This window comes from Tauraco erythrolophus, chromosome 27 (genome assembly GCF_009769465.1).
Source record: "Tauraco erythrolophus isolate bTauEry1 chromosome 27, bTauEry1.pri, whole genome shotgun sequence".
In the NCBI taxonomy this organism is placed as follows: Eukaryota; Metazoa; Chordata; class Aves; order Musophagiformes; family Musophagidae; genus Tauraco; species Tauraco erythrolophus.
In genome coordinates, this window is record NC_141491.1 from 659,013 (window position 1) to 777,108 (window position 118,096).

The window sequence follows — 118,096 nt, forward strand, 5'->3', positions numbered from 1 at the left end:
TATTATACTTTACCATGTTACACATGATGGTTTTGCACTGCAGTTCGCCGAGATTGTAATGAATAAAATCTTGACAACATTCTCTCCTGCATTAATCATTTTAAGCTGATCCTACAGGATACAAGGGCAAATTAAATTCTATTTGCAATTTCATGCATGACGCGCAGGCGCGGGCGATGCCTGAGCCAGCAGTTTTTCAGTAAGACAAGCGTGTAAGTTGCAATTATGCAGTTACTTTCTCCCATGTGCCAACACTCTTATTACTGACAAATTTATAAATGAAAATGTATGAATGGTATTAAATTCACCTTCAAGGATGTAGCAAATTAAAATTAATAACTGGCAAGACTGCATTTGAAGAAAAACACTATTTTTACTGGTTAAAATGACAAATGGAAACTCTGTGCCATTCCCAGGCTGCCCATATAGACTGACCTGCTTGTGTGACCTGATGTGGCCGCAGCTGGCAGCACCCGCTGGAGTTGTGTGCCATGTATCCTGCCCGGCAGCAGCGGGGCACAGGCCCACACGTCCTGGTGGGACAGGGCATTCAGGAGCCAAAACCCTGTCCCGGTGTACCCCCACCAAAAGTGCTGGGTGGCAAACCCTGTCCCCAAGCCAGCAGGGCCATGGGTGCAGGCAGCCTACGGGCAGCACAGGGACAGCAGCTCAAGACAGCAGCCCTGGCCCATGTGGGCTTTTCCAGACACTTTTGGCTTCCAGCGCTTCCAGGATGCTTTCTTCTTCCTTTTTAAACAAAATAACTGGAGGAGCCTGGCTATGCAGAGCAGCCTGGTGCCAGGGCTGCAGAGCCCCACAGCTCATCAACAGCTCCTGGAACACGCAGCAGCAGACCTGTCTCCTCCCCCTTTGCATTGCAAAGGTCCTTCCAGTACAGCTGGAAAAGCACAGGGCTCCTGCTTCCACCTCTCTCCCTCCGGCTCCAGTGGCTGGACCGGGCAGTGATGCCAGCGGGAGCCGGGGTGCCCACTGCGGAGCCCAGGCATCTCTTGGCAAACCCGTGCAGCCGCTGGCCGAGCACCCCCCGAGCGCCCGTGGGGCCGTGCTGGAGGTCCCTCTCCTGCAGAGATTTACAGTCACCATCTGACCTGCTAAGGCAACAACCTGCCACTTCTGCAAGATGAACGGCATCTGTGCAGGCTGGCAGAGGCTCACGCTGCTCATTTCACATCACCCACAGCCTGAATGCCTGCTCGCTTTTGGAGAGGGGCAAGAGGTGCAGCACGTGTACGCTGTGGTATTGATGCACAGGCATTTATTGAAGGTTTCTGTTTAATGCACATCTCATCAGAGATTGCAGCCCAGGCTTTTCTTTACTTTCCATCCTGCATGACTGAGTCCCAGACAGGCTTCTCCCGCCTGAAGGCAGCCAGGACTTTTTTGCATCAAGAACAAGACCGATGCAAAGTTCCAGCCTAACTTCACTAATCAAACACAACCATTTTCTAAGCAGCAGCTAATTACTGCCTGCCTGGGCCCCTCACAGGGGAGAGCTTGAAAAGCAACAGCCACAGGTCGGGGGCCGGTGGGGGAGGCAGCAGACAGCAGCCCTGGAGCCCACGAGTCACCCGGGGTGTCTTGGCATAGCACAGAGGGTCTGGTGTTGATTCAGGGTTTTACATGGCACCAGGAAAGCAAAGCAATAACAGAGGTAATAATAACCCAAGCATGCCCAGTGCCGCTTGGTGTGCTGCCACTGCTCTGCTCGGCGGTTCCATTAGGCACGAGAAACATCCCATCCACTCCTCGAGGTCCCTGACACATCTGTTGGGAGGGATCTGCTTCCGTGGGGCTGCTCGACCCCACACGGTGCCAGAGTGGAGGAGCTGCTGGTATCACCTGTTGGCAGTGAGGTGGCATCCCCGGCTCCCAGAGCCACACGGTGCCCAGCTCGTCCTTCTCAAACGGCTTCTGGGCTCCACGGCTTCCTCGGCGGCAGGGAAGGGCGAGGGGAGAGCGGCAAAAGGCTCCGAGTTCTCCTTTCAAGCTTCACCACAGCACTAACAATTTTTAACACACTGTTCTGGGTTTGTTGCTGCCTTTTTCCAAGGTCCCAGCCCTGCAGTCGAGCGATGACGCGAGTTTTTCACTCCGTGAAAGTTGGAGTTGCCCTCGTCTCAGAGAAATGCCTTAAACTTCCCTTCGGAGGAATTAAATTCCTGCCCAAGCACCCCCCAGCCAGCCGGCTCCGCGGCTCCCGGCCCTCTCCGCTGCGCAGCGCATGCTGATCATGCTCCATGCAAAAGTTCAAAGCCATTTCCAGATGCATTTGTAAGGAGCCCTGTGTTAATCAGTTGTAATGCAATGTGCTGCTTGGTCCTCTGGAGGGGAAACTCACACTTTCCTTCAAAGCAGTTTTCTCTGATAACTTATAACCTTCCCCTTCCACCCCCCCCGAGCCGTTCTCCTCCTTCAGTGTTATTTCTCCGCTGGGAGAGAGCGATTTTTGTGAAGTTGTCATGTACAATATCATACACGACTCCTCCGCTTTGGTCTTTCTCCGAGCATCAGCTGCAGAAAGCACGCGGGGTGCTGCAGCGAGTCCCGTGCGGGCACTGCAGCTCCTGCCAGGCCCCCCCACCTTCTCATCCCCGTGGAAAACTAGGTTATGAAAGTGTTTTTTTTTCCCCTCTACATTATCTTCGATTAAAAAACTCGTTGCCTCAGACTGTGAAAGTTTGGTAAGACCCTGGAGAGGATCAGGCAGCAGCAGTGGTCACAAGGCAGCCTGGAAACCGTGTGTGCTCAGCGCCACGGTGCCGTGGGCTCTGCTCCGGCTCTGTGGGAGCCCACCCTACTCTGCACCCTGCGGGAGCAGCTGTGGCCAGCACCTCACTCAGCAGAGATGCCACCAGCCCAGGCACACGGCTGCCCCACGGAGTGACACCCCCACAGCCTCCAAGAAGCCACGCCAGCACTGCCGCGCTGGGGACTAGGAGCCCCCAGGATCGTCCCAAGGCTTCTGTTCCCTGTGTCCCCTCGCCCCATGGGCAGGTGCTCTCCGTGTCAAGCAGTGACCCTGCTGCAGCTGGACACACAAAAAAATAAATATCACAGGTCCTCATGAAATCTTGAATTTCAGTGGAGGCATCAGGCAGAGAGGGAGCGCACCAGACCTGCTGGCAGGGTGGTAACGGGCTGACACCTCTTCAACACAGCCATGTAAAATTGGGTACAGCCCGGAGTCCTGAGACAAACCCAGGGTCACCAGCAACCGGCGACGCTGCTCTGAGCACTGAACAACTTCTATTGTGTGTTTGGAGTTTTCTTGTAACGCACGTGGCAGGACCCCAAGGAAGAGCCTCATAAAAGCCCTGTGCTCATAGTCTGCGGCTTTATTTTGTTGGTCTATAAATTGCTTATTCACAAGTGAAACACTTCATCCTGCGTGAATGCGCCGTGCTTAATTAATGCTGAAACTCAGCTGTAGCTGCATGGCTGCAGAGACCGAGAATTGCCAAAAAAACGGAGGAGAGAAGCCCGGTGCGCAGGTACCCGCTGCTGCCAGCTCCTGCCAGTGCCTCAAGGGCAGGGGACGGGATGGTGGGCAGCTGGGGCAGGGGCTGCCAGGGCGATGGGGGGGTCAGATCCCGAGATCCCCGGCCCTCCCTTCCGCCAGGCCCTTGGCAGCTTCACAATGTGCCACTGCGCAGAGCGAGGGCGAGGTGAGGGCTGCGCCGGTGCCCGGCTGATGGGCAGCTCCGGAGCAAAGACAAGTGCCACGGCTGCTCGCCCCTCAAATTTACCTAACCCTGAAAGCACAGACCTAATTAAGACATTGAGCAGGGAAGGGGAATCAATTAGCAGCTGGCACACCGGGACACGCTTGGCATTACTGAGCGGGCAGCGGTGCGCAAGTGCCAATACAGGCTCCGGGTCCCGCTCCCCTTAAGCACCCGGGCAAAATGCCAAGCGCTTGTTTGCCAAGGATGGTGACGGTCCCATTATGGGGCCCTGGGGTGCAGCTCCGTGCAGCTCACGTTGGGGGCAGCTGTCAGTTATCACCCTGCAGCCCCCACCCTGGCACCCGCCCTGGCCGAGGGCAGATGCCCTTCCGTGCCGTTGGGCAACGGCTGCCAAACCGCGGGGTCCGGGGGCGGCGGGGCGCCGAGCGGCTCAGCCCCGCTGCGGCAGCGGGAGCGCTGCGCTGCTGCGAGATGGAAGAACGGTGTTACCCGGAGCATCAAAGGGCTGCGGACGGTGTCGTTAACCCACATCAAAGACGGGGGCCTGAGCCAGCCCTGGCGGGGGCGTGAAAACCACGGCGGTGAGATCAAAAGGAATAAAACACCGAGATGCGCAATGCTGCTTCGCCAGCCGGAGAGATAACTAAGAGAGCTTCAAAGGCATCTTCTGCGCTCCTGACTGACTGATAAATAAATAAATAAGGCAGTTGGCTCCTTCTGAGCTCGGCGGAAAGGGGGTGAGGAGTGGTGAGGGAGAGCTGGCTCCTAACCCTGCTCGGTGGGCACGGCACATGGGATCACTCCCTGCCTTCCCAACCATGGGCACGGCATGCGGGATCGCTCCCTGCCTTCCCATCGGTGGGCACGGCACATTGGATCGCTCCCTGCCTTCCCATCAGTGGGCACAGCACACGGGATGGCTCCCTGCCTTCCCATCGGTGGGCACAGCACACGGGATCCCTCCCCTGCCAAGGGAGGCAGTTCTTTTATCCAACCAGCAAATTCAGGTGATACACGGGGAAACAGCCTGGCTTGAGAACTCCGAACAAACGGCAAATGATTCTGTTGGAGAGAGCTGAGCCTGCTCTGAATTTTCAGTTGGACAGCTCGGGCTTGGCTGTTAGCGGATCAAAAGATGCTTTTCCTCGAGCGTGGGAAAGCAGCAGAGCGGGGGGCACGATCCTGAGCCCTGCCAGGCGCTGGGCACCGCGTTTGCCCGGTGCCTTTGGCTCAGGCTCCCCCGGGATCCTCGGGTCTTTAAACGGGTCCTGATTCCAAGGAAATCGCAGGAGAGCAGGAGGCAGACGGAACTCCCTGGCTCTGCCAACACCCCAGACCCCTCTCCCTGCAGGGGTGACAAAAGCACGTCAACAGTCTGTTTAACACTGCAACCACGGCCAACAGGAAGAAATTTATTCATGGCATTTGTGCAGCTTTTGTTTGGGGATCTGCAGGAGGGATTTCGGTGTAAACCCGCCTGGCTTTGCTTCTGTTAACCCTTGTCTTGCTCTTTGGGAGGGAAAGGGACGGCCGCAGAGCTTCAGGCAGGCAGCGTGGGTCCGTGTGTCCGGCAGAAAACAGGTATCGGAGCCACGCCTGGAAAAAATTTCCTTTGAAGAGAGACACAAAGGAAGATGCTAAAACAAACGGGCTCCTGCTCAGCTCTCGCTTCACTGGTCTAATCCAGCACTGTCGGAAGCACACGGTGCACAGCTCCCCCCGGCCCTCTCGGTGTTTTTCCAAACTTCTGTGCTCGGGAGCGTTCATCTCTTGTAGGTCTGGGAGGGGATTATTTCCATGCTGGGTCTAATAAAATACATCAGGACACGTGCTGCCACGTTGCGCCCTGGCTGCCCTGCTCGGAGCCTGTCCCCACGGGGGGCACCGCCGCTGTTCTGCAGCTAAAACCACAGACAGAGGTACGGGAACTTGTCCTGTCTTACTGGAATTACTGTCTCCCTGAAACTGTGCCCAAAGGAAGTGAACTGGGGGGACACGGGGCCGTGGCCCGGGGAGCCAGAGCTGGGGCTGGCAGAGCCCAACTGGGAGCCATCCTCTGCAGTGTGACGTACGTATTTTTGTTGCCTCCTCCAAACACAGAGGATCAGAGGAAGCCCACATCATACAAGGGATATAAATGTTACTAAGGGAGAAATGTATTTTTCAGCACAGGCTGCCTCAAAAACACGCAGCCAATAATGTTTTAAATAACCCAGTGTGGGTATTCATGGAAATGCTTTTTTTTTTTTTTTCCTGGTGTAACTGTAGTCATCATTCAGCCTTATAACTATAATGGATGGCTGCTAGAAGCCTTCCAAACAAGCCAGCACAATAAGATACAGACGGTTAACCCACATCCATTCTCTGAGGAAATTTCATGTTGGGCCCTTTAATACGCTCTTTTTGAAATTATTCAGATAAGTCAGTGCACAGGGCACTGCTGCGGGGAAAAGATTGAACCTGGAACAAAGTGGAATGAGATTTGAAATAATAAAAATAAAGACAAAACACACAGGCAAGCTCTAGGTACACCTCAAAAATTCAAATGAGCTCATTTGCAGAGCTAAAAATTTCCCAGGGACTCAAGTTGATTCAAAGAGAAATGTATTTAATTTAAAACAACTTACTTCAGGGAGCTCTGAACTGGGATGAAATGTATTAAATAATTGATCAACTGGGGAGTAGGAAAGAGGGGGAAAAAAAGAAAAAGAAAAAAGAAGGGAAGAAAGGCACCTGGCTCCTGCGCGGAGCTGGAGTGGAAACACGCGGCTTGGCAGCCTGTGCCAGAGGGGTGCCAGGCCGGGGTCCCGGAGCCACCCGTGCTCCCCGGGGCTCGGTGGCACCGAATCACCACAGCCACAGCATGGCACGGGGGTGAGCCCACGGGACGGCACATCCTGGTGCTCCTCCTGCGGGGTGGGGGACATCCACCCCATCCCATCCCATCCCATCCCATCCCATCCCATCCCATCCCACCCCATCCCATCCCATCCCATCCCATTCCATCCCATCCCACCCCATCCCATCCCACCCCATCCCATCCCATCCCATCCCATTCCATCCCATCCCATCCCATCCCATCCCATTCCATCCCATCCCATCCCATCCCATCCCACCCCATCCCATCCCATCCCATCCCATCCCAGCAGAGCGACACAAGTTTTTATCACATTTTCTTCCAGTCACAAAGTCAGGCAGAGTCTCCATGTCCTGCGTGGCCCCGACCTGGTACTGGTTTCCTTTCTGCTTCATTGGGCATTTCACAAAACACTTAAACACACGTAGCCCTTTCTCCTCAGCAGCACTAAGGGCAGATTGAGATGTAGCCGGCGCCAAAACACACGTACTGGTAATTTTTCTGCAGCGGTTTGGATTTGGATGTAAAATGGAGACACACTTTCAGTGCTCGGGTGGAACAGTGCCGTGTATGCAAACAGCAATTAAAACCCGCAGCCAAGCCCCATCAATCCACCCGCGACAGAGTAACTGCAGAGAAAGGGGAAAAATGAAAAGAAACTGCAGTTCATTTGCATTTTTTAAGAGTAATTTTGTTCAGGCTGCAGTTGTTCTGAATGAAATGTAACTTCTAAGCACCGTTTCGCTGCGCGGAGCCCACATTGCCACGCGGGAGGCTGCGGGCAGGGACCCCCCTGCGCCAGCACCCGCCATGGCCACCAGACCCTCCCTCCTCCCCACCGGGTGCAGCTGAACTGGGGAAGGTCCAAGCAGCCCCCTGCCCCATTTCTTCCATTTGTTTTTCTTCCCTAATTCTAAATAAAAAGAATCACCTGCTTTCTCATCATTCAGCGCCCAGGAGCGTTTCAGCTCTCTCTCGGTTTTCCAGCGGGCGTTGGTACCTCACCGGCGGGCGAAGCAGAGGGTTCAAGGGCAGGAAACAAGTGACAGAACAGGGGAACTCTGACCAGCTCCTGCAGCTCCAGTTTGTTCTGTCCTGCAAGCGTGTGCCTATGTGGCATCATTCCCAAGTGAGCTAAACCCTTGGGCGTGAGACACACGTTAGATGTACAGGATTGAAGCCAAAGTGACAAATTTAAGGAGATTATTTCTGTAAGCGTGATTGTGAATTTTCTGTCCTTTTTTGTCCTCCCCGTGCACACAATTTCCATAGCAAGCTAATTGTTATGATTGCAACCAATTTTTTGTATGTACATTTAATTAAAACCAGTTTTCTGCCGATCGCCAATGTTTAACCGGCTCATTAGAAGCATTTATCTTCGTGAAAAGGAAAAAAACCTCCCAGACATTGGAAACACTGCTGTGATGAGCTGCTGTCGATTAGCCTGAGCCCAAGGGCCCGTTCCATCGTCCAGGGGCCGGCCGCGGGGCTGGGGCAGCGCAGGAGCGAGGGGTTCCATGGGAGCGGTGAGAACACACATCTGCTGCCAACAGGATTGCTCCGTGCAGCATTGGCAGAAGCCAGGAATTCTTAAAAAAAACAATGAAAAGCCAGAAAACCCCCAAAGAACCAGTCAAAGGCATACAGGAAAACCTTCTTCCACTCTCTAGGAGATACCAGCGGGAGTTACCCCGTGCTCTGCCAGGCTCGTGCACGCCGCTCCGCTTCCGAACCAAGCACATCCCCTGGAAGATGTATTGATTACACGAACCCAGAGTAATGAGAGGCAAGCAGCACCAACGGAGGCAGTTAATTGCTTATTGCGCTTTCCTTTGGCTGCTCCCTGGTGATTTTTTCACCAATGAATAATTCAGCAGCCACTGACACATCAGTAATATCTCCTGATTTGCATCGAGCATCACTCATTAGGAAGGGGATGAGGACCTCACCTTCCCACCAGCTGACGCCAGGGAAAGGGATACACCATCGCCATCGGCTCAGCTCCGTGTCAGGGACCTGGAGGCACGACGTGTCCTGCGGGTGAGAGGGGAGGGACGTGCCCCTCCCCAGGGACCCAGGCTCCCGCGGGGCGCGCGGGGCCATCGGCCCATCCGGTGCCATCCTGCCTCCCTGACTGCCAGGGCTGCAGGGACAAGGGCCGTGCATCTCGAAAGCTGTTCTACTTCCAACATCAGCCTTTTGGCATTTTAAACACTGAGCGCTATGCAGAGCTGATAATCAGATTTACTGACGGAGCTCCTCTGTCTGAGAGACCCAACAAATCCCTTTTAATCCTTTTCTTAAACTCTTTCTTACAAGTGCTTACAACAGAGTTTATCTTCCAGCTTTGGATCTAATTTGGGTTTGCAAATATGTTTTCTTCTCAAATCAGGCTGTAGCTGTACTCGTCGTTTCTAAATGACTGAACTGGAGCACATTCCACACACTTTCCACATCTCCCACTACCCTCCCAGGCCACCTCCCAGCCCATGCACCATCCTGAAAACTGTGTCCAGACCTGCACTGCCCATGTGCCAAACGGGCCGGGAGAGGCACCGACACGGAGCCCGGCAGCGGCGTTGCCTTCACCGAAGGGTGTGTGTGGGCAGACGGTGCCAGCACTGCCTGGCTCAGCCCGCGCTTCATCCCTGCCAGGGGAGACATTTAAAGTGTGGGGCTGCCTCCTCCCCTGCAAACAGTTCATCATCCTCCTCGCTGCCAGGACCGGGATGTAGCAGTCCCACGGCTCATCTGGGTCCTTTCCACAGCTCGGAAGACTCTCCCACGTGGAAAAAACTGCATTTTTAGCCCGTGGCCAATCCCAGGGAGACAAAGCTGAGCAAGGGCCGGGGGAGGACCAGCCTCTTGCCTTCCCACCAGCAGCAAATGCTCCCCACACCGCAGCAGTGGTCTTTGTGAGCCAGGTTACAGGTGATTTAGAAAACAGCAGACAAAAATAAATCACCCACTGTGGTTTTTTTAAGTAGGAGCTACAATCGTTGCATTAAGTGATGAGATTGTTCTCCTGTGAACGTGTCCTCATTACATCCCAGCTCAGGCGCTGAGGTACCTTTTGGGATGGCTGCAAATTATATAAAAGCCCAGCCTGAGTCACACCAATTAATCTCTGCATCAGCAGCACCCTTCGCTGCTGCTCCTGCCTCTTCCGCACGTGGTTTTCTGATCAACCAGCCCAGCCTGTTCCCATAGAAACCAAGCAGCACGTCACTGCAGAGTCACAGCTTCTGGGTGTCTGAAGTTATCATCAGACCTTCCTTCCAGCCCCAAGCAAGCCGTGCTGACAGCTGCAGCCAGGGACGGCCACCCCGCCTGGGCTGCCAGCGGAAAATGAGACACGGCTGTGGGTGCTCCTGTGCGCGGCACCCGGCGAGCGCGGCAGGCTGCAGGCACTTTGCTGTCAATATTTGCATCTCATGAATCTATTCCAGCCACAGCCTTGTCTTTTGCATCTGCTGCCCGCGAGCATTCGCTCCTTCTCTGGTTGATGCGTGCTCCTAGGTGGGAAGTTTTCCTGGCACCGAAACTCACTGCGGTAGCAGCCCTCACCTTCCCCCGGGGAAGGAGCAAAGGCAGAGCTGTGTGCTGTGCCAGGCCAGACCCGACGAAAAACATGCAGCAACTCCAAACCCACCCCTGGCTGTGGGCACTTGCACGAGGGCTGTGCCTGTGCATGGCCGTGTGCCATCACTACACGGCATGTCCCATCGCTGCACGGCCATATCACATCTCTGCATGGCCACGTCCCATCGCTGCACGGCTGTCCCATCACTGTGCAGCTGTATCCCATCACTGCACGGCCATGTCCCATCGCTGCACGGCTGTCCCATCACTGTGCAGCTGTATCCCATCACTGCATGGCCACGTCCCATCACTGTGTGGCTGTATCCCATGGCTGCACAGCTGTGTCCCATCGCTGCACGGCCGTGTCCCATCGCTGCATGGGCTGAGTGCCAGCACAGGTTGAGCATGGGAGCAGGAGGAGGGCTTGGACCTGGTCGGCAGCAGCAGCAGGTGCAGCTGCTCCCCAATTCTGCGGGTTTTGAAGGGCTTTGGAGAAAGGAGGCGATGACCCCACGCGGAGCCCCTTACACGGGGAAACTGAGTTCAAGGGCTCTGCTCCGGGTGCACGCTGCCGGGGAGGAGCTCTTAGGAGCGAATGTATTCAAAGATGCTTCTGGAAGAGCTCTCTGCTCGGGTGCCTCAGGCTGGGGGGCAGGGAGCGGGGCCCTGGGGGTCCCACCACATGGAGCCAGGCAGAGCTGCCCAAGGATCCTGCTCCACCGGGGAGGGCAGCAAGGAAAAAGCGAGTATCAGAGCTGCGTCTGATGGGAAACCTTAGATGTTTTGCCTGGAGTGTTGTTTTTCCATCAAAAGCTGCTAATGTAAATATTTACTGGCAACTATTCCCATTCTATTAGTGACAGGGCTTTGTGCAGGCTGTTTTCTTACGGAAATACTTTAAAAATCTGCTTGATGTATTCAAATCATCTCCAATGTATTCATTTAATTTGCTTTTTTTTGCAGGAGTGAAACTCCTGCACATATGGCTGTGCTTATGCAACTAGTTGATTAGATTTTATATTTCCATGTGTAATTTACGGTAAATTGCCCACAGATCCATTAAAAACCCCCATCCTTTAAATATGTCCCGAATAATCTCTTCCATGCATTTCATACAGAACAAAAATAGGGTGATTCTGTATTCACAGAATCACAGAATCACAGAATGTGGACACCTACTGATAAGAACATGTTGCATTTGTAGCAGTTTAAATGCAGGATATAGAAAATTTCTGTCTTGCTGGGATTTTAAAGCCCCGCTAAACGTATTTCAAGGAATCAATCAGTACCGAGCCAACGTACAAGAATTGCTTTAATAAATCTAAATAGAGGTGTCAGGCTCTAAGTGAATTGCACATTAAATAAAATCCGATTCTTCATCGAACGTATTGATCGGTATCATTAAGAGCGTATTTGTTACACTTTCCGAGCAGGGAGCTGACAGCAGCAGCAGCAGCAGAGAGCACGGTTGAGCCGCGGGCTCTGGAGGGTCCGTGTGTCCCCGTGAGCCCCGGCCGTTCCCCGGAGCCTCCGTCCTGCACCGGGAAACCTCGGCCCTTCCGGGTGTCTGGCACGGACGCTGCCGCAGGGTACGGGGACGCGGCCTTTTCCTTCACACATCTCACTTTCATCTGCCCTTACGTTTTCCTTAACCCCGTTAAACAGTTTGGGACAGATATTCCGTAAAGAAATATTCTCCCCAAAAAGCTGTTTTCCAGGTGTGGGCTTGATGCACAATAAGCTGTTCCAATGCCTGATTTATAAGGCGTAGGAAGTTTCTGACTGAAAAAAAAATATGATGAATTTCTCAGGTGTCTCACTGATTTATTGACCACGTGGCAATTTATAAGTCATGTCAGCAACTTCATAAGAAACACGATTAATTCTGAAGTTACCCGAGCCCCGCGTCACTGATGAATACGTGCCGGCTCTGAGTTATCGCGTGGCTCTGAACTGCGACCGACTCCGAAATAAGTCACAAAGCTGAGGCATAAATCACGGATCTGGGCACAGCGCTGAGCCACAAGCGCGTTGTCGGGTCACCCCCCCGATTCCCGGGCCGCTGAGATGGTGTCTGCGTTATCCTACGAGGTGTAACGCCGGGCCGGTGCCGCCAGGGCGAGGAGCCAGCGGGCACTGGGAGCCCTTCGCACCCGTCCACGCTGCAACCAGGGAAATCACCACCAGAGAAGAAGGGCACGCTGGAAGGTGTGAAATGCCACGGCTCTGCCAACCGGCCCGAGGGCAGGACCCTGCGCCGCCGGGACGGCTCCGGCACGGATCGGGCAGGGTGCGACGCTGCCCGAACACTGCCCCAGCCCAGCGCCCTTGATGCACCCCGCGCTCCTGGAGCTCCCTGATCTCTCAATGCCAGCAGATGGATGAATCCATCGTTATCAAATCCCTGCAGGAGCGTGTGGGAGGTGATGTCAGGCAGGGAGGGCATGAGCGTCGTGACGGAGGGGACGGTGCTGGGGTGGGACGGGGACACAGCCATGGCCAGCAGGTCTCAAAGGGAGGGATGCGAACGGGAGGTGACACCCAGGACAGGCGCTGGGTTGCTCTGGGTTGCCCTGCAGCACCGTGCCCTGAGCTCAGCACCCCCCAGCAGCCTGCACGGACTCAGTGAGAGCAGCACGCAGCCACGCCAGCCCCGTGCCCGGTCTTAGTGACACCAAATAGCAGGGAGGGATGCGAAGGGGGTGCACCCACCGCCAGCCTGCATCCCTGCACCTCGCACACGCAGCGCCCGCGGGCAAGAGCTCGGCCCTCTCCGTGCCCCCGCGTGCCACGGTGTGTGCCACCGCGCTGCCTCCGTTTGCTCACACGTGCACAAAGGCGACTCCGGGGTGAGCCCAGCGCCGTGCCCGTGCAGGTGTGTACCGCAGGTGTGCCACGTGTCTGCTCTCGCCCTCCTCCCGGGGCAGACTCTGCAGCGAGCTGGCTGGCGCTGGCGCATCTCGTAGGCTATTAATTAAGATGTCATTTACAGGCCCGCTGGGTGACCCTAATTAAACTATAAAATGGCAAACACTAATAAGGAAGATGATATCCCTGTGGGTGGTGACTCAAGTACATTAACCTCCTAGTGAGGAAATTTCCCTTCGTCCGACGGAGACGAGCGATCCCCTGGCTCGCTGCAGGGGCTGAGCCCGGTGGCCCCGGGCATCACTGCCGGTGGCAGCAGTGGGCTGCTCCCCTGCCCATGGGACACCTCCTTCCTGCACCCGCAGCGGGGCACAGCCATGATTCCTCCTCCTGAGCATGACGGGACGGAAAACTCCTGAGACTTCACCAAAGGGATGGTCCTTGGACCTTTCCTCAGGGCATCAGACGCCTCCTTGAAGGACCATCAAGATGGGTTTCCCTTCTCCTTTTGAGGATCTTCTCCCGTCCCTGTTTAGCTGGCACTTACCGCAGACCGAGACGGAGCTCACCGGGACCCGCGCCGCCGCGGCGGGTGTACACGGAGCTTTTCTGTGTGTTTTCCTTCCCACGCGTAACTCAGCCGCTGTTACACTAAACACTCATTTCGTATTCCCGGGAGGTGAGGGAGATGTCATGGGAGACACATTTACATTTGCAAACTGCAATCAAAACTAATTAAACCCAACACAAACACTGATTAATAGAAGAGGGAACCTGATGCCAAGTCCCATGGCCCTACCCCAAATAACAGTGGCTTATTTTTTAAGAGGCAGATTTGCTTGTTCTCTTTCATTCCCAACATCTGGTGGCACGTCTCCAGGTCCCAGCTCCGAGGCAGCCTGGCAGCCGCGCGGCGTTTGGACGGGGAGACCATCTGACGGCCGGAGCTTGTTCTGCTTGAAAAGCAGCTTTTCTTTAAAAACTCACCCTGGGACGCTGCGATACGAGGTAAGCTCCGTCCCTGTTCTCATTGTGCACCAGGCCACGGGTTTCAGCTGATTTCATTAAAGCTGAATTTATTCCAGCAAAGCAGTTGAAATATTCATTACTAGTCTTGCCATCTTTCAGAGTCCCCGCTCCCCGTGCCCCGTCCCTAATTGCTCGCCCCAGGACCAGCATGTGTGTGGGCAAAGCCCCCAGCGCTTCCTCAGCCCCCACCAGTGTCGATCTCGAGCGGCTCCTTGTCAGTACGTCTGTACAAAGCTGATATTTCACCTCCAGCTCAACTCATTAACCTGGTGTTCCTTTCAAACAAAATATCACACCGCTTAATTATTTTTTGGCTAACCGTTCGGAAATGCCACCAGTTGCTGAAAACATGACACCGTTGCCTTTTGCGAGGCGCTGGCACCAGCCCCCACCTCACCTCTGGCAGGAGCGGCGTAAAACTGCATTAATCAAATCGCATATCAGTCACAAAAATTGAGGAGTAATTTGTCAAAGTCACAGCTGTGCTCAATACCGTCCGGGGATGACTAAGTAATTTATCAATAAGGCATTCTCACCTTTTCATTTCCCCAGGTTTCTGTGACTTGTAGAGTGGAACAACTGGAAAACAACGGAGCCAGTTATCTAAATAACTGTTTATCAGAGCTACTGTTAATTTAGTCTAAATTCTTCTTTCTTAATGTTCTTGAAACAACATCCTCTCTAATGCAATTCAAGAATAACCCATCAGTGCAAGGAAAAAATTTCCCTGCGAGACTGAGCTGCTACTTCTTGAATGCCCTAAGAGTGATAATTTGATTAATAAAATGGTCAGATTTGCAGTACCGCAGGGCTTTTCGACTCTGAATCAATCACTTTACATCTATTACTCACTGCTGGATTCACTGAACGCATTGTTGAACTCATTGAAAACTGTGTTAGTAATATTAAGTAATTAGTAAGATTAATGCTCTTGCAGAGCTATAACCTGGGCAGAATCCAGATTGATTAAAGTTAATTATCTTCTGCCTGCTTAAATAATTTATATACTGTTTTCCCCACTACGTAAAAGCAGAAAACATGGAAGAAAGATTCCCTTCCTCTGCACTGGGCTGAGCCACCGGTGCTGCGAGCACCCGCCGGAGGATGTTTTGGAAAAAGACCCCTAACCTGAGGGGTTGCCTCATCCTCCTCCTCCTCAGGCAGGTCAGTTCATTTTGTGCATCCAGCCCCCGTCAGCACAGGCTGCTCAGCCCCGTCTCCCATCCCGCTTCCCGGCCGGCTCGGGCTCCCCCCGTCTGCTGCTGCAAAGGCGCAACGTTCCCACGGAATTCACCGATTCCACGTGCTGTTCGGCCCAGAGGGCTGATGCAATAACTTATGCATGATCCTGGCTTTCTAATCAAAATTTCATTATTATAAACGATTGCAAAAGTTTTCACATTCTACATTTTGTCTTTGCAGAGAATTTTAAACACTCTTTAATTTCGTCCCTTGGTGCCGGTACGTGTAATAATCCCGCTGATCCATATTCATACCCTCCCGGCCTTGCAGCTCCTGCAAAGAATTCGCTACTCACGGAATCATTTTCTTAAAGAACTGAGTATCCACAATATTTATTATTGTTATTAATGCAACATGATTTCGGCCCCTTTAATAATCACGGGACTCGATTCCCAGGGTGCTTAAACAGTTGATTGACTCAGAGCTCACTAACATGAACGCACCCGCAGGTATTTCATCGGACCGTTACTCGATCCCGGTGCCGCGCAGTGAATCACGTTACCAATAAATCAATGATGCGTCTCTCTGCTCACAGAATCCCTCTCCCAGTGCCTGGGCAGGACCAGGCTGGCCGGGGAGCACCATGGGGGTGGGTGCCCTGCCCGGTGCAGGGGTCCCTGTGGGAGAAGGTGATGGCGAGGGAGGTGGCCGGTCCTGCTGCGCGGGGCTCCAGGCGCAGCCGGCTCCCAACACGCGCGGGGAAGCTGGGACCAGAGAAAAGCACATCATTAGAAGGCAACGGAGCATGTGCTAATTTGTCCATGTTTTCAGTTCGCAGACATTTATTAGGGATGTCTGACTTGTTCATATTCAGGTCAACTCGCTAATATTATATTAACCTCTGCTGCCACTGAGGCGCACGGGAAGAATTCAAACCACGCTCCGCAGGGATTTTCCACGCTGCCCAAGGCAGCTCCTGGCCACGCTGGGTGCTGTGCCAGCTGGAGGCACCATGGCTGCCCGCCACCGACCCTGTCACCCCAGCCCCTGAGTGATGCTGGAGCTTCTCCCAGGGCCGCAGCCCCGGCAGGAGACGGTGCATGGCCGGGATGCCCTGGGTGCCCTCTCCAGGCCCGTGCACGCGGTGGGGAGCTGCCCGGGTGGCCGAGCCCTCCCGTGTCCAGCACAGCTTTCCTCTCCCAAAAGCATCTTCAGTGGCTTTGGTCCCGGGGGCAAAGGGGCCACTGGAGCAGCAGCGATGCAGCAGCCCCTTTCGGGAGAGCAGCTCCTGCTTCACGGGTCTGGACCTGAAGGTCCAGACGGGCAGAGGACAGGATCCTGGTGAGCTGGGCGGCAGGGGATGCTGAACGGGCCAGGAGAGCAACTGCTACATCACAGACTGAACGTTCCTGCGAACGTCAACAAAATCATACGCATATTTTCATTTTTACCCATTTGATCCATTAACTAACTACAAAATTCCTCAGTAATCCCCAGCAGATGAGCATCAAAGAGAAGACCTATGGTCCTCACTAATCCCTTTATAATAAAGTAATGCCACGGAAATCAAATACCAGCAGTAAGTCAGGAGATTAACAACAAGCTGGGAAATGCACAAATTAAATTGCAATCTCCCTCGCTGCTTTGCCCAAGCCAATGGCTCCGTTTCTGCTCCGGCCACTGCAGCCTCCACGAGAGGAAAGCAGAGTTAGAAATCACTTTATAAGGATGGGACTCTACTTTAATCCCCGATGCCATCAGTAAGCAGCCGGGCTGCCCACAGCAGGGCCAGGTCTGCAGGTGCCCCCGGCAGCGTGCTGTGTGCCCTGATCTGCTTTTACTGCGCAGTAACATCCAAATGAATATTTTATTCACTCCCTTAAGAACATCTCCACAAATGCACGTTTTAATAAAACATGAGGACGCGTCTTTGCAAGAGCCATCTAATGCTTCCAACAGCCCCATTATGGCTTATTAACCAGAGCAAACACTGCACGGTTGTATTTTCATCTTGGCGACTCCAACGGAGTCCCACCACGTGCCGGGTGAGGGGAAGGTGCCCACGGCCCCATGTGCCCGTCCCGGCAGCAGCTAGGGTTGGCGCTGCCTCCCACCAGTGCCAGCAGGACAGGGCAGTGCCTGTGAACGCAGAAGCGGTTCACTTCACCCCCCAGCAGCCCCCTTGGTCGAACAGGGACATATCTACCTACAGACATGCCAGAGAGAAAAAAATATGGAGAGTTTCTTAGTGAAGAGCATCAGCAAACTAGAAAAATACTGAACCACGTGCTCCAGTGCACACACACACTATTGTCGGAACAGCTGCATGCGCCTTCCAGCTGTTGGAATCACATAAGCTGGATGAGATGGACTCTGCTTCTCCAAAAAGCCAATTTGGTTTTTCCACATTCCTAAACATGGAGTGGGAGCTGCACAGTAATTTGTTTCCACAGCTGAGGTGAGTCTAGCAAAAATCTTGCTGCTTCTGGAAAAGACAAAAGTTTTTCTTGCCCTTGTTTGAATTGACTGTAAAAGCAGCAATAAAGCGACCGGCCGGAGAGGAGCCGACAGCGGCAGCGGTGGGGTGGAGGTGGCAGAGGTCACTTCTGCCTCTTCCTGCTACAGCGAAATGGAGCCAATTAAGGCTGAGAGGAAGGAATTTAAAGCCAGTGAAAGAAAACGTTACTGGAGCTCTAAACTGGTGCTGCAAGAGGCTGTGGAAGGCAGGTCCTGGGCGAGATGCTGTAGGAGCGACGGCGGCAGAAGTCACCGGAGCAGCACCAGTTACAGCAGCACAAGCTCAGGGGAGGCACACGGGGTGCGGGGCAGCCCCGGCCAGCACCCGCCACAAACTGGGCCACGGGAAGGGGCACCAGGGACTTGGCTCCCGGGACAGCAGCTTCTTCCACAGCGACACACGGCTCACGGCACAGCTCTGTCCTGGCCCGGACAAGGTGGGGTCCCCGCCAGTAGCGCTCCTCGGAAAGCTCCCGCTCCGCAGCAGCTCTGCATTACTGCTGACAGGTAGCACTGATTTAGAAAGCAGAAATAAATGAGCCTGCTCTGCAATTTCACCTATTTTTGTCTCCCGTTTCAATTTGCCATCTTTCGGCATAATGCCGGGTGGTTAATTATGTTTCCATCTTATTTCTCAGATAATACCCCCTTGTACAGCACATCGTAACCATTCAAAGGGTTTCATTTTACCTTTCATTTCACCTCCTAGCACAGCTCTAAATTTAGTCAGCTTGTAATTTTTGGGTATTTTATACATTATGCCTTTATTATTGTGAAGTAAAATGGAATCCTTGTCTTTTAATTCACTCTCTAATAATCCTCCACCAAGCCTTAATACAAAAGGCTTTTTTTTTCCTTAAGACTAATTGAATGGGGTGTAATTATAATACCCAGGGAGATGATACTGAAAGTACCTTAACTGTGACAGTTTCCTCTGACTAATTGCCCCTTCGGCGACTTGCAAGTCGTGGCTGCACAAGTTCCCCATCAGTTACTGCACTCGTGTGCCCAGACCAAGCTTGGCCAAGCTGAGGGGGATTTGGGCACGGTGCTGCTCCTGGGCCGGGATCTCAACGTCTCTAAGCCACCGCCACGGCTGCAGGGGCCCCTCTGCTTCCAGGGACCAGCAGCAGTGTGGTCCTACGTGTAGAGAAGGGGATGGGGTGAGTGAGGCAGCTGGAGGCCACGGCAGTGGCACCATCCCACGGAGGGACCAAAGATGCAAGGACTTTGGACATCGTGCAAAAGTTCCCATCTCCATCACCCTCTTCCTTGGCTCAATGCTCCTGCTAGAGATGTTCTGCCTCTCTGGCCAAAGACAGTGTTGAAAATGCAGAAAGGGTGGAAGGGAGGAGTGTCGGGAGCCACGGCAGGGACCACCGGGAGCCATGGCAGGAGCATCCGTCCCAGCTCCCCCAGAGACAGGAGGTGAAGCTGGCACTGCTGTGGGCTGCAGTGCTTTCCTCGGAGCAGCAGTACCTGCCAGGCAGGAGCAGCAATTCTCCGTACCCTTAGGGATCACATTGCACAACGGGGAGGTCAGCGCTCAGCGGGCACCACCGGGCTGTCTCCTCACTAAACCAGGCACTGCCATAAGCGACAAACAAGCGTTAAGAGCAGCTGTTATGGAGACAATAAAATGTTTTTATACCAATGGAGGTGCCAAGCCCAACACTTCTGCAGAGTGGCTCTACGAGCTAATTAGCCCTTGCTGGCCAGAGCAGGCTCTCGGCTCTCCGCCACAGCCGGGCGGTTTCTGTCCCTCCCGTACACACAGGCTGCATCGATATCGGAGCGAAGGAAGGTTGGAAGCCAGAGCTCGCCAGCCTCCAGCCCAGCGATCGCTTGCTCTAACAGGGATCAGTCTGGTGCGGGCACAGATATTTGGGCATTCCCAGGCACAGCTTGTTTGTGGTTAAGCTTCTCCACCAAACCAGAGCGGAGGCGGCAGGGATGTGCTCCCAGAGCAGCACGGCTCACGTGCCCTTTGCCACCGCGCACGCTGCAGCAGATGCATGCCAGCACGGTATCCCCACACAGCCCGGGCTGATCCCCTTCCCGCAGCCTGTGCCCCAGGGAGAGGGACACCAGCACCCAGGCTTTGCACCAGCTCCTAACAAGGAGCTCTGCAGCCTTGATGAGCCCTTGCTGCTGCTTTCCAGGTCCGCTCCAGGACCACCCGTTCCTGGCATCTCTCTGGCTGAACCTCCCTGGCCAGAATTCACTCACGTACAGACTTGACAGCAGGAACCCCAGCAAGGAATGACACTAAGGAATAACCACCAAGGAATGACCCCAGCAAGGAATGACGCCAAGGAATCACCCCTGCAGCAACAGCAAATTGATACAAAAATCAGCCGGTTGAGCATCACCCGAACCGTTCCTCTGCGGTTCGGCTAAATGAACGAGGACGCCTTTGGAATGCTGCGTGTAATTAGGGAGTGCAAGTCGCAGCCAAAAGACTTTATGGAGCCAGAGAATTAGGCTGTTGCATGAGTAATGAGAGCAGCCACCACTGCACGAGCTGGTTGGGACTGGGATGGCCGGGGCAGAGCCCCAGCCTCTCCGCCTCGGATCCGGCTGGCGAGAGAAGCGCTCCCAAAGCCTCCCTCTGCTGCTGAACGAAAAGATCCTTTGCAGAGATTAAAGTGAATTTATTATTTCACAGTCTGGTATTTACACCACATCTGGAGCAGGTATTATGTACCTCGTTACAAAAACGTCTAAATAACGAGTCCCGCCGGTGGCAGCCGGAGCAGGAGGCGGGCGGCTGCACGCGTGCCAGCGTTCCCGGGCACCGCACCGTGCCGCCAGCCCCCGTGCGGGTCACGGTGTGGGGCTGGGGTGCACGGGGAGGTGTTGGCCCCACTCCCCACCGCGATGCACTTGCTCGGGCCATGTGCCACCGGCCCCACCAGCATGACAACCCCAGGGTCCCCAGCCCCGCTGACGTTGGGAGCACGGGGCTCCCATCCTCCCGCCTCGAGCTGCCCAGCCAGGGGAAATGGTGCGTCCTGGAGACGGTCACGAGCTCAGGGCAAGGAGATGGTACATTTTTCTTTATTTTTAGTTAATGCAATGAATTGGCTCTGGCTGGGCATCTGCACGGCGTCAGGCTCGCCAGACCCGAGGGCTTCCCCTGCACGTTACTCTGAAATTCGGTTGCAAACACAAGCAGTAACTCGGTGCCTGGCACTTGCACGGCCGAGAACAGACACTAAACCCGCAGCCCCATTAATGCAGTTACCGAGGAAGGAGAAACCAGCCACATGCTCCACGGAGACATTTCAGCATCTCCGGGGGCTGACGCAGTGTCAGCCTGCCCGGCCACGCCGCTGCACCCACCACACGTGGTCACAGCAGCCAGGTCCCGGGGCAGGGAAAGCACAACGCTCCGGGGGTTGGAGAGCCCCCGGCACCCCCATGACACGAGGTCAGGCCCAGAGCTCAGCGCCTGCTCCTGGGAACCCCCCGGGCCTGGAGCTGTGAGCCAAAGCGGGGAGGGTTTCGCACAACCATTGACTTCCCAGTTCCCGATGGCGACTCCGATTCAGCATCTTGGGAGACGGGGAAAGGCGACTCACAGCAATGATTTCAGCGACTGCAGAGCAAAGCCCGTTTGGGGGCACCACTGTCTGTCCGTCCGTCTCTGCACTGTCAACACCTCTTACATGATTGGAGTATTTTATTTAAGAAGATGGGAAAATGAGCCCATTTCTTGGTGGGCGAGTGTGTCCACAGGGCAGGAGGGGACTGTGGAGCGACAGGAGTCTTGCAGCCGTGCTGGGGTCCCATGCTTGCAGCCCCCGGGGAAGCCGGGGCTCAGCAGATGCTCTGATCCGGTACTTGGCACGTTCCTGCCAGCAGGCGCAGGACGGCAGCCCTGAAGCATCCCAGCACCGCAGGCACCACCCGGCTGGGTCACATCCTGCTGCTCGCAGCTCCGCAGAGCACCGGGGACCTGCGCCGGGGCTGGTCAGCTGCCGAGTGGCACGGAGGCTATCGCGTGACCTGCGGGCAGAGGAGCAGAGTGGGCAGGAGCTAATGGAAACGGTCCATCCGCAGCGGGCGAGTTACCCAACACGTCCAGCTGATGCCCCCGCCCGCGAATGGGCAGCGAACAGCCTCGGGAGACACGAGTACGATTTGCTCTTCGCATTCGTTTAACGGGTGGCTGTTCCAAATGTCACCTCACAGACCGTTTGTGAACCCACTGCTCTGGCTGCAGCTTGCACTGGGCTCTGTGGGCAGAGGGGACCGGGAGAGGCAAATCCAGCCCCCTCGGCATGGTGCCCAGCAGGGCACCCAAAACCCTTCTGAAAACATAGGTCTGCATTTCCAGAACACAGCCCCCCTAGGAGAGGGCAAGGGACCCAAAAGGGGTGCAGGGAGGATGGCCATGGAGCTCCAGGCTGCTGGACAAGGGAGGAGGGCAGAGCCCCGGAGTCCTGCAGATGGGAATGGTCCCCAGCAAGAGCCCGGGTCAGTGGTGCCAGAGCAGAGGCTTTGGGCTAAGTTGGCAGCTGGGGGAAAATACACAAACAGCATTAAGATGGGAAAATGACAACGAGCTGAAGGTAGTGCTCCAGTTACTGGTCAGCAATGGATGCCCATGGCCAGAGGAACCTTCTTGGACATTCATTAAAACACTTGGGCACAAAAGTGCTTTCTGTGCACAAAAACAATAGCAATAATGAAAAAATTCCCAACATCGCTTCATATGATAATTTTATGGCAGGGGATGTGGGGTGAGAAAAACTAAAGCATAAGGAATAATTACACTCAACAGTCTGAATAATGATTACAAAATTATGCAACTGATTAACCATGGCATATATGTAATTACTAATGAGTTTGATAAAATTTTAATTATACCTTGTTCTTTGGGGCATTCAGCAAGCCATGAAAATAACAATCATGTAGTGCTCTGTCACAGGCGATGGCCTCAGACGGGGGAGCCGTGACGGATTCAGGGCTGTGCCACTGGGCTGGGACCAGCAACCCACCGCCCCGGAGCAGTGGGGAGATGCTGGGGAGTGGCCAGGATGGCAGAGCAGCCCTGGGCTGGTACTGACACAGCCCCAGCATGGTTGCCAACATGGCCCTAGCACGGCTGCCAGCGGCTGAGCCACACGATGCCCTCCCCCCACCCGAGCCTCCTCACCGGAGTCACCGACCAGCAAAGCTGCAGCACCCACTGGCTTTGTGCTACCCCCACCAGTCCCTCCAGTGCCGGTGCCAACAGCCCAGCCCAGCCCCTCTGCTCTGCCTCGGTGCATCCGTAACAAATGGCACACACGCGGCCGGAGCTCCCCCCTTCCCCTGCAGACTCTCCGGGGAGGCTTTCCCGGGTTTTCCCTGCCCCAGGCTGGGGATGGCACAGCCAGGCTCCCCCCAGCACCCTGCCAGCAGACATACCTTGGTCGTCTTCACTTTGTTGCCACTACTGCAGCTCCAGCCCGAGAGGTCGGGCAGCACCTTGCACTCCTCCCCGGCGAGGCACGGCTCCATCTGGCACCACCACTTCTGCAGCACGATGGAGGCTGGGGGAGCGCAGGGCATCAGCGGCCGGGCTGCAGTGCGGGGCAGCTGGCACGGCGGCGGCCGGGGGAGGCTGCTCCGGGCTGGCAGCGCGCAGGGTGGGGGTGCCAGCCCCGTCACCTTTCCAGGGGTGCAGCCCCTCTCTCCGGCACAGCCCACGCTGGCAGCGACCTGTCGAGGAGCCGCTTGGCCGCTGCCCGGCCTCATTTGACCCAACGGCTGCGCCTGCCTCGGAAGCGGCCCGCAGCCCCTCCTGCCCCCAGTACAAAGCCCCACCACAGCCCTGTCCTTGCTCCCAACACGAGCGGGGAGACTGGTGTGGTTCACCAGCCTACTGCAGGCTCCTCTGATGGAGGGAAAGGGACCGTCTACCACTGCTCGACTCCCTTAGGCTCCTGTAATTGATGCTTCCAACGTGGGCAACGAGAGGGTGGCCCCACCTTTGAGAAGGACGACAAGCACGAGCTCTTTGGGACAACAAAGGTCCTCCCTGACCATTCATCCTGGCGTTTCTGGGTGTTGCACACAACTGTGCTCACCAACACCAGCCACCAAGTGAATTGCCACCACGTTGGCAGAAGCTGTAGCGGCTCCTGCCGCTCTTCGGTGACGCCACGTGATGCCATTCGATAAAACATACACGGCTGGAGCTTTGCTCAGTGCTCCTCGCAGGTGACGGTGCTGCACGGCTGCAGTCACATCCCTGCCTCCAGCTGCAGCAGCACGGTGGGCAGACACACGGGCATCACTGCTGCGGCACCTGGCCCCAGCGCAGCGACGCGCTGGAGGAGCGTGAGTCGCTGGAGCACCGTAACCCACCCACGGCACAGAGCCCGGCGCTGCACGGGGTGCAGTAATCGGCCGCAGCAACAGAGCGTCCCCAGAACGCCCCCTCTCCCCTCTGCTCCGCTGCGGAAGCCCCTGGGCAGGTCTCCCCTGTTAATCCCGGGGACACAGGAACTCCGCGCCAGCCTGACCGACGGGAAGGTGCAGCCGGAGGGGTTCACGGCACCCGGCTCGCGGCCGCAGGGTACTCACCGTCCACGCAGGAGGGAGCTGCCCGCGTCGTCCCTGCCACCTGCCCCGGGAAGCAGGAGCATTTCACCGTCTGGGAGCGCTCCTCGATCTTGTTCTTATTGCAGCACCTGTGAGCTGCAATGACTTCGCACGTGCCGGGCTCTACGTGCACTGTGGGAGCAGAAATGGCCACCATCACGCAGGGCTGCGCCCCGGAGCCCCCAGACCACCTCCCGCTCACCGTCCCGGCGTGGGCAGCGCTGTCCTGGCCTCTGGCAACGGTGCCCGGGCTGCTGCTGACACACACACGGCTCAACCCAGCATCTCCCCAGCACCCCCATAAGGAGAAGCACTCATCCTGCTCCAGATCTCCTGCACCTGAGCTCCTGCTCCTAACCAGCCTCCACACCCATCCTAACCAGAAAAATTAAGAGCCAAGCCAAGAGCTTTACTGAACTGAACGAGCACATTAATTAACTGCAGGTGATAACGAGATGCACACTTTGCTGCAAAAGGGGATGGTGCATCATGCTGCCTTTGGCTTCAAACAGTACCACCACCTCCGACCCCAGCTAAAATGAACCGTGTCTCGCCAGCACGCTCCATCCTCTGGCTGGAGGAGGGAGGACCAGGACGGTGCTTCTGCCCTGCGGTGACACAGAAATGTCACGGTGTTCGTCAGGAACCCAGGCTGCTCTGCTGCTCCCCCTCCCAGTGCCATTAAAATATTAAGGAAGAAAGAAAACGAATGTGCTGGCTGATCACCTCTGGGATCCGGGTTTAGAAGCTAGTTAGCATCGCAAATCAATGACTTCTGCTGGGTGAGGGCCCACACAAGCACAATACAAATTAGCCAAACAGGGCTACAGAGACTGCGCTCCACGACCCGAGAGCGGGTGATCCCTGCGGGTCCTGTTTAACGAGCACCGCCGGAGCCAGCGCAGAGCCACGCACCGAGACACCCCCGGCTCGCTGGGAATGGCCTTTTATTTCCACAGCGAGCGGGAGCCAGGCTGTGAGGACGGGGAAGCTGCGTTTCCGCAGTGTGCCATCTCGAAACACGTGCAGACGAGCACGCATCCCGCTCTGCACCCCAGCTCAGGAGCACACCCGGCCCCGCTTCTGCGGGCAGCAGAGCAAGTGCTGCTGCTGCTGGAGGTACCCGCGAGCACCAGCCCACGCTCAGCCCCATCCCAGCACACGTGGCTCCGGCAGCCGCTCCAACGTGACCTGCCCTCGCCATCCGGCACATCCATCCTCAGCTCCCAGCTCTGCTTCGCCCCTCCAGCCACTGCAAGGAGGGTCCTGCTGAGGGTCCCGGGGTCCCACCCACCCCAACCCCTTGCAGCAAGGGTTTGTGCCGGCGTCTCCTGCCCAGCTCCGCAGAGCCGGGGCGGCTGACCTGCGCCACGGCGAGCGCTCCCGCGGGTCCCCCCGAGAGGCAGCACATGCCTGTGCTCACCAGCACCCGCCGCCACCTTCCAGCAGCTTTTGGAAAGCAGCCACTTCACCTTCTCAGAGGGAAGCTCAGGGAAATGGGAGCTCTCCCCAGGCACTGGGGGAATCCCTCTGCCTGGCAGCAGCATTTTCACATCCCTGCTGGGAAACACTGATCCATGTGCAACCTCCCAGCTGTGCCGGCTGGCATGGCCGTGCCAGCTTCCAGCCAAAGCAGTCCTTGCCCCTCTCCTGTTCCCACCGTGTCCAAGCACTGGCCAGGAGACAAAAAGGCAGGACGCAAGGAGCCGTCCCAGGACCCGCTCTCCAGCGATGCTCCAGCCTGGGGCCAGGGCAGAGACACACTCGCTGTGGTGCAGAGGGGCCGGCCACCTCCTAACGTCAGTGCAGGCAGTGACAACTCTGCTGGTCCCTCGCATCCTGCTCCGTCGGGGAGCTGCAGCCAGGAGCCACACACCCCTGTGCCCCGCACCCACCGGCACACGGGCAGGATGGGCTGTGCAGTTACCATGGCTTTCATTTGGCTTTATTTATTGTTATTTCATGGTCATTTTCTTTTAATGAACCATCACTTTCATTTCTGTCCGTAATAATTACACAATTACCTATCCTGGAGGTATTTTGTAATAGCATCTCTGGCCATAAATTTTACCCTGCCTTTTAAATGCCACCATAATTCAGCTTTAATGATAATTTTCATTCTTTTTGCATGCAGAAATGGTAGACTTTGGTGAAAGTAAAAAGGAAAGCAACTCATTACAGAACAAACATGACTGTTTTCTCCTGCTTTTACAGCTAATGGGATTTTCCAAATAATCTGAGGAACAAGCACAGGTCCTTGGCTTTGGCTGCCCATGAGCCCACATCCCCACCTTGCTCTGGTCCAGGACGCTGCGAGGTTACTAGCCCCCTCCGTGCACCCCAACACAGCTTCCCCCTCAACAGGGGATTTTTATATCCTCCGACTCCAGTGCTCACACGTAGCTGTGGTTTTGACTCGTTTTCATAAAAGCCTTCCTGCAAAGCTTCATCAGCAGAGCTCTTCCCAGGAGGAAGGGCCAGACGACCCCTCTGCTCCCTCTCACTCCTGCTCTCCGGCTTCTCGTTTTCAGCTAATTTAAAACGGTTCAGCGAGGCAGAGCCAGGCAGGACTGAGAAATCGCTCGTCACAGCCGTGCAGGACGAGTTCGCCAACACACCAAAGCCCTTCTAATTTGCTCAAAAAGGTGTGACACGAAGATGAAGAAAAATTCACCTCTCCTCCACCTCGCTGCGGCTGGCAGAGCGCTGCGGCACCGCAGTGCCGGACCCACAGCCTCGGAGCCCATCCTGCCCTGGCAGGAGCCCACGGGCACCCACTGCATCCCTGCCAGTCACACCAAGGAAGCCCGGCCGTCCCGGCAGACGGCGGCTGTGCAGACACCAGGAACGTGCTGCCACCAGGACAGACGGACATGGCCCATCTCTAGCTTGTGCCTCACCTCCACCCGTCCGGGCACACTGCGCAGGGAAGGCAAAACCCACGGCAGCCTGGAGTTGCTCTCGCTGGCAAGACCTCGCTCGTGTTCCAGCCCTGCCAGACTCAGCCCGGGGCTGGAACTGGGAGAGCGGTACCCCAGTACGGGACTGCCGTCGTGCGGGGAGCACGGAGGGCGGCTGCAAGCTTGAGAACAGAAAGGTTCAGAAAGCTTTTGTTGTTCCTCTGAAGGAACAGCTTCCTCTGAGCCAGCCAGCGCCGGGGCAGCTGCTGCGAGCGGGGTCAGGCAGCAAACCGCAGTGCCCGGAGCGGCTGCCTCTGCCCGGGACGAGCTGCCTACCCGGAGCACCGTGCTGGGGCAGACACCCCATCGCTGCAGCCAGGCTGCTCCCAGCTCGCTGCCTGCTTCTGCTCCAGGATTCAAACCGTGAACAGCTCGAAGACAAAGCGACACACCACGGAGGTCTGGCAGCCGCCTGGCACCAGCCCCCCGACACACACAGCCCTGCAGCAGGGACTGTGCCAAGGGCAGAGCAGGGCAGCAGCACGTACCCCTGGGACCGGGTCCTCTCTCAGGCTGCGAAACACTTTCATCTGCCTAAAGGTCTGTGAGCATCCAGCATCCTGCCCTGGGACACAGTTACACTGGAAACTTGCCCCAGGCGTTTCTCTCCAGCGCAGACCCCCCCAGGCCCCAGCCCGGGGCACAGCGCACCCCCTCCCGCGGGCACTGCTCCCAGCAGAGCTGGCGGCTGCGTCTGAGCTGGAGAGACACCCCCATGTAAACCATCTCAGACCCCGACACACCAGATTCACCCACTCTCCTGCCCCTTGACTGCCGGCAGCACAGACCCCACCAGACACAAGTGCCACAGACCCCAACATCCGAGTGAGCTCAGGAGTTTGGGGGTTGTAAACGGACACAGACGAACCCCTCGGCACCAGATACAGTGATCCCCAGGATGTCAGCAAGAAGAGACTTTGCTGGCTCCTTACTGTGGAAGAGATGAGCAGCCCCATGCCAAGCCATGCCCCCAGGAGCGCGGTGCCAAGGGGCTCCCTGCCATGCTGGGATTTTTCATCATATGCCTGTGAAGAGCGAGCCGAGAGCCGGAGGCCGAGTACAGGGAGAGCCACGGGCTCCTCCAGAGCTCCCTGCGGCTGCTTCTCCTTTGGCTGAAAACACAGATCAGATGGATGATGCGTTTAACACTGAAGAGGAAAGCACCAGAGAGCCTGGGATAAGTTCCAGAGCCTCTGGCACACTTCTCCCTCTCATTTTCCTGGTATTTCCCCACTGGAACTCTTTTTAAAAAAAAAAAAAATCTTATCTCCTGGAACCATAAAAGCATTGTAAGAGCACAAGGCTTTTGAATCCTGCATGCAAAAATAAAATAAAAACGCTGTCCTACTCTGGCTGACCTTTAAGTGAGTGGCAGAACACGGGGGGTTTTTTTATGGCATAACCCGAAATGACACATTTTGTGTGTCTCAGGGAGGCGTGGGCACTGCTCCACACGTTCAGTGTAAAATATCCTTCTCCTTGCTGGTGGAGAGTTGTAAAACGAAGAGAAGCTGGATGCGTGTAACTGCCAGGTGATACCCAAACCCTCTGCACCAAAACCCCCTCCTCTGGGCACCGAAATGCCGTTAAATAGGTCCAGGCATCCCAAGGAGGGCTGAGCCCTGGCAGGACAGCAGAGGTCCAGTCCCCGGCCGGGAGCGGAGCCGGGGGCTCAGAGGGCAGCACGGCCCAGGGGCACCGGGAGCAAGCGGCTCGCAGGCAGCCCCCAGTGTGAGCCATCTGTACGCCGTGCCCTGCAACAACTCCACTACTAATAGTCACTAAATAATTAAAGTCTTAAAATCACTCCTGCCTTGGATGCATCTATTATTTAAGAGGGTTTTGGAGAGAAGTAGGCTTGTTTCTATTGCTCATTATCATCGCGTGTCAGCCGGGATTTTTTAATACCGTGTCACCTCAGGACTTCAGTTCAAGCCCTGTCCTCCCCTTCCTTGCACGTGCCAGTGTGTGCGCATCCACAAACTGCTCGTGCAAATCCCATCACTTCCCTCTTGCAAGCAGAAAACCAAATGCCTGGACTGTGTCGGGAACAGCTGGAAGCATCTCCTGCCGCTGTGCGACAGATGGACCCGCACGGGCACCACATGGCTGGAGCGCACGGCTCCTGGCACACGACCTGCCTTGTGCCAAGTGGGGCTGCCCGCGCACCCGGCACAGCTCCTGCCTCATCCAGACAGGGCAGCTCAGGAGAACGGTCCATCCTGGTCCATCCATGGCTGTACACCATGGAGAAACCAACACTCCCCGAGCGAGAGGGAATCTTGCAGAAGCATCTCGCGAATAAACGCCATGGAGCTGCCGTCTTCACTCTGAGCAGCGATGCACCGACCAGGAAATCTCTTACCAGACAGTCAGAATTCAGTGCTCTCCAGTCACTCAGAGAACCTCACTTCCCACTAAATGCCTTTACTTCTGCTGTGGGTTGAGTGATGAATGTGTACGAAGGCCAAGATGGCACTTTGATTATCAGCGTTAGAGGGGTTCGGTCGAAGACGCTGGGGCCGCCGTGGTGGGAGCCGCATCCAGACAAACAAGTCTTGTCCATCACGTAGAGCTCACCACGTTACATGGGGGATTAAATTGCTGGTGAATCATTCCTCACCGAGGAGTCGCCTGCTCCATTTCCATATGACTTAATCTCTGCACTTGATTCCCGTGGCTACTTGAATCCAATCACTCAGCCCAGGCAGCACGGCTCTGCTTGGACACACCAGCATTCCCCGTGCGCTGGGTGAGCACAACGGTCAGATCCGATTTCCAGAGCCAGATGTTTGCAGCGCGGTGTTTCCCGCTAACAGAGGGTCTGCACATGGGGCTCTGTTCCAGAAATTCATGAGCCCAGGGGCTCTGAAACCTTGCAGTTGTCACAATTGTCCTTAATTGATCCTTAATTGTCACAATTAAGGATCTTCCTCCACTATTGCTCGTTTGTAAATGCCACACCTGGGTTTAACTGTGAGCAAACACAACGCTCTAGATGGCTGAAAGCTCTGGACGGGTCTGTGCTTCCACGCACACGATCCATCGGCACCTCCGCTGCGGGCAGGAGCAGCGGTGCGGATACCCCCACTCCCACCCCCAGGCAGGAACGCAACCGTGGGCTTCCCAGGACAACAACGTCACCGCAGCCGAGAGTGCACCCTTAGCAAAGCGTGTTTCAAACATAACCCTTACTGAAAACTGCCCCAAATGAAGCGAAAGCAGAGGGCGGACAACAGGAAAATAAAGCCCATGAACTCAGCAGTGACTCAGAATTCCCGGTTTGAGCCCCTGAAATCCAGCCCGGGAGTGGAGGCAGCTGCCAGCACAGCCATGCAAACCCCTTACAGCGCCAGGAAAGCGGGACGTGCAGGGGGAAACCTTGTTAACACAGACAGAGCGGGGTCAAACCTTTCAGTGTTTGCCCCTGGCATGCCCCTTGGCTGCGGGTCAGAATTTCCTTGAATAAAAAGCACAAGATTTGGTCCACTGTGGAGACGTCTGTGCGAGTGAAACATCCCCGGCTCTGCCTGCGAGCACGTGGATACCCCAGCCCGACTCCTCACGTACGAGGTGAGATCTATACATAATTCACACCCTGCAAAGACACTTGGGCATTTGCACTTCAAACCTCGGTGAGTCGCTGCCTTATTAATGCCAGGTCTGACTCTTCCTGGGAGCAGTCCATATCCCGGGAGCCCTGAGCCGGTGCCAAAGAGTCATTCCAGAAACAACACAGGAGTTTTATCTTCTCATGCACCTGCTGCAGGTTAGGAGGGGGGTGAGGCTGGCAGCGGCTGCCTGCCCGGGCACCAGGGGAGTCAGTCTGGAGACACGGTTTGGTTTTAGGCAATGAGGATGGGGATTACAGGATTAGAACTGCTTTAACTGGCAGGCAAAAATGACAGAAATAGGACAGGGTTAGGTGTGGGGTCAGGCAAGAGCATGAACAATTTCAAATTAACCCTTAAACACCTTCTTTTTCCAAACACAGGCACAAGAGGCAGACAGCACTTGCCCCAGGATCGCTCCATACTCCAAGCGCTCATCTCCATCACCCCAGCGCACAGCTCTGCCAGCACCCTCAGCTCCACCTCTGCCACTCCTCACCATTCTCCCACCCACCCACTGAGGAGAGCAACCCCCAGCCCCAGACCAGTCGACCGTGCTCCCCCGGGCTGCAGCCCATCGGGCTCCTGCGCCAGGCGGGACGGGCACGAAGGGCCAAGCACGACTTCTCAGCTGCTTCTCTTCCCAGGGCACAAACGTCAACCTTACGTGGGTTCACGTAACCCCTCCAGAAGTCCCATCGATGGCACAAAACAGCATTCCAACAAACAAGCACAGAGTGGGATGTGAAAGCCCCTGCTGGGATGACAAATTAACACCCCAGAGCCAAGGCGATGCTTTCCAGAGAGACTTTCAGTTCTGCATAAGTTTCTACTTGTTTCAAGATATCTTTACAAACAGAGGGCTGAAAATTTGTATTTCTAATGAAAGCCTAAAGTGGAGAGTGTCCATGGCATAACAAGCATGGTTTGTGACATTCGTTGCAATTTAGATGGAAAGAGTCATGGCTCGTTGCTCACAGACCAAGGATTACCTTGGTAATAACCTGAAAACACAGATATGTCTCAGATTTTGCTACAGACATGAAGAAATTCACTTTTCAGCTCCTCAGACCAGCTAGGCTCACCAAGCAACAGTTTTTGCATGCCCCATATTAAGTATTTACAAGTCGTAACTGCGAGGAACAGCTTTACTGCTATATGGCTCCAGGTCCCTGCCTGTCTCCGAGGAGCAGCTCAGGGAGTTTCCTGCGCGCACGAACACTCCAAGTACAAATCCCACGGCCATCTCGGCAGCACCGGATCAAAACCAGCGGTGCCTCTCAATGTCTGTTTGCTGAACTCCACCCCGCACCTTCAGCACACTCATCCTCACCACCTGCACCCCAGCAGCAGGGCTGGACCCCGCGGTCCCCCCGGGCGATGCCCACCTGCTCCTGGTGCACGCCATGACCTGAGAGCACCTGCACTTGTCCTCCCACCCTGGAATGAAGGACGGATCCTCACCAAACATCTCAGCCCCGTGTAACCCCCAGCCCGGGCATCCCATGGAGACCCCACGGTACCACCAGCACCACGGGGGCCCGAGGCGATGGCACAGGGGCACGATGCACGCAGCGAGGACGGCGCTGTCCTACCTGAATGGCTTCTGTGGTGGGTGGAGGCCAGCGTCAGTCGTCCCCACAGCGTGGTAAGGCAGAGAGTGAGCACGAAAACCCATCTGCTCAGGCTTTGTACGTCTCTCTCACTCATTCTGCGAAAAACAAGAAGAGATGTGCGGAGGAAGAGGGGCTGGGGGTGCAGCCCCCACGCACTGACGCTGCTGGGCGCAGCGGCGCAGCCCCCGAGCACACGGGACCGGGGCGCTCCGGCTGCAGGGACACGGCCCTGGGAGGCATGGCACGCACCCGGGAGTCACCCACCAGCCCCGGCCAGGCTCGGACCTCTTCAGCAGCGGGGGCCAGGACAGCGGGACAGACAGACCCCATGGCAGCGCGGACGGGCGACAGGTACCTTTTTCTGGGGATTCACACGAACAGCGGCGCGTCTGCCGACCGCGGGTGGGTCAGCTCTGTGCAGAGGGCTGACATCAGCGCGTCTGAAAGGAGACAGAGAACCGTGGGTGGTGATGCCCGCTGCGAGAACCGGAGGGGCACGGACCGCTGCATCCCCCGGGAGCGGCTGGGGACACCCCGGGCTCGGCTGGCCCCGCGGTTATTCCCGCGTGGCCGAGGTCCCTTGCAGCAATGCCCAAGGTTTGGCTCTCCCAGGCCGGGCACTTTGCAAACCACTCACCAACAGATGGAACCAGCTGCCCCAGGGCCCAGCCACCCCCCCGCCCCACAGGGCTGGTGCTGCACGGGGCACCAAGGAACGGGGCAGCCGATGCCTGGGCGGACACACGCAGAGCCCGCGGCAGCGCCAGGACCCACACCTGCTGTCCCAGGGTGATGCCTTGTTCTGGGGCTGCTGCTCCTCTCGATACATCTGCAAAGTTCATAAAGTCACAACACAAAACTGCATCTGCCACCTCTGAGCACGCCTGGTCCCCCCGGAACACCCCTGCGCTCCCCAGGGCCACGGACCACCGCTGCCACCCACCAGCACCGCGCCGCCACCTCCTCCCACGCCACGCAGGACGTGCCGGGAAGCAGCCAAGCTTTACATCATCTGGAGCCCTTATGGAAAAAATTTAATCCCCGAAGACTGTCGACTGCTTTAAGCACGTTCCTGCACCGTTTATCAGCCGCAGCCGCGCGGGAGGAAGCGGCCCTGGGGCTCTGCCGCCGCAGCAGGACACAAACAGCTTTGACAGCAACGTCTCTGCTTGGCATCTGCCAGGTGAAGCAACGGCCTCCCGGTCTCCATCATCACCTGCTGGGATCTCACCAGGTCCAGAGAAAATCACCGTGCTCCCCGTAAAACTCCAGTGCCGGATCATGATTTATTAACAAGAGCCCGTGAAGACGATGCCAAGGCTCAGAGCGCTGCCAGCACCCACTGGTGGGTGCCTGGGCTGCCCCTGCCCCGGGCGAGACTCGTGCCCGTGGTCCCCTCCCTGGTGAGCTTTGCTACACTGGCCCCTGCTGCCCATGCCCACCGGGGCCAGCGCGGGATGCCAGTGGGCACCGGACAAACCCAGGCTGCTGCGAGAAGAAATCTTTAGTTTTCAACCATCTTCTAAATTTCTATCTGCTCTGGACCAGGCTGAGACAGTGAAACAGACTCATACAACGAAGTGCCAGAGCAGAAAACGCTGACATTTTTAATCAAAACAAAGTGATTTGAGGTGGTAAAAGGGCATTTCTTGTTTTGAAGCATTTCAAAATGAATTGTTCTGTTTTAAACTGACATTTCAAAATGAAAATGTTTCACTCCAAAATGCTGATTTAAAACGATATTTTCCATTTTAATTCTCCCATCTGGGGGGGAAAAGAAATAAAATTTAAAAAGTCAGAAAATGTCACCAAAAACATTGACGTTTGCCCAGAAAAGAGAGAAAGGTATGTTGACAAAAACCACATATTTTATGCTAGAAAATAATTTAGAGGTAAGAAAATACTTCTTGTTAACACTGTAGGATAGTCGGCTTGGCCAGGAGCAGACTGAAGCGTGGCTGGGGAGGGCACGGAGACGCAGGCATCCCGCTGTCTGTCCTGGCTCCATCCCTGCCCGCCAGGTGACATGGGACTGATCCTGCCCCAGCACAGCCCTCACTCAGGCTACAGCCGGGGGGCTGTGCAGACCCACACCACTGCCCCGGGCCGAGGCAGCCCCGAGCCCCCCGAGCCCCTGCACCACCAGAACGAACCCGAGACGGCGGCACGTGCAAGGAAACCACCGCTCCATGAAGTGGGCAGGAGCTGATGCGACAAGACCTCACTGACTCTCCCATGTAAGGCCACATTTAGGCAACCTCCAGCAGGGCTGTCGGCGGGATCTGCTCGGCTTCCTCGGGTTGGATTTTCACCCAACAGCCCGGAGACGTCACAGCCCAGCACGTAAATATTGATGCCGCCTTAAAACACATCCTCAATGAAAAAGTAACCAGGAGACATCCCTGAATCTCTCAGCTGGACCAAAGCAGATGTGCCGCCAGCCGCCTCCACCCCACACAGGACAGGGATGCGCTTCCAGTGCAAACTATATTTAGCCCAGCAAGGTCGAGCGGATTGGCATAGCCAAGGAGGCATAAATAAGTCACAGAGTTATCAATAATGCAGCCCGCGCCGTCCACGCCACGCTCAAAAGGGAAGGCACCGTGCCGAGCGGCGGGAGCCGCGCCGGCGGCCGGGAGGAGCGCGCGGGATCCGGAGGAGCACGAGGCCGAGAGGCGCCATCGCCGGCAGCGGCCATCGGAGCGATGCTCCTCGGCGGAGCCGCGCCGGCACAGGCACTCGGGGCTCCCACTCACGCACAAACTCCCGTGAGAGAACACAGCTTCGCAGAAATTGCTGTTTTGACAGTTATCAACCTCCATCATCGTGAGATTCCAACTACAAGTGTTTGGTTTGACGTGAAATTTTTCAGCCTCTAATGTCATTTTGAAATGAAGAGCGGTGTTCTGGCATGTCAAAGCACTTAATTTTGATTGAAAATATCAGTATTCTCTCTTCTGTTACGTTCTGTTTGGAATTTTGTGGAATTTTTCATTAATATTTTTGTCAGCTGCTTTCCACCTCTGGGTCTGAGCTGGGACCTGAAGTAACTGCAAAGTGCCCAAATCTCTCTGAAGATAAATCTCAGCCGTAGCCAGCATGGCAGCGATGACCGTTGCTCTGCACGGGCCCATGTCCCTCCCCATGGGCACATGCTGCCAACCACACCGCAGCCTCGTGGGGCTCCCCCAGCACACAGACACACGGGCGCCAGGAGCAGCTCCATGCTCTGCCCATCACAGGATCTGGAGACTTTTTCCTCCTTCTTCACGTAGCCACAGGTAGAATCACCACGCTCCAGCCCGGGCTGCTCCATCGCAGCCCGGCTGGAACGCAGCCCAGCACCCCACGGTGCTAATGAGGGACTCTCTGTCATGCCAAATTACACTCCGAGTCCTGCCAGTCTGCAGCGTTGTTTGCAAAGGTCCCTGGGAGCTGGATAATGATAGTTAGCAGAATTCCACTCGACAAAGAAGTGGAGCGAGGTGGGGGAGGCCGCCACGCTGGCGGCTTTGCTGAGCAACACGAGCTCTCCCCGCCGCAGCTCCAGCACTGTCAGCCTTTGCGCACATCTGGCCCTACAGCTCTGCCAGTTTCTCAAAATCTATTTTCATACTCCTGCTGTTTCAGCACTTCTTTGGACTCAGGCGTCTTTGTTCGGTGCTGGAAGAGGTGCCAGGCTTTGGCACAAGGGAGCATGATCCAGGGGTCCGCAGCGCCGGGCAGCAGAGCAGGGAGGAAACCTGGCCAGAGCCCAGCAGGGCACAGAAACCTCCCCAGGCTGCTGGGAGGTTATGCTGCCCGTTGGAGGGGGTGATTTTACTTTAGTACTTCCCCGAAGCAGAAAGCCAGACCATCTTAGCAAACGTCCCACTGTGAAGGACTGCGGGACAGGCGGCACACCCAGTCCCGTGTCCATCCTGTGCATCCTCGCCGTGCCACACGGCTACCTGGCAAACCTCGTGACAGCAGTGGCCGAGCCAAGCCCCCCATACAAGAGGGAGGGCTGCACCCCCAGACCACCCGCTGGCTCTGTGCCCACAAGGAAGTTGTCCTTCCATCACCCCCCAGCACTGCTTCATGGGCTGCGCAACAGGCAACAGCAGCAGCACGGGGAGGCTGCCGAGTCTCCCGAGAAGCTGACACCTCCTCGAAAGATCTTGACGAGCAAGGAGACACTCCCACCGTCCCCTGCGAAGGCACAGCACAGGATCTGCCTCCAGCAGCCAAAGAGAGGGCAAAACCAGCACGGCGGGCTGGGCAGAGGGCATCCCCTTTCTCCCCCAAGGCTGGGAAACCAGCTAAGTGCTGGATCCTCCCCGGGCAGACAAGGAAACACTCAGATGTGCACAGGCTGCAAGGTTTGGGCCCAGGACCTCCCAGACATTCTGCTGCTGCCCATCCTGGGAACAGGCTGGAGGTCCCTGGGGAGGCTGGTCAGCAAGACGTGCCATCCTCTGAGCACAGACTGACAACAGCAGGAACCTCCACATCCCTGGCTTCAAGTTCAGCCAGTCTGCTGGCCTGCACTGGTAAATCCTAGCTCCCTCCGCAGCACTGAGGATGCTCAATTACAGGCAAAGCTGGGAAGTCAGAACTACCGTGGCCGCAGAGCCGGGGGCAGTGCCCGGAGGCTGGCATCCTGCTCAGAGCTGCACTGACAGCACCCTCACGCAGCAACTCCTGCACCCTCCCATGCTCCGTACTGTTCCGAACGCTGTGCTGCTCCTCCCCAAAGGAAAACCCCATGGCAGGGGAGCCTGGCCCCAGCCCCAGAGCTCCAGGTTGGGCCGAGTCCTTTTGCACACTTCATTTTGGCTCTTACTTGGGGCACTCTTTCAGCAGTCCAGCCCCACGGATGTGCTAGTGAGGGCAGCATGAGGCACGTGCCCTCCAACCTGGCAAAGAGGTGGCAGGGGAGCAAACAGAAACGCAGAGGACTCCTTCCCCCAAGCATGCTCTCTCCTCCTCTCCTCTCTGTGGATTTATTTCCAGCTCCTTGCTCATTCCTCCAGCGTCTGCAGCATTTCCTTCCCAGCCAAGGTGAGCGGGAGAGTTTTTAACTCTAATTCTACCCAAGCACGGGCCTGTTCCTGCTCCCTCACTTGGTGAATCCCACTGCCCCGCTGCCACTGGCATTTTGAAGGTCAGCTCTGCTGACAGCTCGAACTTCAGACTCATCTGATGCCAGGAACCTCTCTTTGGCTGAGTGTGGCCGCTCGTCAGGGGTGTTGAAACCCAAGGTCAACAGCAGCTCAGTCAGTCTTGTCAGCGGAGGAAAGCAGAGGACTTGACAGCTCAAATTGTTTCCCCAGGAGATACATCATTGCTGGGGTGTGGGTGTCCCAGCACAGAGGAGCTCTCCCACAGCAAAGGCACCTGTGCAGCCCCCCAAACCTCCTACGGCATCAAAAGGGGTGGCAGGAGGAGGGGACTCCCGCTCCCTGCCCAACACCACGGCACGGACCCGCTCCTGCCTCTCTCCAGAACGGGACTGGTACAACCCATGCTCTCCTCCGGACCACTGAGCCTTCCCTCGCAGGTGGGGGGACACCTGGCCCATGCAAGCTTCTCCCCATCCCGCGCCCCCCGAGCCAGCGCCAGGCCCCGCTCCAGCCTGGCAGGGACCCAATGCCAGCCCACTCCAGTGTGGGGCTACAGCAGAGAGGAACGAAGCAGAGGAAGACTGAAGCCCACATCACCTTGTTCTGCCCGAAGCCCTGGTGCAGGGACAGCGGGCACCAGAGCCGGGCACGGTCGGTCCTGGTTCCCCCTGCCAGGTCGAAGACGCGTTTTCGGCTGCCGTAACCTCGGAGGTCCCCAGCAGCGCTCTGCCTCCCGAAACCGCGAGCGGCTTCACGGGGCTGGCAGAACCGATTCACCGTGGTAAAGGGGACCCCCGACCAGAGCCCACCCCCGCAGCCGGACCCTGCCAGACCCAGTGCCCAGACCCAGGCCCCGCTCCCGCGGGCGCTGCCCGCCGTGTGCAGGGCGGGGGGGCCGGAGGTGACCGCTTCTTTTGGAGTCCCCTGGAACCGAGCACACGGCAGGAGCCAGCACGGAGAAACTTACTGCGAAGACCCGCCGGAGCCCCCCACCGGGCCACCGTCTCGGGGAGCCTCGCAGCGCCCCGGGGGGCGATACGGGACCGGGACACGCTGCACCCGAGCAGCGACGAGCGGCGGCCGGGCCGGGCCAGGAGCGCACCTCGCTGCGGAGCCCTGGACCGGTGGCCTCGATGCCGCCGCTGCCCGCCGAGCACGGCGGCTCCCCACACCCCGGCTCCCCAGCCGGTAACGGCCCTGCCCCCGGCAAGGCTCAGCCCGCAGCGGGACGGGAGCGGCGTCCCCTCGCACCGCCCCGGGGACCGGGCAGGGACGCGGGACTCCGACGGCGCTGCCGCTGCGCTGCGCTCGGCCCCGGGGGGGTCCCGTCCCACCCCGCCCGCCCCAAACTTTCCGTCCGGGCCGCACGTACCTGCCGGTGCCGTCCGTGCGGGCCGGGGCCGCCGCTGCCCATGGCCGCCGTCCGCCCGCTCCGCCGGGTCAGCGCCGCGCCCGCGGGCCGCTGCGGCCGGGGGCCGCTGGCATCGCCGGGCGGCGGCGGCACCGGCAGCGCTCGGCTCGGTGCGGGGCTGGGCGGGGGCGGCGGGCGCGGAGCCGAGCGGCCCCGGTGCCCGCGCCGGCGCGAAGGGGCGCAGCGCCGCCTGCCGCCGCCCCGGAACCGGCACCGGCGATCCCGGGCTCGCCCCCGGCTCCGCACCGGCCCACCCCCGTGCCCGTCCCCCCGGAAGAACGCTGCCCCGCCCGTTAGCCTCGGCGCTCCCTGCTGTAGCCGGTAGGGAGGGCTGGTCAGGCAGATAATTTACCCGCAAACTAATTTCCCCCCCAAAAAAGGAGTGATGGCCCCAGCAGCGAGCGGGGCCGTACGGTGCAAGGACGGACGGACGGACAGACTGACTGCCGGCCTCGCTCCCACGACACTCGCCTTCTCAAAGCGGGAGCCTGGCTTCAGCATCAACCCACTAGAACCAGTACCTTTCCTGGAGCCAAGAACTGCCAAAATATTGGCACCAGCCTGGGCCCAGCCCGGCGGGAGACTCCGCGGCCTGGCACAGGGGACCCAGACGGCAGCCTGGGCTGGTCGTGTCCCGGAGCAGCTCTGGACTGGCCCCACAAACCCTCCCGGGACACGGCTCTGCCACGCTGCTGTGACAGCTGGTGGCAACAGGCTGTGGAACGCCAACAGACAGCAAAAGCAGGGGTTGAGTTTTCACAATTGCTGGCAGGAGTTAGTCCCGCAGCCTCAGGACAGCTGAGACAGGAGGTGGGAATTGCATAGAACTCGTTTGCTGTGCTTTACTCAAAACTGTTTGCGTGTCCATAAAAGCCTTTGTTTTCTGAAGACGGCTCACAGTTACTCCTGGACCTTTCCAGCCTCTGCTCAGCTGGATCACCGAGTGATTTCCAAGACCAATCTGAGTCACAGATCAATGGCAGCTGCTGTTCAGATAAACCACCTGTGGGCAGTTTGCAAATCTCCTGGCCATTTTCTTTCCTTGAGATCACAGAAGCCTTCGTGCATCTCCTCTCCACCCAGGCACCACCCCTTGGAAAGGGCTCTGCTGAAAGCCCCACCAAGGTCCCCATTCAAGCTATTCACTGGCCCTGGGTTTGTACAAGCCCCATAGCCCCCGAGCGTGGCCAGAGCAGCAGCTCACTCTCCGCATGCCCAGGGACATCTCAGGCCACCACCAAGCGGGCTCCTTGCTGTCACCCAGCGTCCTCACCCATGGCTTTGGTGCGCACCAGGTACCAGCCTGTCCTGCTTCCCAGAGCCCTGGCTCCAGCTCCTCCAGTGTTCTGTGCCTCTGACAAGCCTCATCATCTGACCTGTTTTCCTTCCTCTGATCCGAGTGGGTTTCTGCAGCCCCTTAGAGCAAACCACAGCCTCTCAGTGCCTCCGCAGCACCTTGCATCAGCTGCTTCCATATTTTTCCTGGGAAAGGATGCAGGGCACAGATAGGTTCCTGCACTGGGGAAGGTGTCTCTCCACTTTGTGCATCCACAGCAGAAGCTCCAACTTGTCCCTCTTTAATCCCAGTTTGATTTATAACATCTCTAGCTCTGATGAGTAAAACCAGTTAGTGCTGGTGAAAGCAGGGCACTGCCAGAGAAAGCCAGCATCATGGGGGGCAGAGGCAGTGCCCTCCCCTGAGCACGGGGTCCCTCCTGGCACAGCCATCCCGGAACCAGGCTCAACAATGGTGATGCCCCAAGGTGACCCACCAGCTCCTGGAGGATTCCTCTCCTTCTCCTCTCCCTGGGGACAGAGTCACCCCAAAATGCATACAGGGAGCCAGGGGAAAGTACTCCTGGTTTTAGGAGGCCCATGATAAGGATAGGTTTCTTTGCTATTTTATCTGTGGGAACTAAGTTCTTATTGCCCCTTTTGAGAGTCAAAACTGCCTTATGTAAAATTCCAATTAATTAGATTTGGTTGCTCAAAAGAAAAGGGAAAAGCTCTACAAGATTAACTGAAACACCAGTAATAAGATATTAAGGAAACACAAGCATCTCATTCTTCAGATCAGAGGGTTTTAATAACAATGGCAAAAATCAATATGAAACTAAATTAAACCTGCTGTTTATATTCATCAGCTAATTCGATAGAGAGTCTGCCAATTCAGGTCTCTATTGCTCTGATAAGTAAATACAAACATGTTACTTTTCAGATCACAAAGTTTTAACAGATATGATCAAGAGGAAATGCAATCAAAACTACCTTTCACACCAGCCAAATTCCAATTAAATTAGGCCAGATTATTCAATCAGGAAGCCTACAGAAATCAAGCTCCTTATTGATGCAATGGTACAGAAATACAAACTTGCTGCTTTCCAGGTCACAGCATTCCGATGCAGCGGGAGAATTAAGGCTTCAGTAAAACTGATTTCATTTAAATTCTGCTGGAAGTGACCACAGTAATTCCTCCTCCTTCCTGACTTCTTATTCGACTGTCCAGCAGCAGTCTCCAGCCTTGCTCTCTTCCTGCCTGTGACTCTCCAAGGAGCCCATTATTTTACTGGGAGGGGGAGAGTTCTTAATATCTGTAACAAAACAGGTTTGGCAGGGAAAGGAACCACACTAGAAAATCTTAGTGATGATCACTCCTGCTACCTTGTAAGAAATCATTTCCCCTCAGACTGGATGGCTGTGGACATACCTGGAACCCTTCTGCACTCTCCAGATGACCAACCCACTTTTTTTCAGGAAGAAAACTCAGGGTTTACGACAAGGCCGTGGGTTCGGTGGTTGTGCCAAGGCACACGGGCACACCAGGAGACTTTAAATCCTCAGTGCAATCAACTTATCTGCAGCTGCTAATAGGCAGAGGCATTCAGATTATTTTATTAAAGCTGGAAAAAGCAGAACCCCTGACACAGTATTCCTCAGGAAGATTCGTCCCACTGTTTTCAGTGGGGCACTGAACTGAGACTCCGGGCTATTTACCCACCTCCTGTGAGTGCCTCCAGGCTGTCTCAGCACAGAGTGCCCAACTCTTTTCAGAAGACTTTGCTGACAACAGGGAATTTCAGTGCGGATTCCCAGCCTGATAGCCGGGTGGTACAGGAGGGAGGATCTCCAGGGAGCCTGGGCACGCAGCACGCAGGGGCAAGTCCCGCTCAGGGTCCTTGCATCCTCTGAGATATGGGTCTGAGCTTCCAAACTGAAAAATAAAATCCCAAAGGCTCCATAAATTCCAAGAAGCCTTATTACTGCACATTTATTATTGCCCTTCTGTATTTCTACTGTCAGGTGATGTTGTATGAGAACAAGAGGCTCATGAAATCTTTGAGAGCAGAATTTAGTATGAAGATCCCTTGGGTGACATGAAGGGGTACAGCAGTTCTGGCAGCCACGGAGGAGCAAAACCAAGTGACCCAAGGAGGTCCATCTGCCAACCTCCCCCTCCCCTCACAGCAGGAGGGGTGAGGGCAAAGCCTGCGGGAAATCTGCACCAACACCGGGTCATCTGCTCTGCGGAAGCTGCCGACAACAACCTGCAGAGAGGTCACATACCCTGAGCTGCAACGCTCCGAAGGCTTTTCTGCACTCGAGCAGGAACAGACACGGAATAAAGATGTGTGGCTGCAATCAAATTATCCCTTAGAAGAAATAACAATAAATTCTGAACTTCCCAATTACGGGGGACAGGCAAACCTTGGAAACCATTAAGAGCTGTTTCTTCTGCTGATGAATTATCCAGAGTGCACAGAGCTATTTGCTGAGCTTCACTGTATTACACTAATTATAAATTAATATATTGCTCATTACACAGTAAAGCTGTGCAGTCAACTAATGCACTGCTGGAAAGAGCCTATTTTAAAACATCCTCTAGTACTTTTATGATCTAGATGTTTAATTTACTTCTGTTCTGGCTTAAATGCCACCAACATGTCATTCTTTCACAAAGAAATATCCCTGGCTTCATCCTACCTCCTCTGGGGCTCAGCAACACAGCTGAACGATGAAACTTAGAAAAGCTTTTTTAATGCTAAGCAGTTGCACAAGAAATGGAGCAAAATAATATAATTTAACCCTAAGTCCTGTGTTTCTAGCTTTTAATCAGTGTTTATAATGGCAGCAGGCTGGCAGGGGATTATTGGTCCTGATGCCAGTGCTCCCCATGCACAGCCACCGCGTCCTCCTTGGGCACATGTGGCTGCTGCCCTGGTGAGCTCAGCTCCTGCCCTGCACAGAGACAGGTGGAACCAGCAAAAGGGCTGCTCTTCTCAAAGCAAAATTGCTTTTTGAAAAGAATGAAAATCTCCACTCTTTTGAAATTAAGCTTTGCATTTAAAAAGGGCTTTGGAAAATTGTTCCTCCAGTCCCCCTCTAGAAATTAAAAGGAATAATTTTCATTACCATTTTCATATAGCTTTGTCCAGGAACAGAAAAAATGTTGTAAACTTACATCCCCTCTATTCTGCATGGTCAAACCCTGAGGGGTGGGAAGGGCAAAGGGCAGAGCTACTGACATCCAAAGTGGCCATTTACTGGCATTTGCATCCCCAAGCTCACAGTGTGACTCAGTCTGTAGCTGGCCACATCCCCAGGCCTTGTGCCAGGCAGCCTTGTGAAGGGGGACATCACATTTACAGACAAGGAGGAAATTTCACATTGAACCGGCAGGTGGGATGAATGGGAGGAAATGTAGCCCTCGTTCTTGGAAAACAGTTATTAGCATTGCATTGTTTCAAGGAGCATTCTTGCAGCATGTGTTTATGTCAGACTATTCTTCTATACAGCGTTTTGCATAATGAAAACAAGGGATACAAAACAGGATCAGCCTCACACAGAAGTCATTTTGAAAACTGCTGTTTCCTTCTTTCCAAGGAAAGCATCCTGGTGACTCAGCAGTCCAGGGCAGACTGGCAGCCCTACAGAGGGGAGAAACATTCCCCAGAAAATCCGGTGATTTTCAACCATAACAACACAAAGGATATTGCACTCATAACATTTAAGACCCCCCAGCATGACCAGCAGCAGGGCAGAGATGCCACAAGGAGAAAAGCATCTGGAGCAGAGAGGATCCAGGGCTGCTGCAGAGGGACTGGCAGGGTGCTGGCCCTCGGGTTGGCACAGCTGCTCGCAGTCAGCCCCTGCCCACCACAGCTCCCAGCCACACTGGGGCAGCCCAGGGGTCCCAGCTGCTCCAGCCCCTCGGGGGTCCAGGTTGCCCAAGCACACACACAGTCAGAAGGCACCTCAGGGCCATGAGGAAGAAGATGGGGAGTCAGTGCCAGAAATACATGTAGCTGTGTAACCCGTGCGTGTGCCAGGGCTGCAAACCCCACCAAACCACAGGGCTCCCTGTCCCCCCGACTGTGATAACCCCCAGAGCCGGTAGAGAGCTGCACCGAGCTGAGAGCGCCGGGGAATTCTGAAACAGTTTGTACCTGGCTGCTTCCGAGGCAGCTGGGCTGCCCATCCTTGCCACCCGCCCCAGCAGAGGGGCAGGAGGGCGGCTGCTGGGCTTTGCTTTCAGTGCCGTGGCGCAGCCTGTGTCGCCATCCAGCGCCTCCTCCGCTCCCTGCAGCTCCCGCCAGCCCCGGCCGCGGGATCAGGGGGTGCTGGAGGGGCAGTGAGGGGCTGGCAGAGGCGGCCGAGGGCGGCTGTAGCCCACCCTAAGGCACAAGAACACACAGCTTCTGGTGGGGAAGGGGGCACTGGCACAAAAGCGCTGAGCAGGGGAATGTTCTTACCTGTTCTTACCTATAGCTCTAGGATCACTGTAATTAACAACAAGAAGCTATTGCAAAATCTGAACCACTAACATGAGATGTGATGATGAAATACACGTTATCTGCTAATAAACCCACCTGCATCTGACCCAGGCTGCCAATGCAAGGAGATACAGAGCAGAACCTCTGCTAGCTCTCTCCCTTGCTCTTGTAGGTCCCATAATGGGGGAGCAGGGACATATATATCAGGAAACACTTTAATTGGAGCCAAGCAACAGCTGGGACACCCAGGCGAGCAGTGGGCACAAAGCAAGGCAGGAAATGAGGTGGCAGCTTCAAATAGGGGGGTGTGAGCTGCTGCAGAAAGTAGAGTGAGAAAGGGGCTGTGAGGACCACAAAAAGGCAGGCTGCTGAGGAGCTGAAAGCTGGGGATTGGGATACAGGGAGTGCTGGATAACTTCTACAGGGTGATCTCAATAGTCTGGTACAGTTTGAAGAGTTCTGGCTGTAGAATAAGGCTGAAGCATGGAGGGTTTTACAGAGCTGGCAGTGAGAGCCCTGCTTCTGCTCAGGCCTTACAGTGCAGAAGTGCTGCATGGAGAGGAATAAAAGGTTCCTCTGGGGAGCTGAGAGCACTGGGGCACGCGAGTCTTAAGAATTAGCCTCAATTTTACTTTACAGTAGGCGCATACTGTGTTCTTTCAGTAGGGTTTTTTGTTGTCATAGGAACCCGGAGGCAGAGAGGTGCTGAGGTCGGGCTGTGTGAGTGATGCTGTTTGAACTGCCAGATCTTCCCCCTCCCAGCCACCACGTTCTGGGTCAGCTGCATCTCCATCCTGGTCAGTGCTGGAGTACCACGGATGGGTGGAAGGCGGAGATCCAGCTCTCAGCCCTCTCACGTTGACTCCTCGCTCCCCCGCAGGCTGTTTATTAATAGCCTGGCACGACTGCGAGCGGGTTGGGTTTCACTGACGAGCGCAGGGAGAGTGACAAAGCACCTGTCCCTGGAATGTGGTGTCAGAGGAGGTGGCTCTGCTGGAGCCCTGGGAAGATCCAGCCAGGAAACCCATCTGCTCCTCTGCCGGCAAAGCACAGGAAGGGGAACAGCCACGCGTGGGCAGGGCGAGCGCGCCGCTGCTGCAGACCCATCTCCCTGCTTCGCCTCCTGCAGCCGGTAAAAGACTTTCCCAGAGCTGCTGCTCGCGGTGCTGCGCGATCTGCTCATCCCTCCGGGGCCCGGCCGACAGCGGCAGCACCCCTCGGAGCGTTTCGGGGGACCCTCCTCACGGGGCTCTCCCTCCGCCCGGGCCGGGACCCGCCCCGGTTTCCGTACCGAGTAACGGCGGGGCGATGCGCGTACGCGCCGCGGCGCTGAGCTGCCGCGCCGGCGGCCTCCGCCCCCCCCCCCTCCCCGCCGAGGCGGCCGGCGGAAGGCGCGGGGGAGCGGGGCGGGCCGCGGGGCGGAGCGGCGGGCACGGCCGGACCCGGCGGGGCTCGGCATGCTGCTGCGGGTGCGCTCCGCCGTGGCGCAGCTGGTGGCGGGGCTGGGCGCGGGGGCGGGCGGGCAGCCCCCCGCCGAGCCCCGGGGCGGCGGGGACGGGGGGTCGCCTGCGGGTCCCTCCTTCTGCCGGCCCGCCTTCCTCCAGCTGACGCCCGAGGAGCTCCGCCGCGCCGACGACCACGCGGGCCGGGCGGTGCAGAGCCCCCGCGACGGCCGCCGCCGCCTGCCCTGGAGCACGGGCTACGCCGAGTGAGCGGGACCGGGGAGCGGGCGGGGGCGCGGGGGCCCTCGGGGCCGGGGCTGCCCGCAGCGGGACGCGCTCCAGCCGGGGGCTTTGCAGCCCGGGAGGTGGGACTGGCAGCGCTGGGCGCCGGGGGGGGATCCTTTGGAAGGAAAGTGGGTCGCAGGGCCCGGCGGAGCCGCGTGTTTCTCCAGAAGCAGCAGCCAGGAGTGTTGCTCTTCACACGCCCGCGGGTGGGAATGTTGTCAGCGGGGTTTGTGCTCCTGCCCATCCCCGAGGGTTTCGAGCTCTTCTGTGGTTTTCGTTTTCTGCGCTTGTCGGTGCGATGCCCGGTGTCACTGATGGGGAACTGACACCGGGGGTGAGGGAACTGCTGCGGGCAGGGCTCGGAGCAAGGAGCTGTCTTGGGAGCAGGACCTGATTTCGACTTCCCTTTCAAGGGCCTGATTCTCTTCTCCTTTTACTCGCTGCAAGTTTCACCCTCAACTGAAGGCCAGTTGGGAAGATCGGGCCTCGAAGGCCACCTTTGCTGCTCCCTGCTGTCAGTCTGCTCCTGCCTCCCTTGCTCGAGCTGAGCTTCCTGATATCCTAGGGAGCTTTTTGAGATGTTAATTTGCCCCAGGACATACTAGGGTAGGCGTAGCTGGAGCAAAAACTATCTGGAGCAAAAATAACCCTCTGCTCAGCAGCGAGACTTCTCTTCTGCCTCCCAAGACTTCTCTCTGCAAACCGCTTGAAAAGTCTGTGCCGAAAGAGCTCGTCCTGTTGTGCATGTTTACAGCTTCCTCCTGTGAGCAGGTTTTGCAGTCGAGACCTGAAATCCGCTGTGCCAGCGTAGGCTGTGGAAAGTTTGAATCTTTTTGCAAAAGTTCTGCTGGTTTCATCTTTGTCACCTTCTGTTCTCCTCCTCTGAGGCACCTGCTCCCTCTGAGAGGTGCTGGGTGTGATGGGACATGGACGAGCCTGTCATCCTGTCCAGGAGTCCTGGCTGGGGGTGTGTGTGTGGAAGCTGGGGCAGGTTTTGGGGCAATTAACCTGCTTGGAACAGCGATGGGGACCTTCAGCAAAATCAGCTTTTTCTGGTCACCTCCCTTGGAGAGTGCCTGGGTGGCTGCTCCCCCATGGGCTCAGTTGTGCTGGTGGGAGTGAGTGCTGCCGCTGGCCCCAGACCAGCCCATGCAACTGGTCCGGGACATCTCGCCTGGCTGCTGCTGCCCCAGACAGGGCAGGAGCACTGCGGAGAGCGTCCCCAGGGACATGGGGGCCAGGGGGGATGAGGTGCTGCGGGGTGGCCTCTGCTGGCACGTCTTTGGAAAGAAAGAGCCTGTACACTTTGTTGCCTCCCGGCAGGGTGATAAACGCAGGGAAGAGCCAGCACAACGAGGACCAGGCGTGCTGCGAGGTGGTGTTTGTGGAGAGGAGGCCCAGCCCGAGGGGCCGGCTGCCGTCCAGGGAAGGCGGCGGAGAGCTGGACAGGGTAAGCGCCGGGGCGGCGTGCACAGGCAGGGACACGGCAGGGAGGATGCGCACTGGCAAAGTGGGGCACATGGCGATGTGTGCGCACCACTGATTGCCCAGGGATTCCCTTGGTTCCCAGGCTGGCTGCCCCTGTTCTGCCAGCTCCTGCCATCGTCCCTGCTTGACCACACCAGGGCTGGCTGGCCCGGGGAGGCCACTGGCCTGTGTGCTCTGGTGGAGGAGCTAGCTGCCAGAGACGCGCTGCTGGCAGCACGAGGTGTCTGATGCAGGGCTGGGCTCGAGCTGGGAACTGGCCATATCCAGACACCCTTGATCAGCTGCCCACATCGCTCCTGCTTGTGCTGGCGTGGGACCTGCCAGCCGCAGGCAAAGCCCTGTGTCACTGTCCTCAGCTGGTGACCCCAGCTGCTCCGAATTGCCTGTACCATCTGCTTCCTCAGAGCCTCACTTAACCTTCCTTTCTCCCCCGCAGGGCAGGAAGGGTTTTTATTTCCACTACTGGGCCTTGTTTGACGGCCATGCGGGCAGTGGTGCTGCTGTCATGGCATCCAAGAGGCTCCATCTGCACATCTGTGAGCAGCTCCGGGATCTTGTGGACATCCTGCAGGACCCCTCCCCGCCTCCCATCTGCCTCCCGCATGATGTGACAGCCAGCCCCACAGAGCCGAGCCGGGTACCCCTCGCAGAGGACAATGGGGAGGTCCCCAACGATGCCGTGCCACGGTTTCACCTGGAGAAGGTGGTCTCTCACGAGAGCCTGGTGATCGGTGCCATCGAGAACGCCTTCAAGTACATGGTGAGCGAGCCCCTGCCTGCATGGGAGCATCTCTTGCTGTGTCCGTGTTGGCTTGTCCCCTCCAGCCAAAGGCAGCTCTGCAGCGAGGAGGGGGCTGCAGGAGGGCTCCTAGCAAGACAGTCCCGGAGAGGGCACTGCGGTGCTCTCCCATATTTCGGGGGTTCAGGATGCAGAGGCTTTAGGCTCTGGACCTGTGGGGGTGCAGGGGGCTTCATTAGACTTTGTTCCAGCAGTCCCAGCTGCTCTCCTCCTGTCTTGCTCTTTCCTGCCCACTCCACTGCTGCGGTGAAGCCACGTCCCTGCAGTACCCCTGCACCCCCTGGGCCACGGGGCTGCCCACTGCTCCCCACCTGCAGTGGGCTCTCAGCTCCGGCAGCAGCCGCGGTGCTGCTGGAGCAGCTGGGTGCTATTTTGAGCTGCCTGCAGCTTTCCTTGCCTGCCTGGAGTCGCTTTCTGTCTCCCCAGGATGACCAGATCGAGCGGGAGCGGGCAGCCCAGCACCTGTCCGGGGGCTGCTGCGCCCTGGCTGCCATCTACCTCATGGGCAAGTTCTACGTGGCCAACGCTGGCGACAGCAGGTATGGCCCCCCGGGCAGCCTCCACCTCTTGCCTGGTAAATCGGGGAGCACCCAGAGCAGGGTGGTGCTGAAGGCACGACTGGTGAGGAGCACCGGCTCCATCCCTGGAGCTGGGCTGTGCTGGGGAGGCCGGGGGCAGCAGAAGCAGGCAGAGCCAACCTGCCTGTGTGCCCCAGGGACAGCATGCCCTGCTGCCATCTCACTCTTGCCTGGTGCATGGAGAGGGCTGTGGAATCATCTCCCAAAATCTGGGACTTACTCCCTTCCCAGCAGCATCCCGGCTGCTTCCCAGATGGCTCTGGATCCCACCCCAGCCCCTGCTGCAGCACTCGCCTGGGCTGCAAGCTGGGGAGTGGATATTGCCATCAGCAAAGTCTGCAAAAATGTGCAAGAGGTGATTTTAGAGCCCACTTCATACCAGTGGACTGTTTGAGGAGAAGGACACACAAATCTATGTGCAGTCGAGTCCCGTAGGAGCTTGGAGCTCGGATTTTGACTGATGATGCATTTCCTTGGGTGCTCTGCTGTAATTGTGCCCGGGTGCATTCACACCCCCCAAGCAAAGGCAAGTCCACCTTCTGCTGAGGTCGAAGCTGGTTTGGTTGCCCTGTATTTACTGCAGGGTTAGTGTGTCCCCAGCAGTGCCACGCCAGCAAATACAGGCTCTGCAGATTGTCTGAGGCTGGAGGACGTGCTTCCAGCTCTGGTACAGAGAAGGACAAGATCCTTTGTGCCTCCGCTTTTGGGTGCAGGGTCCCTCTGTGGCAGCAGGGGCCGCCCACGCAGGACGGCAGTGTGCACAGGGTCCCGAGGCTGTAACCGTGCCTCTGGGCAAGGGTCCGTGTTCCCTCCTCGGGCATCAAACAGTGCCAGAGCTGGGCTGAGCCAGGCTCAGCAGCCCTCGGCAGGACAGCACGTGGGGCAGCTGGGCCACCAGCGCTGGAGATCCTCAGTCCCCCCATGACCTCCAGAAACATCTCAAAATCAGACTTTTATTTTTTTTTTGACACATCAGACAATCAGAGGAGCCCCAGCCACGAGCCGCAGTGCCAGTGTGTGCCGGGCGTATCCTGCTGCTGGCGATTTCTGCCCATCCCGTGTGCGGCTCCCCTCTAAAGGAGGGTTTGCCACCTTTGTGCGCTCCTTTTCTAACCATATCCTGTCCTTTGGTTTGCTCTGCCTCATCCCCCTCTGCCCTGTCCTTCTCTTCCATTTTCTCTTCCTCCCTGTCCTGCGCAGGAGGGAGGCATGCCCTGCCCGCCCCGGGTTACCTGCAGCGGAGCCAGCAAGCAGCCCCCCAGCTCGGGGCTAGGAGGGGGGCAGGCAGCGGAGGGGAATGGGTTGCACCGCCTGGGCAGCCGTGCAGGGAATCGGAGCCGGGCGTAGCTCCCCCGCCACATCTCCTCTCCTCTGATCTCATCCTTCCATGTTTCATTGCAGGGCCATTATCATCCGTAACGGGGAAATCATTCCAATGTCCAGGGAGTTTACTCCAGAGACAGAGAGGCAGAGGCTGCAGTTTTTAGTAAGAAAGACCTTTCTTCTAACCTCATTCCTGCTGAACCACCTCCCAGCCCCCCGTGCTGCCAGGGCCGAGGGCAGCCCCGTGCCTGGGACTGGGACCTGCTGATGGCTCTTGTCCGTCCCAGCCCGCTCACTGGGTTGGGGAGAGGCACTGGGACGCGGGGAGCTGCCCTGGCTCACTGCTGAGGGGGCATCTCATTGTTGCGGGGTCAGCGTGAGGGGCCATGCCTGCCAGCCCGGCCAGGACCTGGGGGTCCTGGGCTCCCGGCGTGGGGCTGGTTTGCTACAGCTGCGTGGAGCCACGTTGGTCCATCTTGTCCTGCTCCTGCCTGGGGAACGGGAAGCATTGCCTGCCCGGGCTGGGCACTTGCCTGCTGCCAGAACCCCAGGCTGGCTGGCGCGGTGACCGGGAGGAGCGCGGTGACCGGGAGGAGCGCGGTGACCGGGAGGAGCATGGCTCTGCTCCCGCCACCCATCGTGCTCCCTCGCACGGTCGAAGGAGCCTCAGCGCTTGCGCCGAGTCCTACTTTCTTCCGCGGCGGCTCCCTGGGGAGGCAGGGAGCTGACACGTGCCAGCGGGCTTCTAGCTTTTTTCCTGAGAGCTCCCTCCTGCCTTGGCCTCGACAAAGCCCCTGTGCCACACAGGGAGACGTTTTAAGGTTACAAAGACCTCTCTGAGGGCAGCACAGAGGAGGAGGCGTTTCTCTTGGAGGAGGTCTTGCTGGATGTGATTTCCTGGCTTGCAACGTACTTGGAAAAACACTGAGGCGTTTTTTTCTCGAGTCTATTTTTGAGTGACCGAGAGCAGGAAAGTGCTGTGAGCGGCATCCTCTCCAGCCGGCCGCGATGGGCAGGGCGCAGGCGGGGGCCCGGCACGCGCTCCCTGTGCCACACAGTGCCCGGGCAGTGGTCAGCGCCCCCCCGGAGCAGGACAGGGCTCTCTGTGCCTCTGCACTGAACCCTCCCATGTTCCCGAGGGCTCCTCCTTCTTTCTTGCAGCTCTTTCTTCCTCAATCCATGTTTTCCAATGCTGTCCCTGTTCCCGGGCCCCCGCAGGCTGTGCAGCCGGGAAGGGCTCTGCCACTTCCCGTCCCTCGCCATGGCCACAGTCAGGACACAGTTTCTGGAAAGACCCATTGGCTCTTTCCCTCGGGCGAGTGCTGTGCCCTGTGCTGAGCCTGGGGAGCTTTGCAGCTCTGACTCCTCCTGGGCAAATTCCAATGTTTGGCATTTGCTGAGTTTTGATCCCTTCTGGAGATCGTTCCTTCCCAAAACTCTCACCTTCCCGCTGGGTGTTGGCGTGGCTGTCCCGGCTCTGGGCTCCCCCCTGGTTCGGAGCTGCGTCGCCGCCGCCCGCTCCAGCTGCAGCAGAGCAGCCGATGCCATCCCCACCACCAGGCACCGAAGTCGAGTTCCCGGCGGGCTGGCGGGTCCCGTGCCGCGGTGGCGGTGCCCAGCAAGGTGCTGTGGGCGGTGGTGGCTGGTGGTGCAGGCACTGCTGTGCAGATCCCGCTCTCCCAGCCCTGCGGCTGAGCCACCGCCTCGTCCCGCAGGCGTTCCTGAGGCCCGAGCTGCTGGGGAAGGAGTTCACCCACCTCGAGTTCCCCCGCAGGATCCAGCCCAAGGAGCTGGGGAAGAAGATGCTGTACAGAGACCAAAACATGAACGGCTGGTAACCCCCAACCCATGGGATGCTCCATACTGGGGGGCAGCGCTGGGCTCCCACTGTGTGCGGCCACCGGCTCCAGCATTCCTTCCTGGGGCGGGGGCCGTGGCACGCTGGGTACCCGGGTCTTGGAATGGCCTCGTCCCAGGGGATGCTGCGTCCTGAGCGGGCAGGGGAGGTGCTGGAAGCTTTCACCTGCTGACATGTTGTCTGGCTTATTTTAACCAGGGCTTACAAGAAGATAGAAGAGGATGACCTGAAGTTTCCACTTGTTTATGGGGAAGGCAAGAAGGTGAAGTGCTGTGGCAGGAGCTGCACGGGGGTCGCTTCCCACCTGCCCTCACTGAATCGGAGCTTTCCAGCCCGTTTTTGCTAGTCCTGTTGCCGCTCCACTGATTCTCACCTGGGAACGGAGGTGGAGATGAAGCGGCTCAAAGTTTTCTTTTGGTTTCACCATTCTCCAGGCACGGGTGATGGCCACGATTGGGGTCACGCGGGGTCTGGGAGACCATGACCTCAAGGTGTTCAGCTCCAACATCCACATCAAGCCTTTCCTGTCCTGCTTCCCAGAGGTGAGCCTGGCTGTCAGCTGCTCCGCACCCAGGGGTTCTTGCAACGGCTGGGGTGACCAGATCCCTGGTGTGCCCAGCGCAGTGGCTCAGGGCAGTGCCGGTGCTCCCCTGGTCTCTCCAGGAACCTCCTCTGCCTCTCTGCCCCTCACCCTTGCGTCTTGCCCTGTTGCTTGCCAGGTCAGGGTTTACGACCTCACGCAGTACGAGCACTGCCCTGATGATGTTCTGGTCTTGGGCACCGACGGGCTCTGGGATGTCACCAACGACAAGGAAGTGGCCGGTGTGGTGATGGAGGTGTTGACGAGCTACGAGCCCAACGACCCGTGCAGGTGAGCTGAGAGCAGGCAGGGGGATGAGCATGTCCTGCTCTATAACATCTTCCTTGCTCCTGGGAGCAGTGTTGTGGCCGCGTGTCCCTCTGGCCTTGGGGCTGGTGCTGTTGCTCCCCTGGATGTGCGTATCTGAGCTCAGATCTCTCCTCTCCAAGGGACCCTTTCCTGCACCTCTAGCTCCTCCAGCTTCTCCCTTGCCAGGGACTGCAGCAATACTGCATCAGGGAGTCTGCGGGGTTTGGGGTCCCTGCTGTGCCACGCTGTGCTGTGCCCCCTAAGGTACACCATGGTTGCCCAGGAGCTGGTGGTGCGGTCCAGGGGGGTACTGAAGGAGAGGGGCTGGCGGCTGGCCAACGACAAGCTGGGCTCCTGCGATGACATCTCTGTCTTTGTGATCCCTCTGGGTGGCCCGGGCAACTACACGTGATGCCTGGTGACCCTGGGGCAGAGGGGCTCAGCTCACCTTGCGTGGATGGAGATGAGTGGGACACCGGTGCTGCCTTGGGGCCACCTCTCTCCCGAGCTCTTGTTTCCTGAGCCGATGGCGAGAAGAGTAGAACCTGGAGCCTCTGTCTGTGCCCCTGCCCAGAGCATCCCCCTCTACCCGCTGCATCCCAGCCCTGGGTGGAGATGCAAGGGCCTTGGACCGAGAGCAGGGACTGGGGTCGTGGGGTGTTTTTCGTGCTGCCACTTTCTTGATTGCTGTGAAAAGCCAAAGTCCTCCCTGGCTTCTCGGTGCATCCATTGCACCTCGCCCTGGGCTGGGTGCGCTGGTTGCAGCAGTGCGCAGCAGCCGTCGGGCTGCTGGGACACATACCTGGAGAAGCGCGTGCCTGCTGCTGCCATCATCTCCTCTCCTCCCGCCCTGTGACACTTGCACCAGGGAACCGAGGCTGCTGTTGGGGCTGGGCGCTGGGGCGAGGGCCTGCTGGCAGCCAGGCAGTGCCCAGCCCAGCAGAAGTCTGGTTGTGGGTGAGCCCCAGAACTGACGTCCCAGCTTTGTGCTTGCCCTCTCCGGCCCCTCACGCCTCCATCCCAGCCACGTACCTTGTCTTAGTCTCTGGTTTGGGAGGATGGGGCAGCACTCGGTCACTGCAGTGCACGGAGAGCCCCTGGGAAGCAACGAGCTATTGCACTTGCACTGGTGGTGCCACGGCTTCTGCCCTCACCCCCTTCATGCCTTGGATTGCTGCTGTGTTTCTGGAGCCAATTATTTGTTATTAACTGGAGAACCGAGCTGGAAAATGTCTAAGTCCTTTCTTGGTGTGGAGAGTCTGTATGAATATATGTCTATGTTTTTGAGTGGTTCTAAGTCGGCCGCTGCTGAGCAGCAGTTGCACACAGAGCAGCCTTATTCAGCCAAGATTAACAGCTTAAACGTGCTGCGTGGATCTGCTTAGCTGGGGGCTGGAAACCCACAATAAAAGCAGCTTCGTTGTGAGTGGGGGGAAGACAACTCCCTCTTTTTCTTAATAATCTCAAAGCTGGCGCTGAGCAGAGCTGTAGCAGCAGTTGATCTCTGCACAGGATCTTGCTTTGCGTCAGATGTACCTCTGGCCTGGAGGATGCATTTCCTGGACCTCTGCAGAGTGTTGCATCCTCCCAGAACATGAGGGAGGGTCCTGTCCTGGCAGTGTGGTGATGGGGAGAGCTGGACCTTGTTTTGGAAGGGCTCTGTGGCACCCATAGTTTGTGTCCTGCTGTCACTGGGTGCAGCCAGCTCTTGTCAAATGTCACCTCTGATGAATGTTGTTTGTCTCTTGTAGTCAGTGAGATGTAAATAAACTGGGTGCACTTAATGGGGAGTGAAAGTTATCCAGTGAGATTTTAACCTATTGACATATTCTGTGCTGAAGGGAGCAGGGAGTGCTGCTGGGGCCAGGAGCTCGTCCTTGCGTAGCACTGTGTGTTTAAATAAAGGTTTTGCCACTCACAATCCCACTTCAAAGTCTTTCTTGCAGAGCTCCTGCAAGGAAGACTTACCTAAAAGCCAATTAGTTCTGATTAATTTATGTAGGCAGAGCCATGTGAGCTGCTGTTCCTCTGCCCTTGGCGCTGGCTGGACTCCGTGGAATATCCCTCCCTCGCCCACGGGGAGTAGGAACTGCCACGGTGCTGCCCAGGGATTTGCTGGCTGGGTCTGCCTGGGGGCTGCAGCTCCCTGGGGCTGGCTGGGGGGCAGCGGCAATGGCCAGCCTGGTGGGGAAGGGTTGCAGGGTGGACCCACAACACTGCATTGGGCTTGGATGAGGCTCGAAAACCAGCAGGCACCAGCCTGGGTCCCCCCAGCTGCTCCCTGCTGCAGGCAGTGCCCAGATGCAGACAGGGAGTGGAGGAGAGGAAAGGCTGATGGTTTTCCTGCCCATGGGAGCAGGAGTGGAGCTCCTTCCTTCAAGGAGCAGGGTGGGTTGTGGATGGGGGCCCAGCTCTGCAGGTCGTGGCTTGTGGGGGAGCTCCCAGGAACACAAGTGTGCCGGAGAGGCAGGACCCCTCTCTGGAAGTTCTGGCATCTCAGCAGCAGTTACCCCCTGGCAGGAGGGCTGCCTGCTGGAAGCATCCTTGCTGTCCCACGTCCCCCTGATCACCACCCGGTACCCCTGGTGCTCCTGGCGCTCACACACATTTTCCCCCCCACCCTCCCCGCTTATTTGCACAGCCTTGTTCCCCTGGCACGATGCTCTTCGTGCTGGTGGCTGAGAACTGGCTCTGCCTTTCCAGGTCACTGCCTGGGAGCTGCTGGGTAAGGCAAGGAGGCAGAGGCTGCGTTTAAAGCTTCCTCTGTGGTTCCCTTTTTTACTAAGGAAACATTTCCTTTGGAACCAGCTCCTGGCCTGGGGCTTGATAAATTAAGAAAAATCGTCTCCGAGCCCTTAAAATAGCTGCAGTTTATGAGCCTGGCTCCGCGCCGGGACCCCGGGGCCGCCTTTCCCGGGCCGAGCGGCGGAGACCCGGCCCCGCGGCTGGGCCGCGGCGGGGAGGAGCGGCCACCCGGTCCGCCCTTACCGACAGCCCGCGGCGGGCACGGAGAGCCGGAACCCCTTCCCGCGGGGCGCGACGGGTCACGGACCCCCGTGCCAGTGCCCCTGCGGGGGGGACGCGGGGTCCTGGGGACAGGGCAAGTCCCTCACACCCCCGCTGTGCCTGTACGGTGGGAAACGGGGGGTGCGGTGGGGTGCGGCTGGTGGCCCCCGCCGCCTCCGATGGGGGCTGCCCCCCCGGCAGCGCCCGCCCCTCGCCTGGCGCTGCCGCAAACAACGCTCCGGGGGTGCTGCGGGGCGGCAGGAGTGCGAAGCACGGGGTGGTCTTTGCCATCGGTCCTTGCTGGGAGCGGGGTTTGGGAGCGGCAGCGCCGGCTGCTGCGGCAGCCGGGATCGCCCCTCGCCCTGCCCGGTGCCAGCCCCCCTAAACCGGGAAAAATCCCCTCGGCTCGGCTCGGCGCGGCGCGGAGCGCTCCCGCCCCGCCCTCCGCGGGCGGCCCCGGGCGGGGCGGTGCCCGAGCCGCGCTGCCGGGCCGGGGCCGCAGCTGGAGCTGGGACCGGGAAGGGGAACGGGACTGAGAACGGGACCGGGGCAGAGGCAGCGGCGGAGAGAGGTGCGGGCCAGGCCGGGCTGGACTGGACCGGGCAGCGCTCAGGGTGCGGGGGCTTGGGGGAGCTGAGCAGCAGGGGGTAGTACTGGGGTCTGGGCAGCTGGGTTGTGGGGTTATTGGTGGGGTGTGAGGGTGCTGGTAAGGTGCGGGGTCAGAGCTGGGGTCTGGGGTAACTGGGGTGTGGGGTCCGCGACGCTGCTGGGGGAGCAGGGCATGGGGGTGGATGCGCCAGCCGGGCTGGGTGGGGCACAGCAGGACAGGACGGGATGGGTGTGCCTGGGATGGGGTGGGGGTCCCTGGGCGTCGGGCAGGGGTGGGGCGGTGGCGGTTTGGCCGGTACGGGTTGTCCCTCGAGGGCCCTGGGCTGCGGGTCCTGGCCCCCGGGTGCCCCCCGGCCGGTGGTCGAGCCGGGCCGGGCTGCTGCCCCGTCCTGCCCCTGCTCACAGCCCCCGCTCCGGCAGCATCCCCGTGCACGGCCCTGCTCGCGGAGCGGCTGCTCTGTTTTCTTCAGAAAAAGGAAAAAGTTCCCTTTGCTTACTGCTGAGCTCATTTAAAAACATTTATATTAGGGGGGCTTGCAGGGGAGGGGAAATAATTGTGTAATGTCTTAGGAGCAAGGGAGCATTCCGAAAGCATGACTGCGCGGCCCTTGCCAGCACTAACAATCTGGCAGCCAAGTCTTCCCAGCGGCCGCCAAACCCCCGAAATGCAGCCTCAGCCTCTGGACACCCTGCGAGAGCGGCAGCGTGGTCCCCGGGTGCTTCGCGGGGCGCTGGGGGTGGGCTGGGAGCGGGGACCGCCGGAGCCGCGTCCCCGGCAAAGCGTTCAGGTTGTGAAACCGGAGACAGGGAGATGGCGGCTTCGGCTGTCGGTATTTCACGGACACCAGTTGCGTTTTATTTTCATTCTGCCATGTGCCTCTTGGTGTCCAAACAGTTTCAGTTTATGTTCAGCTCCTCCTTCTCAGCTGCAAATGGTGCAGCTGTGTGGGATTCTGTGGACCTTACAGTGAATCCATGTTCCGGTCAGCTCCAGGGAAATGTTTTTTTTAAGTGGAAAACAAGCCAAGTCACTGTCTTCCAAGAGGTTATCGGCAGCGTTTAACCGGGCTCACCTTCTTCCTCGCTGTTTATATGGGAGAGGCGTGTTGACATGAAAAGTAAGGAATGTATTAGCAAATATTGATCAGCCCTGGGCAGCGGCAGTCGGGCGCTGCACGCGTACAGGCGTCTGCGGAGATTGTGGCATGTTAGTTGAAGCTTTCAGCGAGACACTTGTACTGCTGGGAGTCTGGGAAGGCTGGCGCTTCGGCGGGAGGCAAAATAAGAACATGGCATGATGGCCTTTGGAAAGGGAGGTGAGGGCAGGCAGCGTTTTCCCACAGAGCTCTGGCACTTGTGGTTCAAGCTTTGTTTAGGCTTTAAAATTCTTCTGTTCCAAGTCCCTTTCTCTGTTTTGCTTGTGGATGCTTTTGTGGGATTCAGCAATGCAAACAAGCCAGCCTGGCAGCTCCGCGCTGGGTCTGGGTCGCGGCCGTTGCCCGTCGCTGTGGCACTGGAGCGTGCCGTAACCCCGGCTGTCTGCTCGTGCCGAAAGAACAACTTCAGAAAAAACTTTGTAAGATCTAAAGCATAAGCACTGAGTTTGAGTTCTTTTTTTGATGATTGCTTGTGATTTGGGTACGGCAGGTCTTGAGAAAGAGTTTCAGCTTTCTGGGGGTACAGACACTTCCCGTGGTGCCCAGCGCCGGGTAGCTGCGGTGGCAGCAGGGGGACCGGGAGGCTCTGAGCAGCGGGAGCCGCTGTTGCTGGTGGGTGTGGGTCGTGCTCGGGGCGTCAGCGGTGGTGGTTGGGGTGGGCGAGGGTGGGAGGCTGGTCTCTGTGCTGCACAGAAGTGCACAGCTTGGCCTGCCCGGGGGCTGCGGGACCAGCAAATGGCAGATGCTGCTGTGCCAAAACCAGCGCCGCTTCCATCAGCTGGAAGCTGCCATCCGCCCGGCAGCTCCGAGCCCCGGTTCTGCCCTGGCCGTGGCATTTCCCTTTGGCATTCATTGCCCTTCGTGTCAAGCCCTTTTTTGCAACTTTTTTCTGCTTCTGTAGGAGAGTCCCTCTGACGCCTGAGACACTTGCCAGGACACTTGTCCTGTGCCATGGTTTAGATGTCTCAGCCAATTAAGTTCCCCTCAATGGGCACACTTGTCAGGTTGTAATTTGGAAATTTACTTTCCTTTCCATTGCACCCGCTGTGCCAGCAAGTCCGACCAGCTCCAGCCGTGTCGGTGGAGAAGCAGCGCTGCGGGGCTCTCTGCTGGTAACGGGCGCAGGTGGCCCGTGTCCCTCTGTCCTTCTGTCCCCCAACACCTGCAGTCCCCTCCCAACTGCTCTAACCTGGGGACAGCAGTGACCTTGGCACACGCCGTGCTGGGGCTCCGTGCGTGTGCTGGTCGGAGCTGGGACCTGCTGGTGGGACGGAAGGAGAGCTTCTCCGGGGGGGTGTGGAGGGAGGCACTCCTTCTCCGTGTTCCCGGTCCCTGGGGCTCCGGCAGTGTCAGTGGTGGCCTGGGGCTGTCCAGGGCAGCTCTTGTTTGCCCGGTGGTGCCTCTCCGGGGCCCTGTCCCGGCGTGCCCTCGCCTGGCACGGTGGCAGCGGCCCTGTGCACACACGGCCATGTTTAGAAGCGGAGACGGCTCGTCCTTGGCTGCGCTGGTTAGAAAACATTTTGTGTGTTCCTGCTGGTGTTCCGTGCGCGCTGGATGCCGGGAGCTCCCTCAGGTCTGGTCTGCGTTACAGGTTGCGCAGCCGGAGCTGAAGGCTGAGTGTTTTGGGGTTTTGGAAACCCGGTGAAATGCCTCGCGGATGCTGTGGCCTCGAGCCCAACCTGCGCTGCGTCAGCCCGGCTCCTTCCCAACAGGAGTTAAATCGAAACAGTCCAACCGAGCACTGGGATGCTTTTGTTTGTTAAACCATTGAGAAGTGTAGCAGAGCTGAAAGACACAGCAATGCCAGGAAGACCTCGGTCTGTTCAAGGGCAGGGTTTTCCATGTATTTTCTAATCATCTGCCAGGCAGCCTGTAAGGAGATGCTTGGTGGCAGCTCTGCAAGGCAGGAACACAAGCCTCTGCTCTGTTCTTCCGTCTCTGGCCAAGAAGATCACCGGAGCGATGCTACCGGGGCGATGCCGTGGGCTGCACGAGCGATGCCTCGAGGCTCGACCCTCCTCCTTGCTCCACTCTCCTGTGCCCCTGGATGAGGAGGCTTTGTTCAGAGCAGGACATGTGCGGGGCTGGGTGCTGGCCCTGCCGTGCCAGCAGCACTGGGGTGTCCCTGTGAAAGGGCTGCTCCCCGCACGGCTCCAGCCCTGCCAGCCCAGCCCTGCCCAGGCACAGGTTGTGCCTCCGGCCGGGGCTGCGGGCAGGACAGAAGTTCAGTTCCTTCTGCTGGTGGGTGGTGTGACAGGTCTGGCCGGGGTGGGGCCATCGTCAGCAGCGCCTGGGAGTTTCTGATTCGGAACAAAACCCCTCTGTTGGCTCCGGGAGCTGGAGCTGAAAGATCTGTCTCCAGCGCGACTCCTTTTTCCAGGCATTAAGGTCTTTTTCTGCCATTTCCTGAGATCCCGTAGCAGACGCTGGATGACGGACACATCCTGCTGCCAGAGGAATTCCCCGTTTCCTGCTCATCAGGAACTTCACACTTTGAGGCACAAAGCTGGGAGAAGTCAATAACACACGGGCTGTCCTGGAGCTCTGGCGGGTTTTATGGCGATGGCCGCTTGGAAAGCGGAGCAGAGTGATTTGGTTTCATTTTGCAATTTCTTGCCGGCGGGAGGTGCCAGCACAGAGCTGCTGCTCCCTTTTGTTATCTCTGTGAATGAGCAGGAGGCATCTCTGGTGAGGCACCCAAAGTGCTGCTCATGCCCAAAAACCGCGGCTGCTGTACGCGCCAGATTGGCACACCAGCGTGGCTGGGCAGCCTTTGCTGTAACTCGGGCTGGTTAACAGAGTTCAGCAGAGTTTAAAATCTGAATTTCCGCGTCTGATGTGGGCAACTGTGTCCTTTTAATCATTTGGCCTGCTGTCAGTTACAGTGAATCTGTCCTGCTCAAACTTCTTCATGTTTTCCACTCCCTTTTATCCGCTTGCGATCTGGGAGCAGCTCCAAGCCCTTCGCATCAGGCTGTCCTGTCCCAGGGCCTGGCCGCATCCTGCTGAGCGACAGAGCATCCCCCAGCAGAGCTGCTAACCCCTCCCTGAGCAGGGTGCCGCCGGCATCTAGTGGTGGTGTGGCGGGCACGGACCGGGTGGCACAGACGGGCACCGAGGCACGCCATGCTCACAGCCTCCTTGCCCCGCTCACCTTTGCACCCTGGCTCCGGATTAGTAACGGGCTATTTCTGGATCGCTCCTGTGAGTAATGGAATGAATTGTGCTGAGATTTTGGGTGGGGACGGTGCCTCTGCCTGCTGAGTCACCGCTCAGCATCATGCCAGGCTTGGGAGCTGCCGGGGCCCAGAGCCATCCGAGGTGAGGGTGGACACTGGAGGCCGTGGGAAGGAGCTCTGGGTGCGGTGACAGCTCTTGGTTTGGAGCATCTCTGGTTCCTCCTGCCCATCCCAGCCCAGCCCGGCTGCCTCTGCAGCAGGAGCCCGGGCAGCTGCTGCCCTCCTGCCAGGGTGGCGGCGGAGGGGAGGGCAGTGGCGCAGGGCTGGCTGCTGCACTCTGCTCCACCGCTCCGGTTGGGTTTGGTTTAGGTGCTGTGTCCAGCAGCTGGCACGGGTGGCTCCCGCTGTCTGCCCGGGGGCTGTTTGTCTCCCTGGGCATCTGCTCTTCCTTGTGCTGCAGTTGTGTCTCCGGCGCTGTGTGGGTCGATAGCGCCGCGTCCCACACCGCCTTTCTTCCTCTGTTCGTCTTTGAGATACGGAGTCACAAGGCAGCAAAGTCACGTTTTGCTCTGGACAACGGAATTTTCTAAGTAATAGATCTTTTTCTCCCATGAGCTCGCCTTTTCCTGTGCAGTGGAGATGATGGCTGGGGAGAGGATGAGCCTTTGGTCAGACGAGAAGGATGGTTTGCAATGGGGGTGATGTGTTTCTTGTGTCCCCAGGGACACAAAGTCCTGGAAAGCTTTCCCTCCTCGAGTGGGCCCAGCCTTTTATCTGGCTCCATAACACACGTGTTGTGTCTCCCTGGGATGAGCTCCTGGCCGGCTGCCCAGGTCTGGGGCCATGGACATCCCTGGGGCTGGTGACGTGCTGCGGGTGCGCAGGGAGCGGGTTGGGCTCTTTGGAGTGAAGCATCTGGGAAGCTGGGGATGGGAAAGAGATTTTTTGGGCCCGAGGTCGGGGAGGGATGCGATCCCACCACGGCTGATTTTCTTGTGCCTTGTTCCGACGCCAGGGCGGGCATTTCATGGCATCGTCCCGGGTGATTCCCAGGCTCGGCTCTAATCTCCTTTTGAAACTCAAGGGTGCGGAGGCAGTTCCACTTGCGGGACTGCGTCCTTTTCACTTGGGGCAGAAAGCAGTCTGCTTTGCTGCGGGGTTTCGGCTCTGTTTGCTGAGTGATGGCTGGCAGCGTCCCCCGCTGCCGGTGCCAGCGTCGGCTCTCTGCGGTTATGTGGCAAAGGCTCCTTTGTCAACCAGGCTGGGACGGGGCCAGCCCGACGCTGGGTGCCAGGCGCACAGGACCGAGAGCTCGGCTTGGTGCGTTCCTGCTGCTGATCAGATTATTCAGGACCTGGGGAGCATGCCTGGGTGAAACTGGAGCACAGTTTCTACCCTGAAGAATTTATAATCTGAAATAAAACCAGTGGGTGTGGGCAACTCCGAGGTCATCAGAAAAGCCGTTTTCCTGGAGTGGTGGCACAGTGAGAAATCCCGGCATGGTGTGGGAGGGGTTGGGTGGCCAGGGCGAGAGCCGAGCTGCCCGGCGGGGTGGGTAGGGCAGAGCCGTTCGTCGTCTTGCATGAGGTCCTGCGCGCAGCCACCAGCACCCACTGGGATGCCAGTGCAACAGTTCTCTTGGCTGTGGCTGCCGTGATTGATGGAAAGGGTTCCACTGGGGCTGGTTGTTGCAGTGCCCGTGAGCCGGTGCCCGTGCGGGAGCTGGAGATGTGCACGGCGGGGGCCAGGAGGGCCCCTGTCCTGGCAGTCAGCAGCTGCTCATGCTGGGGTGTGCCAAGGTGCCCGTGTCTGGTACCCTCCCAGGCAGTTGTGCGAGAGACTTTGGGGTGTGGATGGGGGCCGGAGGGGCTGGGAGCATGGGCTGCCCGCGGCTGCTGTGTCCTGCTCACCTGCGCCTGTCCCTGCAGCGATGGCGGCCATCAGGAAGAAGCTGGTGATCGTGGGAGACGGTGCCTGCGGGAAGACGTGTCTGCTGATCGTGTTCAGCAAGGACCAGTTCCCCGAGGTCTACGTACCGACCGTGTTCGAGAACTACATTGCTGACATAGAGGTAGATGGGAAGCAGGTAAGGACCGTTGCGGGGTGCCGGAGCTGTTCCCATCCCCACAGTGCCAGCGCTGGCAGTGCCACCACCCAGTGCTGGCTCTGCGTGGCTCAGGGGAGCCCCATGGCTCCTGTGTTTTTGGGTCACCCTGAACCTGCCCCAGTTTGAGGAAGGCCGAAGCAATAAGTGAGGAAGATGAGCCTGCTGGCTCCTGAGCCGCATCGCTCTCCCCTGCCAGGTGGAGCTGGCCCTGTGGGACACGGCGGGACAGGAGGACTACGACAGGCTGCGGCCCCTCTCGTACCCGGACACAGACGTTATCCTCATGTGCTTCTCTATCGACAGCCCGGACAGCCTCGGTAGGCATCAGAGAGCGAGGGGGCACCTGGGGCTCCTGCGGGTCTGGGTGCTGCTGCTAAACCCCTGGGCTCTGGAATCCCCCGCGCTGCCCCTCTGGGGATGCCAGTCCCTGCCCTCTGTCTCCTGGCTCTGTGTGCGCTCCAGGAAAATCCTGGGAACTTGTTGGCTTGGTGGAGAAGGTGGGAGAGGAGGATGCAGCGGGGAGAGCTCTCCCCTTCCTATGGGAAAAGCCCAGCGCCGGTTCCCGCGTCTGCGAGGAGGCCGGGGGGGAGCAGCCCCTCGGCTCAGGGGGGTCCGTGTGTGCCCGTTGCAGAGAACATCCCCGAGAAGTGGACCCCGGAGGTGAAGCACTTCTGCCCCAACGTGCCCATCATCCTGGTGGGGAACAAGAAGGACCTGCGGAACGATGAGCACACGCGGCGCGAGCTGGCGAAGATGAAGCAGGTTGGGGGCACCCCCAGGTGCCGCTGCACCCACCTTCCCCGTGCTGCCACGCCGGATCCTGGCGCTAGGGGCTGGGTGCCCCCGGGGCAGTCACTGTGCTCTTGCTGCTGTTTTCTGGTGATGCTTCCAAACCCTCTGTCTGTGCTTTCTAGGAGCCGGTGAAGCCAGAGGAGGGGAGGGACATGGCCAACAGGATCAACGCCTTCGGCTACCTGGAGTGCTCGGCCAAGACGAAGGAGGGTGTGCGAGAGGTCTTCGAGATGGCCACCCGCGCCGGCCTGCAGGTCCGCAAGAACAAGAAGCGCAGGGGCTGCCCGCTGCTGTGAGCAGCCCGGTGGGCAGCTGCCCGCACCGGTGCTTGGCTGCCCTGTGCCACGTGGGGAGGGAGCACTGGCAGGCGGCCGGAGCGGGACCTCGTGAGTGTGGAACCTGCCCCGGACCCCCTGCACGAGAGGTGCCACCCGAGCCCAGGGCACGTCCCTGTGAGGCTCTGGTGCCTTGAGCCCCCGCTGCTCTCCGCGGGCAGGGGGTTTGCGTAGCTCCCCGTGTTGCCCTGTGTTGTACTCATCTCCCTGGTTCGCCTCTCCCGTGGGGATTGCCGTGGTGTTCGCTCTCTCTGCCCTGCTCCGGGCAGGTGCTGCAGAAGCAGGAGGTGCTGTTGGCTGCTGCCCACAGCTCCTGCATGGGGTCTGCTGTGCCCTGGGGGCACAGTGCCTGCTCCCCTCGCCCACGCGGGCAGCGCACACCAGCGTTTTGTACAGACGTGCCCGGGGCAGCATTCAGCCCCGTCTGTGTGCGGAGCCGCGCTGCACCGGGGCAGCGCCTCTGCCCGTAATGCCTTTGAGCTGCCTCGGGCACGGACTTGGCACCTGTAAATTGAAGTGCGTAATCGGGAGAATAAATGCAAACTGGTATTTTAGTAATTGTAACTCTGCTCGCGTGGCGTCCGTCTGGCTGTCCTTCGTGCCCCTGCACTGGGCCAGGGCCACGTGCCACGGGGTGGGGGCTTGCTCTGCCCCCAGCCCCTCCTGCTTCAGCCACTGGTGCAGGCTCAGGGCTCGTCACCGTGTGCTTGGGTGAGAGCCAGGGAGCAGCTTCCGTGGGAAGGGCGGGCGGGAGTTCCCCACCCATGCCAGTCCCTGGTGTGATGGGCACTGCTGGAGCCATCCCTGCTCTGTAACGGTCCTGGAGCAGGTCAGGGTGGGGGGCAGTGACCCTGTCCCTGCTCTGGCGGCCCCAGCTGTGGTGGCAGGGCCCGGGACTTGGCATCAATACACTGATTTTTTTCTCTAAATGTTTATTCCAGGGAAAAAAAGTGAAGCGTGCCAGCTCTCTGGCCAGGTGCCTGGCAGGGCAGCCCAGCCGCCCTGTGCCCAGCCGGGTCCCTGCCTGCTGCCTGCGCCCCGGTCACCCACTGCGGCAGCACCCAGTGATGCTCTTTGGAGGCTGGATCGTGCTTAAGCCATTCATTGCACAGTGAGACCAGTCACGGAGAACTGGCTTTACTCGGCCGTGTCAAGTTGAAACGGAGAGCGGTCCCGATCCGGTGCTCGTGTGGTCCCACTCTGCGAGGGGGTGTCTGCCCCGGCTGCCTCGCAGTCTGTGCTGGGGCTCTTGGCTGGCAGCGAGGGCCGGCAGGACCCCCATGCCCAGCAGGACCCCCGTGCCCAGCAGGCTCAGCCCCATCTCCACGGGGTGCACGGCGCGCTGCGCCCCCCGGGAGCGGGCCAGGGAGAGCAGGCGGCTGCTGCGGGCCAGGGGCAGGCGGTGGGTGCTGGAGCTCCACGGGGCTTCTCCTCCTTTCCCGGGCGGGTTTCCAGCAGAGCTGGCCTCTGACTCGGGAAGGGACGGGCACCCCTGAGCGAGAGCCGCTCCTGAGCCCCGTCACGCTGCAGGAGAAGCCTCCAGTGCCGCCGCACGCACCCACACCCCGGATGAGCCCCAGCCATGCTGCTGCCCCAGGGTGCTGGTGTGGCACGGCCAGCTGTGCCCCTCAGCACCCTGCTCCTGCCAGGACCCCGCTGGCAGTGCCCGGCGCTGCTCACCTGCTTGCTAATTGCCGAGGTGCAGCGTGCGGAGGTTGGCGGCGAGGTCATCTGCTGCCGGGCTCTCCTCCTCGTAGGGGTAGCCCGTGCAGCCGCCCTCCTCCTTGCAGTACCTGAGGAACCTGCGGGCACGGGGCGAGGGGAGCGTGGGTGGGAGGTGGCACTGGCCCCGCTGCCTCCACGGCGCTGGGCACTGTCCGCAGGTGGCAGGGAGGGGCAGGAGCAGCCGAGCAAGGCTCACCTCTGCCAGTGGTGGTCCTTGCTGAGCACGGCCGGGTTCCCCACCACGATCAGCAGAGCCTTGGCCCTGGTGATGGCCACATTGAACCTCTGAAAACAGACGGAGAGTGAGAGCTTCACCCTATGGCAGCACCTCGTGTGCCCCTCCCTGGCACGGCACCGAGCACCCGGAGCAGCTTTGCCTGCGTGCGGGGCACCGGAGGGGAGCAGGGGGTGCCGAGGGAGGTGGGTCTGTGCAGGGCGGTGCAGAACCTTGGGGTTCTTGAGGAAGCCCAGCTTGAAGGTCTCGTCGAGCTGGAGGTAGTCGCCGCAGCTGCGCACGGTGGAGATGAGGATGACGCGCCGCTCCTGGCCCTGGAACTCCTCCACGGAGCCCACCTGGGGTGGGCGCAGCAGGTGAGGGGCTGGGGCTGGTGGGGCTCCCTCCACCCGCGGTGGGGTGGGCTCCCATCCCCTCTGCGCCCAGGCCCGTACCTTCAGCAGACTGATGTCCGGTAGCGCCCGCAGGACGGGGTCCAGGGAGGTGATGGCTTTCCGGATCTTTTCCACCTGGGGGAGGCACACAGCACAGTCTGGCCACCATGGAGCTGTGTCCACGTGCCAGCCGCGGGGCTGCCCCATCGGTCCTGGGGCCCCCTATCCCCTGCAGGGTCTCTGCCCATCCCCTGCCTGCAGAGCTGTGCCCCTCACCTGCTTCCTGTAGGGAGAGATGATGCCAACCTCCTTGGGTGAGACGGTGGGGCAGCCCCCCTTGCCCCGGCTCTGCAGCAGCTTCTTGAGGTAGTGGACCAGCACCTCTATCTCAGACGTGTTGAAGAACGAGGGGCTCTTGGCCTCTCGGCGATCTTCCCCGCAGACCCCGTGGAAGATGATGGGGAAGCCCTGGGAGAGGAGAGCATTGGGCTCTGCTCCACCTGCCCTGCGGCTCGGGGCTCCCCCCCGGCCCCCTCCCAGCTTCCCACCCCCCCCTCACTTTTTTGGGAAGCTCATCCCAGGCGCAATACAGACTCCGGACATCGAGCTCGTCGCTCTCGCAGGCCTTCAGCTCGCTGTCGTAGAAGAGCTCGTTGGGGATCCTGAGGATGGCCTCGTGGGACCTGGCAGAGGCAGTGCCTGGGGTGGGTGCCATGCATCCAGCACCCTCCCGGGTACCGTGCATCCCGCACAGCGGGTGCGCTCCCATCTCCCGCACCAGCTGGGAGGCCAAGGGCCACCGAGGTGACGAGGCTCTGGGGAGCTGGAGCCCAGCGTGCAGGCATCAGTCCTGCACCCACCGAGCTGCATGCCGCAGAGCAGCCCCATCCCTGCCCGTGCCCATGCCCGTGCCTGTGCCCGTGCCCATGCCGGCCCCAGCCCCACCTGTAGTTCCAGAGCAGTTTGGTGACGAACTGTGGGTCGTATCCTCCACTCGACTTCTTGTACAGGGGGTTGTCCAGCATCAGCCTCTCCAGCAGCGACGTCCCTGCGCCCAGCAGGACCCCATGGCTCCCCGCAAGGTCGCCCAGCCCCTGGGCGCCCGCAGCGCTCCCACCCCTTTCCCCACTCACCCAAGCCGTGCTCGATGGCCAGTGGTGACCGCAGGATGGGGCCCAGCTGCTGGGGGTCTCCTGCCAGCACCAGCTGCCCGCCATTGGGGTTGGTCTCCTGGTCCATGGTGCTCAGCAGCCCTGGGTGGAGGGAGGGCTCAGTGGGGAACGGGGGGTTCCCCGCGCCATGGAGAGACGCTGGTCCCCACGACAGCAGCCGGGCACCACTCACCTGCGATGGCGACCGCGCTCTCCGGCTCTACTGCCTGGCCGCACTCATCGATGAAGACGTGGGAGAAAAACCCTGGAGGGAAGTTGGCTGACGCCAGCCTGGGAGAGAGGTGGAGTGAGGCTGCCTCAGCATCCCTGCCCTGGCTGGCCGTCCTTCCTGCCCTCGCCCTCGTCCTCCTGCAGATGAGGGGTCCCCCCCACTGCCCACCCTCCTCCACACCCTCTCCCCACGGCACCCCAGCGGGGCTGCCCTCACAGCCTTGTTGCAAGGCAGCCCCCGGGTCCACCCGCCGTGGGTGGTGGGGACACCCCTGGTCCTCCCACCTTCCCGCTGTCACCAGCGTGGTGATGAGGATCCGGTAGCGCCCCAGGTGCTCCTTGCTCGGGTACACGTAGCAGCTCTGCTCATCGTCCCAGTTGCAGCAGGGCTGAAACACGAGCGTTCAGTGGGATCTCGCTCTCCCTGGGGGCTGCCAGCCCAAATGTGCCGTGGGTGCTGGGATGGAGGGGCAGGGACCTACCCTGATGTCAGCAGGCACCTCCTGGTAGCTCCTGGAGCTGGCGATGAGCCTGTAGATGTTCCGGGGGGGGATGTCCTTGATGAGGCGCTGGCACAGCAGGTCTGCGGCGCTGTTGGAAGGGGCGCAGGCCAAGATACGGGCATCCTTGCAGCATGTCCATACCTAGGTAGGAGGAGAGGGCGACAATACTGAGCCCCATGGGCCAGGGTGGGCAGTGGTGCCTGGGGCTGGATCCGGGTGCAGGCTGCTCACCTGCTTGATGGCTTCCACAAGGGTGACCGTCTTGCCAGTCCCGGGGGGGCCGAAGACGAGGTATGGGGCTGGCCTGGACATCCCCGTCACGATATGTGTCACGGCTCTGCGCTGCTCCTCGTTCGCCTGCAGCCTGCGGTCGAACCACCTGCGGGAGCAGTGGCTGAGCGGGCCGGGTCCCCGTCCCTGTCCCCTCCCGCCCCGTAGGCTCCGGGACTCACCGGGGCTGGAAGGTGCCTGCAAAGAGGGACTTGTGGCAGGAGGCAGAGGGGAAGAGGAGGCTGGACAAGCCGCGCTGCATGGCCAGGGCTGCAGCCCGGTGCTGGACCTGCAGCGGCAGCCGGCTGAAGGTGAAGGTCACGTCGAACTTCAGGTTGTTCACAAACTTTTTCTGCAGCCTGGGAAGAAGCAATGTGAGCAGGGCACAGGGATGCTCCCCCATGCCCTCCCCGGCCCTTTCCAGCCCACGCCCAGCCTTCGGCATGTCCAAGCCAGGGGGACACCACTCACTTGGAGGAGAAGCCCAGCCTGACCTTCTCCAGCTCCACGCTGTGCACGTAGCCCTTGTACTGGACGAGCGGGGAGTGGTCCCGCTCGCTGCTTAGGTTGGCGAAGAGGTGGTCCCCCCTCAGCACGGATGGGCGGTTCTCGGACACGCCGGGCACCTGTGCCGAAGGGCTGGTGGGATACTGGGCACCCTGGAAGCCCTGGCACCCCTCCCGCTCCCCCGGCTCCTCCTACGCACATCAAGGACCAGCAGCGCCCCGTCCTGCACCATGGGCACGTCCTGCATGTCGTAGCGCCGGATGTCCACCTCCATCTGGATCTCCTCCAGGTGCAGCAGCAGCTGGAACTTCTCCTGGTAGTTCTCAGGCTGCAGAGGGGCCTCCAGCAGTGACCTGCGGGCAGCAGGGACATCACCGTGCCCAGGGGACACCGTGGCCAAGGGGCAGCAGGTGGGAGGAGCAGGGCTGGGGAGCATTGCCCCCACCCTTTGGCACTCACTGCATGGCAGACCAGCTGGAGCTGGCGCTGGCGTTGGGTCCGATCAGGATCGTGTCCTTGAGGCTCTTTGGGTACTGGTAGGTGTCCAGAGGGATTTCCTTCTCCAGTTCGTTTTTCAGGGAGCTGGGCAGAGGGGACAGCAGTGCTGCAGGCACTGCAGGGCTGGGCTCACCCTGGGCTGCAGCCACCCGTGGCCCCAGCGAGCCAGCTGTCCCCAGCCCTGCCATCGCCGGGGGATGATGCACTGTCCCGGGGTGCTGGACAGATGGCTCCCAAGGAGCTGAGCCTTTTCCCTGCCGGAGAACAGGCTGGGACCCTCCACGCAGGATGGCAGCAGGTGACCCCGCCACGTACCTGTCGGGGGGGATGCCGTCCTCGGTGATGACGGTGACAGGGCGCTGGAGACTGGCCTGGTAAGGCTGGAAGGGCGCCAAGGGCCCCAGGTCCTTGGCCAGCTGGCTCTCGGCGACGGCAGCAACGTAGCGGCCGATGCTGAAGGGCTTGTCCAGCTCTTTGGTGAACTCGAAGACCACCACGGCGCGGAAGAACCCATTGCAGGTGGTCAGGCACCGCACCTGCACGGGGTACGTGCCGCCTGCGAGGCAAAGAGGTGAGAGCTGGGTGCTGCATTGCCTCCGGCTGGGCGGGATGCGGGGCAGGGGCCGGGGCCCTACCTGGGTGCAGCAGCAGGGACTGGCCCTGCGTCGCCCCTTGCTCGTCGGTGAAGGAGAGCTCTCGCGACTGCTGGCGCGTCCGGCACCGCTGCAGCGTCACAGCCTCCGCCCCGCGGTTCCGCACCAGGATGGTGACGGTCCGGGGCTTGCCAGGCACCACTGGGAAGCGGATGTGCCCGTTCCCCTGGTCGTGCTCCGAGACGATCTCCACCCCGTGCTTCCCGCTGATGAACTCAGCCCTGTGGGAAGGGAGAGTTGGGCTTTGCCAGCTGGGGTGGGGGTCCCCAGGGCTGTGCCAGGGCAGGCATGGGCAGGGTGCTGCTGGTCATTACCACTTCTTAGCACGGCTCTGGGGCACTTGCCGACTCGCGCTGGGCTGCTGCCCTGAGGCAGACGTGGATGCCAACGCCTGTGCGTTCGTTCTGGGTCTCCGGTACTGGTCTGCCACCACCACGCGCCTCTTCTCCTGTGAGGAGCAGCCAGCATCAGTGTGGCCCCAGGGTCCCGCTGGGGGCCAGGGGCTCCCGTGGAGCCAGTCCCAGTGGGCATGGGAGCCGCTGCGCTGTCCCAGCCCGGGGCCTCCCTCACCTTCTTGAAGTGCACCGACTCCCTGTGCACCTGGGCCCGGTGGGTGACCCTCAGCGCGTACAGGACGCAGGAGAAGTTGGGCATTTTTGTATCAGTCCTGCACAGAGAAGAGAGGGAGGTTGCTGCATGGGACAGAGCACAGCTGGGCAGCTGAGAGGAGGCGAGAGGGAACGGAGGGTGAAGTGGGGCACTGAGGCTGAGGTGAGGGGCACACTGGTGACTCCCCTCTGCACTGGGAAGGGGAGAAGGACTGGGGCTTTTCACTGGCCCAAGCAAATCTTAGGTCCCTGCAGGATGCTCCAGCAACTCCATGCTGTGGAATGGCTGCTACAGCTGTGCCATGGCATCGCTGTCTGGCCATGCAGTCCCTGTCCCTGCCAGCACACAGACAGCAGCAGAAAAGGGACGTGCCCCTGTCCCCAGATCCTTCAGGGGCTGAGCCAGTGCAGATGTGGGCTCCTCCAAGCCATGGCCACTGTGCTCCCAGCAGCGATGTCTCCCCAGGCACCTTCTCCCGCAGCCCATGGTGGGCTGAACCCTGGCTTTGCCAATGATTAACAGCGGTGACATTGCACAGGGTCCAGTGTGACCGGTGTCATTGGGGTGAGGCGGGGAGCACGGCAGGCCGAAGGTGTCCAAGGCTGTGCCCAGGCGGCTGCCAGGGGGTCCCTGCAGCCAGGGAACATCTCAGCAGGGCTGTGGTGAGATGGAGGGGCTCGGGGGCATGCGTGGCTGGTGTCCAGAGAGGCAGCTCTGCCTCTTGCTGCATCCGCAGCCCAGCGGGACACGGGCTGGCCCAGCAACGCTGCTCTGTTTTCTCCATGCCTGGAGAGAGCAGAACCCCAGTTTAACTGGTCCAGGTGGTCCCTGCCGCTTGGAAAGCACACACTCTCCATCCCACCCTGGCAGGTGATGAAGGAGAGCCCCAAAGACCCCCTGCCTGCTCCCCAGCGCTACCCGCACACCTGGCTCCTGGCCGCAATTGGCTTGACACCCCACATGAAGCCCCAGAGATGCTGGCCAGGAACCAGTGGTGCTGGCCAGGGACCAGTTGTGCTGGCCAGGGACCAGCGGTGCCAGCCGGGGGAATGGATGGTGCTGGCCGGGGACTGTCCCAGGCGACGCTGCCCGGGTCTGGCCGAGGGCTCTCACCTGCCCCGAAACTCCTGGCTGTAGATGCTCCGCAGCGTGTCCCGCCGGCTCTCCTGCTCGCGGCCCGTGTCCCGCAGGAACTGCACGAACTGATCCCCGCACCGCCGGGCCTCCACCACGCTGAACCGCGGCATGGCTGAACCGAGCCGAGCCGTGCCAAGCTGTGCCAAGCTGTGCCGAGCTGTGCCAAGCCGTGCCGTGCCGAGCCGTGCCGAGCCGTGCCGTGCCGGGCTGAGGTGTGGCGGGCTGTGCTGGGCTGGGCTGGACGGGACGGGGCTGGGCTGAGGCTGGTCCCGCAGCGAGAAACGAAAGCGAAAGGGGCCCTGTGCGCTGCGGGCCCGCCCGCCCGGGGCTGGGGGGGCGGTGGTGGGCGGCTCCTGCCGGCGGCTCTGGCCCTGCAGCCCCGTAGCATCGCCCCGGGCCGGGTTAGGGGAGAGCTTCGTCCGGGGTCCCGCGCCCCACGGAGGGTCCCGGCTGCGGGGTCCTCACGGTCGTGGGAATTGCCCTGGCTGCGTGCGGGGGGGCCGGGCTGGGGGCTGGCCCAGCCCGGGACCCGGGACCCGAGGGGTGTGCACCCCCCTCGCAGGGCTAGAAGTGAGGGATGTGCGCCCAGACCAGGCTGCGGTTGCAGGGCTAGGGGCAGCTGAGCATCAAGGATCTGGGCTAGTTGGTCACCCCCAGGCCTGCAGCCCTGGCACTGGTTGCCCCCCATGGCAATGCTGCCGTCCGGGCGGGAGAGGTGCCCAGGTGTGTTGCATCGCTGCACCCAATGATGAGGGGCAAGAGCTCACACGTTGCTCTGCAGATAGGGCAGCAGCAGCACTAAGGGCTGGTTTCTACGTTTGTCTCTGCTGCTTCTTTCCTGTGCTTGCACCCTCTGCCCTGCCTGGTGAGGATGGTGATCCCTGGCCTGCTTCCATAAAGTGGCTCAAGACCCTGGGACCGCTCATGGGGCTGCTTTTTGCCTTGGCTGTGGCCCAGGGATGTTGGGGTAAGTCTGCTGTTTTCCTCATCTTGGCTTGGATGGCTTTTCCTCTGGCCCGAGCACTGCTGATGACCTGCGACTGTCTGGAGGTGGTTGATAACTGTGAGGGTGTAGGGCCCCTCATGAGTTGTGGAAGAGCTCTGAGGCTTGGGAGATGGAGGTGTTGCCTTCGGAGAAGTTGGTTTTAAGTCCTTCTGTCATGTACTGCAGGCAGAACCGTGGAGCTTTAAGCTTTGATCTTGCAAGCAGATAGGAAAGCTCGTGCCATGGGGGCAGCTGGGCTGCTGTCCCAGCTGGCAGGGACGCACCCTGCAGCACTGGGCTGGGACAGCTTTGCCCTCCCTGGCTCAGCCAAGCTGCAGTGCCCACTCCCTGATCTGTCTGGGGTCAGGCTTTGACTTCTGTACACTTTAACAGAGCCAGCCCAGGACACACATTGCTCTGGAGCTGGCCTCAGCCTGCTGAAACCCCTGGTCTCCAGCAGACAATAGCTGGTGGCTTTAAGGATTAGAATGCCTCTGGGCATGTGTTACCCTGGGCTGGCACTTGCTTAGTCCCCAGTGGCAGTGAGTCACGCCAAGGGTTGTTTTTCCAAGAAGGGATAGGTGGGAAGGGATTGGGACTGGGACTGGGGTAGCTGAGCCGCAGCAGAGAAGGCGAGCGGGGGAGAAGGCGAGGAGGCAGGCAGGGAATGAGTCGGCCGAAAGGATAATTGGCTAAAGGTTTGGAGGACAGAGAGATAGAAACGGTCTGAAGGCTGGAACAACTGGCAGGGAACTACTTGCAAGGAGTAAGGAATCCAAGCGGGAAAAGACCGTAGCCTTGAGGCAGATAACAGCCCGGCTGTGTGCACAGCCTTATCTCGGGCCCTGCTTCAGCTCCGCATTCTTGGGATGGCGGCGTGCTTGTCTGGATGGGACCACAGCCACGGCACCTCAGGAGCTCCCCCACTGAGCCTCCTGTCCCGCTGGGTGCGGCGGGGGGCGGGGGGGGGGGGAGGACACCCTCTCCCCAAACACCCGCGGGCAGACGCGCTGTCCTTGAGCCGCTGGGCACACAAACCCTCCGAGGTCGCCCCGCTCGTCGGGCGCACCCCGCGCACGATGCACCAGTAGCTTCACTGGGCGAGCGGAAGAGGCTTCCTCAGAAGCAGAAGTGAGATGACGAAAGAACAGACACGAACGGTGTGAAAACAGACTGGTGTATTTCCGTGATTCTGTTGGATACAGCGGGTGCCTGTAGGATGAACGGTCTCAACAGCAAATACAAGTATATTTTATTTAGACAAAACTTCTCCCAAAGGATAGACACGCTCGTTTTGTGGGATTACTGTGCAAAACCTGAAGTGTGACGCACAGGCAGCCCCATCCCTATCTTCCCAACCCCTTTCTTTGTCTATTTAAAAACAGAAAGACACAATCCAGTTTAAAAACCAGAACCTGCAAGGCGGCCCAGTGATAACCAAGTGCAAAAAAAAAGCAAAGTGAGTTCTCCAAAGGGGATTAATTTTGCAGGGAATTCGTGTTCCGAGTTCTGACTGAGAAAGGCATACGCACCTCTTCAACTTCCCCTAAGAGAAGCCGGCAGGACTGCTGGTTTTGATTTTACAGAAAAGCAAAGTAACATTGAGCAGGCATTTAGAGAGCAAGGAAGAGATGAATTCCAAAATCCCCTCTAAGGATGACAAGAAACTGGCCACAATTGAGACAAATTGGAAAGGTTTTTTTCTCTCACTTTGGTGCAAGTTTATTTATTTTGTACAATATCCATCCATACACCTGTGATACAAATTCTATGAACCTGCCACAAAGCATTAAAGCACAACATACCTATTATTCTGTAGACATTTGCATTTTTAATCACCATCCAGCCTACACAGATCAGCGGTGATCCAACACAGGAACTCGTAGTTTTGTAAAAATGCAGATGTCTGACAACCGTACATACATGAGGGAGGGGAGAGCAAAAATGTTCACTTTTAGGGAACATGGCTCAAATCTTCAGATTAAAAAAAGAAACAACAATAGTACAACCCTGGAAGAGCTGGCTGCGTGGGGATTTCTGTAAAGGATCTTGTAAACTCATTTTATATAGCAAAATCTAAGCCTGCAGGCTTCTTGCTTTGTGGAGGTCAGCAATAAGGATACACGAGGACTGACTGTCTTTTGCATTTATTACATCTTGCAGCAAAATGCCTTGAGCTGTTGGCAGATTTGACAAACTTGCTGGAGTACCTGGGCTGCTGTATACAGGTGAAGGGAACGCTCTGCACCCTCAGCTGTATTTATAGTAGGGCTTTTCCAGCTAGGAAGTTTTCCAACCAGTACAATCAGTGATTAAAAACAACTACACTTCTGACCCATGAATGTGGCTGAATTGAAACGAGCTATCAGTAAACGCAGTCACAACAGGAGGTTTACGCGCGGGGAACACGAGACACAAAGACACGCTATTTGTTCCACAGTTCTGAGGCTAGAAAACCTGATAGCTTTGAAAGCCCTAGAAAAACGCTGCACTGGTTTCGAAACCATCTACTTGGCATAGGACCACGCTTGGTTTTGCACACAAACGTTCCGTGACTCTCCCTATCCCCGCGTTAAGCGTTCTGCATCTCTTTGCCAATCTTGTAGCTGAGGATTTTGTTCCAGTCGATCTTGGTGCGGGTGACGGGCAGCTGCCGGCGTAAGGCTTTGAAAGTGGTGTCGGACATAGTCTGGTAGTTCTCGCTGATGGCTGTCTGCAAGGGCAAGGCAACTCACTTATGGCAGCAGTAAGACACTCTGAGAAAGCGTGACTCAAAGCCACACACCCCTCTCTACAAGGCGGAGGCACGCTGTTAACTAAACAAATAGAGCAGGCTGCAGTGTGTGTGCAAGGAAAAGGGTTCTGCAAAGCTCCCCTGTGAACGCAGCAGCGTCTCCTTAGGTGTTTCACTGACTCCTCTGTGGCCAGTCTCCCTGCACGCAGGCTGGGACAATGTGAAAAGCTGTCACACACATCAGCTCTTCAGTATTTTTAACTGTCACAGAGGAAGACACTTAGACTCACCCAGTCCCCTTCCATGCTTGTTCCAGGCATCATCTGTAACCCTTTAAAACAACTATACAGCAAACCTGGCTATTAATTACACACAGCTTTACAACTATATTCTTTAAACAAACACCACTGCTCTCTTCTCTAAGTAATTCTTACAGTCAATACCAGATTCATCCAGAAATTGAATTAGAGGTCAATTTTCCATGTTTCCATTAACTGCAAATGGAGACTGATATGATTCCATCATATTTATTTAACAACCACTGATCTTACCTGGTACTCGTTCTCTGCATTTTCTATTATCTTAATAAATTCCTTAGCTGTCTGGACATCGCTCTACAAAGGGGAAAAATAAAATTTTTGTAAGTGTAAGAGCAACTTACAAAAGCTACACAATAGATTTCTTCTCAAATGATAGGCTGAGTATAGATGAAGCAGGTAACACCAGCAGCTTCTGCCTCCCGTTTGTAGCTGGGTCCCTTTCTCTCAGTATGGATGTCTCCGCCAGGCTCAAGGCAGAGGTATGTATTGGCTAGAGCCTGTGCTCCAAACTGGAACAGGACTGCACCCTACTGAGCGAAAGGGAAGTAGACCTTCATGGTATAGATTAGGGATTTGGTGACTGTTGCTCCCTCTGCTGTGCTACAGGACTTACTCTTTTCCCTTAGTTCTGTTCCCTTCCCTTGCATGTAGACCAAAAAGCATATTCTGCCCTCTTAACCGAAACTCGTAAGACAACGTTTCCAACAGAGACTGCACTTTCTAACAACATCCAAGCAATTGAGAGTCTGGGTTTCCCATGTAACTCTAAACACTACAACTGCCCTGACTAGGCACCCTAAAACAACGTCACCTTCAAGTCAAGAGAACGTAGTCACAGAATTGTATGCTTCATGAGAGGTTTGAGGAATGTGATAGCTGCTTCATCATCAAAAGAGATCTTTTAGCATACTTACTGAAACCTGTACAGAGTCCTGGATATCTTTATGACTAACCAGCTGAACATTGCCATCTTCGTAATAATGAACCTGAACAAAGAGACCAAATGCAGGTTATCATTAACACCCATTTTGTAATCCCTACAGCCCCCAAATGCTACCAGAATGGCACAACAGCATTGTTGTGCCAGTCTTCTCTGCTTACGTGGAGACTAAAAGCAGGATGGATTTTCTAAAAGGTTTCATTCTTTGTCAAGACTGTTCAAGATTATGTTAATGCAGTAAACGCCTAGAGTTGAAATAAGAGCAATTATAAAAGAATTCATGGTATAGGTTTTAGCCCTACAAAGCGAAGCAGACTGGGAGGCATAGAGGGTAATGCTGTACAATAAACCACAGGCAGACTGTAGACAACGTCTGAAACACTAGTTTTAAGAATTAATTTCCTGAATTCTACAGTTTAATAGCATTTTGGCTTGAGGAGGACATCTCAGCTGTATTTCAGCGTCTCATTCTCAGTCGAATGCATTAGTGTAAGAGAAGCACAATGCAGCTTCTCCTGGTATTGCCAGAAAAAGTAACTCACCTGGATCTTGAGCACTGCAGCCACTTGAGCTGTCGGTGGTGTGATGGTAAACTTCCACTCTGATCTCCAACGACCGTTCCTAAAAACAGTTAAAGCATGAAAACTGTGTTTCCAAAAAGCTCTAGCAACAAAAAGAACCACATTAACAAGAGCAAGTCGTTTCTGCTGTCACCTTATGACCAATATTACAGTTCCTTACATGGCACTGAATTAAATTTCTGAAGCACAGCTGAATACAGTGCAGCTTCAGTACAGACTAGCCCCAGCGTACTTGTGCTCTGCAACATGTGTGGGGGCATCCATCTAACTCTGCTAACACCTTTCTCTCTGGGTAAGTCATTGAGCCACTGATGGCTTTAGGGAAATGCCAAGGGGGCTGCAAGGAAAACAGACTACAGAATGAGAAGCAGAACTTCCCGGGAAGTCCAAGACTACTTGCCCTTGAGACTGTGTCAGAAGACAAAGAGGAAGGGTTTGTCTGAGGACTAGTAAAGGAAGAAAATACACTATGTTGAAATAGTCTTACCAGAAGTTTTTGGGCTGGAACTGGTGGCTCTCAATACAGGCAATAATTGTCTGCTGCCCATCTATAGATTTACCATAAACCTGTATTTAGAAAAAGAGTTAAAAAGGTCCAAGAGCTAAGGAAAGCCATTCTCAATTTCTGTTCTTGGCAGCATCAGGAAGGCTCGCTACTGTTGTATCTCACTGGGAACATGTACCACTAATCATGTTGTCCAACACCTCCACTTGCACATATGTGCAAATAATGCCTCTTTTTTTATTAACTGCAGGTGTTGAGGTGCTTGGCAGTCGTGACTATGAAAAATAACGTCTAAAACATCTTTAGCTCTGTGTGCATACCAAGCTATTTGCCTCCTCTTTGGAAATTGTTATTCCAAAGTTACCAAAACCACTAGTGAAGATGGAGAATTCAAACAGCACTGCCCAGCACAAAGTCCACTCAAGGTACTGACTGACATGGAGCAATGAGCTTTCAGCGAAACAAGATGGATACTCAACAGTACAGAAGCCATTGGGGTAATGATCTTTCACGTAAGCTCTCAGTGCACTGTCACAGGCATCTCTCCATTGTTTTAAAGCTGACTCGGTGTCCTCAGGCTGGGGGTCACTGGCTTCTTTCCTTAAATGGTCAAACTTAAAAGAAAGTTTGTTTCTTGGGTCTAAAAATCTGCCATTGCCCAGATCACCATGTTCTGTGATGAGGACCTGTAAAAGAAGTCGAAATTAAGATACACTTCTGCTGTAAGTGTGTTGGTTTGCGTTTCTCCCTGACTGTCTGAACACGTATCCATGTTCCGACAGATTCTTTCATTGAGTTATATATTACATAAAGAAACAAGGATTTTCAGTAATAATTTCCACTAAGAGAGTTGTAGTGAGGCTGAGTACTCTTTCTCTTGTCAAAGCTATTTCTATGGACACACCTCTGGAGAACACCTGCCTCCCACGAACATATCTGGGACACCAGAAACACCAGGTCAGTCCTTGGTTCAGAGAGCAGAACAGACGGCCAGGCCAGCTTTCTGTCTTCTGTAGGACTTGCTTCTTGTTCTCAAAAAAACAACTGTTTTGCTGTCATGGACTGTGTAGTATTAGATTGGTACAATCAACCAGACAGTATGTTTTTTAGGGTAACTGGGAATGGATTAAAAATGCAGAAAATGGGGAAAAAAACCCCAAAACTATTAAGTGTCTACTACCGATTGTCAGTAGGAACTGTAAGCACGTGGCAACATAAGGAGCTGTAAGTGGGCTTTAAATACACTGTAATCTTTCATCGTTCATACTCCAAGTAGAATTCAGCACGGAGGAACGATGAATTAGAGTTACTGGGCAGTATCAGACAATACTTTGAGAGAACATTTCACCTATGTGCCTTCTGTAAGAGCAAAAGTTTGGTAATATCATGGTGTGTAGGGGAAGGAGGAGAGGTGGTAACTCATGAGTAGAATGAAACTAGTCCAGATCTTTATGAAACATGTTTATTGTTTTTGCACAGTGCAGTAATATAAACCTCAAGTGCAAAAAGTTTTCTCTTACCTGATCATCATAGCCTTCTATCTTCACCGGAGTGAACTGATCCATGTTGTACTGTGCAAACGCACTGTTCAGAATTAAAGGAACAGGAACTTTAGCTGTACATGCACATTTATTTTACACGTGGTGTGATTTATATTACAGAAAATTTCAACTCAATTTGGCAAATAGTGCACGTGAGCACTCGTAAAGGATTTTTCAATACCTTTTATTGATGACAGCTGTAAAAACCCAGGTCTAAAGCCAGATTTATTTAGTGATGACCAGGAAAGCACAGAGTTCAAAAGTAGAACAGCAAGCAGCCTGGGGGAATATGAGCAAGCCAAGGCAAACAGGAACACCTCAGCTACAATTTAGACAGCAGCAAGGTAAACAAAGGAGTAGACTAATATTTACGACAATTTTCTCATGTAAAGACCTGCTGACTGACATGTCACCTCGCTTGAAGCACAATTTTAGCATAAAAAAGCTTGTAGGCATAGCCTTTAAGCACCTTCTGATGAGCCTGTGCAGGTAAACAAGATATTTTCAAGTTTGATTGGTGTTTTTTTTTTTGAGGGCAGTTCTTTTTCTGAACTTTGGCTAAGGATTACTCAGTGTTTCAGGCTTCACTTGCTTTACATGTCACGCTTCAACAAGATCAGACATTTTTGCTGCTGCAGAGTTAAACTTTTTGGCAGAGTGCCTTCCTGTCAGTTTTGTATGGACTCTACAGCACAAATTCCAATTTGGAGGGATAAGGAGTTACAGAAGATTGCTCTCAATACAACAAATGCTGGCTTTGTGGCAGAATGATGGCTGTAAGAAAGCGGATGCATCTCTGACAGCGATGTGACTTTGTCTGAAATATTAGTACTTACTGTGCTGCTCCTTCCCTGAGAAGATTGTCATTGTTAAGCAATAACCGGACATCTGGAGAAGAGAGAGTTCAGGTTGGTTATTGCATTTTTTTGGATCAAATGTTTCTTTTTATGCATTCCAATTTCAACTGCGTAAATGCAACCATTAAAATGATTAAATTACTTAATTAAGCACATGTAGTCACAGAAGGACAGCATGCTTTTCCCTCACCACTTCTTAACCTTAAAAGCAGCACATTGTGGCACAGACTTAGACTCCTGTAATGGATGAAACGTGAAGAAAACATCACTGATGGTTTTTCCTTATTTACTTACCATTGAATACTTCATTAAATTCTCCAGGGGGTGCATGAGTGATGAATTTTGCAGCTATACGCACCTACAATAAGGCAGAAAAGTAATCGAACTAAAGACAGAAGATAATTTACTGAAATAAATTACTTATTTCATACATACTGCAACCTACACTGAAGCAATTCACCAAAAAACCTAACTCTGCCCATGATAGGAAGTGCCAGATTTAGGGAGAAATCTAGGCACACATTGCCAAAACGGAAATAGTCAGTCTCCTAAGACCAGATTTTTTTCAGTGTAACTGAGCAGAATTCCAAATGTACTCAGGAAGAAGTGCAAACTTCACGTGGGCACCTGCAAAAATGTGAACTGTTCAACCTGCACAGTACTAACCTATTCAAAGAATAGGAATGCTGGCTGGCCACTCTTCTTGGTGACATCCCTGAACAATGAAATCTGTAAGTTGTGTAATTGATACAGTACAGAACGTCAAACCATTTGATCCTCATTTGTGATTTTAGATAAGGTTGGTAAGAACACAACAATCCTAAGAACGCAGCTCTGTCTGAAAATGTTCACTATTTAAAGAACTGTATTTAGGACACGCTGCTGCCATAATCTTGTTAGATGTCACTACCAGGAACTTGGGTGGTGATGAAGATGACCCAGCAGTAATTAAGAAGGCCACTGCTGCTTTACATCCTCTGTGGACTTCGCTGAGAGGCAGCCCTACGTGGCTGAGCAACGTGTGAAACCACACCGTGTGCTGTTCTAGGAAAGAGCAAGTGTGAGCACCAGCACAGCGCTGCGCTGAAGCGCCTACAGATACCAACCACGGAGCCTCTCAGTGGGAGGACTGCACTAGAATGTATCCTGCAAATCAGCTCTCCAGATGAACAGATTCCCTTTTATAAAAGTGCCTCAACAGATGGAAAAACAAGACCCCTAAAAAGCTGTAAAATTTAGTATTTGATGAATTTATGCCAAAATTTGTGGCTGCAGAATTGCACTGTACGTGGAACCCTGATAAAAGGGACCGGTGTTTTAACAGGTTGACTTTTAGACCGATGGATTCGCACAAAAAGATCCTTGTGGAAGAAAACCAAATTATTACAGGAGGGATTTTTAGTTGCTGCTGCACCACCAAAGCTGGCAAAATGGCAGCAGAACCAACTTCAGCAGACACGGGGTACATCGCAGCAGACCCTAAACTGAAATGAGTCGCTTAGCTTACCCAAAACGTGCCTATAGAGAACAAAGAAGTGAGGCTTTGGTGCTCTACTGATTTTTTTTCGTTTCTTTGCTGTGTTTTAAAGCGCTGGTAAACTCAGACTTAAAAAAGGAAACATATAAAAGCTCTAGACCTATCTGCATGGTTATAAAGTGGACACTGCAGTAAATCTTTGCTGCGTGTTTCTTTTTCAGATCCTCCCTTACGATCAGCCTTTTCTACCCGTGATAAGCATGGAGCTACTTTGAATTAACCCTAGGTTGCCCAAGCCAGCATGTGAAGCAGAACGCAGGCTCCGATTTCAAGCGAAATCCCATCTACTCCATCAAATAGAGGACTTGGCCACATGCGGTTCTGAGGGGCCTCTTCCTGAAGGAGAAGTCTTCCCTGCAAGTGCTTGGAAAGAACTGGAGACTTCAGGTGAAGGCGGTGGGAGGGGGAGAAAAACACCCAGTGACTTCCTGCAACAGTGACTCCCATTCCCAGACTCGGTGTAGCCTAGGTGTAAGCCTACAAACAGGAGTCCAGCTCTGCTTCCAGCTCTTTAAAGACTTGCTAGGTTCCCACGGGCAATTTGCTTCACTTGCTTCGCTCTCAGACCTGCGCCACCACAAGCCCCACCAAGCCTCAGTTTTGGTTTAATTTTCACGTCGGATGCGACGCTGACTTCGATTTTGGCAGTCCAAATGAAACTCAGCCAAGTGACATCAGGTAAAATACTGTGCGTACCACTGGATGGATTTCAGTAATGTCCTAAACACCGTATGAATTCTGTAGTGGAATACTCATTCCACACAGTGCTCCTGCCATCTAAAATATTAACTAAATGACAAATTCTCTTACAGCTCTATCTGCTTGTTTCACAGCAAATGTCACTGATGAAGCTGATGCTGGCAGCCGAAGGGAGAAAGGAAAGCAGGCTCCAAACTCCAGGATCCCTGAAGATCTACGTAATGCCCCACTTCGGAATGTTAGAGAACAAAGCAAAAAGCTACGTGTAATATTTTTTATGACGTAAGGAGGAATCGCAGTGGATTTTTAACTACTCTTTGCAGATAACGAGTGTCTATAGACTCGCAGAACAGGCGACCTGCTCATTTGTTACACGAAACTCAGTGCTGCTTGTAAAATTGTCATTTTTTCCACATCCCCACGCAATTTCCCCAAATAAATATTGCTGTTTGCTCCTGCTTAGTCCCTTCCAGCACGATCTGTAGGATCTACAGCAACGCTGCTGCCAGCAGCCGGGCTGAGCCCCCAGCTTTGTTGACTTGGGAAAAAAAAAAAAAGCCGGAGAGCAGAAAATATATTCCCACGCGCAGAGACGCGCCGAGGCCCCTCGGCTGCACCGGGCAGGAAGGAAACCGGAACGCGAAGCGCTGCGCTGACCCCCGGGCGGCCGGGCCGGGCCGATCCCCGGGCAGCGGCCCGCCAGGCCTCCGGCACCGGCGGAGCTCCCCGCCGCCCCCCGCCCGCTGCCGTCCCGCCAGGGGGGGCCCCCCGGTACCTTCTCCTCATCCGACACCCGCTCCTCGAAGTCGGCCATTTTGGCAGCGCCAGGCCCGGCCCAGCCCCGCGCGGAGCATGCCGGGAGAGGCGGGCTGGGCCGGAAGCGCGGCCAGCGCCATGTTGGCTACGGGCAGGCGCCGCGCGGCGGCCATGGCAGGAGCGGGCAGGTGTGCCCGGGACGGGACGGGGAGCGCCGCGCTGCAGCGGACGAGGGCGACGGCGACGCGGGGCCCTTCCCGGGCCGCGGCGTGTGGGGGCGCTCGGGCGGCGCGCTGCCGGCGGGCGGCGCGGTGATGGGCTCGGGCAGCGTGGCGGAGCCCCCCGCGCCCCGCCCCGCCGCGCGGCCCGCCCCTCTCCCGGCGTGCCCCGGCGGCGGCCATGGCGGACGGCGATGGTGATGGCGGCGGCGGCGGCGGGGAGCAGCCGTGCCCCGGGGCGGTCGCGGCGCTGCGGCGCTGGGAGCAGCTGCGGCGGCGGGCGGCGGCGCCGTGGGCCCGCGGGCTCCTGGCCGCGGCCGCTGGGCTCGGCCTGTTCTACGTGGTGCTGCGGGTGCCGCTGCGGCTCCGGGACGGGCTGGCGGCCGGTGAGAGCGGCGGGGGCGGAGGGCTCGCTGGGGGAGGGCTGGACCCCTCGCCCTGCGGAGGCGGCCGGGCTCCTGCGGAGGGCTGCGGGGCTGCCGGTGCGGGCAGGACCGGGCCGGTGCGGGCACGGCCGGGCCCTCCTGGCAGCCACCTGCGGGGACGGTTCGGCGTCCCGGGCCTCCCGCAGCGGCACAAACAGCGCATCATCCCGGCCCCGGGGCTCCCGCTGTACCGCCGTCTCCGGGACTGGGAGGTAGCTGGAAGCTCCCGAGGCGGCCCTCCTTGGATGCCCCGAGGGGATGGCAGCCGTGCCCGGCTGCGGGTCCCCGTAGACACCCGCTCCCCACCCCGGGGGTTCTTGTCAGGCTGGAGTCCTGACCGGGAGGTGGCCCAGCGGCAGTGCAGCTCGCCTTCCCCCCCCCCCAGCCGGGGTACTCTGTGCCCCCAGGGCCCCCCCGTGCTCCCTCCCGGCCAGCCTGGCTGCTGATGACAAAGGTGATGTGCGGTTGGGGTTAAAACCATGGTCAGAGCAGCGCTAGAAAATGGCATTCCCTGCCTCGTGCTGTAAACACCAGGACGGAGAGGTCTGTGGAAAATGTGTGTTCTTAAGAGTGAATATAAAATTGTATCAAAACAGTATGCTTCTGTTTTAGATTAAAATGAAATGACACATGAAACGGGCTTGTTGTGGTCCACCAGCCATGGTGTGGTTGAAACCGTAGGCTGCTTTGTCTAAGAACTTACACTAAATTTTTTAGATTCGGTATATAACCAAATCCACTGTCACAGACAGTTACAAAAAGAATAGATGAAGAGGGTTGTCTAACAAAGTAATGTTATCTGTAACGTTACTGAGGCTATGTTGTGTTGGATGTTTGCGTAATATTTCGTATGGCATTGTTTGATAAAAAGCTGTTTGTGTTTTTCAGTTCTGCTTGTTAAAGCTTTGGTTTTGTTTCTCTTAACAGTGACCGTGTTCTTAAGCACTTTGACTCCAAAATTCTACTTTGCCCTTACAGTGACTTCGTCTTTTATATCAGGACTGATATTTGTAAGTAGTTCACTTATATTTTTCTAGACAACTGTAGGATGCTTTCGTTAGGGGTAAATGCAATTGGCTTTTTTTTATCAGACTCTAGAGGGTGCCTTTGTACTAGGAAGGAACTTGTTATTTAGTGGCTTTTCTGACGTGTTATTCCTGCTCTTTTGCCATGTTGTACATTGGAGGGAGTCTGGAGAATGATGTGTGCCTGTTTTAGAAGCTCAGACTTGTTTGTGCACGCTCCAGACGCCAGCGTGCGCAGACATGGCTGGCTGCACGCAGTGAACGGGGCACGTGTGCCTGTGTCTGCAGTGGTCATCATCCCACCCCGATGCAGACAGTGGCACTGCATGCAAGTCTTTTGGGTTAATATGTATTTTCAGTATTAAAAGCTAAAGAAGATGTTTCTTCTCATCAATTAAAATTTGTTTACCAGAATGTGCAAAATCTGTTTTGTAGGTGACTCTTTTGTAGCCACCGTTTACAAAAAAAAAAGAAAGTGTCTTCTGTGGCAGAAACAAACTTGTTTGTGGTCAGTAATGTTGCTTGGGTTGAGGAATTGGAATTGAGGAATTTGAGGAAAGTTGGATAAGGAGATGGATTCTGCTTGTGATAGGTCTGTTGCGTAGGTTTGCTCTTAAGAGAAAAAAAGGGGTTATTGTTCAGCTGCTATTTATAGTGATACTTCTTCACAAAGAATACAGTCTGTCTAAACATCACTTGACTAAAATTTTCCTTTTTTTTCAGTCTTTTTCATGCTATGTAGGTGATCCTGCATGACAAGACAGGCCCAAACAGATAGTGTTAATTTGTGTGTGGATGAGTTCCATCTATAGCCATTTGCGTGGCTGGGAACAACTGGCTCTTCATCGCTGGTGTTTGTGTTGGAAGGGTACTGCCTAAGGAAATTCCTGGTGCTTTTTTCTCCTGTGACAGGTGTTTGAGTGGTGGCATTTCCGAAAATACGGCACGTCTTTCATTGAGCAAGTTTCTGTGAGTCATTTGAGGCCCCTCATTGGTGGTGCAGAAAACAGCCCTCCAGCACCAGCAGCGTTCTCGGCTGGAGAGAATGAGGCAAGCAGGCAGAACATGCCAGGTGATTGTTAATGTTCTCAGCGCTTTTCCCGAAGCTTCAAGGTGGCTGGTTCACACAAACTGGCTTTTAAATGGCTTTGACTCTACACTAGTGCTTGTAGTAACTGGAGAAAGGCCTACATCTTACAATGTGGTTTTTTTTTTTTTAATAATGGTAAAGATAAAGTATGTAATAATGTATCTTTAATCTAAAACATTCTTAAAAACATTTTAGAAAACACTTTGCACATTTAGCTAAAGCTGTTTCAGTAACATTACTTATTTGCTCATTTAAATACGTGCACAGTGAACATTGCGTGGTTATAAACGACAGCGTTTAATCTTTCCACCGTGTGCTTTTGTAGCACAGCAAGGTTGGGGAGCAAAAAGATTTATGGGATAGCAGAAGCTTAGGGAGGTGATTGTATGATTGTGGTCAGCTTGTATAAAAATAATGTTAAAGCAGCTTTTGAGAGGAAAATTGCATTTGCACGACTGTATTTTGAAGTCAAGGTAGTATTTCTTGTGCTCTCAATTTTTAAAGAGTCCGTTTTTGGTTTTTTTTTTCCCCAGAGTGCAAAGTGTGGCGAAATCCTCTCAATCTTTTCAGAGGGGCAGAATATAGCAGGTATTAATTATCTTACTTTCCATTGTGTTTCTTTAAAGCTAATCGGGAGCATAAATATGACTTCTTCACAGAGCTGGCTCTAGTAATACGGAGAGACAGCGGAGTCTTGCAAGATCGCAGGGATGGTTTATGCCAGTGCTGTGTTTAAAAGGCACCTATTCAAGCGTTGGCAGTTTCAGTGTTAAGAATGCAAATATTACTGTAACATCATCAGGTTTTTTGAGAGTAAAGTAAGATAAAAATATTCCAAGAATTATTTTCTTCCTCTTTTCAAAAACTCTGAAAGTAATAGTCTTTCAGCTGTTACGACTTTATTCAGAGGTTGAGACAGTGGTTCTGAATCTGAATTCTCTTTTATTGAACTGATCTGGCTGTGTCATAAGTGTCCTTGTGTTATGTTGTAGGAAAAGCTGCTTCCTAGGAAGCCAGTTCCCAAGTTGTTTTGGACTTTAAGATCAAAAAGACTTTTTTCCCCCCCCTCTGCAGAAAGCCTTCTGGCAACCTGTACAGATTGTGGAACAGTAGTACTTGAAAACTTCTGGTTAGTAGTTCTGGTCTCTTATTAATAAAGACTTTCTGCACTATCTTCAGTTGTTGAGCACATCAGCTGTCCCCTGTGGCGTCAGCATTACTCCTTACCAGGAGTGCCTCTTACTGAATTTTCTCCCGTTAAAGGTACATGTGGGTGACTGGGAAGGAGCCTCTTACCTACTATGACATGAACTTGTCTGCTCAAGACCATCAGAACTTTTTCACATGTGACACTGATGCCCTTCGGCCTTCGGATACAGGTACCGGTGTCGTGCGCGTGGGGTGTAGAGCTGCTGCGGGGTGCGAAGGGGGTGTTTGTCACACACATCGAGGTTCTGCAAGTTGTGTCAAGTATTTTGTGAAACGACAGCGGCTTTTTACTGCTTAGGAGGTTTAACAGGTGTCTTTTTACCTTGTGCTTTCTCTACTGATTTCCAGGCTGTCAGGATCCTGGCACGTTTTAAGATCTCACACTTTCCAAAGAATTAACAGCGCAGTATTGGGAACCTGGATGTTATCCTCAACAGCCAAAGACGTGGTCTTATTTAGACCTTAGTAATGAATAGTGAAGTCTCCAGAATTTTTTTCTTGTGTTCCACATGTTTAGTGCAGAGAATGTTCTCTACCTGGTTCTTGTCAGTAGGTGCAAACTATTGTCAGGTTGTCAAGTCCCGGAAGCGTTACTGGCCGACTGGCTGCGACAAGCCTCATATGAACGATGTGTTTTTCTTGCACAAAGGGAGTGTATTGTCTCACTTACTAAGCCAAGACTAATATTTTGTTTCCAAAAGAAAACTCAAACATTTTTCCACGTTATTCTTGTTGGACAGCAGAAGGTTTTGTTCCAAAAGAAACATGTATAGATTCTTCAGTTTTCTTATCGTGCTTGAGATAGGCCAGATATGGAATTCCGTGGACGTCAGGTTTTGGAGTTCTTTCAGGCTCTTATTTAGTATGGAAGCTATTAGTTCGACACAGAAGATGGTAGCTCTGATGTTGCTTTTCTTTTGCTGTAAGTTGCTTTCCAGTTGGGATTTCCATTTTTCCCTAATGGAAGCATAGTGGGGAAAGGTTTAGAGTTGCTGCATTGAGCTTTTGTTTGCTCCTGATCTGACTAATTGTGAATTCAAGTTGTAACACAGACCATCCTTCTGAGCAGGTAGATTTCACTCTTTTTAATTGTTTCCTGGAATACTTTCTAATAAAGTGATAAATTATGATAGTATGTCTTGCATTGGCTCTGCCATGTTATGACACTCAAATGTGCCTTGTAAATTTAAAAAAAATTGCTTAACCCTTTATGATCTGGTAGCTGTCTAAATACTTAAGTATGAAACTGTACCTGTGCAAGACACAGCTTACTCTAGCACTGTTTTCTTTGAAGTTCTGTTTGAAAGCTTAAATTAAAATTCCGTGCAGGTCTGTGCACAGAACCTGTGTTTAACAATTGCTGCTGCCAAGCTTTCCACAAGTCTTGGGAAACGTTTCCAAAAATCTGTAGCCATTTAGAAACTGTACATCTGCCTGGTTATGTAAGCTGTCTTTGCTTCTCGGTGTAGGAGTTCTTCCATGGTCAGTGAATAATCTTCCTGGTGGTGTTGCTTTCTTAAATTAAATTTGGGGCGTGATGAGAAGTGGCAGGATTCTGCCGCTTGTGGTAGAAACTCACGCTGGGATTAAAACACTTGTTTACTCTTCCCTGTAACAATCGTGTAGCAAACAGGAATTTGCAGGATAGCAGTGGATGTTGGTGTGGAGCTGAGGCATCTGCAGCCAGCGTTGCCTCCGCCGGCGTCGCTGTCCCTCACCAGCCTTTCCATGTTTTTCCAACAGTTATGCAGAAAGCGTGGCGAGAGAGAAACCCTCAAGCCCGGATTAAAGCAGCATATCAAGCTTTGGAGTTGAACAACGAGTAAGTTTAGAGTATAAGTTCAATTGCTGTATTTCTAGTGTGGAAAGCGAACTGGAGTGGTACTGGGCACGCTCTCCGCGTCTTGGTCTAATAATTTCCATTTAGCAAAGTTCTGAACAGCTCAAGGGGATTTCTGTGACTAGGAGAATTGCATGTGTGGCTGTCAGTTACGCTGAAGTATTGAACTGTTCTCTAAAAAATAGCTTTTGTTCTCTCTTTTTCTTGGGAAAGACTTTTTAAAAAAAAAAATAAATCTTTGTATCAGTAGCAATAACAAATGAGAAATCTTACTCAGATGTGGAACTGTGTAACCTGAATATGAGATCATAGGTGTTTCAGAGACGGCATCGTGGTTAGACTGTGTTTGGAGTTCACAGATGCCACTCCTGTAAGAGGTTTAAAAATACTCTTACAACACAAACCAAAGAATTTAACGCACGTCTATGATCCATTTTGTTATGTAGTCTGGTTGTTTTTGTGTAGAATGTCTACCTCTTGGTTTTAAAAAAGCAAAGCAAAGCAAACCGAGAAAAACCCTCTCCAGATAACTACCAGAGCATTTTTAATATTTGTAGGAAAATTATTTGACCTGCTGTTATAATTCTTTCTTTTGTTCTTTCTCCAAATGTGTGTTTTTCTGTAGAACGGAAAAGGTTTCTGTTTTCCTGACACTCACCATTTGAACATAAGTCAATATTTTGGTACTCTAGTATTGTCAATGCTTGGATGTGAAACAGAAGTGAAAACTGCTGATTTCTAGTGCTTTTAACACTTACCCAATAAATACTGCACTGCCCCTCAGAATAATCAGTGGTTTTTTTCCTTATTACAGTTGTGCCACAGCATACGTCCTCCTGGCTGAGGAAGAAGCAACAACCATTGTAGATGCCGAGAAGTATTTCAAGCAGGCTCTGAAAGCAGGAGAAATGATTTACAAAAAGTCCCAAAACTGCCATTCCCAAAGTCCCCAGCATGAAGCACAGCTGAGTAAGCACTTTGGAACCACATAAACTCTTGGTTTTGTGTGAGCAGAAATGTAAACTGAAGTTATAATTGGCGATTCCAGTTTGATTCCCAGTTCAGTGGGGCAGTTTCTACTGGTTTAGCTATGCTTTTGCACGGCGTGCCGCGGGAGCTGTTGTAGTACATAAAGGACACTTGGGAGGTGGCAGTTAGGCTGTGCACTCATTGTTTGCCAAGGTTCAATACATTATTGTCTTGGAAAGTTGGATAGGTGGAGCAGACTAATGAGGCAATTAGTGTGTGTCAGTAGCATGCAACGTTTTGGGAAAAAACCATTTTTTTTTTCTCATTTAACCTAGTTTAAAGTTATTGGCATTGGTCTAAATTGGCCTTGTTTGGACAGCAGTAGTGATTATTTTATGCTTTTCCGTGTGGTTATGAGCAATGTTGTGGGGTTTTTGGGGGGCGTTTTGTTGTTTGTTTGGTGGGTTTTTTTTGAGAGAGGGAAGGAGAGGTAAGGATTGAGACTGCTAGACTAATTTTTTTTGGTCTTTGTAATCAGGAAGAGACACCAATGTATTGGTATATGTGAAAAGGAGACTGGCTATGTGTGCAAGGAAGCTTGGAAGAATACGAGAAGCAGTAAAAATGATGAGAGACGTAAGTAAAAATAAAAAAAGTGATTGTTGTTTTCAGTCACATTGTCTAAATTGATGGTTTAAAGTTCCTTTCTAGGCATCATAATCTAATTGAATTATTTTCCAATGAGATTTGCACCTCGTAATACATGATTTTTTGAGAGCAATTGTTTTGGTTCCTACAAGTAGTTGTTTGTTTTTTTTTTTTTTTAAAAATCATGTATTATGAGGTGCAAATCTTGTGTTTATATTACATGGTGTCATATGTTCACAGTTCTGTTGTCCGGTTTGCTTCATGCCTGACTCAGTGACTATCTTGTCAAAATAGCCAACTTTAGACTTCATCATAATTTTTCTTTCTCTTGCCCAAGGTGTGTCATAAGTTCTTTTTTCATTACTGACCAAACGAACTCACTGTGGGAGATGGGCAAGTTTGGGCTGAGAGTGTGTTGCATGAAGCTCAGTATGCTTATTTTCCAGTAGGTGAATATAGGAACAGAGTAAGGTAGGAATGATGTGGTTCTTTTCATGCTGCCTACGTGCCAGTTTCTAACACTGAAAGAACAGAACATTGACAAAGCTTCAGTTATTGTGCTGGTTTCTACTGAGTATTTCAGGGATTCAAGTGCAATTCTATATGTGCTTAATTTATTTTTCTTTACTGATTTGCAGTTGATGAAAGAGTTTCCACTTCTCAGCATGCTGAATATTCATGAAAACCTCCTGGAGGCACTCCTGGAGTTGCAGGCTTACGCAGATGTCCAGGCAGTTTTAGCGAAGTATGATGGTAAGTGATGCCTGTTGGGAAATACTGGTATTTTCAAATAAGAGTGTAGGTGAGGTGGGCAAGGTGTGCCTGTCCAGAGGCAGATGTCTACCCATGATCTCAGCTAGTTGATTAGATCCCCTTCATCAGCAAGTCAAGTTTTTTCTTTTGAATGATGAGATCAAACTTAGGCAAGCTAAATTGCAAACAAATTACTTCTTATGTTTTCAAGTTACTTCTAATTTGTAAAGAAATCTTGGAGCTCACTTCGCTTCATTTAAAGGATTATTTTAATTTTTTAATCTCTTCTACATCCCTAGTGATGCCTAAGTTCATCAGCCTTTTTCAGTCAGCATATAGCCCCCGAAGTGATTGATGTAAATCAGCTGGAAAAGGTAGTTTCCCTTCTGTCATCTGCCAGGCTTGGCCTCATGGTTCCGTAATACCGAGGTTGCTCGCCAGAGATGAGCAACGTGCAAGTGTACTGCTCGCCAGAGATGAGTGATGCAAACTTCCACTAGTGAGAGTCCATTACATAGTGAGAGTTTGCTTTCACTTTCCATCTCAACTAATATGTTTCAGGTGTTGTGCAGGTCCAAAGAAAGGTTAATAAAATACATACTTACTTTCTTATTGTCCTCAGAGTTTTGCCACCTAGATAATGCCCACATCATGAGTTTACAAAGTGCTGCTGTCAAAACTGTCCCTTAAATCATCTTCAGAATGGGGAACATAAAGCAGTGTTTTGTGGCTGTCGTTCTCTGCCCTTCAGAAGTCGGTGTGTTCTCTCTTGTGTCTTTGTTCTTTATTGCTTCAGGTAATTGAAAGGATGATATTTGTGCCCAACTCCTGTGCCCCATGTGCGTGGCCGCCCTGGCAGCCTGTTACTTGACTGTGTTCTTCTGTGTAGATTCTTATTAATTTAACAAAACCATTTGCTCTTTTCCTGGTGCTTCTTTATGTTAACATCAGGAACTGCAACACTTTCTTAAGAAAGGGTTGTTCGTTTTTTTTTTTCCTAAGCATCTGGAAAAATGAGTATGATCTTCAGACTCTCTGTAGCACCTCTGTGTTTTGCTTGACACGACAGCCAGACTTCTAGTTAAGTGATGGACAAGCCCAGGATGGGATTTACAAAAAAAGCAAGAGCCATCTGACTATACACAACATGGTGCTTGGGAATTAGACCCCAGACTTTGTCTGCTTTTAAAGTAAACTTGTACTGTGGAGTGCTAACCTTCTAATCTGTAATTGTCAGCTCAAACTTGGCGTCAGATATTCTACAAAACCTGCAACTAATAGAATTTTTCCCTGTGGAACTGGAAAAGAGTGGAAAGTGCATTTTCATGAAAATTTGTCTCCTTCTCTGTAATGTGATTTTTTTTTTTATAAACTTCTTGCCAGTCTGTGTTTCAGTCTTATGTAAAACTCTTGTGTTAATGTACAGTTGCAAAATTAGGTAAAGACTAGAAGCTTATTTTCAACTTTTGTGGGTTAATACAGGAAAAGTACACTGTTCCTAAGTGTGTGTTTCCTAAGAAATACATGCATTTCTCTTTGAGTTCAGTTTCAGTATCTTGGTATGTTTACAAGAAAAAAATTACTCTTTACCACCTAACTACAACTCTCAGTTTTTAATCTGACACTAGCTGGTGACCAGGAAGACTTTGCAAAGAAATTCAAAGTTTCTAATCACAGCTGAAATGTTCCAAATGTTACATTCATTGTCTGCCCAAGTGAAAAACTTGAAGCTCGAAGGATGTGGGTTTTGCCTTAGAATCTTACAGCTTAATTATTTTCTTTTATCATAGATATCAGTCTTCCAAAATCAGCAGCAATATGTTACACAGCAGCCCTGTTAAAAGCCAGAGCTGTTTCGGAAAGGTAAGCAAGCATGTTTGTGCAAACAGTGGTTTGTTGCTAATCTTGGGTTTTGCTGTGAAACAGGAAAAAAATATGAAAAGGCCTAAATCAAATGTGTAGCAGCTACATTTCTAAGAGCAAGTTAAGTGTATTTATATATGTGTGCGTATGTAATTAAAAGAAACTTTAAATTACATTTAAGCATCCATACAGTTCATACAGGTGCAGATGTTTTTCAAGAGCCCGTGTACGCGCATGTGCTTTTGTATAAATTTTGTTTTCAGTCGTTTGCTGGTGACGTTCAGCAGTTCTTTGTTTTGTGGATTGGGTGCAGGATGTTTGTGGTAGCTCATGTTGATGTTCCACTTTCATTCCAGTCTGTTTGCACAGCTGATTCTAACTGTACCTCCGAGTAGGTGATGATGTGACAATCTCACGAAAGGCTGGGTGCTCAGTTACCTTGTGTGATTGATGTGAAGTTCGAAAAAATTAAACATAACTTTGTCGTATGGGCAGGGATGACAGCCAGGATACCTAAACTAACATGAACGTTTGTCTCCTACAAGGGTGTGTTTATCTTTCTTGATAAATCAGTCAGTTTTTAATGAATTCCAAGCCCACAATGCAAATAAACACCTGGTAAGCAGTTATTATCTATTACTTTTGTTCAGTGTGGGTTTTCCCCCCTCAGGTTCTCCCCAGAAACTGCCTCCAAAAGAGGGCTTAGTACAGCAGAAATTAATGCTGTGGAAGCAATTCACAGAGCTGTGGAATTTAACCCTCATGTTCCAAAGGTAAGGGTATTTTGTTTCCTGTCAGATCACTTTTTCTTGTCTGCTGGAGGAAGTCGTGGTACGTTACCGTCTTCTCGTTTGAGCCTTTCTAGCCCCGTGTTTTCTTGAAGGTGGTTATGACTCCAGCCGTCGAGTTGCTAAACACAGTGTTATTTGCATCATAAATATTTGGTGGCCAGAATTAGTTGTTTGCGACAGGTGATATTTGAACTGGGTTTCTTACAAAACGTTTAAACTCAAAATTTTTTAAGTCATTGGAAAATCCAGTAACGTGTTCATGAAGGCCCTTGATTGGGTGAGGGTAAGCGTTAATAAATATAAATTTAGATATTTAAAATCCCTGAGACCAAATCAAGTTCTCCAAACAATAACCACTCATAGTATTTCAAAATACTTTTTTCAGCTGCGCTTCCAAGCGTGGCTCCAGAACTCGGATTACTGAAAGATCCAGTCACTTATTTTCTTCATCCATGTGTAAACACGATTAAGAGTCAGAATTGCCACAGTCTGGCATTACTTGAAGTGGCCAAGATACAGATTCCACTGAGCATTGGGTGAAAATAAAATCTTAGGTTGCTTTTTCCTGTGCTGGTATTGGTGATGCCTTCGGTTTGAAAGCTGGAGTGCAGAAGGGTGACCGCGTACTGGACCTAATCCTCTGCAGAGGATGGTGGAGTCCCAGGGACTGGTGCTGGGAAGGCTCGAATTACCCCGCGCTCCGTTCTGTCTGCCTGTCCAGTCTAATAGAATGTGCACTGAGCAAGCTAATTGCTGGGAGAAATTGCTGCTTCTTTGCATGACTGATCAAGAGCGCAGCAAGTTCATTTCAGACAGTCTCAGACAGATTTTTCTTTAGCCTCTGCCTTTAGGGGAAGAAGATTATAACGCATTATCGTTATCTAAAAGTTCTTTTATTTTGTATATCCTCCAGTTATTTCAGGAGCCTCATGTACCTTTTTAAAGGAGTTAGATATCATTTCAAACAGGCTGTTTGCAAAATATGTTCCATAGCTCTACTGGCAATAACGGAAACTGATTCCAGGTTTCAGTAATTTGATCTGCCCTTCTAATTGTACACCTATCCAGTCTTCTTCATGATTTTTTTTTTTTAATTATAGTATTGCCTTGAAACACCAATTTATTAGATGGCAGGGCAGAATTTTACTGGTGCTGGCTATCTAGAGCTCTGAAATGCTCATAGTCAAAGCAAACAAGTGAACAGGGCACAAACAATGGAAGTAACTTGCCCAGCGGCTTACAGTGGACTAGTGGGGAAGAAAATCTGTTTTTTTAATTTGCAGTCTGTTCTGTCCCATGGACTAAAGATAAATGAAGAATAAAGTAGAAATCCCTTTGTTCCTGCATGTGATGAAAGCGGTTGTCTTTGCACATAACATCGTTTTGCATAAGGAAAATAAAATACTGTTTGTGTCTTTGTTCTGAGTTATGCTTTTACAAGGATGGTTTTGTTGGGAAATTAGGAAAGCATTTTATGGTGCTAGAAAACGGGTGCTCCTGAGCCATTTCAGACGAGAGATCCATAACTACGTTTTGATAATGCATCAAACAATCTTTTGCAATCGTCTTCTGAACATCTTACAACTTGTTACTGTGTGGAAAGACTTCCCTCGATCTGCAAAACCCGGGATGTTTTCCCTATGACACCTCGCCCGTTTTATGGTCGGACACAGACGTGAAAACCTGCCAGGCTGTGGAATTTTTCTGTTTTTGTGGCAACGTGGGCACGGAATTTGGCGTCGGTGTGTTGTGGCAGTGGGGCTCTGGCCCCGCTCCTGCGTCCGTGCTGCCGCGCTCCGCGTGGTCCGTACGGTGGAAAAGTGGGAAAGTGGGCGCCGCGCAGAGTGCGAGGAGTCAGGTCAAGGGTCAGATATTTGAGACCATTTTCCCACAGCAGCCCTGTGTGAGTGATCCTTTACTGTGTTAAAAAAAAAAAAAAAATATTGAAGGGGATTAGAGGGGATTAGCCAGAATATTACCCTCCGGAGTGCAGGCCCAAGGCACTAAGAGAAGAACCTAGCCAGGCAGTAAATGTGCTTTATTTAGCCAGGGCACAACCCCTCCTACATTCCTTCCAAGAATCTGAATGGGAAAAGTTAAGTCCTCAAACTGGATTAGTAAATAATCTCATCGTTTGTGGCATCTGCTGAAATAAATCGGCGAGTTAGCTGCATTCTTACACTTTGGGAGACAGTCAAAGGAATTGCCAGCTACATTGATCAAAGGTGTGGATTAACTTTGGCTCTTATTGAATGAGACACTGTGTGCAGGAGAGAACAACTCGCAGGTAAATACTAGAGCTGAAACTGTCATTTCATTCTTGTAAAAATTACTCATCTGTTTTTAAAAGCTAAGCTCAAAGGAATACCTGACTTTTTTTGATGTGCCATCAGAAAACAAAATTGCATGTCCTGTGTTTCAAGGGAAATGAAAAGTTATTAATCGTCGTGTTCTTTGACCCTTCTGTGCATCAGATACTCTGCTGATGTAGAGAGAAGACTGAAATTGAAAAAATCTGAAATCAGAGATACTTTGTGGTAGTCCAGCAAAACCACATTAAACCAAGATTTTCCTGGCTTTGGTTTATTATTTCTTCCTCTGGTTAGCATGCTGACACTTTCTGGTTTGCTACTCATGTTTGCAAGCTAACGAGTACTTAACCTCCTACATTGAAACTTTCAATGACTAAATGATGAGCAAAAATGCCATTAGGGTTTTTTTATTAGCCTAAACGTGCAGCTCATTGGTATTGTACCTGCGGCGCTATACTTTGCGTGTTCCACAAGAATGCATTTTTATTTTGTCTTACTGAAGATGCATTTTTTTCCCCCCTTACGTTTTGTGCGAAAACCCCAATTTAAGGGTGTTGTACACGGACGTGTGTTTTGCTGCTTTTCACTTCCCGCGCGAGTGCGCGCTGCGTGCGCTGTGTCAGGAGAGGGCTGTTTCTTCAGGAGGCAGAAGTTGGCCCCGTGTGATACCCTCAGTTATGCCTCAAATGATCATTTACGTTTCACAAGTAAAGATTTTGGAATATTCCGTGTAACCAAGCGTGCTTTCTGTTTTTCCTTTCAGTATTTACTAGAAATGAAGAGCTTAGTGCTACCTCCAGAGCATATTCTGAAGCGAGGGGACAGTGAGGCAGTAGCTTATGCCTTTTTCCACCTCCAGCACTGGAAGAGGATAGAAGGGGCTTTAAATTTGCTACACTGTACATGGGAAGGCAGTAAGTATCTCTCCTTGTTTTATTTTTTTCTGTACAGTAGACTGATCTCTGCCTTTATCCACCCCAAACGTGACTGATTCTCTTTGTGAGAAGCTGGTCGCTTCGTTTTGATACAGATCTAATGTCACTCCCTCTTTTTTCAGCGTTTAGGATGATCCCGTACCCGTTAGAGAAAGGTCATCTTTTCTATCCCTATCCGAGCTGCACAGAAACAGCAGACAGAGAACTGTTGCCAAGTAAGTGGTTTCTAAGCAGTGATGATAATAAAACATAAGCTAAGGACACGTTCAGTTTGTGGTATTCTGTATTTACCTTACTGTGATTTTTTTAGTTCGAGCTTCCCGTGAAGGGGATTCAGCTGTTTGTTGATGTCCCCCCAAACGGTCCTGGAGCACTTGACGTGTGGGTGGGGTAAACGTTAGCTCGATTCTGCAATAACATAAGTCCTTCAGAGATTAAGTCTGTGTGTGGTACATCCAGACTAAGTTTGGCCAGTTTTGAGAACAACAAAACGGACCAGCTCTTGGAATTACTTCTTTTAAAAGAAGTCACGGATTTGACTACTCTTGTAGAGGAGCTCTCTCCTTTTAGCAAGGAATACATGCATGGTTCCAGTCCTGCGGTCAGGATCTAGCAGAACCTGTCTGTGATTTTTACGGAGAATCCTTGTTAATCTGCAGCTTCTTAGAATATGTATTGCTGTCTGTCAGTAATTTGTTGGTCTGTATTCATTAGCTGGACATTATGCTGCTTGGAACTTTTTATCCATGTAGATATTTTTATGGATTTATACTAATGCTTGACACTGGAAAGTAAGTCTTCTCCAGCTGGCTGTTACTTCAAGATTACTTAATGCAATTAGGAGCCTTTGTGTTTTTTTCTTTAGGTAAGGGAAACAAGCTATATCATTAGGGCCTATGCTCATCATGTTTAGGAAAATAGCGTTAATTTAGGGTTGGACTGTTAATGGTACATGTTAATAGAGTTCCTTTGGGGGTGAACTACATCATGAAGAAACGTGAGTCCCATGGGACTGAAAAGGGCTACTGCAAAAGCACCAGCAGACCCACTGAGACCACAGCTGTGGAAAGGAAAACTACACATACGTGTTTCTATTTAAAAGCCTAAAGTTATATTTAAAATGTGTAATTTAAATTTGCCCCCAGACTGCTTTAAATTACTCATTTCTCACTTATGCAGGATATTGCACAAGGAATTCCTTGGTTAGCGACTAACCCTAAATTGTAGGCTTCCCAGCATAATTAAACACCAACACATGCAGATATTTCAACACGATCACTCACGCATTCCTGTTATGCTTTAAATATAAAACTACCCATAAATAAAATCATCTTAACACTTTTATTGCAGCACTTCCTTGAGAAATCTTGACACTTCTTTTTTTTTTAATTTGTCTATTTAAAATAATGTTGACCAAATATAATAATTCAGAAATCTGTCATTGGTCTGACCAGTAACAACGCTCAAATGGCTGCGAATGTATAGAATTGTCTTTAGTTGTCCTTATCTGTTCCAGACTTGATTTTAATTTCCCAATGTAGGGAAAAACTAGTGCAAAAAGAATCCTTCCTATAGTATTTTACACTTTCCTGACTTATGTTGGGAAACATATGTTTCTAAATTATATTACTCCATGTTTTAAAAAATCAGGTGAGTTTCTACATAGTATGAGAGTGTAACAGTGTTCCATAGTGGACAAGTGGTTTCTTTGGTTGCTCAGTAAAGAGCGAGGTGTTGCTGTCATCCTGTATCATGGCCCGGCAGGGCTGGCTGCATGTTGAGAAGGTGAACTGATAATCTCTGGGATAAAATTAAACATCTCTGATGAGTGTTAGACATGAAACTTAGTTGTGCTCCAAAATCATATACTGAAAAGCAAAACAAAACCCAAGCACTTTGCTGTTCACGAGTTGCCACAGCACGGGTGACTTTTGCTGGGCTTGCTCCTACAGTGGGAGCTTTCGTGTGCCAGCATTCAGGAACAGCAACTGGGGGGGCAAAGTGTCATTCCCCTCCTCAGACTTCAGTTAAAAAATGAGTACAATTGTATTTTCTTGTTTTACAAGAAGGCTTACTTCCATTTTGAGGCTTTTGTTAGATTTTAAAAACGGCTTGTCAAGAAGCGTGCAACCTTTTCGTAATTACTTACATCAATAGGAACTATTTTTTTCTGCATTTAAAAACCCTTTAAAATCATAGTGTAAAAGTCAGAGCTGCAGGTATTCCGAGCCAGTAAGTAATTGCAAATTCACCAAACAGGTCCTCAGCTGGTGACCAGTAGTAGTGTCTTGAGTGCTGAAAGCCCCATGTGCCAGCCCTTAGCCTGTCTGGTCGCAGCCTTTTGATTTTGTCGCCGTGGATTGGAAATCGCAAGGAGCTGCTATGCACAGAATTTATAACCTCGTCCTGGCACTGTTTACTTTGAGGTCTGCTCTGAAAAAATTTACTGTAGCCTACCAACCAGAAATCTTTGAGAAGTATTAAGCAGCTACCTTGCCTGTATATAAAACACGATGGTTGTTTTGTACTTGCTGAGGAGCTTATGGGATGGGGAGATGTGCTGTTCTCTTCAGGTGACAGGATTAATGCTTCAGAGTTGAACACACCTGAATTGTTGACGTTGGTCATTTTGACAGATTGTGCATTCCCTCTGTCCTGTTAAAAGAGTAGGCACCAAAACCTAAGCCTGATGAAATGCTTCAAAAACAAAGCCCATGCAAGTGAAAAAGAAGACTGGGAAGAGAAATATGTAACGGCTGTTCGCAATGAAGACAAGCATTTTTTTAATGTAGGGCAAAAATATTTGAGCAGCTTAAGTACTGGAACCTAACGTGTGCTGTGTGATAGTCTTGAGTCCACGCTTACTCCTTCTGAAAGTCTAGAACTGAGTTACGAGACTGTAAATAATTCAGAAAACAGTCTTTGTTTATCAAATGTCAATGTTCTTCGCTTTTTTCTTTCAGCATTTCACGAGGTCTCCGTTTACCCACAGAAGGAACTTCCCTTTTTCATCCATTTCACAGCAGGCCTGTGTTCCTTCTCGGCAATGCTCGCCCTGCTCACGCACCAGTTCCCTGAGCTGATGGTCGTTTTCGCTAAAGCTGTAAGTACTGTCTCTGTCCTGGGGCTTGCTAAGGTAACTCGGCAGTCTCATGCTTGTGGGGCATGAATTGCTTTATTTCCTTTTGTAAGGATCTAGTTAGTGACAAACACTTGTTGAAATTTGGGCAAAACGGCTGTTTTGACAAGGTGAACTGTTACCATAATGTACCATGGCTTTAGCTTGCACTCTTAGGGTGAGAGAGCAGCATTTCTGCACCAGACAAGTTTTGCTACTGTGTTGAGTATGGATTTTATTGTCATAGAAGTGGAAGACTGCAGTGTGCGAGTCTCAAAGAATAAATTTGTTGATTGGAGATTTTGAGAATTGAGTAGAAGGCAGGGTGGGCTGCAGGAAAAGCAAGTCTCTTGCTGAGCATTGGAAACTAGTAGCATGATGTGAACGGAACGGACAAGAACAGAAGTAACTGTTAACTTCCAGGCCGGGTTCAGAAGTTGTTGGCTGCCACTTACCTTCTGGGAACTAGAGCAGTGGTTTTGTGTCTCATCTGGTTCCAGTTAGTAGATGGAGAACATGTTCAGTGACCACAATTGTCATTTGAGTACCTGTTCAAGGATAGAAGTCGGACTTGACAATGGCAATCAGACTTTTTAGCCGGGTATGTTTCTAATCTGTGCTGCTTTAACTAGATCTAAACGTGTCTGCTGCGGAGCTGTTCGTTCCGATGGGTGCCTTCTGTGCCCATCTCCTTTCTCCCTCTCTCTGCCTTGCTCTTTCTAGGGTTTCTTTTCCTTGCTGATCTGTTAACGTTGCTGCTGGCTGTAACCTTGTCATCTGTCCTGATCTCCGAAGGCTGTGCTGTCTTACTTTGACAGAGAAACTGCACAGGCACCTTCCCCTCGCCACTTCCCAAGCCGAGCCATGCGGTGTGCTTGGCCTTTGCTGAGCTGCGGATCTCATGCAGTAGAGCGGAGTGGTGAATAAAGAGCTCTGAACTCTCCATGATTCAATTGTTCTAGCTTTACTGGTCAGAATGGAGGGTGAAAGGCGTTATGCTTTCTTGCTGGTTTTTATTGCAGCAGGTAATGGAGACCCAGGAGATAAGCCTTTTTTTCTTAAGAATCCTTTTTTCGTAGAAGCATGGGCTTTGCGAGCGATTCTAGTCTACAATGTCCAAGTCATGCAGGTCTGAGAGTGGGGCCTCTCTTCCACACAGTTCTGTTGATCTTTATGTTGGAAAACGTAGTTGGACATGCCAGTGACAAATTTCAGTGCTGCTTATAATTGGCTGGGTTCAGAGTAACCAGGGTCTAACTATCTGCTTGATTAATTCTGTAAGGACTGCATTAGCAAAGTTGTATGATTTCCAAAGAGATACAAGGTCAAATGTTATGCTAACACAGAATTGCTTGGTGAAGCTCTCTGCTGGGTTTCTTGAACCAAAAAAAGACTTTGTACGAGTTAGTTGGCTTTGCATAGTGGCATTTTGAATGTCAAGTGACACGTCCAAATGCAGGGAAAAAACCCCAGGGTTTGGTCATTTGGCAGTGTGTTTATATCCCTTATTTTCTGTAGGAAAGGATAGATAGGGTCTGTTCAGCTGAAAAGATGATCAAGAAGCACGTGTATCGCCGTATCGTTCCACCAGCAGTGGTGGCAGGCACAAAGGGGTTCTGGCCACTCACTGTGCCAGCCTAATACTGGCAGAAGCGGAAACTGAGAGATAAACAGACAAGAAGTGAATTCTGTATTAGTCTCTTGAGATTGACAGCTGAGAAGGAAATACCATCTTCCAGTATTCTGCTGGTTTAGGTAGGATTAATGTTAACTCCCAATCATATTCTAATGACTAATTTCTTCCTTATTTTAGTTATTAGATTGTTTTACTCTTGATCCTGTTGCTGATGTTTTCAGAAGCTTTCAGAAAACTTGTAAGAAACAATGATGTTCAATATCAAACCAACATAATTTTATTCATAGGTTGCTTCAGTGTTTTAGCTATAGCATACTGTGATGGCTGCTAACACTTTATAAAGCATTATCTCTTTGTTCTGGAGATGTGTGGCCCTAGCATCCAGTTGAATTTTCATACTGGAAATGGAAGTTTACCTCTCTTTGACACTTCCCTCTCCCCCCAAGAATACTGTAATGAAACAATTATTACTTGCTGTATCTAGTGTTATATCTGCAGGTAATTCCAGTGCTCTAAGCCTTCTGAATGAAATTTTTTTTTCCTGTGTATTTCATTATTTCAAGTATATTTTCATGATACTCTGTTTTAACTGATTAAATATAGTCATTTGAGATAATAAAGTTCTAGATGGTAGATACCTGGAGTGCTTTGGCCGTACTGAAAAAGCCATACAAGATATATTTCCAACAAATCTAGAACACAATTTTAGGAACAACAGTTGGGAAGTATTGTGTATATGGAATTTTTCACTGTAAATCTCTAAGTGACTTAAATATGATCACTTAGATTACATTTCAGTTGCTTCTTAATCAAACTCGTTTCCAGCAATTGAATCTACAGCAAACTGCATGCCTCTAAAGGGTTTTAAGAAGTTGAATACCTTTCTATTGACTTGAAAAGCCAGAGTTTACATATTTTCATTTGTTAGTGCTTGAGTTTGTTTCCTCCATAATAAATCACAGGGTAAACCTTGGCAAATTGCTAAAAATATTCCAAGTGGCCAAAAATCACAACGAAGCGTTTGCTAGTTCCAATGTATACAGCGTAATACACCATCAGCAGAGACTCCAGCGCTGGCACCGCCTGCGAGTCGGCTCCCTCCGGAGCGGGAGGCAGCTCTGCCTCCGGGCGCCGGAGGGCTTTTCCGTGTGTCTTGCCCAGGTGGCACTGGGCACTGGTGCTGGCAGAAGTGCTTAGCATTTACTGATCCAGGTGGAGCCAACCGTGGCTTATTAGTTCTCTTGACCTCAGACTTTTAACATTCTTTGACTAAGGGAAGATGTACCAAGTGAGTCAGTGCCAGTGAGGACAGTGGAAGAGGCGGTGGGCAGCTCCGTACGCCTGGCAGCTCGAGTGCAAGTGCTGTCAGTGGGTGAGAGCTCAGCCTTGCTCTTGGTTTCAGCTAGACTTCTCATCTCTTGGAGGACCACTCTGCTCTTGCTCGTCAGAGACAGCTCTGTTCCTTAAGCAGCTGCCGTTCAGAATTTTCTCAGTAAATGACAGGAGGAATTACGCAAAAGGGATGACAATGATCTCTACAGTTCACTGAGCAAGCTGAAAAACAGTGCTACATAAAACAACTTCTGCTGAAACCGCAGACAAAAGGATCTGATTATTTTTCCATTCAGTATAAATTTTTATTTTTCAGTAGTTGCATAGGTGGAGAACTGGGTAGCTATGTGTCATCTCGCAAAAGTGATGTCGCACAATTCCTTCTGTAGTATCTTGCAAAGACACCGAGAAGTCTGCCTTCAAGAAGACTAGAGGTGCAGACTGACAGTGTAAATAGTCATAGAATCATAGAATCATAGAATGGTTAGGGCTGGAAGGGACCTTCAAAGGTCATCTAGTCCAACTCCCCTGCAAGGAACAGGGATATCTCCTACTAGATCAGGTTGCTCAGGGCCTTGTCCAACCTGGCCTTGAACGTCTCCAGGGATGGAGCATCCACCACCTCTCTGGGCAACCTGTTCCAGTGTTCTACCACTCTCATAGTAAAAAATTTTTTCCTAATATCCAACCTGAACCTACCTCCCTCTATTTTAAAACCATTACCCCTTGTCCTATCATAACTGGCCATCCTGAACAGCCTCTCCCCATCTTTCCTGTAGGCCCCCTTGAGGTACTGGAAGACCGCTATAAGGTCACCCCGGAGCCTCCTCTTCTCCAGGCTGAACAGCCCCAACTCTTTCAGCCTGTCCTCATAGGAAAGGTGCTCCAGCCCTCTTATCATCTTCGTGGCCCTCCTCTGGACCCTCTCCAACTGGTCCATGTCCTTCTTATGTTGGGGACTCCAGAACTGGACGCAGTACTCCAAGTGAGGTCTCACGAGGGCAGAGTAGAGGGGGAGAATCACCTCCCTCGACCTGCTGGCCACGCTCCTCTTGATGCAGCCCAGGACGCGGTTGGCCTTCTGGGCCGCAAGAACACATTGCCGGCTCATATTGAGCTTCTCGTCCACCAGTACTCCCAAGTCCTTCTCCTCAGGGCTGCTCTCGATCCAATCACCACCCAGTCTGTATTTATGCCTGGGATTGCCACGACCCAGATGTAGGACCTTGCATTTGGCCTGGTTAAACTTCATGAGGTTGGTACGGGCCCACCTCTCCAGCCTGTCAAGGTCCCTCTGGATGGCATCCCTCCCTTCCAGCGTGTCGACGGCACCACACAGCTTGGTGTCATCGGCGAACTTGCTGAGGGTGCACTCCATGCCACTGTCCACGTCACCGACAAAGATGTTGAAGAGGGCCGGGCCCAACACGGACCCCTGAGGGACGCCACTCGTGACCGGTCTCCACTTGGACATTGAGCCGTTGACCACTACTCTCTGAGTGCGGCCATTGAGCCAATTCCTTATCCACCGAGTGGTCCATCCATCAAACCCATGACTCTCTAATTTAGAGAGAAGAATGTCGTGCGGGACAGTGTCAAAAGCTTTGCACAAGTCCAGGTAGATGACATCCATTGGTCGACCCTTGTCCACCGATGCTGTCACCCCATCGTAAAAGGCCACCAAGTTGGTCAGGCACGATCTGCCTTTGGTGAAGCCATGTTGGCTGTCACCCACCACCTCCTTGCTCTCCAGGTGCCTTAGCATGGTTCCCAGGAGAATCTGCTCCATGACCTTGCCAGGCACAGAGGTGAGGCTGACCGGTCTGTAGTTGCCCGGGTCCTCCTTGTTCCCCTTTTTAAAAATGGGGGTTATGTTCCCTCTCTTCCAGTCATCGGGGACCTCGCCAGACCGCCACGACTTCTCGAATACAATAGCCAGTGGCTTGGCAACTTCATCCGCCAGTTCCTTCAGGACCCGCGGATGGATCTCATCAGGTCCCATGGACTTGTGCACCTTCAAGTTCCTCAGATGTTCTCGAACCTGGTCTTCAAGTACAGTGGGCGGTGGTTCATCCTCACAGTCCCTGCTAGTTCTTTCCACAGCTTGGGTGGTAAGACAAGAGGCTTTACCATTGAAGACTGAGGCAAAAAATTCATTGAGTACCTCAGCCTTCTCTATGTCCCGGGTAACCAGAGCACCAGTATCCTTCCGGAGGGGGCCTACATTCTCTTTGGACTTCCTTTTGTCCCCTACATACCTATAGAAGCATTTCTTGTTGCTTTTTATATCCCTTGCCAAATTCAATTCCTTCAGGGCTTTAGCCTTCCTCACCTGATCCCTGGTCACTCGTACAGCTTCTCTGTATTCCTCCCAGGCTATCTGTCTCCGCTTCCACCCTCTGTAGGCTAACCTCTTTATTTTCAGTTGGTCCAGGAGCTCCTTGCTCATCCACGCCGGCCTCCTGGTCTTTTTGCCCGACTTGTTCTTCGTCGGGATGCACCTCTGCTGAGCTTGGAGAAGGTGCTCCTTGAATGTGGACCAACTTTCCTGGGCCCCTTGTCCCTCCAGGGCCACCTCCCACGGCACTTTGCCCATCAGGTGCTTCAAGAGGCCGAAGTCCGCCTTCTTGAAGTCTAGGGTACAGAGCTTGCTGAATGGTTTCCTTGCTGCCCCATGGATCTTGAACTCCACTGTGTCGTGGTCACTGCAGCCAAGGCTATCCTTAAGTTTCACATCGCCCACCAGTCCCTCCCTGTTGGTGAGCACAAGGTCGAGCATGGCACCCCTCCTTGTCGGCTCCTCTATCACCTGCAGGAGGAAGTTGTCATCCACGCATTCCAGGAACCTCCTGGACTGCCTGTGCCCTGCCGTATTGTCTCTCCAACAGATGTCAGGGTGGTTGAAGTCCCCCATGAGGACCAGGGCTTGTGACCGCGAGGCTGCTCCTATCTGGCTATAAAGCGCCTCATCTGCTCTGTCCTCCTGGCCAGGTGGCCTGTAACAGACTCCTACCGTAACATCCCCTATCCGTCCCCGTCCTCTAATCTTAACCCATAAGCTCTCTGTCAGCTCCTCCTCCGACTCCAGGTGAAGCTCCACGCACTCCAGCCGGTTGCTAACGTAGAGAGCAACACCCCCTCCTCGTCTCCCCTTCCTGTCCTTTCTAAAAAGCTTATACCCCTCCATGTTGACACTCCAGTCATAGGAGTCGTCCCACCACGTCTCCGTGATGCCAATAAGGTCGTAGCCCTGCTCATGTACACGCATCTCTAGTTCATCCTGTTTATTTCCCATGCTGCGTGCGTTGGTGTACATACACTTTAGCTGGGCTCCCGACAAAGCCGACTCGCTGGCTGGAGTGACAGGGGTTCTCTTGGGTGGCAGCATAAGTTCATTTGAACATACCTGTGATCCTTCCTCAGCCTCTGGACCCTCGGTGCTGGCACTGGCGCCATGCTGACAGCAGTAGGCTGAACTGTGCTCCCCCTCCCCCAGCAATACTAGTTTAAAGCTCTATGCACAAGTCTGGCAAGCCTTTGTCCAAGCACCTTCTTCCCTTTCTCGGTTAGGTGCACGCCATCTGCCCCTAGCAACCCAGGCTTCTCAAAATTTACCCCATGGTCAAAATACCCAAAGCCCTGGCTGTAGCACCAGTCCCTGAGCCATGAGTTAACCTGCCAGATACGTTTGGCCCTTGCAGGTCCCTGCCCCTCGACTGGAAGCACTGATGAGAACACTATCTGTGCCCCAGAGTCCTTGACTGCTGCACCCAAGGCCCTGAAGTCCCTTTTGATGTTTTTCAGATTGCTGACAGCTGTATCATTGGTACCCACATGAAACACCAGTAGTGGGTAATAGTCTGTGGGCCGTATGAGGCTAGGTAACCTCTTGGTAACATCCCTGATACGAGCACCCGGGAGACAGCATACCTCCCGAGACAGCGCATCGGGTCGGCAGATGGGTGCCTCCGTACCTTTAGGAGGGAGTCACCCACTACCAGCACGCGCCTCTTTTTCTTGGTGGCGCTAGTTACCACCCTTGTTGGTTGAGCTGCCTCGTCTTTCTCCAGTACCTCCCCCGAGGTGTTAGGTTTTACTTCTTCGGTCTGCAGAGTGGCAAAGCGGTTCAGAAATTCCTGAAAACAACTAGCATCCTTACTTTCCAAGCAAGGCAATCTCATTTTTGAAGTCCAAACCTTATGCAAGAGACCACTATTAGTTAAAGTATTGAAAAAACATCGCAGCAGTGTTCCTGCTGAATCCTACTGAAAACAACTTCCTTCTTCAGGGAACTGGACAGAATCCTAAGACAGTCCATGTTCCAAAGTGTTTTGATATGGATTACTTGATTTTTTCATAACACAGAAAGAAGTCATGGCACTTAAATTAAAGATGGGCTAATTTTTATGATTGTGAGATCAGAAGAACACACAACTCGTTCTGGTTGTTCTGTAGCCCCCTGGTAGAGGATTCCTTGCCACGCTGCTGATAACAGCCGTGGAGAGACAGAAAATAGGGCTCAACAGAGCCCTGTCTGGCAAGTCCTGCCTTCTGTGACACTCTGCTTTACTTTCCGAACAAATCCCCCTACCACTTTCCCCAAAGCTCATTAAGTGAGACTGGAGAATTAACTTTTTAGCCAGCTGCTGAACTTTTCATATTTATAAACACTTGAGTCTTTTGCTTATCTAAGAGAAAATGTGTATAGTTTGGAGATGTGCACTTCCCTGCCAATGTGTAATGAGTGGTTCTACGCTTGGTAGAAAAAAAAAAAGCCTGAAGTTTCCTGTCACAGCTGAGTGTCGATGCCAAGGGCAAAGGTTTCTTGCCTTGCTAATCTACATCTTAACTCATGCACTTAATGTGAAGGTGCCACACGCAAACAGGCCGGGAAGAAGCTCGCTGCAATGGAAAGCTCCTGCGCTGCTGCCAATGTTATGTTTTAAAAGCCTTTTTAATGTAATATTTGAGGTTATGATAGAAGCCAGGAGGGCCAAAGTAAAACCCTCAAAGTAAATGAGCCCTGTCATTGCTGCCTTGTGGAAGGAGGGTTTGTACGAGGATAACGCGAGTCCCAGCAGAGTACTTGGGGGGTGGGTTGAGGAGGTGCAGGGCAGTTTGCACCGTTTGTTTTAGCCTAATCTTTATTTCTGGAACTGTTTAGATGGCATCTAGAATATGGATCCTGTCTGGAAGCACAGGCTGGTCTTGCTGGTTGGTCTGTTCAGTTTTCATAGGTTTGAGTCCATGATCTGTAAATAACGCGTGCCTGAATGCCCGAGAAAACACGCTGCCCTCCTCCCCAGTGTGTTCCACACCGAAGGCGCGGTGTCGGAGCAGCTGGAAGAGCCGTGGCACAGCGAAACGCCATCCTAACCCCTCCTGCCTCTGCCCAGGTGCTGCGGGTGCTGTGGCCAGTGAGTGCTCCCAGCGTCCTGGCCTCCGGCTGAGCGGGCTGCGCCGGGGACACGGGGTGAGTGCACAAGGCTGGAGCTGTGGCTTCCGGAGGGTTTTGAATTCTTTTGTGTGTCGTGGCTAATGCTGAATGTTTACTACAAGCCTGTTTCATGGCATCAGCATTGAGGGGGTCGTAGCTCTGTTGTCTTGAGGGAAGGATGCAGGGTGGGTTTTTGTTCATACCTTGAGCCTGTAAGAGGACATTGGTTTTGAAGCTGAGCTAATTTTTTGTTGGTGTTGTGTTGTTTCTTCTAGTGCTGCGGGACTCTTCTTTCACCTTTCGGCTTCAGTATGGAAAACATGGAGGTCCTCCCTGCTGTCCAGTCTGTGGCATCAGCCGACTCCAGCGTGACTGGAGCGTGCTTTCCACGATGGTTCGATTTCGCTGTTCTCACAAGCCTGACCCCCAATGGTTAGCTGGCCCCGGGATGTGGGGGACAAGGAAGAAAGCTGGTGTCTTTGACAGGTTTCCATGTTGGTAATGGTGCTTAACGTATGAATTTCTTCTTCGGCCTTAGTCCGAATTTAAGAATAAAGTTTTTGTTGAGCAATAACTTACTGCTCTCTTAATCAGTTGGAGAACTGGAAGCTATTGCTTCCCCTGTAAGAAAGGAGAGGACATAAACTGAGCAGATGTTTGGAATATCAACACTTCCTTCTCAGCTGCAGATGCACCAGATAATTGGCTTAGATTTAATATTGTAAGCCTTTTTCAAAATATTTGTTAACAGCAAAGTATGGTTCTGCTTTCTTTATTAAAAGGTTGTTTCTTAACACATTGAATTTGTTGACTACTTAAGTGTCTGTGTAATACAGATTATGGTGTGCAAACAAAGATTTGTTTCTTCTGTATCTTATAAGCTTGCACTACGCAAGGAAACGGTGGCACATACTCCTTTATTTCATTTTGTTACTTCTTCAGATTTAATTGTGCATCTTTTGTCTTTCAAAGCGCTTTGCCTTGAAGAACAGGATGGTTTCAGAAACTGCCAAAAGTGGTTGTGATGTCTGCATGGGGGTCTTCTTGGGAGACCTGAACGTTGAAGTGTTAGTCCAAAGTACTGTCGTTGTTGATATCAAGGCTTGAACTGAACTGAGATGCGGAGCACTCCTCAAAGGGATTGCTTCGTGTACGGACCAGCCACAGGGCTTTGTTTGCTGCAGAGGTGAAAAGATGGCTGTGGCAGCCAAGTGGTTTGAGGTAATTGGTGTGACCTCCATTTCCACTCTCCCCATTAGAGAGGATGTCTACTTCTTCACCTTCAGGTCTGCTGCTTGGCGTTGAGGAAGCAGAGTCATGTTAGCCAGGGCTGCTTAAGAATGGAAGTGGTAAAAATAGCAGACTGTGGATAAATGCTAATTCTGACCACATGAAAAGTTGTCCATCATGTTAGATTTTACAAATAAACACATATACTTACCCATAATAGCTAGGGAGATTTTACATGGTTACTCTTTACTGATCTTTCTGAAGGATTGATGTAAGCTGTGACATTGGTGGCTTCTTTCAAAGGTGGTGTAAATTATTCTAGTTTCTGAATCCTGAATGGAAAGAGCTTGCTGTAGCCTGCTCTGTTCTCTGAAAAAATACCTAAATCAATCAATTGCAGGTCATTTTGAGTTGACCTATAATCTATCTTGATGCAGAAGACTGAGAATGTTGTTATTTTTATATTTTTTTTTCCCCAAATCCTTCCTTACCTTGTAGACAAAGTACTATGAAGTGGACAGTCCCTATGCATCTCATGCAAGTGTAGCTTATTTGTAACTGCACTGAGAGAAAACACACGTGTTTAGGTAGAAATGCCATCGTTACTCTCCACTGTGTATTTCTATTGACTGAGCTTTAATCCAAGTTAAATACTTTAATTCATTGAGGAGTCAAGAGGGGAGCTCTGCAGAATGGTACTACCAAATTTTTTTGAGTTACCTGACTGCCAGTAGGTAATTTTCTCAACTTTCTTTCCAGTTGACTGTATAGGTAATTTTCTCAACTTTCTTTCCAGTTGACTGTATGGCACTGAGGCTGTTTCTCACTGTGGAATCATTGGGGTGATTAATAGGGATGTTGTGTTCATGTGATTTCGCTTCTTGGTCCGCAGGGGCCCATAAGGTAACCAACCTAATGCTTTTTAAAGTTGAACATTTTCCAGCGTTTGTGTGGGGTTATAAATGAAGCACTGCCTCCCATGTATCATCCCAAGAGCTGCTTTCTTTCACTGTCCTCCCCTGACATAACAGCAACAGCAAGGGGGTGGGCTTGTGCTGAAAGTGTAGCTGGCAACAGGCGATGTAATGAAAATCTTCCTGTCTCTCTAGAAGTGCCAGTAATTCTTGAGGAAGGAGGAGCTCTCTGTGATTTCCTAGCAGGATTGTTCATGCTTTATAGGAACATTCCTTTGCCATTTAGGAGCAAGGGCTTACCACCTGATCCATACCATAGTAATACCGTATCAGGCCACATGCAGTGAAGTTGCTTGCATGTATCCATGTGTTAAAAAATGACAGTTAGGACAGGTGAGCATCGAACGGTGCCGTTTCCCCGAAACACGCACCAGGGTGACCTTCCCACCAGGCTGTGGGTAGTGGCAGTAGACTGCTCAGATTTTCATTTCAGAGTAGCCAGTGAAAGTGGAGGAACTTGAAAATCAGCATTTTTTTATATACCTGATGCTAATACGTGTATCTGTAAACCAGGGTAATTATAGTCTCTCTGATCCATTTAGGCAGGATTTGTGTTTGGAGTGGGTTCGGTTTGTTGTTGTTGTGTTTTTTTTTTTTTTTTTTTTTTTTTTCCTGTTTCTCGCAGTGTCTCACTGTGTCCTAACAGATTAGATTTTGATCAGAATGTCCAGGCAGAGGAATGCTGCATTTCTCCCTGCCAGCCTCATCATTTTCCAGAAGTAATCTCTGAAAAGGACAGGAAGGGAAGGGTCTTACCACTGATTTTAATGAAAAGTGTCTAAAGATGTTGGTGGATCAGGACTTTTACTGCATGTGCATCTGGAGAGATGCCACAAGCATGATTTGGGATCTTGTTATTGCAACAGAACTTCCTAATGTTGGCTGACTTCAAATGGAGTATTTGGGGGTTAGTACCTAAATGCTGTTGGTCATTTGATGTCATTTAGACACACTAACCCTTTGAGCCTGATGAATGTCCATCCAGTGTGCCATTCCTGTATACCCTCTTCATCTGAGGAATTGCCCAGTTTAAAGAGTGAGTGCCACGGCTTCTGTCTGGAGCCAGCCCTTCGTACCAGTAGGATGGTTTCAGTCCAGCGTATCCAGAGGGTCTGGGGTGGTACCAAGGCTCTGCAGCGGCCGGTGCCAGCTGCCTGGGGGAGGCCGTGAGAGCTGGCCGAGCGTGCCCGTGTCCCCAGAGCCTCTCCAGCTGCCGGGTTGTCTCTTCAAGAGATGACGGCTTTGTACTCAACAGCTTTCAAAGGGTGAAACTTTCCACTGGCTGTTGGTGCTATCATCATAATTAAACTCATAGAGCAGCAGTGAGGCAGTTTGGACTAAGAAATGTTTCTGGGTAACGGGGTCTGCCCAAGGCAACTCTGGTTCAGGTGGGTTTATAAACCACATGGGGATTATCCTTTGGGGAAAGAGCCCTCTTGCCGTTATTTGCCATGCCGTGAGCCCCTTGTCCTTTGAAACTGGGGACAGATGCTTTTACACATGTCCACATGGGGCAACAGGACTTTTCATGCTGTCAGAAGCTCCGGTCACCGAGGTTGTGTTGACAGATTCATAGTGGAGATGGTCACCTCTCAGCCCCGGCTGCTCTGGAGTGCTTCTTGGTCCGGGTTTGTCACAGGCCGGTTCCCTTCCCGCATCTCCTCCGGCGCTGGCCAGGGTTGTTTATTCCCTGCTCCTCGTCCTGGAATTGTTGTGAGGGTGCCAAGGCTCGTAGATCCATGGCTCTGAGCAAGGCAGGGTTTAAAGGTCAAAGTCAAGACCATTAATAACAAGGTGCAAACGGCTGGTTTATATGTAATGTGAAGCTTTTTACTTATTTCATTTTTGCACTTTGGGGGCTCTGTTTGCTTATGGAGCACTTGGTGTCTGGTACCTATTTAGGCTGAGAGCAGGCAATTGGGTTCCTTCAGGCCTTCAGAGGAATGCAGAAAATTGTTCTCTGGTGTTGTAATTCTGCTGGGATAACTGGAGCTTATTTGTCTCACTGCTTATTAAATGCATACTTGTCTTGAGGTCCTCTTTTTTTTTTCTGAGAAACATTGGGTGAATCCCAAGGACCACAAGCGAGAGGAAGATTCCAGGGGGAGGGGGAGAGTGAAGTGCCTGCACCTCTGCAAACAGCATCATCTGCCTCGGGCGCCAGCAGCTGAAGAGGTTAAATAGGAGAGCAAACTCTTAGAGAGGAGGAGATGTACCTATGGGGCTCGTAGGGACGTAAATTAATTTCCCTTCTCCCTGCCCAGAGATGCACGTCCCACAGTAGGGGTCCATGGGCTGTGTCGTTGGGAGCTGTGTGAGGTTTTGCGATGGGACAGCTGTGGAGGCAGGAGCAGGTGTGCACTGGTGCTGGATTCTTAGGAGAGGACTGTATTGGTAGGAAAGGCCCAGAGAGCAGCTAGGGGCTGTACCCTGCCAGCCCCAGTGGTGCCCAGCTTGCCCTGTTTGCTGTTAAAAAGGACAGACTCGCTCCTCCCTTCCCTCTGCGGCTGTTAAGGCTGTGTGGGAGCTATTCCCATCTGCTTATGGGTCAAGAATCCCTAAACACCAGGTCACACTGACCTGGTAGCACAGGTAGCAATCACAGTGGGCTTCTGTGTGCAGCCTTCTGTGGTCTGAATTCACCCAACTTTCAACAAAGGTGGGCAGGGAGGAAAGGCAGGTTCCGTTCCCAGGTCTGTCTCCGGTCTCCTGGCTCGCACCTCCCTTCCCAGAGCCTCTCAAGTGGGGTGTGCTCTGCGTGCCCCCGCCTGCGGCACTCTGGGAAGGAGACGGTGATCAGGGACGATGCTCGTGTGCTTGGAATTTTCCTCATTTCCAGCTTCAGTTGTTGTGTTGTGCTTTTTGGTAGGCCCTTTGGCAAGTCTGGTCACTGGGAAAAGCTGGATAACGCACTCATGCCAGGGTGCATCCGCGCAGGGGAGCCTGTTTCTCCAGTGGGGATCTTCTGGCCTTGGTTATCTCTGACCACTGACATTTTCCTTTTACTCTGGGTGCAATCCTACCGTGGCCTCATCAGCTCGGACCCTTCTCTTAAGAACCTCTTGATTTCTTTTCTGATTTGGCTGTGGGCTATCACCAGTTACAAACCCGTGTGACCCAGTTTGTGACTATGGCATTCTCCTGCATGGACTCATCAGCTGCAATTCCAGGGCTGTCACGCCGTCGTGAGCTGGAGCAGCCCTCCTGTGTGTCCTGTCCAGCTTCAGAGAAGGTAATTTATTCAGAAGCTCGTTAAGCAATTAATTCTGCCCCTGGTCCTTGAGTTCAGACATGCCTTTGACTGGAGGACAATTAGAAGATGATCTCTCCTGAAAGGCTCCCTGCACGTTCTAGGCAGGTCACTTCAGAGGGGCTCACGAGAGGAGCTGAGTCTTCCCCGACGAGCCCGCAGCCTTCACAGATTTGTGGATGGGAACCATCTGCCTGCTGAGGATGAGTGTGCTCAAGGGGAGCTTCAGCCTTGGCACCACTCTGAATTTCCATCAGCCCGCGACGGGATGTCTTCCTGCACAAGCACTGGGAGTTGGCTCTGGCTGACCAGTGTGTTTCTCATCCCGGGCGCTGTGCTTTGTGCTAATTGCTCGTTAATAAACAAGAAGCAAGCACAGTTTTGCATGGCCCATTGCAGAAGAATCGCTCACCTCTGCTGTCGGGCAGTCGAGCTCGTCGGGCCGTCTTCCCCGGCTGCTGCACCGGTCCCATCGTGCTGGTGGAGCCGGCATGGCTGTGGACTGTTGCCTTCTCAGCCATGGTTATTCCACAAAGTGCTGAAGGTGTCCAGTTTTAGTATGTGGTTGATGATATGGGAAGGGGGGACACCAGTAAACCCCAGCCAACCTGTCCTGGGGAGTTTTCTCCTTTGTTTTAAAGTGTCAACATCTGCATGCAGAAGGAAGATGTATTTCGGCAGCAGCCATTGATTAAGGTGTCATTCATCAGGTGGGCCTACAGATCTGCTCTGGAGCAGTATTTCTGCTGGAATCACCTCCCAGGGGGCCTCAGGGAGGCAGAAATGGCTATCGACAGCTGACCCGGGTCCCCGGGCACGGGGTCCCTCCCAGCCCACGGAGCGTGGCCTGCTCTGGGAGGGAGGTTTGGATTGATTGCCGAGGGGGCAGCATTTTGTTCAAGTCTGTCGTAAATTGATGGTAGGTGGAGCAGTAATGAAGATAAATGAGGGAGCTCTTCCCGGTAGATGAGCCCGCGTGCTGACGGGGGCCGCGCTACGGCAAGCTTGAAATGCCTCTGGCCTGGCTCAGCCCTCCCGCTCACCTGCCAGCATTCCTCGGCACAGCCGAGACGGAGCAGATCTCCGGGGAATCGCCTCTCCTTGAGATTCGGAGGGCTTCCAAGGGCCTGGGGTCAGATCCGGGAGCCTCCCAGGTGAACAGCAGCCCGAGCGCAAGTTCTGCAAGAGCAGAGAGGGCAGAAGGTGCTGCTCAGCCCTCCCGCGCTGTCGGAACGGGGTTCGGAATACGGGCGGTTTAATTCTGTAGGAAACGGGTTAGGCAGCGGGGAGGTGGGATTCCTGTAGCTGTTGTGAGAGCCCTTAAAACGTCACCTTCTTGCTTGTCCGTGGCTCTGCAGCAGCTCTGCTGAAGGTCCTTTTTCTGCACGAGCAGCCTCCGTGGTGCCTGGCACGGAGCAGGTGCTCCGACGGCCCATGGCAGACTCCTGAAATTCTTTGAGCAGTTCCCACCAAAGCCGTTTTCAAAGTGGTTTTCTCTCACCACTGACACTGGTATTTCCTAGGGCCATCGGGTAAAATCCCAGTTCAGAGATGCTCTTTGTGCAGTAGCTGAGGGGTGGTTTAGCACCAGAATAATCTCTGCCTTAATCCCATCCTGCTGCTGCTTCCTTCCTCCAGCCACTGCGGCTGCAGCCCCTGCAGCCCCTCTGCCCACACACCCCACTGCTGCCGGGAGGGACCCAACCCCTGGGAGAGCTCCGACAGCCCCTCTGCAGCAAGAGCCGCGTGAAACACACCCCAGTTAGGTGTTTGCAGGTGACTGTTACTGGTGACTTGTCTTTTCCTTGTTGTAAGCGTGTAACTTCCATGAAAACTTGCTCTGAGTGTGCGACGTGTCCTTACCTGCGCATCAGCACGATGATGATCAATGTTAGGAAAACTCACAATGTTTTTCCTGGGTCGGGGAGAGCTTTCCCTGCCTGGGGCAAGGGGCAGCCCTGCTCTGGGAGTGTGGAAGCACCCCTAGAGCTTCAGCATGTGCTCAGGAACTGCACTGATTCATCGTTTTTTCACCTGGGTCCGTTCAGTTTGCGGGTTCAACTGTCCGACCTGCACGTTAAGTCTGTTTGGTGGATTTGGTACCTTTTGACCAGGCTCTGTAAAATACCTGTACGTGAAATAAAGCAGCTTTGTCCATGTTGGGGGGGGGAAAGAACTGAGGAAATTTCTAGCGGTGAGAGGGGTCGATCTCTGTAACGTATCTACTGGCAGCTCTGCACCTGCCTCCCCTCCTCCCATCAGCTTCACTTTTAGGTGATGGTTTAAGCTTTGGGTGTTTGGTTTGTTTGGTTTTGGGTTTTTTTTAATGGGGAAGGTTTGGAGGGTGACCTGGCCTCCCCTGCTTGACCCACTGCGAGGCCATCAGATGTCCCGGAGCTGCTTCAGAAGGATTCCCCGGGGCTCTGCTCTGGCAGAAGCGCCCGGTACCTCCTGGGGCAGGGGTCTGTGCTTCGGGCTGGCAGGAGCTGCGGGCTGAGTCCCGCTCGGGGGGATGCGCCCAACTGAGCGTGTAGGAATTCAAAAAGCAAAGAACATCGTTTTCTGATATAGGTTTATAATGAATTTTGACTTAAAATAATAAGCAGTATACACAACATACAAGTGAGTTGTACAGAGACGCCGTTGTATCGGTTGGCTTCAGAACCTACCAGCGAGTTCAGCGATTTTGTTTGCTTTCTGCAGCCCTCCGTGTCTGCCAGCATCCAGGGGCGGCCCGTGGCTCCGTGCAGTCTCTCGGGCTTCGGCTCCAACTGACGGCTCCGCTCGTCGCCGGCGCGGGGCAGACGGTGCCGGCGCTGCGGCCGCGGCGGTGCCGGGGACCGTGCAACTGTCTCACGGATTCTCAAGGCCCTTCCTCTGGCCTTGCAAAGCAGTAAAAGCAAGAACGCCTTCTGCAAGAGCGGGTTATTCTGAACTAGTGTTTGTCGCTGGTGAAACTTTACTGCAACGGGAATTCTCTGGGGAGGTGCAGGTCTCCTCAGCCATCGCATCCCAACGATCGCTCCGCCGAGT

The 118,096-nt window shown here is 53.9% G+C and overlaps 6 protein-coding genes across 10 annotated transcripts; 3 read left to right on the forward strand and 3 right to left on the reverse strand.

The window, feature by feature from the left end:
• Window positions 1-18,025: 18,025 nt before the first annotated feature.
• Window positions 18,026-32,620, reverse strand: TAFA3 (TAFA chemokine like family member 3). The gene is made up of 4 exons (XM_086627108.1): window positions 32,506-32,620; window positions 24,322-24,471; window positions 23,161-23,285; window positions 18,026-18,124 (listed from the first exon to the last, which is right to left on the reverse strand). Exons 1-4 carry the CDS (start codon window positions 32,618-32,620, stop codon window positions 18,026-18,028), a joined length of 489 nt encoding a protein of 162 aa, XP_086483234.1.
• Window positions 32,621-46,270: 13,650 nt separating this feature from the next.
• On the forward strand, window positions 46,271-53,887 carry PPM1J (protein phosphatase, Mg2+/Mn2+ dependent 1J). Of its 2 annotated transcripts, none has more exons than XM_086627147.1 (10): window positions 46,271-46,521; window positions 47,864-47,990; window positions 48,465-48,788; window positions 49,254-49,366; window positions 50,807-50,891; window positions 52,444-52,562; window positions 52,785-52,848; window positions 53,021-53,128; window positions 53,306-53,457; window positions 53,740-53,887. In XM_086627147.1, exons 1-10 carry the CDS (start codon window positions 46,271-46,273, stop codon window positions 53,885-53,887), a joined length of 1,491 nt encoding a protein of 496 aa, XP_086483273.1. The 2 variants fall into 2 exon arrangements, with proteins under 2 accessions (XP_086483273.1, XP_086483274.1); XM_086627148.1 differs by having other exon boundaries at window positions 47,864-47,980; window positions 48,470-48,788.
• A 4,314-nt stretch (window positions 53,888-58,201) lies between these two features.
• RHOC (ras homolog family member C) lies at window positions 58,202-64,621 on the forward strand. 4 transcript variants are annotated; one of them, XM_086627418.1, is made up of 5 exons: window positions 58,202-58,208; window positions 63,355-63,512; window positions 63,730-63,850; window positions 64,165-64,295; window positions 64,448-64,621. In XM_086627418.1, the coding sequence occupies exons 1-5, from the start codon at window positions 58,202-58,204 to the stop codon at window positions 64,619-64,621; spliced, it is 591 nt and encodes a 196-aa protein (XP_086483544.1). The 4 variants fall into 4 exon arrangements, with proteins under 4 accessions (XP_086483544.1, XP_086483543.1, XP_086483545.1 ...); XM_086627417.1 differs by lacking the exon at window positions 58,202-58,208 and adding an exon at window positions 58,385-58,406; XM_086627419.1 differs by lacking the exon at window positions 58,202-58,208 and having other exon boundaries at window positions 63,357-63,485; window positions 63,763-63,850.
• A 1,724-nt stretch (window positions 64,622-66,345) lies between these two features.
• MOV10 (Mov10 RNA helicase) lies at window positions 66,346-72,663 on the reverse strand. Its single transcript, XM_086627227.1, has 21 exons — window positions 72,530-72,663; window positions 71,378-71,474; window positions 71,122-71,255; window positions 70,790-71,028; window positions 70,470-70,710; window positions 70,116-70,238; window positions 69,856-70,009; window positions 69,621-69,775; window positions 69,332-69,508; window positions 69,111-69,258; window positions 68,859-69,020; window positions 68,662-68,765; window positions 68,339-68,436; window positions 68,128-68,247; window positions 67,940-68,042; window positions 67,554-67,677; window positions 67,271-67,462; window positions 67,055-67,129; window positions 66,833-66,958; window positions 66,582-66,670; window positions 66,346-66,462 (listed from the first exon to the last, which is right to left on the reverse strand). The coding sequence occupies exons 1-21, from the start codon at window positions 72,661-72,663 to the stop codon at window positions 66,348-66,350; spliced, it is 2,910 nt and encodes a 969-aa protein (XP_086483353.1). The 3' UTR covers window positions 66,346-66,347.
• A 2,577-nt stretch (window positions 72,664-75,240) lies between these two features.
• On the reverse strand, window positions 75,241-84,080 carry CAPZA1 (capping actin protein of muscle Z-line subunit alpha 1). The gene is made up of 10 exons (XM_086627320.1): window positions 84,028-84,080; window positions 81,311-81,374; window positions 80,996-81,047; window positions 80,139-80,202; window positions 79,098-79,304; window positions 78,601-78,680; window positions 78,075-78,153; window positions 77,507-77,578; window positions 76,824-76,886; window positions 75,241-76,251 (listed from the first exon to the last, which is right to left on the reverse strand). Exons 1-10 carry the CDS (start codon window positions 84,064-84,066, stop codon window positions 76,111-76,113), a joined length of 861 nt encoding a protein of 286 aa, XP_086483446.1. The 5' UTR covers window positions 84,067-84,080; the 3' UTR covers window positions 75,241-76,110.
• A 327-nt stretch (window positions 84,081-84,407) lies between these two features.
• On the forward strand, window positions 84,408-110,425 carry ST7L (suppression of tumorigenicity 7 like). The gene is made up of 16 exons (XM_086627145.1): window positions 84,408-84,612; window positions 85,579-85,661; window positions 86,589-86,748; window positions 87,300-87,354; window positions 88,030-88,145; window positions 89,719-89,797; window positions 90,630-90,784; window positions 91,323-91,420; window positions 92,071-92,185; window positions 93,976-94,048; window positions 94,719-94,821; window positions 97,915-98,065; window positions 98,209-98,301; window positions 101,050-101,189; window positions 109,569-109,645; window positions 109,885-110,425. The coding sequence occupies exons 1-15, from the start codon at window positions 84,408-84,410 to the stop codon at window positions 109,620-109,622; spliced, it is 1,680 nt and encodes a 559-aa protein (XP_086483271.1). The 3' UTR covers window positions 109,623-109,645; window positions 109,885-110,425.
• Window positions 110,426-118,096: the final 7,671 nt, after the last annotated feature.

What these genes read in the sequence shown, in the direction of transcription:
- TAFA3 (XM_086627108.1), bottom strand. Translation starts at nt 32,620, where the DNA reads ATGAGTGAGAGAGACGTACAAAGCCTGAGCAGATGGGTTTTCGTGCTC. An exon ending in AGCTCCCTCCTGCGTGGACG is followed by an intron (nt 23,286 to 24,321) that starts GTGAGTACCCTG and finishes GCGCTCCCCCAG; the next exon opens with CCTCCATCGTGCTGCAGAAG. An exon ending in ACAAAGTGAAGACGACCAAG is followed by an intron (nt 18,125 to 23,160) that starts GTATGTCTGCTG and finishes CTGTGGAAGAAG; the next exon opens with CTGCTGTCCCGGGAGCCAAG.
- PPM1J (XM_086627147.1), top strand. Translation starts at nt 46,271, where the DNA reads ATGCTGCTGCGGGTGCGCTCCGCCGTGGCGCAGCTGGTGGCGGGGCTG. An exon ending in GCGGCGGAGAGCTGGACAGG is followed by an intron (nt 47,991 to 48,464) that starts GTAAGCGCCGGG and finishes TCTCCCCCGCAG; the next exon opens with GGCAGGAAGGGTTTTTATTT. An exon ending in GAGCCCAACGACCCGTGCAG is followed by an intron (nt 53,458 to 53,739) that starts GTGAGCTGAGAG and finishes GTGCCCCCTAAG; the next exon opens with GTACACCATGGTTGCCCAGG.
- RHOC (XM_086627417.1), top strand. Translation starts at nt 58,385, where the DNA reads ATGATGGCCTTTGGAAAGGGAG. An exon ending in GATGGCCTTTGGAAAGGGAG is followed by an intron (nt 58,407 to 63,354) that starts GTGAGGGCAGGC and finishes CTGTCCCTGCAG; the next exon opens with CGATGGCGGCCATCAGGAAG. An exon ending in AGCTGGCGAAGATGAAGCAG is followed by an intron (nt 64,296 to 64,447) that starts GTTGGGGGCACC and finishes TGTGCTTTCTAG; the next exon opens with GAGCCGGTGAAGCCAGAGGA.
- MOV10 (XM_086627227.1), bottom strand. Translation starts at nt 72,663, where the DNA reads ATGCCGCGGTTCAGCGTGGTGGAGGCCCGGCGGTGCGGGGATCAGTTC. An exon ending in GTCCCTGCTGCTGCACCCAG is followed by an intron (nt 70,711 to 70,789) that starts GTAGGGCCCCGG and finishes TTTGCCTCGCAG; the next exon opens with GCGGCACGTACCCCGTGCAG. An exon ending in TCCAGCTGGTCTGCCATGCA is followed by an intron (nt 70,010 to 70,115) that starts GTGAGTGCCAAA and finishes TGCTGCCCGCAG; the next exon opens with GTCACTGCTGGAGGCCCCTC.
- CAPZA1 (XM_086627320.1), bottom strand. Translation starts at nt 84,066, where the DNA reads ATGGCCGACTTCGAGGAGCGGGTGTCGGATGAGGAGAAG. An exon ending in TTCCAGCCCAAAAACTTCTG is followed by an intron (nt 78,154 to 78,600) that starts GTAAGACTATTT and finishes AACTGTTTTTAG; the next exon opens with GAACGGTCGTTGGAGATCAG. An exon ending in ATGCAGAGAACGAGTACCAG is followed by an intron (nt 76,252 to 76,823) that starts GTAAGATCAGTG and finishes TTGCCCTTGCAG; the next exon opens with ACAGCCATCAGCGAGAACTA.
- ST7L (XM_086627145.1), top strand. Translation starts at nt 84,408, where the DNA reads ATGGCGGACGGCGATGGTGATGGCGGCGGCGGCGGCGGGGAGCAGCCG. An exon ending in GCTTTGGAGTTGAACAACGA is followed by an intron (nt 89,798 to 90,629) that starts GTAAGTTTAGAG and finishes TCCTTATTACAG; the next exon opens with TTGTGCCACAGCATACGTCC. An exon ending in CCAGCATGAAGCACAGCTGA is followed by an intron (nt 90,785 to 91,322) that starts GTAAGCACTTTG and finishes CTTTGTAATCAG; the next exon opens with GAAGAGACACCAATGTATTG.